General features: G+C 42.0%; 1 protein-coding gene across 1 annotated transcript; it reads right to left on the bottom strand.

Annotated features, from left to right (window-relative positions):
- Nucleotides 1–62,204: 62,204 nt before the first annotated feature.
- Nucleotides 62,205–141,852, bottom strand: MSN (moesin). The gene is made up of 13 exons (XM_070291548.1): nt 141,403–141,852; nt 88,875–88,958; nt 77,213–77,308; nt 75,604–75,878; nt 74,213–74,296; nt 73,361–73,507; nt 71,842–71,938; nt 69,983–70,146; nt 67,281–67,411; nt 66,860–67,020; nt 65,576–65,668; nt 65,006–65,230; nt 62,205–64,428 (listed from the first exon to the last, which is right to left on the bottom strand). Exons 1-13 carry the CDS (start codon nt 141,412–141,414, stop codon nt 64,264–64,266), a joined length of 1,734 nt encoding a protein of 577 aa, XP_070147649.1. The 5' UTR covers nt 141,415–141,852; the 3' UTR covers nt 62,205–64,263.
- Nucleotides 141,853–144,179: the final 2,327 nt, after the last annotated feature.

The following is a 144,179-nucleotide window of genomic DNA, read 5'->3' as shown; positions in this document are numbered from 1 at the left end:
AGACTGATTAACATTTTGTGGCCCCATCTTTCTTTCTATTGATAAAGGTTAGTCAATCAGAAAACTTGTTTTCCCTTAAGATCTACTTAGTCTTAAGATAGTGATAAAGTTGCATTCTTACATAGCAAGGACATAATGATTTATAACAAAGAAAGAGGAGTACAGTGATTTATAACAAAGAGAAAATTCATTAACTCAAAAGTCTAGTATTGCTAACATCAAAACTACTATATGTCTTTTTCTATATTCCAATTACATTGATTAACATACTCCAGGTGCCTAAGGATATGGAGGCCTGGTGGCAATCATTAACTCAGCAATGAAACCCTTCACCAACATGATTTTTATCTTTAGAAAAACCCTATGCTAACTAAGGCTTTCAAAATACTCCAAACTCTCTGTGCTGTTTATGGTTGAGAGGTTGTAAACAATCATGTAGTAGTAGCAAGAGTGTGGATAATCCTGTCACACAAGCTAGTCTGCCAGCAGAGAGGTGTGACCTGAGACACTCCTTTTATATGCAGGAGACTATTAACTGGAGCTCTAAGTTAATTTTCCAGAGAAAGGTGGTCAGGGATAGCCCCTGTTAATGTCAGAAGAGTGTAGTATAACAGACAGATTTTGGTTTCATGGGTAGATGCTCGAGCAGATCTAGGGGACTTCTTGAGTCTTGATCCACCTTGCCTGCATGACCTTGTCATGGGTGGAGTCGGGGAGTCCCTTGAGTCCTGACCCACCTTTGCTCATCAGGGCTCTTCCTCATGACCTTTGCCATGGGTGGGATCTCCCATGCTGGCTCCTGGCAACGTGCTGTGATTCATGGGGTCGCAAAGAGTCGGACATGACTGAGCGACTGAACTGAACTGAAATGAACCGAATGCGTATATATGGAATTTAGAAAGATGGTAATGATAACCTTGTATGCAAGACAGCAAAAGAGACACAGATGTATAGAACAGTCTTTTGGACTCTGCGGGAGAGGGCGGGGTGGGATGATATGGGAGAATGGCACTGAAACATGTAAATTATTACATATGAAATGAATCGCCAGTCCAGGTTTGATGCATGATACAGGGTGCTCGGGGCTGGTGCACTGGGATGACCCAGAGGGATGGGATGGGGAGGTAGGTGGGAGGGGGATTCAGGATGGGAAACACATGTACACCCATGGTGGATTCATGTCAATGTATGGCAAAACAAATACAATATTGTAAAGTAAAATACATAAGTAAATAAAACTATAAAAAGAAAATTAATTGGCTAGAGAACTTATAGAAAGGTGATAATGCTCCATATAAACTGGAGTGTGACTTGTCTTATGAATAACAAGCAAGAGTGATTATAAAGCACCAGATTTCATAATTTAATTCACTCAGAGATTTCCTTTACATCAGAACAGGAACAAAACAAGAAAGAAAACATAATTCAAACAATACTTCAATGAAATACTTCAGTGAAATAATGCTCTCTCAAACCTCCTTAGGATTGGAACACAAGACACTCTAACTATTCTAGTCATTTATTAAGAAAAAATATAATCAATAATGTATCAGTTAGTGAACACTTGTTATGTACTAGACAATTATCCTTCACTGTACTTACATTGGTCCATAAAATCCACCTAACCTACTTAAAAGTTAGAAAGATAGATACCATCTCTACTTTTTTGAATGAAGAAATTGGAGCACAAGGACATTAAGATCTTGCCTATTGTTACATAGCTAGTAAGTATTTGACATGTGATTTGAACCTACTCTGCCTCACCCCAGACTCCAACCCTTAACCAGTGTCTCAAGTCAAATTTTACTTATTTTTACATTATTTGAACTCCCCTCGCAGGTAAGTGGTGCTACTGGTAAAGAACCCACCTTCAAATGCAGAAGACCTGAGATACAGGTTTGATCCCTGGGTTGGGAAAATCCTCTGGAGGAGGGCATGGCAACCCACTCCAGTATTCTTGCCTGGAGAATCCCATGGACAGAGGAGCCTGGCTGGCAGACTATAGTTTATAGCGTCACAAAGAGTCAGACACCACTGAAGCAACTTAGCACACACATAAACACAGGTAAGATGGGGGTGAGATGGGTAGTCTACACTTTTAAGAAAATACTGAATGATTTTGAGAGGTGAACCAGGAGAGCATATTAAAGGTAGAGGTACTTTTTAGAAAACACACTTCATAGGTTGCTTGTCAACATCATAAAGAACTTGAAATCATTTTTGTTGTTGTTCAGTCACCAAGTCGTGTCTGACTTTTCATGACCCCATGGACTGCAGCATACCAGGCTTCCCTGTCCCTTACCATCTTCCAGAGTTTGCCCAAGTTCATGTCCATTGAATCAGTGATACCATCCTTTGTCACCTTCTCCTTCTGCCTTCAGTCTTCTCCAGCATCAGGGTATTTTCCAGTGAGTCAGCTCTTTGCATCAGGTAGCCAAAGTACTGGAGCCTCAGCTTCAACATCAGTGCTTCCAATGAGTATTCATGGTTGATTTTCTTTAAGATTGACTGGTTTTATCTCCTTGCTATCCAAAGGATTCTCACAAGTTTTCTCCAGCACCAGAGTACAAAAGTATCCATTCTGCTCTGTCTTCTTTACAGTCCAGCTCTCATATCTGTACATGAGTACTGGAAAGATGATAGCCTTAACTATACAGACTTTTGTTGGCAAAGTGATGTCTTTGCTTTTTAATACATTGTCCAGATTTTTCATATTTTTCCTGACAAGAAGAAATCTTCTAAGTTCATGGCTACAGTCACCAGCCACTGTGATCTCAAAGACCAAGAAAAGGAAATCTGTCACTGCTTCCACCTTTTCCCCTTCTATTTGCCATGAAGTGATAAAACTGGATGTCATGATCTTAGGGTTTTTTTTGTTTGTTTGTTTTTTGTTTTTTAATATTGAGTTTTAAGCTGGCTTTTTCAATCTCCTCCTTCACCTTCATCTACAGGTTCTTTAGTTCCTCTTTGCTTTCTGCCATTAGAGTGGTATCATCCATATATCTGAGGCTGTTAATATTTCTCCCAACAATCTTGATTCCAGCTTGTAACTCATCCAGCTTGGCATTTCGCATGATGTGCTCTGCATATAAATTAAGTAAACAGGTTGACAATGAACAGCCTATTCATACTCCTTTCTCAACCTTTCTCAACTCCTTTCTCCTGAACCAGTCATTTGTTCCATATAAGGTTCTAATTGTTGCTTCTTGGCCCTCATACTGGTTTCTTAGGAGATAGGTAAGATGGTCTGGTGTTGCCATCTCTTTAAGTGTTTTCCAGTTTGTCATGCTCCACACAATCAAAGGCTTTAGTGTAGTTAATGAAACGAAGGTAGATATTTGTCTGGAATCCCCTTGCTTTCTCGTGATTAAGCAAATGTTTGCAATTTGATCTCTAGTTCCTCTGTCTTGTCTAAAAGCTTGAACATCTGAAAGTTCTCAGTTCACATAATGCTGAAGCCTAGCTTGATGGATTTTGAGTATAACCTTACTAGCACGGGAGATGAGTGCAATTGTCTGGTGGTTTGAACATTCCTTAATACTGCCATTCTTGAAAATTAGGATGAAGATTGACCTTTTCCAGTCCTGTGGCCACTGCTGGGTTTTCCAAATTTGCTGATAGTGTAGACTGCAGCACTTTAATAGCATCATCCTTTAGGATTTTAAATAGCTCTGGTGGAATTCCATCACTTTCACTAGCTTTATTGGCAGCAGTGCTTCCTAAGGCCCACTTAAATTCACATTCCAGAATGTCTGTCTCTGGGTGAGTGACCACACCATCGTGGCAGGTCATTAGGATCGTTTTTCTAGAGTTCTTCTGTTTATTCTTGCCATCTCTTCTTGATCTCTTCTGCTTCTAGTAGGTCTTTACCATTTTTGTCCTTTATAGTGCCCATCTTTGGATGAAATATTTCTTTGATATTTCCAAGTTTCTTGAGATCTCTAGTCTTTCTCAGTCTGCTGTTTTCCTCCATTTCTTTGCATTGTTCTTTGAAGAAGGATTCCTTGTCTCTTCTTGCTATTTTCTGAAACTTTGCATTTAGTTGGGTGTACCTTTACCTTTCTCCCTTGTTTTCTGTTTCTCTTCTTTCCTCAGCTATTTGAAAAGCCTCCTCAGACAACCACTCTGACTTCTTGTATTTCTTTTTCCTTGGAATGGTTTTGTTCACTGCCTCCTGTACAATATTACAAACCTCTGCCCATAGTTATTTAGGCATTCTGTTTACTAGATCTTATCCCTTGAATCTATTCATCACTTCCACTTTATATTCACAGGGGATTTGATTTAAGTCACACCTGACAGGCTAGTGGTTTTCCTTGCTTTCTTTAGTTTAAGCTTGATTTTGGTATGAGGAGCTGATGATCTGAGACACAGTCAACTCCAGATCTTGTTTTTGCTGAATGTGAACAGCTTCTCCATCTTTGGCTACAAGGAATGTAATCAATCTGATTTCAGTACTGACCATTTGTTGACGTCCATTTGTAAAGTAGTTTCTTGTGTTGTTGAAAAGGATTGTTTCCTATGACCAGCACATTCTTTTGGCAGAATTCTGTTAGCCTTTACCCTGCTCCATTTTGTACTCCAAAGCCAACCATATCTGTTACCTAGATGTCTCTTGACTTACTACTTTTGTGTTCTAATTCCCTGTGATGAATAAGACATCTTTTTTGGTGTTAGTTCTAGAAGGTCTTCTAGGTCTTTAAAGAGCTGAAAAACTTTAGCTTCTTTGGCATTGGTGGTTGGGGCATAGACTTGGATTACTGTGATGTTGAATGGTTTGCCCTGGAAATGAACCAAGTTCATTCTGTCATTTCTGAGATCAAACCCAAGTACTGCATTTCAAACTCTTTTGTTGATTATGAGGGCTACTTCTCTTCTTCTATGGGATTCTTGCCCACAGTAGTAGATATAACCATCATCTGAATTAAATTCACCCATTCCTACCCAGTTTGGTTCACTGATTCCTAAGACATCAATATTTGCTCCTACCATCTCCTGCTTGACCACGTCCAATTTACCTTGGTTCATAGACCTAACACTTCAGTTTCCTATGCAATATTCTTATTTAAAGCATTGGATTTTACTTTCATTACCAGATACATCATTTCCACTTTACTTCATTCTTTCTGGATCTATTAATTGTTGTGCTCTGTTCTTCCCCAGTAGCATACTGTACACCTGGCAGTTCATCTTTCTGTGTCATATTTTTTTTTTGCCTTTTTATACAGTTCCTGGGGTTCTCACAGCAAGTATATTAGAGTCATTTGCCGTTCCCTCCCCCAGTGGATCACGCTTTGTCAGAACTCTCCACTATGACTTATCCATCTTGGGTGGCCCTCCTTGGCATGGCTCATAGCCTCATTGACTTATGCAATCCCCTTCACTTGAACAAGGCTGTGATCCATGAAGGAGTGAGCTCGTTTAAACCCAAGCCAAACATTCAGGTCAATCTATGTAGGAAAAAAAATATATGAATTAACATAATAATCTGAAAAGTAAGTGCAATTTGAGCTCATTATTTTCTCTTCTTGCAGTTTATCCTAAGGAAACAACAATTAATGTGTGAAGGTCTATATACTTATGTAATAAAATATTCATTGAAATGCAAATTTTGATACCAACAATTTTGAAAAAAAAAGTCTAAATATACACTGGTGTGGAGTTGGATAAACATTATCCATAATGTTTATGGATATAAACATATCCACCATATCCATATAAGAATATAAAATGTTTATGTGATACCATAAAATTAGTATTACACTGCCATTATAAATACTGCAGTAGAGCTATATACACATGGAAAGATAACAAGACATGTTATTTAGATTAGAAAAAATATATGGCAAGTTGAAGAGATTGATTTCTAGCATATTAATGTGAGAAGTTCCACAGATTTGCACCCAATTGTAACTGATAAAAATATGAGAATGCAACCATTTAAAATCTCTGTAAATAGGTGCGGTCCTAAGATGGCAGAGGGATAGTATGGGGAGACCACTTTCTCCCCCACAAATTCATCAAAAGAACATTTAAACGCTGAGTAAATTACACAAAACAACTTCTGAATGCCAGCAGAGGACAGCAGGCACCCAAAAAAGCAGCTCATTGTCTTTGAAAAGAGGTAGGAAAAAATATAAAAGATAAAAAGAGAGACAATAGAGGTAGGGACGGAGCTCCGTCCCAGAAAGGGAGTCTTAAAAAGAGAGAAGTTTCCAAACACCAGGAAACACTCTCACTGCTGAGTCTGTGGTGAGCCTTGGAAGCACAGAGGGCACCATAACAGGGAGGAAAAAAATAAATAATTAAAACCCACAGATTACGAGCCCAACAGTAACTCCCCTAGCAGAGAAGCCGCACAGACGCCTTCATCTGCCACTAGCAAGTGGGAGCTGGGCAGGGAGGTGCGGGCTGCATTGTTTTTCAAGGATCGGGCCCAAATGCCCCAAGGGTAATCAGAGCGAACTAACTTGGGCTAGCAAATCAGACTGTGAGATAGCTACCACAGGAAAAGCTCTGACATAAGACACTGCCAGGACCACGTACAGAACAAAGGGCGGAACAGAATTAGCTGGCTGCAGACCATGCCCCTCTGGTGACAGGCAGCCAGAGCTGGAAGGGCCTGAAGGGGGCAATCACAGCCCCAGAGAGACATTATGTACCAAACTGCAAGCAGGCTTCTTTGCTAACTAAGACTTCTTGGGGTTCTGGACAGTCATAATCCGCCTGAGAAGGTGCACCAGTTGTACACCCAGAAAACTGAGCAGCAGGGATGGGAGAGGCGATAAGTCACAGTGACTGCACTCGCCAAACAGCTGAGCTACTCGGACCTGGGAAGGGCACAAAACGCAGGCCCAACTGAGTCTGCGCCTCTGAGGAATACCTGAGTGCCTGCACCTGAGTGGCTTAGATGTGGGAGGTGCATGCAGCCCAGGTCAGGCCTAGGACGGTTCCCAGTGGAGCAACCTAGAGCCTGAGTTGTGTGCGATGTGAGCAGGGCCAGGCCCAGTGTGGCTGAGACACTGCACGCACACACCAGTGTTATTTGTTCACAGCATCCCTCCCTCCCGACAGTGCGACTGAACAAGTGAGCCTAAAAAAAGTGTCCACCACTGTCCCCTTTGTGTCAGGGCGGTAATCAGACACTGAAGAGACCAGCAAACAGAAGAAGCTAAAACAGAGAGAACTGCCTTGGAAGTGACAGGTGCAATAGATTAAAACCCTGTAGTTAGTACCAACTACATAGGAAGGGGCCTATAGATCTTGAGAAATATAAGCCAGAAGAAGGAACTATCCGAAAATGAACTGACACCACACTGCCCACAACAACACCAGAGAAAGTCCTAGATATATTTTTACTATTTTTACTATCACTCCTTTTTTCTTTTTTTTTTAACTTTTTTAAATTTTAAGTCCTCTATTACTCATTTAATTATCATTTTTATAACCTACTACTACTTTTCAAAAAAAGACCCTATTTTTAAAGCAAACTTTATATATATATTTTTTAATAATTTTTGTGACTTTGTTTTCCTCGTCTTCTTCTTTTCTTTAATATTGTATTTTTGAAAATACAACCTCTGCTCTAGATTTTTAATCTTTGCTTTTTGGTATTTGCTATCAATTGTGTACCTTTAAAAATCCAATCTTCAGTACCCATTTTTACATGGGAGCAAGATTACTGGCTTGACTGCTCTCTCCTCCTTTGGACTCTCCCTTTTCTCCACCAGGTCGCCTCTGTCTCCTCCCTCCCCCTTCTGTTCTCTACCCAACTCTGTGAATCTCTGTGTGTTCCAGATGGTGGAGAACACTTAGGGAACTGATTACTGGCTGGATCTGTCTCTCTCCTTTTCATTCCCCCCTTGTATCTTCCTGGCCACCTCTGTCTCCTTCCTCCCTCTTCACTTCTCTATATAACTCCATAAACATCTCTGAGCGGTCCAGACTGTGGAGCACACATAATGAAGTGATTACTGGCTAACATGCTCTCTCCTCTACTGATTCCACCTCATCTCATTCGGGTCACCTCTAACTTCCTCCTCCCTCTTCTCTTCTCCATGTAATTCTGTGAACCTCTCTGGGTGTTCCTCGCTGTGGAGAAACTTTTCATCTTTAACCTAGATGTTTTATCAAAGGTGCTGCATAAAAGGAAAAGTCTTGAGATTACTGTAAAAATAATACTTAAAATCAGAAGCAGGAGGCTAAAGTCCAAATCCTGAGAACATCAGAGAACTCCAGACTCCAGGGAACATTAATCGATAGGAGCTCATCAAACGTTTCCATACCTACACTGAAACCAAGCACCACCCAAGGCCCAATAAGTTCCAGAGCAAGACATTCCACACAAATTATCCAGCAACACAGGAACACAGGCCTGAGCTTCAATGTACAGGCTGCCCAAAGTTACTCCAAAACCATTGACATCTCATAACTCATTACTGGACACTTCATTGCACTCCAGAGAGAAGAAATCCAGCTCCACCAACCAGAACACCGACACAAGCTTCCCTAACCAGGAAACTTTGACAAGCCACCTGGACAACCCCACCCACAGTGGGGAAACTAGAAAAGGAAGAAATGGAGAACTCCAGGGTTAGTAAAAGGAAAGAAATCTTAAAAATTAGGGCAGAAATAAATGCAAAAGAAACAAAAGAGGTCATAGCAAAAATCAACAAAGCCAAAAGCTGGTTCTTTCAAAGGATAAATAAAGTTGACAAACCATTAGCCAGACTCATCAAGAAACAAAGGGAGAAAAATCAAACCAATAAAATTACAAATGAAAATGGAGCGATCACAACAGACAACACAGAAATACAAAGGATCATAAGAGACTACTATCAGCAATTATATGCCAATAAAATGGACAATGTGGAAGAAATGGAAAAATTCTTTAAAAAGTACAACTTTCCAAACTGAACCAGGAAGAATTAGAAAATCTTAACAGACCCATCACAAGCATGGAAATTGAAACTGTAATCAGAAATCTTCCAGCAAACAAAAGCCCAGGTCCAGACGGCTTCACAGCTGAATTCTACCAGAAATTTAGAGAAGAGCTAACACCTATCCTACTCAACCTCTTCCAGAAAATTGCAGAGGAAGGTAAACTTCCAAACTCATTCTATGAGGCCACCATCACCCTAATACCAAAACCTGACAAAGATGCCACAAAAAAAGAAAACTACAGGCCAATATCACTGATGAACATAGATGCAAAAGTCCTCAATAAAATTGTAGCAATCAGAATCCAACAACACACTTAAAAGATCATACACCATGACCAAGTGGGCTTTATCCCAGGGATGCAAGGATTCTTCAATATCTGCAAATCAATCAATGTAATATACCACATTAACAAATGGAAGAATAACAGCCATATGATTATCTCAATAGATGCAGAGAAAGCCTTTGACAAATTCAACATCCATTTATGATAAAAACTCTCCAGAAGGCAGGAATAGAAGGAACATACCTCAACATAATAAAAGCTATATATGACAAACCCACAACAAACATTATCCTCAATGGTGAAAAATTGAAAGCATTTCCCCTAAAGTCAGGAATAAGACAAGGGTGCCCACTTTCACCACTACTATTCAACATAGTTTTGGAAGTTTTGGCCACAACAATCAGAGCAGAAAAAGAAATAAATGGAATCCAAATTGGAAACAAAGAAGTAAAACTCTCACTGTTTGCAGATGACATGATCCTTTACATAGAAAACCCTAAAGACTCCACCAGGAGATTACTAGAGCTAATCAATGAATATAGTAAATTTGCAGCATGTAAAATCAACACACAGAAATCCCTTGCATTCCTATTCACTAATAAAGAGAAAATAGAAAAAGAAGTTAAGGAAACAATTCCATTCACCATTGCAACCAAAAGAATAAAATACTTAGGAATATATCTACCTAAAGAAACTAAAGACTTATATATAGAAAACTATAAAACACTGGTGAAAGAAATAAAAGAAGACACTAATAGATGGAGAAATATATCATGTTCATGGATTGGAAGAATCAATATAGTGAAAGTGAGTTACTACCCAATGCAATCTATAGATTCAGTGCAATCCCTATCAAGCTACCAGTGGTATTTTTCACAGAGCTAGAATAAATAATTTCACAATTTGTGTGGAAATACAAAAAAACCTTGAATAGCCAATGCAATCTTGAGAAAGAAGAATGGAACTGGAGGAATCAACCTGCCTGACTTCAGGCTCTACTACAAAGCCACAGTCATCAAGACAGTATGGTACTGGCACAAAGACAGAAATATAGATCGATGGAACAAAATAGAACGCCTAGGGATAAATCCACACACCTATGGACACATTGTCTTCGACAAAGAAGGTGAGAATATACAATGGATTAAAGACAATCTCTTTAACAAGCGGTGCTGGGAAAACTGGTCAACAACTTGTAAATGAATGAAACTAGAACACTTGCTAACACCATACACAAAAATAAACTCAAAATGGATTAAAGATCTAAATGTAAGACCAGAAGCTATAAAACTCCTAGAGGAGAACACAAGCAAAACACTCTGTGACATAAATCACAGCAGGATCCTCTATGACCCACCTCTCAGAATACTGGAAATAAAAGCAAAAATAAACAAATAGGATCTAATTAAAATTAAAAGCTTCTGCACAACAAAGGAAATTCTAAGCAAGGTGAAAAGACAGCCTTCTGAATGGGAGAAAATAATAGCAAATGAAGCAACTGACAAACAACTAACCTCAAAAATATACAAGCAACTCATGCAGCTCAATTCCAGAAAAATAAATGACCCAATCAAAAAATGGGCCAAAGAACTAAACAGACATATCTCAAAAGAAGACATACAGATGGCTAATAAACACATGGAAAGATGCTCAACAGCACTCATTATCAGGAAAATGCAAATCAAAACCACAATGAGGTACCATTTCATGCCAGTCAGAATGGCTACGATCCAAAAGTCTACAAGCAATAAATGCTGGAGAGGGTGTGGAGAAAAGGGAACCCTCCTACACTGTTGGTGGGAATGCAAACTATTACAGCCACTATGGAGAACAGTGTGGATATTCCTTAAGAAAGTGGAAACAGAACTGCATTATGCCCCAGCAATCCCACTGCTGGGCATACACACCGAGGAAACCAAAATTGAGACACATGTACCCCAATGTTCATCACAGCACTGTTTATAATAGCCAGGACATGGAAGCAACCTAGATGTCCATCAACAGATGAATGGATAAGAAAGCTGTGGTACATATACACAATGGAGTATTACTCAACCATTAAAAAGAATACATTTGAATCGGTTCTAATGAGGTGGATGAACCTGGACCTGATTATACAGAGTGAAGTAAGCCAGAAAGAAAAACACCAATACAGTATACTAACACATATATATGGAATTTAGAAAGATGATAACAATAACCCTGTATGCAAGACAGAAAAAGAGACACAGATGTACAGAACAATCTTTTGGACTCTGTGGGAGAGGGAGAGGGTGGGATGATTTGGGAGAATGGCACTGAAACATGTACAATATCATATAAGAAACAAATCACCAGTCTAGGTTTGATGCAGGATATAGGATGCTTGGGGCTGGTTCACTGGGATGACCCAGAAAGATGATATGGGGAGGGAAGTGGGAGGGGGGTTCAGGATTGGGAACACATGTACACCCATGGCAGATTCATGTTGATGTATGGCAAAATCAATACCATATTGTAAAGTAAAAAACTAAAATAAAAAACAACAACAACAACAAAATAAAAATCTCTGTAAATAGCCTAAAGGCAAATAGAAAACTTTTTAAAATTCATTTAAGAAAACCTATGAAAATACTCTATGAAAGACAAATCTATACTAGACAAATCTAGACTCTACAACCTGTCTCTCCCTTCTCCCTTCCAACTCAACCAGGTGGAGACTACACTATACAACTGCAGCCAAAAAAGCAGGGCTCCCTCTCTCCCCAGTTCCCAGTAAGAGAGCTGTCTTCTTGGGAGGAGCAGTATGTCAGTGTTTCTCATCCTGTCTCCAGCTACCCATTGCTGAAGCTAAGTACCAACTGAGTCAAGAAATGGGACTTCATTCATCTATCCATGTTTATCTCTTGGAACGAAGGCTATAGTTTGAATGCAGCATGCTGAGAATGCTGGGGCCATATATCTGTGGCTGTAGATGTCCTTTATCCATTTCATGAGGTAGGGTTCTCATGCCAAGCAGGACAACAATCTAAGAGGGTCATAGGTGACTGCCATTAAACATCAAAATGAACTCAGCACCCACTCAGAAAAAAGCTTGCCCTTGTCCCCAAGCTCTGTTCCAGAGCCCTAGACCAGAGTTTTGACAGAACAAACACTGAATGATGACCTTAGCCAACTCTCTTCAAAAGAGCCAGAATCTGACAGGACTAATTCTCAGAAAAATGTGTGCCCAAGAGAACTGTTGTAAACAGTAAAGAAATCAGTCTCTAATTAGTATAGTTTAATAGCTGAGTATGGAAATGGATAAAGGGGAGGAGGGGATAGAAAAAGTTATTCCATACAAAAGGAAATCAAGAGAAAGATGGAGTAACAATCTTCATATCATACAAAATAGACTTTAAAATAAAGGCTGCTATAACAGACAAATAAGGACACTACATAATGATTAAAGGATCAATTCAAGAAGTTATGGCAGTTATAAATATGTATGCACACAATGCAGCAGCAGCTCAATATATAAAACATACTAATAGCCATAAAGGAAGAGGTTGACAGTAACACAATATTCAATCATGTCTGACTCTTTGTGACCCCATGGACTGCAGCACACCAGGCCTACCTGTCCATCACCAACTCCCAGAGATTGCTCAAAACCATGTCCATTGAGTAGGTGATGCCATCTAACCATCTTATCCTCTGTCGACCCCTCCCAACATCAGGGTCTTTCCAACTGAGTCAGTTCTTCACATCAGGTGGCCAAAGTATTGGAGTTTCAGTTTCAACATCAGTCCTTCCAATGAATATTCAGGACTGATTTCCTTTAGGATGGATTGGTTGGATCTCCTTACAGTCCAAGGAACTCTCAAGAGTCCTTTCCAATATCACAGTTGAAAACCATCAATTATTCCATGGTCAGTCATCTTTATAGTCCAATTCTCACATCCATACATGACTAACGGAAAAGTCATAGCCTTGACTAGATGGACATTTGTTGGCAAAGTAATGTCTCTACTTTTTAATATGTTGTTTGCTGCTGCTGCTGCTGCTGCTAAATCACTTCAGTCGTGTCAGACTCTTCGCGACCCCGTGGACTGCAGCCCACCAGGCTCCTCTGACTGTGGGATTTTCCTGGCAAGAGCACTCGAGTGGGGTGCCATCACCTTCTCTGAATATGCTGTCTAGGTTGGTCATAACTTTTCTTCCAATGAGCAAGTGTCTTTTAATTTCATGGGTGCAGTCACCATCTGCAGTGATTTTGGAGCCCCCCAAAAATAAAGTCTGACACTGTTTCCACTGTTTCCACATTTATTTGCCATGAAGTGATGGGAGCAGATGCCATGATCTTAGTTTTCTGAATGTTGGGCTTTAAGCCAACATTTTCACTCTCCTCTTTCACTTTCATCAAGAGGCTTTTTAGTTCTTCTTCACTTTCTGCCATAAGGGTGGTGTCATCTGCATATCTGACGTTATTGATATTTCTCCCAGAAATCTTGATTCCAGCTTGTGCTTCCTCCAGCGCAGTGTTGCTCATGATGTACTCTGTATATAAGTTAAATAAGCAGGTTGACCATGTACAGCCTTGACCTACTCCAGTTCCTATTTGAAACCAGTCTATTGTTCCATGTCCAATTCTAACTGTTGCTTCCTGACCTGCATACAGGTTTCTCACGAGGCAGGTCAAGTGGTCTGGTATTACCATCTTTTTCAGAATTTTCCACAGTTTGTGGTGATCCACACAAAGACTTTGGCATAGTCAATAAAGCAGAATTAGATGTATTTCTGGAACTCTCCTGCTTTTTTGATAATCCAGTGGATGTTGGCAATTTGATCTTTGGTTCCTCTGCCTTTTTTTAAAACCAGCTTGAATACCTGGAAGTTCATGGTTCATGTACTGTTGAAGCCTCGCTTGGAGAATTTTGAGCATTACTTTACTAGTGTGAGAGATGAGTGCAATTTTGTGGTAGTTTGAACATTCTTTGGCATTACCTTTCTTTGGGATTGGAATGAAAACTGACCTTTTCCAGTCCTGTGGCCACTGCTGAATTTTCCAAATTTGCTGGCATATTGAGTACAAGACTTTCACAGCATCATCTTTTAGGATTTGAAATAGCTCAACTGGAATTCCATCACCTCCACTAGCTTTGGTCATAGTGGTGCTTCCTACACAAACAATATTAGTGGGGGACTTTAACAGCCTACTTTAATCAATGGACAGATCATCCAGACAATCAATAAGGAAACACAGGCCTTAAATGACACATTGGAACAGAAAGACTTAATTAACATTTATGGAGCATTCCATTCAAAAGCAGCAAAATACATATGTTTTATAAGAGCACACAGAAGATTCTCAAGAATTTACCATATGCTTGACCACAAGGCAAATATCATTAATTTAAGAAAATTGAAATCATATTATGCATATTTTCTGATCACAGTGCTATGAGACTAAAAATAAAAGAAAAAGAGTATAAGACACACGAATGTGTGGAGACTAAACACTATACTACTGAACAACCAATGGATCACCAAAGAAATCAAAGAGGAAATTTAAAAAAAAATACCAAGAGTAGAAATGAAAATGAAATCACAACAATCTGAAACCTATAGGATTCAACAAAAGCAGTTCTAAAAGGGAAGATTATAGCAATACAACCTTAACTCAGGAAACAACCTGACCCTAAAAGAAACAACTTAACCCCTGTAGTTGTTCAGTCACTCAGTCGAGTCTGATCTTTGAAATCCCATGGACTGCAACACACCAGGCTTCCCGGTCCTTCACTATCTCCTGGAGCTTGTTCAAACTTGTGTCCATTGAGTCAGTGATTCCATACAACTAACTCATCCTCTGTCATCCACTTCTCCTCCTGACTTCAGTCTTTCCCAGCTTCAGGGTCTTTTCTAATGAGTCAGCTCTTCACTTCAGGTGGCCAAAGTTTTGGATCTTCAGCTTTGGCATCAGTCCTTCCAGTGAATATTCAGGACTGATTTCCTTTAGTATTGACTGGTTTGATATCCTGGCAAGCCAAGGGACTTTCAAGAGCCTTCTCCAAAACCACCCCTCAAAAGCATCAGTTATTCGGGGTTCAGAACTCTTTATGCTCAAACTCTCACATTCATACATGACTACTGGAAAAACCACAGCTTTGACTATACAGACCTTTGTTGGCAAAGTTATGTCTCTGCTTTTTAATATACTGTCTAGGTTTGTCATAGCTTTTCTTCCAAGAAGCAAGCATGTTTTAATTTTATGGCTGCAGTCACCATCTACAGTGATTTTGGAGCCCAAGAAAATCAAATCTGTCACTGTTTCCATTGTCTCCCAATCTATTTGCCATGAAATGATGGGATCAGATGCCATGATCTTCATTTTTTTAATGTTGAGTTTTAAGCCAGCTTTTTCTCTCTCCTCTTTCACTTCCCTCAAGAGGCTCTTTAGTTCTTCACTCTCTGCCATAAGGGTAGTAGTGTCATCTGCATATCTTATGTTATTAATATTTGTCCCAGCAATTTTGATTCCAGCTTCTGGTTCATCCAGGCAGGCATTTCGTATGATGTACTCTGCATTTAAGTTAAATACCAGGGTGACAATATATAGCCTTGTCATACTCCTTTCCCAATTTGGAACCAGTCTGTTGTTCCATGTCCGGTTCTAACTATTGCTTCTTGACTTGCACACAGATTTCTCACAAGGCAGGTCAGGTGGTCTGGTATTCCCATTTCTTTAATAATTTTCCACAGTTTCTTGTGATCCACATAGTCAAAGGCTTTAGTATAGTCATTGAAGGAGAAGTAGATTTTTTTTTCCTGGAACTCTCTTGCCTTTTCTATGATCCAACAGATGTTGGCAATTTGGTATTTGGTTCCTCTGACTTTTCTAAATCCAGCTTGAACATCTGAAATATCTTGGTTCATGTACTGTTGAAGCCTCACTTGGAGAATTTTGAACGTATCTTTGCTAGCATGTGAAAAGTGTTCAATGTGAAGTACTTTGAACATTCTTTGGCATTGCCTTTCTTTGGGATTAGAATTAAAACTGACCTTTTCCCATTCTGTTGCCACTGTTGAGTTCTCCAAATTTGCTGGCATGTTGAGTGCAGCATTTTAACAACATCATCCTTTAGGATTTGAAAGAACTCAGCTGGAATTCCATCACTTCCAATAGCTTTGGTCATAGTGATGCTTCCTAAGGCCCATTGACTTCACATTCCAGGTGTCTGGCTCTAGGTGAGTGATCACACTATCCTGGTTATCCACGTTATTAAGATCTCCTTTATATAGTTCTTCCATGTATTCTTGACACCTCTTCTTAAATTCTTCTGTTTCCATTAGATTCATACCATTTCTGTCCTTTATTGTGCCCATCTTTGCCTGAAATGTTCCCTTGGTATCTCGAATTTTCCTCAAAAGATCTCTAGTGTTTCACATTGTATTGTTTTCCTGTATTTCTTTTCATTGTTCACTTAGGAAGACTTTATTTTTCCTTGCTATTCTTTGGAACTCTGCATTTAAATGAGTATATCTTTCCTTATCTCCTTTGCCTTTAGCTTCTTTTCTTTTCTCAGCTATTTGTAAGTCCTCCTAAGACAACCATTTTGCCTTTTTGCATTTCGTTTTTTTGGTGATGGTTCTGATCATGACTTCCTGTACAGTATCATTAACCTCGTCTTTAGTTCTTCAGGCACTCTATCAGATCTAATCCCTTGAATCTATTTGTCACTTCTACTGTATAATTGTAAGGGATTTGATTTAGGCCATAACTGAATGGTCTAGTGGTTTCCCCTACTTTCTACAATTTAAGTCTGAATTTGGTAATAAGGAGTTCATGATCTAACCTACAGTCAACTCCTGGTCTTATTTTTGTTAACTGTATAGGCTGCTCCATCTTCGACCACAAATAATATAATCAATCTGGTTTCAATGTTGACCATCTGGTGATGTCAATGTGTAGAGTCTTCTTTTGTGTTGTTGGAAGAGAGTGTTTGCTATGCCTAGTGCATTCTCTTGGCAAAACTCTGATAATCTTTGCCCAGCTTTATTTTGTCCTCTAAGAGCAAACTTGCTTGTTACTCCAGGTATCAGTCCTCTATGATGAAAAGGACATCTATTTTTTTTTTTTTTATGTTAGTTCTAGAAGGTCATGTAGGTTTTCTTATAAACATTCATTCCATCTCTTTGGCATTAGGGGTTGGGGCATAGATTTTGATTACTCTGATATTGAATGGTTTGCATTGGAAATGAACAGAAATCATTCTGTCATTTTTGAAGTTGCACCCAAGTACTGCATTTTTTACTCTTGTTGACTATGAGGTCTACTCCATTTCTTCTAAGGTATTCTTACATACAATAGCAGATATAATAGTCATATGTATTCAATTCACCCATTCCAGATGACTGGCTCCTTAAATGTGGATGCTCACTCTTGCCATCTCCTGTTTTAACACTTCCAATTTACCTTGACTTAACAATCCAGTTTGTGCTTAGTCCTCAGTCCTGTCTGAATCTTGCAACCCCATAGACTGTAGCCTGCAAAGCTCCTTTGTCCACGGGATTTTTCCATGCAAGAATACTGGAACGGGTAGTCATTTCCTTCTCCAGGGGATCTTGCTAGGCTAGAAATTGAACCCAGGTCTTCTGCATTGCATTGCAGGCAGACTTTTTAACCGACTGAGCTATGGGGGAAGCCCTAACATTCCAGATTCCTATGCAATATTGTTCATGATTCCTATGCAATATTATTTTTTATAGCATTGGACTTTACTTTCTCCATCAGACACATCCACTACTGGGCATTGTTTCCTCTTTGGTTTCTTCATTCCTTCTGGAGATATTTTCTCCACTCTTTCCCAGTAGCATATTGGACACCTGCTTGACCTGGGGAGTTCATCTTTCAGTGTCATATCTTTTTGTCTTTTCATATTGTTCATGAGGTTCTCAAGGCTAGAATGCTGAAGTGGTTTGCCATTCCCTTCTCCAGTGGGCCACATTTTGTCAGAACTCTCCATGACCCATCTGTCTTGGGTGGCCCTAAGCAGCATGGCTCATAGCTTCACTGAGGTAGACAAGATTGTGATCCATGTGATTAGTTTGGTTAGTTTTTTGTGATTGTGATTTTCATTCTGTCTGCACTCTGATGGATGAGGATAAGAGACTTGTGGAATCTTCCTGGTGAGAGGGACTGGCTATGGGTAAAACTGGGTCTTGCTCTGTTGGGCAGGGCCATGCTCAGTAAATTTTTAATCCAATTTTTAAGGTTAGGTTTAACCTAACCTAAACAAACTAGAGAAATAATAAATAAAATCTAATGTTAGTAGAAGGAAGAAATAATAAAGATCAGAGAAGAAATAAATAAAATAGAAACAAACAATAGCAAAGATCAATGAACGTAATACTGGTTCTTAGTGAAGATAGACAAAATTGATAAAACTTTAGCTAAACTTATAAAGAAAAACAGCGAGAAGAATCAGGTCAGTAAAGTTAGAAATGAAATAAGAGAAGCTATTATGGACACCATAGAAATAGAAAAGATCATAAGAGGCTACTACAAGTAACTATGGATTTCCCTGGTGGTTTAGATTTTTTTTTTTTTTGCTTTCTTTTATAATTTTTTATTTTTATAATTTATTTATTTATTTTAGTTAGAAGCTAATTATTTTACAATATTCTGGTGGTTTTGCCATACATTGATATGAATCAGCCATGGGTGTACATGTGTTCCCCACCCAAGATCCTAGGAAGACTTGGTTAGCAACTGGGAACCTGCTTACAGTTTGGTGAAGGATGCCATCTCTGGGGCCAAGATTGCAGGCCTGCCTCTCTGCTTCAGGTGGGAGGATGGGCTGGTCCACAGCCGCTTAACTCCCCCTTGGTATTCTCTCAATCCTTTGTCCTGTGAGCGGACCAGGCTGTGCCTTAGGTTAAAGCTTTTCGTAGGAAAGTTCTCTCTCTCTCTCTCTTCTCTCTCTGGCTATCCCACAGTTTGGGTTTCTATCTCACATTAGTTCCTTCAGATTGTTCTCAGGGCACTCAGGCTCAGTCCTTACCCTAAGCATGCAAGTTATGCCTCCCTTTCAGCCCCTACTTGCTTGTGACAGATGCAAGTGTCTGGGCTACTTTTCTGCTGGGAGTTTCAGTTAGGCGTGTACTCTGTGTGTGTGTGTGTGTGTGTGTGTGTGTGTGTGTTCCCCTCCTGATTATGTTGCCCTCTGAGATTCCAAAGCTCCCCACAGTCCTGCTGGTGAGAGGGTTTCCTGCTGTTTGGAAACTTCTCCTCCTTCATGATTCCCTCCCCAGGACAACTCTCCATCCCTAACTCTTTTGTCTCTCTTTTTGTCCTTCATATTTTGTCCTACTTCCTTTTGAAAAGAATAGGCTGCCTTTCTTGGTGCCTGGTGTCCTCTGCCAGTGGCTCAGAAGTTGTTTTGTGGAAGTTGCTTAGCATTCAAAAAATGGAAAGCGTAATCAGAAATCTTTCAACAAACAAAAACCCAGGACCAGACGGCTTCACAGCTGAATTCTACCAAAAATTTAGAGAAGAGTTAACACCTATTCTACTCAAACTCTTCCAGAAATATGCAGACGAAGGTAATCTGCCAAACTCACTCTATGAGGCCAGCATCACCCTGATACCGAGACCAGACAAAGACTCCGCAAAAAAAAAAGAAAAAGAAAGAAAGAAAACTACAGGACAATATCACAATATCACTGATGAACATAGATGCAAAAATTCTCAACAAGATTCTAGCAAACTGAATTCAACGACATATTAAAAGGATCATACATCATGACGAAGTGGGCTTTATTCCAGGGATGCAAGGATTCTTCAATGTTCTCAAATCAATCAATGTGATACACCACATTAACAAATTGAAAGATAAAAACCATGTGATTATCTCAGTAGATGCAAAAAAAAAGCCTTTGACAAAATTCAACATTCATTTATGATAAAAAATAAAACCCTCCAGAAAGCAGGCATAGAGGAAACATACTGCAACATAATAAAAGTCATATACGATTAACCAACAGCAAACATTATCCTCAATGGTGAAAAATTGAAAGCATTTCCCCTAAAGTCAAGAACAAGACAAGATGCCGACTCTCACTACTATTCAACATAGTTCTGGAGGTTTTAGCCACAGCAATACGAGAAGAAAAAGAAATAAAAGGAATCCAGATTTTTAAAAAAAGAAGTAAAACTCTCACTGTTTGCAGATGACATGATTCTCTACATAAAAAACTCTAAAGACTCCACCAGAGAATAACGAGAGCTAATCAATGAATATAGTAAAATTGCAAGATATCAAGTTAACACACAGAAATCCCTTGCATTCCTATACACTAACAATGAGAAAACAGAAAGAGAATTTAAGGGAACAATCCCATTCACCATTGCAATGAAAATAATAAAACATTTAGGAATCAGTTCAGTTCAGTTCAGTCACTCAGTTATGTCCGACTCTATGAGACCCCATGAAATGCAGCACGCCAGGCCTTCCTGTCCATCACCAACTCCCGGAGTTCACACAGATTCACATCCATTGAGTCAGTGATGCCATCCAGCCATCTCATCCTTGGTCGTCCCCTTCTCCTCCTGCCCCAATCCCTCCCAACATCAGAGTCTTTTCCAAAGAGTCAACTCTTCGCATGAGGTGTCCAAAGTACTGGAGTTTCAGCTTTAGCATCATTCCTTCCAAAGAACACCCAGGGCTGATCTCCTTCAGGATGGACTGGTTGGATCTCCTTGCAGTCCAAGAGACTCTCAAGAGTCTTCTCCAAAACAACAGTTCAAAAGTATCAATTCTTCGGTGCTCAGCTTTCTTCACAGTCCAACTCTCACATCCATACATGACCACTGGAAAAACCATAGCCTTGACTAGACGGACCTTTGTTGGCAAAGTAATGTCCCTGCTTTTGAATATGCTATCTAGGTTGGTCATAACTTTTCTTCCAAGGAGTAAGTGTCATTTAATTTCATGGCTGCAATCACCATCTGCAGTAATTTTGAAGCCCCCCAAAAATAAAGTCTGACACTGTTTCCACTGTTTCCCCATCTATTTGCTGTGAAGTGATGGGATTGGAGGCCATGATCTTCATTTTCTGAATTTTGAGCTTTAAGCCAACTTTTTCACTCTCCTCTTTCACTTTCATCAAGAGGTTTTTTAGTTCCTCTTCACTTTCTGCCATAAGGGTGGTGTCATCTGCATATCTGAGGTTATTGATATTTCTCCCAGCAATCTTGATTCCAGCTTGTACTTTTTCCAGCCCAGCATTTCTCATGACGTATACTGCATAAAAGTTAAATCAGCAGGATGACAATATACAGCCTTGACATACTCCTTTTCCTATTTGGAACCAGTCTGTTGTTCCATGTACAGTTCTAACTGTTGCTTCCTGACCTGCATATAGGAATAAATGTACCTAAATAAACAAAAGACCTATATATATAGAAAACTATAAAACAGTGATGAAAGATATCAAAGAGGACACAAATACATGGAGAAATATACCATGTTCATGGATTGGAAGAATCAATATAGTGAAATGAGTATACTGCACAAAGCAATCTATAGATTCAATGCAATCCCTATCAAGCTACCAATGGTATTTTTCACAGTACTAGAACAAATAATTTCAGAATTTGTATGGAAATACAAAACACCTTGAAGCAATCTTGAGAAAGAAGAATGGAACTGGAGGAATCAACCTGCCTGACTTCAGGCTATACTACAAAGCAATAGTCATCAAGACTGTATGGTACTGGCACAAAGCCATAAACATAGATGAATGGAACAAAATAGAAAGCCGAGAGATAAATCCATGCACCTATGGACACATTGTCTTCGACAAAGAAGGCAAGAATATACAATGGATTAAAGACAATTTCTTTAACAAGCGGTGCTGGGAAAACTGGTCAACCACTTGTAAACGAATGAAACTAGAACACTTTCTAACACCATACACAAAAATAAACTCAAAATGGATTAAAGATCTAAATGTAAGACCAAAGCTATAAAACTCCTAGAGGAGAACACAGGCAAAACACTCTCCGACATAAATCACTGCAGGATCCTCTATGACCCACTTCTCAGAATACTGGAAATAAAAGCAAAAATAAACAAATGGGATCTAATTAAAACTAAAAGCTTCTGCACAACAAAGGAAACTCTAAGCAAGGTGAAAAGACAGCCTTCTGAATGGGAGAAAATAATAGCAAATGAAGCAACTGACAAACAACTAATCTCAAAAATATACAAGCAACTTATGCAGCTCAATTCCAGAAAAAATAAAAGACCCAATCAAAAAATGGGCCAAGGAACTAAGCAGACATATCTCCAAAGAAGACATACAGATGGCTAACAAGCACATGAAAAGATGCTCAACATCACTCATTATCAGAGAAATGCAAATTAAACCCACCATGAGGTGCCATGCCATGCCCGTTAGAATGGCTGCTATTAAAAAGTCTGCAAACAAATGCTGGAGAGGGTGCAGAGGAAACAGAACCCTCTTACACTATTGGTGAGAATGCAAACTAGTACAGCCACTATGGAGAACAGTGCAGAGATTCCTTCAAAAACTGGAAATAGAACTGCCATATGACCCAGCAATCCCACTTCTGGGCATACACACCAAGGAAACCAGAACTGAAAGAGATACAGGTACCCCAGTGTTCACTGCAGTACTGTTTACAATAGCCAGGACATGGAAGCAACCTAGATGTCCATCAGCAGACGAATGGATAAGAAAGCTTTGGTACATATACACAATGGAATATTACTCAGCTATTAAAAAGAATGCGTTTGAGTCAGTTCTAATGAGGTGGATGAAACTGGACCCTTTTATATAGAGAGAAGTACGTCTGAAAGAAAAACACCAACACAGTATATTAACGCATATATGTGGAATTTAGAAAGATTGTAACGATGACCCTATATACGAGATAGCAGAAGAAACACAGATGTAAAGAACAGACTTTTGGACTCTTGGAAGAAGACCTGGGTGGGATTATTTGAAAGAATAGCATTGAAACACATATATTATCATATGTGAAAAAAATCGCCAGTCCAGGTTTGATGCGTGAGACAGGGTGCTCAGGGCTGGTGCACTGGGATGACCCTGAGGGATGTGTTGGGGAGGGAGATGGGAGGAGTGTCAGGATGGGGAACACATGTACACCCATGGCTTACTCATGTGAATGTATGGCAAAAAACACCACAATATTGTAAAGTAATTAGCCTCCAATTAAAATAAATTTAAAAAATAATAAAAAACAGCCTGAGAGAGGCAAGGCATATGCTGAGCCAGCCAGCACTGCCCTTTTCTCATCACAACTTGTTGTTCTCCCCAAGGAATCAAATAGCCAGCAATCAAACACAAAGACCTATGTTGCCATCACACTCCCTCTACCCAATCAGATCAAAAAATTGTCCAGCTTATCCTCAGAGATGGGTCTGAGATGCCAGAAAGCCTCTTTCTCCAACGTAAGGCAGCAGATGGAACAACCCAGGGAACCCTCACAGGCACCTGCTCAAAGAACAGCCTGAGTACATGGTTTGCCCTGTGCCACTCTGCTCCCCAGTGGTGACCTTCTAAGCACTCAAAGCCCCCACATGACCACAAAGACCTTTACGGAGGTTCACAGCCCATTCTTTCCCTAAGATGAATGATGAGGGAGCATAAACCCACTATCAGATCAGTTCAGTTCAGTCGCTCAGTTGTGTCCGACTCTTTCTGACCCCATAAATCGCAGCACACCAGGCCTCCCTGTCCATCACCAACTCCCAGAGTTCACTCAGATTCAGGTCCATCGAGTCAGTGATGCCATCCAGCCATCTCATCCTCGGTCGTCCCCTTCTCCTGCCCCCAATCCCTCGCAACATCAAAGTCTTTTCCAATGAGTCAACTCTTCGCATGAGGTGGCCAAAGTACTGGAGTTTCAGCTTTAGCATCATTCCTTCCAAAGAAATTCCAGGATTAATCTCCTTCAGAATGGACTGATTGGATCTCCTTGCAGTCCAAGGAACTCTCAAGAGTCTTCGCCAACACCACAGTTCAAAAGCATCAATTATTCGGCGCTCAGCCTTCTTCACAGTTCAACTCTCACATCCATACATGACTACTGGAAAAACCATAGCCTTGACTAGATGGACCTTAGTCGGCAAAGTAATGTCTCTGCTTTTGAATATGCTATCTAGGTTGAGTCACCTCAATTGCCTAAGCAAATTATAAGAGCTATCACAACTTTCTTCCCTTCAATTTTCTTTCATCCTTACTTACCTTTCTCACTCTAGACTGCCTCCTTTTACACTGCCTGACCTATGTCTCAGTTAATATTCCTAATCTAGTCCTCATCTATTAGAAAGAAATTGATTCATGATGGCCTGAAGCATGTTCTGGCATTTGCTGCCTAATACTGTGATCCTTAAGTAATTAATTAAGTTTGTGTTAAACAATTTAGCCAACCTGATATGGGGAATGAGCATAGGAAAAAACAAGTATAGTTCTTTCCTCTTGGGACCCCATTCACTGAAAACACATAATCACTCAATATCACTTTTAATTCCCAGAGCACACCCTCCACATATATGATTGGACTTCAAAGTGATCCATATAGATTTACTGCCAGGGTCCAGCCCTGGTGGATCCAGGGTAATTCGAAGGGTGAACGGTGTAGGTGAAGAAAAACTTATTTATTTATTTAATTAGAAATATAAGATTAGATTAGGAAGAAATAGTGCAATAGGAAAAGTAAGTGGAGAAAAGAGGCTGAATAACTTGGTTTACGTGGAAAGCCAATAAAACTTCCAGACAAGAAGTTTGCACCATCTACATTAGGCCGCCGGCGTCTGTTTGAATATCAGAGGGTGTCCTGCCTTGGGCTCCCTCTCTTATGGATCTTAGAAGCCAGGGAGAGTAAGTATACATGGCGAGCCTCCACGCCCCAGATGGGAATTCAGCCAGAAATTAGAGTAAAGAGAAGACATGGGGGAAACCAGTCCAGCGACTGGCCCATCCCCTATTGCCCAGAAAGGCCCTTTATACCTTTTTTTGTGCATAGACATCAATGGATAATATAAAATTATGCAGCATCAGCATCCCTGACTCTTATCAAAACCAGGCTTTCTTTCTTCATACCTAGTTGTATACACAAGTCTTAGGTGATTTACATCATCTTCTGGCCAGAAGGCCAATTTGCCGGGGTCCAGCCCTGGTGGATCCAAGGTGATTTGAAGGTGGGGACGGAGTTGGCGTCCTTGGAAAAATACATATTTAATTACAGAGATATATAGAGATTAGAAACGGATAGTGTAGTAGGAAAATTAGTGGAGAAAAAGAGGCTGAATAACTTGGTTTACATGGAATAGCATCCATGCTCCAGATTGGAATTCAGCCAGAAAGACAGGGAGCAAGAAAGAAGCGACATGGGGGAATCAGTCTTTCTGGAAACTGATCCGATTTCTTTATTTTTAGGGTTGGCTTATATACCTTTTGCTACATATAGGGATGAATACAGAGTCATGCGGGGGTCAGCAGTCCTGACCTTTATCAAAATCAGGTGCTTCACATAAAAAGGTCTTAGGGATTTTATGATTCTTTCTTTCTGATAACCAAAAAACTTATTTTTTCCAAGGGTGTTTTTTCTTAAACCAGGCACCACCCTCCAAATAAAGCTACATTCCTATAGGGTGAGGGTGTAGTGAGTTACAATCAAGAAAGGAATTTATTTAACCCAAGGTTAACATGATTTATCTTAAAGGTTAATACTTATTTCTCCTATATGCTTAAAGGTTAATACTTATTTCTCCTATATGTTAGTTATATTCATTATAAGGGCAGGGAATATGGAGATTTAGCAGCAAACATCAATCCAACAAATGAAATCCTTTCACCAATGTTCCCCTTAAGATCTATTTAGTCTTAAGATAGTGATAAAGTTACATTTTTACATAGCAAGGACACAGTGATTTATAACAAAGTACACTGATCTATTACAAAAGAGAAAATTCATTAACTCAAAAAGTCTAGTATTGCTAACCTTAAAACTACTATATTTCCTTTTCTATATTCCAAATACATTGATTAATATATTCCCAGGTGCCTGAGGATATGGAGGCCTGGCAGCAATCATTGACTCAACAATGAGAAAAGCCCTATGCTAATTAAGACTTTTAAAATACTCCAAAACTCTCTGTGCTGTTTATGGTTGAGAGGTAGTAAACAATCATGTGGCAGGAGTATGGATAATCCTGTCACACAAGCTAGTCTGTCAGCAGAGAGGTTTGACCTGAAACACTCTTGTCACACCCAAGAATTTTTATTGCCTTGGATCTGCACGTTTACTCCTTCTCTGAGAGAAACGGTTATGGCGGAGAGCCCCCCGTAAAGTCAGAGGTGTAGGTGAGAGCATAAAACAGACTCTGGTTTTGGGGTAGATGCTTGGGAACAGGGGGTTTCCTGAGGCTTGATCACGCCTTTGTGTATGCCAAGCCTCCTTCCTCATGACCTTTGCCATGGGCAGAGTTTATAGCCCTTTTCTGATAAGGGTTTGTCAACCAGAAGACTTATGTGTCTTGTTCTTCCCAAAGTCTGGTGCCACTCTCAGAAGGCACTAAAGTTACATTCTTACATAGCAAGGACACAAGAGGAGTGCAGTGATATATAACAAAGAAAAGTAATTAACTCAAAAATCTAGTGTTGCTAACATCAAAACTACTACATTCCTATTTCTATATCCCTATTGCATTGATTAATATCCTTCAGGTGTCTAAAAGATAAATAATATGGAGGCCTGGCAGCAGTCATTGAGTCAACAGTGAAAACCCATCATCAATATGATTTTTAGCTCTTAGAAAAGGCTCTGTATCTTAAGATGCTTTAAGCTTTGTGCCTCTTGTGGTTGAGGGGTTATAAACAACCCACAAATTGTAAAAGTCTCTAACTGTCAGGCAAGTTAGAGAGCCATCAGAGGGGTTTGAGCTGAGACACTCCTTTTGCAGGAGACTGTTAACTGAAGCCCTGAGTTAACTCTTTTCAGAGAGTGTCAGAACAGTGGAAAGCACAGAACAATAAAATCAGGCTGACTCTGGGTTTTGGGGTACATGCTCAGGAAAACTCAGGGGGAACCCCTGAAGCTAGATCACGCCTTTGCTTTTTGTCTGGCTTCCTTCCTCATGACCATTGCCATGGCCAGGATTCCTCACACTAGCTCCCGGCAATTTACATCTCATTTACATGAATTTAATTTCTTCTTGAGATGTAATTGATACAAAACAATATATTAGCTTAAAGTGTGCAACAGAATAACTTGACATTTGATAACTGCAAAATGAAAATAAATCTTGATAACAATTACCACCTATTTGTTATTGTTTAGTTGCTAAGTTGTATCTTACTCTTTTGCAACTTCATAGACTCCTCTGTCCATAGGATTTCCCAGGCAAGGATACTAGAGAGGGTTGCCATTTCCTTCTCCAGGGGATCTTCCCAATCCATGGAATGAACCTGTGACTACTACATTGCAGGTGGATTCTAAACTGCTGAGCCATTGGGGAAGCCTATAGTTGCTTTTATTTTTTATCATGAGAACTTACAATATTTACTCTCAGGGGTGGTCCCAAGATGGTGGAGGAATAAGATGAGGTGGAGATGGAGAAGTGGTACAGAATTGGCTCACGTCTGTTACTAGCAGGTGGGAACTGGGCAGGAAGGCATGGGCTGCACCACTGGTCCTTATAGTAAGGATGGGCCTGAATGCCCTGAGGACAATCTGAGGGAACTAATGTGAGATAGCAACCCAAACCATGGGATTGCCAGAGAGACCAAAAAAAAAAAAAAAAAAAGACCTTTCTCATGAAAGGCTCTAATGCTGCCTGTTGACAGCTGTCATGCTCACAAAACAAAGCATTGAGCGAGTGCCAAAATAGAGCAAGTCAGCTGCCATATAGGGCCCTCCCTCCCTGGAGACAGAGAGGCAGATATGTGACAGACAGAGCCAGAAGGAAAGGGGCTGCTACAATCTCAGACCAAGAGATCACATCTTCCACCAAACTGTGGGCAGGCCCTCAGTTGCTAACCACATCCTCCTGGAATCAAGGACGGTTCACATCTGCCAGGAGTGTCACAGACTGAGATCAGCTCCCCAGAGGAAACACTCAGCATACCTGGGACTGTGCTCTCATGGGACACCAGGGAAACCAAGTGGCTGGAACCAGGGAGGTGCATAAGATGCATGTCCCACCTGAGACACTGGGTTCACCAAGCACCTGCTCACTTGAGCTACTTGGTCCTGGGATGGCACAAAATGCACAGTTCATCTGGGTGGAGCACCTGAGATATGAGTGGCTAAGACCTGGGAAATGCACAAAAGGTAAGGTGCATTTGGAACAGTGCCCTTGCAGAGCACCCTGAAACCTCAGCAGTGTGGACTTGAGAAGCGCACACCACCCTGGGCTGCAGCAAACCCAGTGTGGTCCATCCACAGTGAGCACTCCCCACACATACCAATGGTACTTGTTTGCAGCTTCCTTCCCTCTCCACAGCACAACTGAACAAGTGAGCCTAGATAAAAAGAGCACTTAAGGATTTGATTATGGGCGAGGTTGCTCTCTCCCCATTTAACTCTCCCTTTTCTCCTCCTGGTCTCATCTATCTCCTTCCTCCCTCTTCTTTTCTCTATATAACTCTGTGAATCTCTTTGAGTGTTCCAGGCTGTAGAAAATTGTTTCACCATTAACCTAGAGGTTCTATCTTCTGTGCTGTATGGATGGAGAAGTCTTGAGGCTACTGTAAGAGAAGAACTGAAAGCCAGTCAGGAGGCTTAACTCCAGAACTTTAGAACATCAGAGAACTCATGACTCCAGGGAAAAATAATAGACAACAGTTCATCCAAAAGTCCCCATATCTAAACTGAAACCAAGTTCCATGTGAGAGCCAACAAGATCGAGTGAAAGACACACCATGCTATTTCTACAGCAAAACAGGAACACAGCTCTGAACAATAAAAGACGGGCTGCCCAAAGCCATGCCAAACCCATAGACACCCCAAAACTCATTACTGGACACTTCATTGTCCTCCATAGAGAAGAGACCCAGCTTTGCCCACCAAAACACAGATGCAAGCTCCCACAACCAGGAAACCTTGACAAGCTGCTGGTCCAACCCCACCCATAATTAAAATGGACCATGAACTTCCAGCCAGCAAAAACGGCACCCCAAACACATCAATCTAAACAAAACAAAAAGGCAGACAAATATTCAGCAGGTGAAGGAACATGATAAAAACCCACTAATCAAAACAAAAGAGGAGGAGATAGGGAGTCTACCTGAAAAAGAATTTAGAATAATGATAGTAAAGATGATTCAAAATTTTGGAAACAAAATAGAGTTACAGATAAACAGACTAGAGAGAAGGACTGAGAAGATGCAAGAAATGTTTAACAAGGACCTATAAGAAATAAAGAAGAATGAATCAATAATAAATAATGCAATAACTGAGATGAGAAGCACTCTGGAGGAAACCAACAATATAATAACTGAGGCAGAAGGGAGGATAAGTGAGGTGGAAGATAGAATAGTGGAAATAAATGAAGCAGAGAGGGAAAAAAATAAAAAGAATTCAAAAAAAATGAGGAAAACACCAGAGACCTCTGAGATGATGTTAAATGCCCCAACATTCGAATCATAGGTGTCCCAGAGGAAGAAGGCAAAAAGAAAGGGCATGAGAAAATACTTGAGGAGATAATAGTCCTAAACATCTCTAAAATGAGGGAAGGAAATAGCTATCCAAGTCCAAGAATCCCAGAGAGTCGCAAACAGGGTAAACTCAAGGTGAAACACCCCAAGTCACATATTAATCAAAATAACTAAAATTAAATGGAAAGAGCAAATACTAAAAGCACCAAGGGAAAAGCAACAAATAACACACCGGGAGATCCCCATATGGATAAAAGCTGATTTTTAGTAGAAACTCTTCAGACAAGGAGGGAATGTCAGGACATTCTTAAAGTGATGAAAAAGAAAAACCTACAACCAAGATAAGTCTACCCAACAAGAATCTCTTTCAGACATGAAGAAGAAATCAAAAGTATTACAGAGAAGAAAAAGTTGAGAGAATTCAGCACCACCAAACAAGCTCTTCAACAAATGCTTAAGGATCTTCTCTAGACAAGAAACAAAGAAAAGGTTTCTAAAAACTAACCCAAACCAACAAAGTAAATGGTAGTGGGATCATACTTATTAATAATTACCTTAAATGTAAATGGGTTAAATGGTCCAACCAAAAGACAAAGACTGGCCAAACAGATGCAAAAACAAGACGCCTATATATACTGTCTACAAGAGATCCACCTCAAACTTAGGGACACATACAGACTGAAAATGAAAGCCAGGAAAAAGATATTTCAGGAAAATGAAGACCAAAAGAAAGCAGGAGTAGCAATACTCATGTCAGATAAAATAGACTTTGAAATAAAGACTGTGAAAAGAAACAAAGAAGGATACTACATAATGATCCAAGGATCAATCCAAGAAGATATAACAATCATATGTATATGATACATATATATATATATATATATATATATATATATACTTACATACAATATAGGAGCACCTCAATATGTAAGGCAAATGCTGCTGCTGCTGCTGCTAAATCACTTCAGTCATGTCCGACTCTGTGTGATCCCATAGACGGCACCCCACCAGTCTCCCTCATCCCTGGGATTCTCAAGGCAATAAAACTGGAGTGGGTTGTCATTTCCTTCTCAAATGCATGAAAGTGAAAAGTGAAAGTGAAGTCACTCAGTCGTGTCCCACTCTTAGCGATCTCATAGACTGCAGCCTACCAGGCTCCTCCGTCCATGGGATATTCCAGGCAAGAGTACTGGAGTGGGTTGCCACTGCCTTGTTAATAAATGCAAACAAGTATGAAAGGGGAAGTAAGCAGTAACACAATAACAGTAGGGGACTTTAATACTCATACCTATAGATAATTCAACCAAACAGAAAATTAGCAAGAAACACAAGCTTTAAATGATACAGTGGATCAGCTAGACTTCATTGATATCTATAGGGCATTCAGTTCAGTTCAGTTCAGTTGCCCAGTCATATCCGACTCTTTGTGACCCCATGAATTGCAGCACGCCAGTTCTCCCTGTCCATCACCAACTTCCAGAGATCACTCAAACTCAGGTCCATCGAGTCGGTGATGCCATCCAGCCATCTCATCCTCTGTTGTCCTGTTCTCCCGCTGCCCCCAATCCCTCTCAGCATCAGAGTCTTTTCCAATGAGTCAAGACTTTGCATGAGGTGGCCAAAGTATTAGAGTTTCAGCTTTAGCATCAGTCCTTCAAAAGAACACCCAGGACTAATCTCATTTAGAATGAACTGGTTGGATCTCCTTGCAGTCCAAGGGACTCTCAAGAGTCTTCTCCAACACCACAGTTCAAAAACATCAATTCTTCGGCATTCAGCTATCTTCACAATCCAACTCTCACATCCATACATGACCACTGGAAAAACCATAGCCTTGACTGGACGGACCTTAGTCGGCAAAGTAATGTCTCTGCTTTTGAATATGCTATCTAGGTTGGTCATAACTTTCCTTCCAAAGAGTAAGCATCTTGTAATTTCATGGCTGCAGTCATCATCTGCAGTGGTTTGGGAGCCCCCCAAAATAAAATCTGACACTGTTTCCACTGCTTCCCCATCTATTTCCCATGAAGTGATGGGACCGGATGCCATGACCTTTGTTTTCTGAATGTTGAGCTTTAAACCAACATTTTCACTCTCCTCTTTCATTTTCATCAAGAGGCTTTTTAGCTCCTCTTCACTTTCTGCCATAAGGGTGGTGTCATCTGCATATCTGAGGTCATTAATTTTTCTCCCGGCAATCTTGATTCCAGCCTGTGCTTCTTCCAGCCCAGCATTTCTCATGATGTATTCTTCATACAAGTTAAATAAGCAGGGTGACAATATACAGCCTTGATGTACTCCTTTTCTTAATTGGAAGCAGTCTGTTGTCTATGTCCAGTTCAAACTGTTGCTTCCTGACCTTCATATAGGTTTCTCAAGAGGCAGGTTAGGTGGTTTGGTATTCCTATCTCTTTCAGAATTTTCCACAGTTTATTGTGATCCACACAGTCAAAGGCTTTGGCATAGTCAATAAAACAGAAATAGATGTTTTTCTGGAACTCGCTTGTTTTTTTATGATCCAGCAGATTTTGGCAATTTGATCTCTGGTTCCTCTGACTTTTCTAAAACCAGCTTGAACATCTGGAAGTTCACAGTTCAGGTGTTGCTGAAGCCTGGCTTGGAGAATTTTGAACATTACTTTACTAGCATGTAAGATGAGTGCAATTGTGCGGTAGTTTGAGCATTCTTTGGCATTGCCTTTCTTTGAGATTGGAATGAAAGCTGACCTTTTCCAGTCCTGTGGTCACTGCTAAGTTTTCCAAATTTGCTGGCATATTGAATGCAGCACTTTCACAGCATCATCTTTCAGAATTTGAAATAGCTCACCTGGAATTCCATCACCTCCAATAGCTTTGCTTGTAGTGATGCTTTCTAAGGCTTTCTAAGACTTCACATTCCAGGATGTCTGGCTCTAGGTGACTGATCACAGCATCGTGATTATCTTGGTTGTGAAATTTTTTTTGTACAGTTCTGTGTATTCTTGCCACCTCTTCTTAATACCTTCTGCTTCTGTTAGGTCCATAACATTTCTGTCCTTTATCGAGCCCATCTTTTCATGAAATGTTTCTTTGGTATCTCTAATTTTCTTGAAGAGATCTCTTTTCCATTTGGTTGTTTTACTCTATCTCTTTGCATTGATCCCTGAGAAAGGCTTTCTTATCTCTTCTTGGCATTCTTTGAAACTCTGCATTCAGATGCTTATGTCTTTCCTTTTCTCCTTTGCTTTTCACTTTTCTTCTTCACAGCTATTTGTAAGGCCTTCCCAGACAACCATTTTGCTTTTTTGCATTTCTTTTCCATGGGGATGGTCTTGATCTCTGTCTCCTGTACAATGTCATGAACTTCATTCCATATAGTTCATCAGGCACTCCATCTATCAGATCTAGGCCCTTAAATATATTTCTCACTTCCACTGTATAATCATAAGGAATTTGATTTAGGTCATGCCTGAATGGTCTAGCAGTTTTCCCTACTTTCTTCAATTTAAGTCTGAATTTGGCCATAAGGAGCTCATGATCTGAGCCACAGTCAGCTCCCAGTCTTGCTTTTGCTGACTGTATTGAGCTTCTCTATCTTTGGCTGCAAAGAATATGATCAGTCTGATTTTGGTGTTGACCATCTGGTGATGTCCATGTTTAGAGTCTTCTCTTGTGTTATTGGAAGAGGGTGTTTGCTATGACCAGTGTGTTCTCTTGGAAATACTCTATTAGCCTTTGCCCTACTTTATTCTGTATTCCAAGGCCAAATTTGCCTGTTACTCCAGGTGTTTCTTGACTTCCTACTTTTACATTCCAGTCCTCTCTAATGAAAAGGACATCTTTTTTGGGTGTTAGTTCTAAAAGGTCTTGTAGGTCTTCATAGAACCCTTTAAGTTCAGCTTCTTCCTCGTTACTGGTTTGGACATAGACTTGGATTACTGTGATATTGAATGGTTTGCCATGGAAACGAACAGAGATCATTCTGTCATTTTTGAGATTGCATCCAACTACTGCATTTCGGACTCTTTTTTTGACCATGATGGCTATTCCATTTCTTCTAAGGGATTCCTGCCCACAGTAGTAGATATAATGGTCATCTGAATTAAATTATCTTACCTTGGGCATGGGGTATCTCTTCACAGCTCCTCCAGCAAAGCTCAGCCACTGCTCCTTACCTTGAATGAGGGGTATCTCCTCACCACTGCCCTTCCTGACCTTCAATGTGGGATAGCTCCTCTAGGCCCTCCTGAGCCTGCGCATCCACCACTCCTTAGACGTGGGGTTGCTCCTCCCAACCGCTGCCCCTGACCTCAGACTGGGGTAGCTCCTCTCAGCCTTTCCTGCGCTGTCACAGCCTGGTACTCTCAGCTGCTGCCCCTGACCTCAGACGTGGGATAACTCCTCTTAGCCGCTGACCGTCAGGCATGGGGTCCTCCTAGCTTCTGCCCCTGACCTCGGAAGTGGGGTAGCTCCTCTCGGCTGTGCTATGTGCGGTGTCACAGCCACCCTCACTATGTGTGCTGTTTCAGCCGCCTGCACTATGTGCACCATCACAGACCAGTGCAAAGTTTGATACATGAAGCATGGCACTCAAAGCTAGTACTCTGGGACAACCCAGAGGGATGGGGTGGAAAGGGAGGTGGGAGGGGGTTTCAGAATTAGGGGACACATTTACACCCATGGCTGATTCATATCAATATATAGCAAAAACCACCATGATATTGTAAAGTTATTAGCTTCCAATTAAAATTAATTAATTAATTTTAATGGGAAAAAAGGAATTGAAAAAACATATATACAGAATATCAGTTGGTTTTGAAAAAACTGCAAACACCTAACATAAATAACTGAAATTCTAAAAAAGTACGATAGGATAAATAGAAAATAGAAAGAGAATATAAAATACTATTTAAAGAAATAATGGCCACATTTTCCACAAATATAATAATGTTAGACACTCAGTTGTTTCTGACTCTTTGAAACCCCATGGACTGTGGCCCCTAGCCTCTTCAGTCCATGGAATTCTCCAGACAGGAATACTAGAGTGGATAACTGCTTCTTTCTCCATGGGGTCTTTACAACCCAGGGAATGAACCTGGGTTTGTCACATTGCAGGAAAATTCTTTGCCTTTTAAGTCACCAGGGATACCCCAAATTTAATAAGGACTACATAAATCCACAGATGCAAAAATCCAATAAATCTCAAACACAAAAAATCATGAAGAATATAACAACTAAAAGTTACATTATGATTCATTGGTCAAAAGCAGTGATAAAGAGAAAATATTAATAGCAGTCAAAGAGAAAAAAAGAAATTGTTATGTTCAGAGGAGTAAAGATAAACTTTACAGTGGATTTCTCAATAGAAACAATGTGAACCAGAAGACAGTGGAACAACATCTTTAAAGGATTCAAAAAATATTGTACACCTAGATTTCAGTACTCCTCAAAAATATCTTCCAAATGAAATGTGAAGTAAAGACTTTAAGATATTCAAAAGTCAAAGAATCCCTCAACAACAGACTTGACTACAAAAAACATTAAGGAAGTTTTTCAGTAAGAAGATAAACAATGCCAAAAGGAAATCCAGATCTCCTAAAAGGAATGAAGGGCCCAGAAATCGTCAATATATGTATGCATTGTGTATGTACGGACTCAATCGTGCTTGACTCTTTGGGACCACATGAACTGTGGCCCAGCAGGCTCCTCTGTCCATGGAATTTTTCAGGCAACAATACTGGAGTGAGTTGTCATTGCCCACTCCAGGGTTTCTTCCCAACTCAGGGACTGAACCTGCATGTCCAGCATTGTAGGCCAATTCTTTACCACTAGTGCCCCCTGGGAAGCCAAATACATGTATAAATACAAGTAATATAATTTCTATGTCAAAAAACAAACAACAAACAGTCTACTTAAATACTACAGTTCAAAAGCATCAATTCTTCAGTGCTCATCTTTCTTTACAGGCCAATAATAAACCATAGTTTTGACTAGACAAACCTTTGTTGGTAAAGTAATGTCTCTGCTTTTTAATATACTGTCTAGGTTAGTCATATGTTTTTTTTTTTTTTTCCAAGGAGCAAGTGTCTTTTAAGTTCATGGCTACAGTCACCATCTACAGTGATTTTGGAGCCCAAGAAAATAAAGTCTGTCACTGTTTCCCTATCTATTTGCCATGAAATAGTGGAACAGGATGCCATGATCTTCATTTTCTGAATGTTGAGCTTTAAGCCAACATTTTCACTCTCCTCTTTCACTTTCATCAAGAGGCTTTTTAGTTCCTCTTCGCTTTCTGCCATAATGGTGATATCATCTACATATCTGAGGTTATTGATATTTCTCCTGGCAATGTTGATTCAAGCTTGTGCTTCATCCAGCCTGGTATTTCACATGATGTACTCTGCATATAAATTAAATAATAAAGCTGACAATATAAAGCCTTGGCATACTCCTTTCCTAATTTGGAACCAGCCCATTGTTCCATGTCTGGTTCTAACTGTTGCTTCTTGACCTGCATACAGATTTCATAGGAGGCAGGTAAGGTAGTCTGGTATTCCCATCTCTTGGAAGAATTTTCCACAGTTTGTTGTGATCCACACAGTCAAACGTTTAAGCATAGTTGATGAAGCAAAAGTAGATGTTTTTTCTGGAATTCTCTTGCTTTTTACCCCTACCATAGTATGGCCTCAGGCCAAACTACAAGGAGGAAACACAGCCCCAACCTTTAGCAGAAAGTTGGATTAAAGATTTAATGAGCATGGCCACTAAACAAACGAGATCATTCTGTCGTTTTTGAGATTGCATTCAAGTACTGCATTTCAGACTCTTTGGTTGACCATGATGGCTACTCCATCTCTTCTGAGGGATTCCTGCCCACAGTAGCAGATATAATGGTCATCTGAGTTAAATTCACCCATTCCAGTCCATTTTAGTTTGCTGATTCCTAGAATGTCAATGTTCATTCTTGCCATCTCTTGTTTGACCACTTCCAATTTGCCTTGATTCATGGACCTGACATTCCAGGTTCCTATGTAGTATTGGTCTTTACAGCATCAGACCTTGCTTCTATCACCAGTCACATCCACAGCTGGGTGTTGTTTTTGCTTTGGCTCCATCCCTTCTTATTTCTGGAGTTTTTTCTCCACTGATATCAAGTAGCATGTTGGGCACCTACCGACCTGGGGAGTTCCTCTTTCAGTATCCTATCATTTTGCCTTTTCATACTGTTCATGGGGTTCTCAAGGCAAGAATACTGAAGTAGTTTGCCATTCCCTTCTCCAGTGGACCACTTTCTGTCAGACCTCTCCACCATGACCTGCTCATCTTCGGGTGCCCCACGGGCATGGCTTAGTTTCATTTAGACAAGGCTGTGGTCCTAGTGTGATTAGATTGACTAGTTTTCTGTGAGTATGGTTTCAGTGTGTCTGCCCTCTGATGCCTTCTTGCAACACCTACCATCTTACTTGGGTTTCTCTTACTTTGGGCGTGGGGTATCTCTCCACAGCTGCTCCAACAAAGCGCAGCTGCTGCTCCTTACCTTGGATGAGGGATATCTCCTCACCGCCACCCTTCTTGACCTTCAACGTGGGATAGCTCCTCTGGGCCCTCCTGCACCCACACAGCCACTGCTCCTTGGACATGGGGTGGCTCCTCCTGGGCACCACCCCTGGCCTCGGGCACGGGGTTGCTCCTCCCTGCCACTGCATCTGGCCTCGGGCGGAGAGTGGCTCCTCCCGGCCACTGCCCCTGGCCTTGGACGCGGGGTAGTCCTCTTGGCCGTTCCTGCACCATCACAGCCTGGCACTCTCAGCCACTGCCCCTGACCTCAGAGGTGGGGTAACTCCTCCCGGGCACAGACCTTTGGGCACGGGGTCCTCCTGGCTTCTACCCCTGACCTTGGATGTGGGGTAACTCCTCTCGGCCACACTTAATGCGCCAGTCACAACTGCCTGCACTTAGTGCGCCTGTCGCAGCTGCCTGCACTTAGTCTATGCCCCAACCAGTAACGCTGAAGAAGCTGAAGTTGAAGGGTTCTATGAAGACCTACAAGACCTTTTAGAACTAACACCCAAAAACAGATGTCCTTTTCACTAGAGGGGACAGGAATGCAAAAGTAGGAAGTCAAGAAACACCTGGAGTAACAGGCAAATTTGGCCTTGGAATGCAGAATGAAGCAGGGCAAAGACTAATAGAGTTTTGCCAAGAAAATGCACTGGTCATAGCAAACACCATCTTGCAACAACACAAGAGAAGACTCTACACACGGACATCACAAGATGGTCAACACTGAAATCAGACTGATTATATTCTTTGCAGCCAAAGATGGAGATGCTCTATACAGTCAACGAAAACAAGACCAGGAGCTGACTGTGGCACAGATCATGAACTCCTTATTACCAAATTCAGACTTAATTGAAGAAAGTAGGGAAAACCGCTAGACCATTCAGGCATGACCCAAATCAAATTCCTTATGATTATACAGTGGAAGTGAGAAATAGATTTAAGGGCCTAGATCTGATAGAGTGCCTGATGAACTATGGAATGAGGTTCATGACATTGTACAGGAGACAGGGATCAAGACCATCCCCATGCAAAAGAAATGCAAAAAAGCAAAATGGCTGTCTGGGGAGGCCTTACAATTAGCTGTGAAAAGAAGGGAAGTGAAAAGCAAAGGAGAAAAGGAAAGACATAAGCATCTGAATTCAGAGTTCCAAAGAATGGCAAGAGAGATAAGAAAGCCTTCTTCAGCGATCAATGCAAAGAAATAGAGGAAAAGAACAGAATGGGAAAGACTAGAGATCTCTTCAAGAAAATTAGAGATACCAAGGGAACATTTCATGCAATGATGGGCTCGATAAAGGACAGAAATGGTATGGACCTAACAGAAGCAGAAGATATTAAGAAGAGGTGGCAAGAATACACAGAAGAACTGTACAAAAAAGATCTTCACGACCCAGATAATCACGATGATGTGATCACTCATCTAGAGCCAGACATCCTGGAATGTGAAGTCAAGTGGGCCTTAGAAAGCATCACTGTGAACAAAGCTAGTGTAGGTAATGGAATTCCAGCTGAGCTATTTCAAATCCTGAAAGATGATGCTGTGAAAGTGCTGTACTCAGGACGCCAGTAAATTTGGAAAACTCAGCAGCGGCCACAAGACTGGAAAAGGTCAATTTTCATTCCAAGTTCAAAGAAAGGCAATGCCAAAGAATGCTCAAACTACTGCACAATTGCACTCATCTCACATGATAGTAAAGTAATGCTCAAAATTCTCCAAGCCAGGCTTCAGCAATAAGTGAACTGTGAACTTCCTGATGTTCAAGCTGGTTTTTGAAAAGGCAGAGGAACCAGAGCTCAAATTGCCAACATATGCTGGATCATGGAAAAAGCAAGAGAGTTCCAGAAAAACATCTATTTCTGCTTTATTGACTATGCCAAAGCCTTTGACTGTGTGGATCACAATAAACTGTGGAAAATTCTTCAAGAGATGGGAGTACCAGACCACCTGACCTGCCTTTTGAGAAATCTGTATGCAGATCAGGAACCAACAGTTAGAACTGGACATGGAACAACAGAATGGTTCCAAATAGGAAAAGGAGTACATCAAGGCTATATACTGTCACCCTGCTTATTGAACTTATATGCAGAGTACATCATGAGAAACGCTGGACTGGAAGAAACACAAGCTGGAATCAAGATTGCTGGTAGAAATATCAATCACCTCAGATATGCAGATGACACCACCCTTATGGCAAAAAGTGAAGAAGAACTAAAAAGCCTCTTGATGAAAGTGAAAGAGGAGAGTGAAAAAGTTGGCTTAAAGCTCAACATTCAGAAAACGAAGATCATGGAATCTGGTCCCATCACTTCTTGGAAAATAGATGGGGAAACAGTGGAAACTGTGTCAGACTTTATTTTGGGGGGCTCCAAAATCACTGCAGATGGTGATTGCAGCCATCACATTAAAAGCTGCTTACTCCTTGGAAGAAAAGTTATGACCAACCTAGATAGTATATTCAAAAGCAGAGACATTACTTTCCCGACTAAGGTCCGTCTAGTCAAGGCTATGGTTTTTCCAGTGGTCATGTATAGATGTAAGAGTTGGACTATGAAGAAGGCTGAGTGCTGAAGAATTGATGCTTTTGAACTGTGGTGTTGGAGAAGACTCTTGAGAGTTCCTTGGACTGCAAGGAGATCCAACCATTCCATTCTGAAAGAGATCAGCCCTGGGATTTCTTTGGAAGGAATGATGCTAAAGCTGAACCTCCAGAACTTTGGCCACCTCATGCGAAGAGTTGCCTCATTGGAAAAGACTCTGATGCTGGGAGGGATTGGGGGCAGGAGGAAAAGGGGACGACAGAGGATGAAATGGCTGGATGGCATCACTGACTCAATGGATGTGAGTCTGAGCGAAGTCCGGGAGTCGGTGATGTACAGGGAGGCCTGGCGTGCTGTGATTCATGGGGTCTCAAAGAGTTGGACACGACTGAGTGACTGAACTGAACTGAACTGAGCATGGCCACACCCATCAGAGCAAGACCCAGATTCCCTCACATCATGTTCCTCCCATCAGGAAGCTTCCACAGGCCTCTTATTCTTATCCATTGGAGGGAAGACAGAATGGAAACCATAATTATAGAAAACTAACCAAACTGATCACTTGAATCACAGCCTTGTCTAACTCAATGAAACCTTGAACCATGCCATGTAGGGCCACCCAAGATGGAGGGTCCTGATGGAGAGTTTTGACAAAATGTGTCCACTGGAGAAGGAAATGGCAAACCACTTCCATAGTCTTGCCTCAAGAACCCCATGAACATTATGAACAATATGTAATTTGTTACATTTACCTCATTTTTTAAATATTCTTTCCTTAAATTTTGCCATTTTAAAGACAATATGTCTTGGTGTTAATCCTGTTTGGGAGATTTTGTGTTTCCTAAATGATCTGGGTGTCTGTTTCCTTTCCCAAGTTAAGTAAGTTTTCAGCTATTATACCTTCCAGTATGTTCTCTGTATATTTCTCTCACTTTTTTCCTTCTGAGACACTTTTGAGATGAATGTTAACATGCCTTATGTTTTCCCAGTTGTCTATTGAACAGTTCTCATGTCTTTCTTTCTTTCTTTTTTTTTTTTTTTGTTTTTCTGTTCAGCTTCAGTGATTTCCACTACTTTGTCTTCCAGTTTGGTTATCTGTTCCTCTGTATCATCTAATCTACATACCTTTTATTTCAGCTATTCAGTTATATACTTTCAACTCTAGTTATTTTCTGACTCCTTATTAAAAAGTTAAATTTCTCACTCTTTATTAAATCTTCTCCAAAGGTCTTTGAACGTCTTTACAATCATTACTTTGAACTCTTTTTTGGTTAGATTGCTTATCTCTACTTAAATTAGTTTTCCTAGGGTTTTATCTTCTTCCTTCATTTTTAATATATTTCCCTATCACCTCATTTTTTCCCAATTTACTGGTTTTATTTCTATGTATTTGGTAGGTTGGTTATGTTTTCTTACCTTAGACAAGTGTTTTGTTTTTTTTTTTTAATATAAGCCCAAACTTTTTATTATTCGATTTAACAGACAAAATGACATTTCAGTAAACAATAACAAACATAGCATAGGAAAAAAAAAAGAAGAAAATTACAAAAATTACAGGGCTAATGACATGTTACTCATAAGGCATAATGTCTCCCTAAATTGTTTTAGGTTTTGATTTTATAACACTCATAGTAGAGAAACCATTCTTGCAGAAGCTATGTCAATAGGAAAGGAAGAATAGCTTTTTAAATCATTTTTCGCAAACTCAGGATATTTATTTAAACCTTTTATCCAAAGTGAAGCAAGTCATCCTATTATTTTCAAACTACTCTTCCACCTTTTATCAGTCACTGATTTCAACAATTCTCTAGTATATAATTTGCCTCTTGAAGAAAGAAATGATTTCTGAGTTTTATACACTGTTGGTTTATAGTTGATCACAAGCATGAAAGTGTTAATATGTTGTGATGTAGACCTAGTGTATATTCCTGGCATGCAGCTTGTGCCACACATGACCCTGTCCATTAAGTTTGATGGTACCCTAATTGGTCTATGACTTGTCCAACGAGAAAAGTCCACTGACTACAAGCTTGGATGTCAGGGCAGTGTCAAGGTGCTAGAAAAGTTTCTAACTGCTTACTTCCATTTCTGTACTTATCTCATAGGCAAGTAGCAAACTGCTGGCCAATAGTCTTCAAGTATTATTCTTGAATAATATGCATTCTTCAAGTATTATTCTACCTCTCTGTTGTATGATTTATTTTTTATCTTCTTCTGTGCCTATCCAAATTCTCCTTGGTAAACCAGTCTCTCTGAACCTCATTTTTGTGACTTCCTACTATGTTCACTTGTTCTATACATAGACAAGTGGTTTTTTGCAGGAGACTGCCTATGCATCCCAGCAGCATATCCCCCAGCCCCCCTGTCCCGGTCACCAGAACTATGTTCTTTAGGATTGTCCCCCTATTTGGCCTTCATGAGTCCTTCTGTTGTAGTGAGTAGACAACTGTGAGTAGTCTGGTGGGCATGGCTGCTCTGGTTGGTTGCTAAACCTCACTTTATATAAAGGCTACTCATCACTTGTGTGTGGGGAAGGGTGTCATAAGGCCACTGGATGCAGAGCCCTAGAGGCTCTTGAAGCTAGTGCTGGTCCACTGATGGTTGATCCAATTTCTGGATTGGGCATTTGTGGGGATAGGGGTCCATGATCTAGTGCCAGCCTGTCACAACTGGATGCAGGATGTGGGGTGTCCCAAAGCTGATATAAGTTTCCTGGTGGGGCTGGATCTCAGAGTGATTGCCTGAGGGCCCCATGGTATGCCAGAGTTTGTGTTGGCCTGCAATAAAGAAGGACCAAGCCCCAGGGGTGGTTTGGGGATGGTGCCCACCAAATGGTGGGTGGGCTGTATCCTGAGGCTACTGCTGGCTCTATGGTGAATGGAGCCAGGTCATGAGGTCTCTGGTTGCAAGGTCCAGGAGTCCTAGAACTGATGTAAACTCATTGGTGGGTGGAGCTGAATCCCAGGGTATCTTGAAGCTGGTGCCCACCCAGTGGTTCATGAGGCCAGATCCTAGGACTAATGCCAGCTCCTTGGTAGGCAGAGCTGGGTCCAAGGATCTCCAACTCTTGAGCTCCGAGTGTCCCAGGGCTACTGCTGGTGCACTAGTATGCACAGCTTTGTTCTGACCCTTATGGTGGATAAGGCTGTTGCCCAGGGATGTTGTGAATACAGATGGTACAAAGGCATCAGGCCTCCTAGTGGGTGAAACTGCATCTCCACTCAGTGCTTGGTCTGAGGCATACCAGTACTGGTGAAGAAAGGCTGATGGGTGAAGTCAGGCCCTGGCACTAAGATAAATGGAGGATTCTAAAATACTGCCTGCCAGCATCAGAATACACATGGTAGAACAAGCTCTCAAAAATTACTGCCAGCAGTGTCTAGGTTCCCAGCATGAGCTCCAGTTATATCCTGTCCCCAGGAGGCTCTCCAAGATCACCAAGTGAGTCTGACTGAGGCTTCTTTCAAGTCACTGCTTCTTCTCTGAGTGCTGGAGTGTGTGACATTCTATATGCACTCTTTAAGAATGGAGTCTCTCTTTTCTACAGACCTCTCACTATCCCCAAATAAGTTTCATTGACCTTCAAAGCAAAACATATGAAAGATTCGTCTTTCTGGTGCAAGACACCTGGACTGGAGAGCCCAATGAGGGAATCAGACCACTCGTTCCCTGGGGAGAAACTGAGCTTGTAATTATCCTCTCAATTGTGAGTTGCCCACCCTAAGGTATGTGTCTTGACTTTGTCACATCTCGGTCCCTCTTACCCATCTCATTATGATTCCTTCTTCATATTTTTAGTTGTAAGAGACCTTTCCTACTCATCTTTCTGTTTCTCTGGTCAATAGTTTTTCTGTAAACAGTTGTAATTTTGGTATGACCATGTGAGGAGGTGAGCTCAGGGTTTCCCTACTCCACAATCTTGGCCAATCTCCCCACATTCTTCTTTAAAAAGTCATTTTATTGTGATAAATTATGTATAGTATAAAATATAATATAAATTTCACCATTGTGACCATTACTAAATATTCAAATCAAGTACATTCACCATGTGTATAACAATCACTACTGTCCATTACCCCAAACTGAAACCCTACAATTAGGCAATAACTCTTCATTCTCCTTTACCCTCAGCCTCTGGTAAACTTTATTCTACTTTTTTGTTTGTATTAATTTACCTGTTCTAAATATGTTATATAAGTGGAATCATATAATATGTTTTCTTTTCTGTTTGACTTTTATCACCACAATATTTTCAAGGTTCATTCATATTGCAGCACATATCAGAATTTCATTTGTTTTTATGACTGAATAATATGTTCTATGTATACACCACATTTTGTTTATCCATTCATCTGTTGATGGATCCTTGGCCTGTTATCACCTTTTAGCTATTGCAAACAATGTTGCTATGAACATTGGTGGACATGTCCTGTTCTTAAGCAAATCCCAGCCTGGACTGAGATCAATGACCTCAGATATTATTGGGACTGTTATTTAGCCTTAGAGTCCCTTGGACTGCAAGGAGATCCAACCAGTCCATTCTGAAGGAGATCAGCCCTGGGATTTCTTTGGAAGGAATGATGCTAAAGCTGAAACTCCAATGGTTTGGCCACCTCATGAGAACAGTTGACTCTTTGGAAAAGACTCTGATGCTGGGAGGGATTGGGGGCAGGAGGAGAAGGGGACGACAGAGGATGAAATGGCTGGATGGCATCACTGACTCAATGGATGTGAATCTGAGTGAAGTCTGGGAGTTTGTGATGGACAGGGAGGCCTGGCATGCTGCAATTCATGGGGTCACAAAGAGTCAGACACAACTGAGCGACTGAACTGAACTGATGTTATTAAAGTGAATTATGAACAACTTGGACATATCTGAATCACAGTTACCTTCCCTCCATTGGCCCACAATGGACTCCTACCTCAATGTCCCTACTTGGCATGTCTTCAGATTTGGAGGATGGTTATTATATAATTGGACTTCCCTGGTGGCTCAGAAGGTTAAGCGTCTGTCTACAATGTGGAAGACCCAGGTTCAATCCCTGGGTCAGGAAGATCCCCTGGAGAAGGAAACGGCAATCCACTCCAGTACTATTGCCTGGAAAATCCCATGGACAGAGGAGCCTGGTGGGCTACAGTCCATGGGGTCGCAAAGAGTCAGACACAACTGAGCAACTTCACTTTATTATATAATTAGAAATTGTAAAGGGCCAAGGCAGCAACCTATCAGAAAGAAAACTGATCATAGAACTGGAGCAGGATTATGAAAACTCGCCTGCTAGTCCAAGTGTAAATCTTTTAGTTTCTGATTGTGGGAAAGTCTAGAAAGTCCTGAAAGAGAGACTAGAGTGGACAGGGCAATGTTAGGAAGAATAAAGACCATGACCATTTACTTACTGGCATCAAAGTGTTTCAATATTTCAACAGATAATGTGGATTTACTAGTAAATTGTGCCTGTCAGTCCTGTACATCCTGGAGTCCTAGATTCCTAAACCTGGTGCCATTCACAAGCTCTTCCAAAAAACTAAGGAGGCCACAGTCCCCCAACTCATTTTATAAGGCCAACATTACAATGATAGCAAAATCAGACAAAAAAAATCACAAGGAAAGAAAGCTAGGGATCAATATCCTTTCTGATTATAGATTAAAAAAATTCTCAACAAAATACTAGCAAACAGAACCATCAATATATAAAAAGAATTTATATACCACAAATAAGAGAGATTTCTCTCAGTAATACAAGGCTGACTCACCATATAAAAAGCAATCAATGTAATGCACAGTATTAATAGAACAAAGAAACAAATCACATGATCATCTTAATAGATTCAAATATAACATTTTTCAAAATTCCTTTCATGATAAATAAAAAACCATGCAACACACTAGGAACAGAAGGGGACTTCCTCAGGCATCTACAAAAAAAAAATAAAAATAATAGCTAATATCATACTCTATCATGAAACTGAAAGCATTCACACTAAAATTAGTAACAATATAAGGAAGTCAGCTCTTGTCACTTCAGTTTAGCATTTTGCTGGAGATTCTAGCCAGAGAAATTAGGCAATTAAAATGAATAAAATTTATTCCATTTAAATAGCAAGAAGTAAAACTATCTCTGCCTGCAAATGATTTGATCTTGCATATGGAAAATTCTGAGGAATTCTCCTCAAAATGTAAACATGCCATATGATCCAGAAATTCCATTACAAGAGAAATAAAAATATATGTCCATACAAAATTTTGTACATGAATAGTGATATTAGCCAGAGAAGGTGATGGCACCCCACTCCAGTACTCTTGCCTGGAAAATCCCATGGACAGAGGAGCCTGGTAGGCTGCTGGCCATGGGGTTGCGAAGAGTTGGACACGACTGAGCGACTTCCCTTTCACTTTTCACTTTCATGCATTGGAGAAGGAAATGGCAACCCACTCCAGTGTTCTTGCCTGGAGAATCCCAGGGACAGGGGAGCCTGGTGGGCTGCCGTCTATGGGGTCATACAGAGTCAGACACGACTGAAGTGACTTAGTGATATTAGCATTATTTATAATATCCAAAAGTATTTTAAAACTCAAATTTCCATTAATTAACAATTAGATAAATTTTAGTATACCAATAAAATGGATTATTCATTCATCCAAAGAGTAAACTAGGATTCATGTAAAAATATGTATGAACCTTGAAAAGATTTTCCTAAATGAATGAAGCCAGATACAAAACATCATATATGATTTCATTTTGTAAACTATCTAGAATAGGAAAATCTATAAAGACAGAAAACAGGTTAGTGGTTTCAGGGATTTGTGGGAGCGGAAGGAGAGAAGTGGAGAGAGACTGCTAACAGGTCTGAGGTTTCCTTTGGGGATTATGAAAATGTTCCAAAATTAGATAGTGGTAATGTTTGCATTACCTTGTGAATATAATAAAATCCATTGAATTATGCGTCTTAAAAGGATGACATTTCTGGTAAGTGAATTTTATTACAGTAAGAAAAATTAAAATAAAAATGAAGTAAAAAAATAATGACAATGTCTCGTCAAACACAGAACATCAATAAAATGAAATGAAAAATGAAAATTCTAAGGTTAAAATAACAGTAACTTTATAGGTTCTGTGAAAAACAATATAGTGGTTCTTCAAAAAAGTAAACATACATTACCATACAATACATCAGATTCATCTCTGAGTATATAACCAAAATAATTGAGAGCAGAGACTTGAACAGATAATTATGTGTTCATCTTCACAACATTATTCAAAAAAGCCAAAAGGTGGAAACAATACAAATGTCATTCAATATATAAATGTGTAAACAAAATGTGGTATATGCATGCAATGAAATCTTATTTAGCCTTAAAAGAAATGAAATTCTGATACGTGGTACAACATGGATGAACCTTGAAGACATGCTAAGAGAAATAAGCCAACACAAAAATACAAATATTGCATGATTCCACTCATATGAGGTACCTAGAAAAGTCAAACTCATAAAAACAGAGTGTAGAACAGGGGTTACTAGGGTTAAGAGGAGAGGATACTGGGGAGCTATTGCTTAATGGACTGCAAGGAGATCCAACTAGTCCATTCTAAAGGAGATCAACCCGGGGATTTCTTTGGAAGGAATGATGCTGAGGCTGAAACTCCAGTACTTTGGCCACCTCATGCAAAGAGTTGACTCATTGGAGAAGACTTTGATGCTGGGAGGGATTGGGGGCAGGAGGAGAAGGGGACAACCGAGGATGAGATGGCTGGATGGCATCACTGACTGGATGGATGTGACTCTGAGTGAACTCTGGGAGTTGGTGATGGACAGGGAGGCCTGGCGTGCTGCGATTCATGGGGTCACAAAGAGTCGGACACGACTGAGCGACTGAATTGAACTGAACTGATTGCTTAATGGTTATGGGGTTTCAGTTTGAGATGATGAAAAGTTTCTAGAGATATATAGTGGTGATGAATTTACCACAGTGTACATTGTACTTGATACAACTGAACTCTGTGTTAAAAATTGTTATAATAGTTAAGTTTTATGTTATGTACATTTTCCCAAAATTGAAGTATAGTTGCATATAATAGATGTGAACTGGCAATGAAGAGTAAGTAAACTTGAAATAAACTGATAGATGTTATGCAATCCAAAGAACAGAGAGAAATAAAAAATGAAGAAAACCAGTCTTAGAAAAATGTTGGACATCATTAAACCACCAAACTACACTAATGAAAGTACCGAATGCAAGGAGAGAAAAGAGAAAGAAAAATATTTGAAGAAATAATTATTGAAATTTGCCAAATTTTATAATAAAGCATTAACCTATCCATCCAACAATCTCAAGCAACTAGGTCCATCCATGTTGCTGCAAATGGCATTATTTCTTTCCTTTTACTGGTTGAGTAATATTTTATAGTATATATGTACCACACCTTCTTTATCCATTCCTCCGTTGAAGGAAATTTAGGTTGCTTCCATGTCCTGGCTATTATAGTGCTGCAATGAACATTGGACTGCATGTATCTTTTCAAATTATGGTTTTCTCCAGAAATATGTCCAGCAGTGATATTGCTGGATCAGATGGTGACTCTATTTTTATTTTTTAAGAAACTTCCATACTGTTGTCAATAATGGCTGTACCAAATACATTCCCACCAACACTGTAAAAGGGTTCCCTTTTCCTCACACTCTGTTCAGCCTGTGTTGTTTATAGGTTTTTGAAGATAGTCTGACCAGTGTGAGATGATACCTCATTGTAGTTTTAGTTTGCATTTCTCTAATAATGCATGATGATCATCTTTTCACGTACTTATTGGCCATCTGAATGTCATCTTTGGTGAAATGTCTATTTAGAACTTCTGTGCATTTTTTAATTGGGTTGTTTATTTTTTATATTGGGCTGCATAAGCTGTTTGTATATTTTAGAAATTAATCAATTGTCAGTTGCTTTCTTTCCAAACATTTTCTCCCATTCTGAAGCTTGCCTTTTCGGTCCCCCCCCCCCCCCCAAGGTTTCCTTTGCAATGCAAAAGACTTTAATTTTATTTTTTTTTATTTTTTTTTTAATTTTTAGTTTTTTATTTTTTAAATTTTAAAATCTTTAATTCTTACATGCATTCCCAAACATGAACCCCCTCCCACCTCCCTCCCCAGAACATCTTTCTGGGTCATCCCCATGCACCAGCCCCAAGCATGCTGCATCCTGCGTCAGACATAGACTGGCGATTCAATTCACATGATAGTATACATGTTAGAATGTCATTCTCCCAAATCATCCCACCCTCTCCCTCTCCCTCTGAGTCCAAAAGTCCGTTATACACATCTGTGTCTCTTTCCCTGTCTTGCATACAGGGTCGTCATTGCCATCTTCCTAAATTCCATATATATGTGTTAGTATACTGTATTGGTGTTTTTCTTTCTGGCTTACTTCACTCTGTATAATCGGCTCCAGTTTCATCCATCTCATCAGAACTGATTCAAATGAATTCTTTTTAACGGCTGAGTAATACTCCATTGTGTATATGTACCACAGCTTTCTTATCCATTCATCTGCTGATGGACATCTAGGTTGTTTCCATGTCCTGGCTATTATAAACAGTGCTGCGATGAACATTGGGGTACATGTGTCTCTTTCAATTCTGGTTTCCTCGGTGTGTATGCCCAGCAGTGGGATTGCTGGGTCATAAGGTAGTTCTATTTGCAATTTTTTAAGGAATCTCCACACTGTTCTCCATAGTGGCTGTACTAGTTTGCATTCCCACCAACAGTGTAGGAGGGTTCCCTTTTCTCCACACCCTCTCCAGCATTTATTGCTTGCAGATTTTTGGATCGCAGCCATTCTGACTGGTGTGAAGTGGTACCTCATTGTGGTTTTGATTTGCATTTCTCTAATAATGAGTGATGTTGAGCATCTTTTCATGTGTTTGTTAGCCATCCGTATGTCTTCTTTGGAGAAATGTCTATTTAGTTCTTTGGCCCATTTTTTGATTGGGTCGTTTATTTTTCTGGAGTTGAGCTGCATAAGTTGCTTGTATATTTTTGAGATTAGTTGTTTGTCAGTTGCTTCATTTGCTATTATTTTCTCCCATTCAGATGGCTGTCAAAAGACTTTAATTTTAATTAAGTCCCATTTATTTATTTTATTACTCTACAGGGTGGATCAAAAACGATTTTGCTTCAATTTTTTATAGTATCCAGACTTATATTTAGTACTTTATCTTGAATTTATTTTGTGCATGGTGTTAGAGTGTGTTCTAATTTCATTCTTTTACATGTAACTGTCCAGTTTTCCCAGCACCACTTATTGAAAAGATAGTCCACTGTTTATTCCTGCCTCCTTTGTCATATATTAGGTGTGCGGGCCTGTCCCTGGGCTTTCTATCCTGTTCCATTGATCTATATTTCTGTTTTTGTTCTAGTACCATACTGTCTTGATGACTACAGCTTTGTAGTATAGTCTGAAGTCAGGAAACCTGATTTATTCAGTTCTACTTTTCTTTCTCAACCTTGCTCTATTTGTGGTCTTTTCTGTTTCCATACAAACTGCAAAATATTTGAAGAGAAGGTTCAAAATGGCTAGGTAAAAGGACATGGACTCATCTCCTGGAAGATCACCAAAATCACAACAAGCTGTTGAAAAACCATCAATAGGAGGATGCTAGAACCCACCAAACCCCCCCCCCCAAAAAAAAAGATGCACCACATCCAATGACAAAGGAGAAGCCACAATGATATTGTAGGAGGGGCATAGTCATGATAATATAAAATCCCATACCAACCGAGTGGGATACTCACAAACTGGAAAACAATAATACCAAAGAAGTTCTTGCACTATTGTAAAGTTTCTAGGCCCCACATCAGGCTTCCTAGGCTGGGAATATGACAAAAGGACTGGAAATCTCCAAGGAATCTGACTTTGAAGGCCAGTGGGATTTGATTAAGACTGCCACAGGATTAGAGGAAACAGAGACTTCACACTTGGCATGCACAGACAAAATCTTGTGCATAACAGGACCCAAAAGAAAGGGGCAGTGACTCCACAGGAGGCTGAACCAGGCCTTCTTGTGAGTGTTTGAGGGTCTCCTGCCAAGGCTTGGGGAAGCAGAGGCCTGCCTCGAGGACAGGAACCCTGGCAGCAGTATCCTGGGAAGCACATGTTGGCATAGGTCCTTTTGTAGGACATTAGCCCTACTTGGGTTTCCCTGATGGCTTAGTTGGTAAAGAATCCTCCTACAATGCGAGAAACCTGGGTTCGATCCCTGGGTTGGGAAGATCCCCTGGAGCAGGGCATGGCAAGCCACTCCAGTATTCTTGCCTGGAGAATCCCTATGGACAGAGGAGCCTGACAGGCTACAGTCCAGTCAGTCAGTCAGTTCAGTCACTCAGTCATATCTGACTCTTTGTGACCCCATGAATTGCAGCACGCCAGGTCTCCCTATCCATCACTATCTCCCAGAGTTCACTCAAACTCATGTACATCGAGTCGGTGATGCCATCCAGCCATGTCATCCTCTATTCTCCCCTTCTCCTCCTGCCCCCAATCCCTCCCATAATCAGTCTTTTCCAATGAGTCAACTCTTCACACGAGGTAGCCAAAGTACTGGAGTTTCAGCTTTAGCATCAGTCCTTCCAAAGTACACCCGGGACAGATCTCCTTCAGAATGGACTGGTTGGGTCTCCTTGCAGTCCAAGGGACTCTCAAGAGTCTTCTCTAACACCACAGTTCAAAAGCATCAACACTTTGGCACTCAGCTTTCTTCACAATCCAACTCTCACATCCATACATGACCACTGGAAAAACCATAGCCTTGACTTGATGGACCTTTGTTGGCAAAGTAATGTCTCTGCTATCTAGGTTGGTCATAACTTTCGTTCCAAGGAGTAAGCATCTTTTAATTTCATGGCTGCAGTCACCATCTGCAGTGATTTTGGAGCCCAAAAAAATAAAGTCTGACACTGTTTCCACTGTTTCCGCATCTATTTCCCATGAAGTGATGGGACCAGATTCTATGATCTTCGTTTTTTGAATGTTGAGCTTTAAGGCAACTTTTTCACTCTCCACATTCACTTTCATCAAGAGGCTTTTTAGTTCCTCTCCACTTTCTGTCATAAGGGTGGTCTCATGTGCATATCTGAGGTTATTGATATTTCTACCAGCAATCTTGATTCCAGCTTATGCTTCTTCCAGCCCAGCATTTCTCGTGATGTACTCTGCATATAAGTTCATGAGCAGAGTGAAAATATACAGCCTTGACGTACTCCTTTTCCTATTAGGAACCAGTGTGCTGTTCCATGTCCAGTTCTAACTGTTGCTTCCTGACCTGCATATAGGTTTCTCAAGAGGCGAGTCAGGTGGTCTGGTATTCACATCTCTTGAAGAATTTTCCACAATTTATTGTGATCCACACAGTCAAAGGCTTTGGCATAGTCAATAAAACAGAAATAGATGTTTTCCTGGAACTCTCTTGCTTTTTTCCATGATCCAGCATATGTTGGCAATTTGAGCTCTGGTTCCTCTGCCTTTTCAAAAACCAGCTTGAACATCTGGAAGTTCACGGTTCACATATTGCTGAAGCCTGGCTTGGAGAATTTTGAGCATTACTTTACTAGTGTGTAAGATGAGTGCAATTGTGCAGTAGCTTGAGCATTCTTTGGCATTGCCTTTCTTTGAGATTGGAATGAAAATTGACCTTTTCCAGTCTTGTGGCCACTGCTGAGTTTTCCAAACTTGCTGGCATATTGAGTGCAGCACTTTCACAGCATCATCTTTCAGGATTTGAAATAGCTCACCTGGAATTCCACCACCTCCACTAGCTTTGTTCGTAGTGATGCTTTCTAAGGCCCACTTGACTTCGCATTCCAGGATGTCTGGCTCTAGGTGAGTGATCACACCATCGGGATTATCTTTGTTGTGAAGATCTTTTCTGTGCAGTACTTCTGTGTATTCTTGCCACCTCTTCTTAATATCTCCTGCTTCTGTTAGGTCCATACCATTTCTGTCCTTTATCGAGCCCATCTTTGGATGAAATGTTCCCTTGGTATCTCTAATTTTCTTGAAGAGATCTCTTTCCCATTTGATTGTTTTCCTCTATTTCTTTGCATTGATCCCTGAGGAAGGCTTTCTTATCTCTTCTTTCAATTCTTTGGAACTCTGCCTCCAGCTGCTTATGTCTTTCCTTTTCTCCTTTGCTTTTCACTTTTCATCTTTTCACAGCTATTTGTAAGGCCTCCCCAGACAGCCATTTTGCTTTTTTGCATTTATTTTCCATGAGGATCGTCTTGATCCCTGTCTCCTATACAATGTCATGAACCTCCATCCATAGTTCATCTGTGAATCTATCTATCAGTTCTAGTCCCTTAAATCTATTTCCCAGTTCCACTGAATAATCATAAAGGATTTGACTTAGGTCATACCTGAATGGTCTAGTGGTTTTCCCTACTTTGTTCAATGTAAGTCTGAATTTGATAACAAGGAGTTCATGATCTGAGCCACATTCAGCTCCCAGTCTTGTTTTTGCTGACTGTATAGAGCTTCTCCATCTTTGGCTGCAAAGAATATAATCAATCTGATTTCAGTGTTGACCATCTTGTGATGTCAACATGTGTAGAGTCTTCTCTTGTGTTATTGGAAGAGGGTGTTTGCTATGATCAGTGCATTCTCTTGGCAAAACTCTATTAGCATTTTCCCTGCTTCATTCCATATTCCAATGCCAAATTTGCCTATTACCCCACGTCCAAGGAGCAGTGGCTGCACGGACACAGGATGGCCAAGAGGAGCTAGTCCACATTCAAGGTCAGGAGGGGTGGTAGTGAGGAGATACCCCTTGTCCAAGGTAAGGATCAGCGGCTGCACTTTGCTGGAGCAGCTATGAAGAGATACTCCAAGCCCAAGGTAAGAGAAACCCAAGTAAGATGGTAGGTGTTGCAAGAGGGCATCAGAGGGCAGACACACTGAAACCATAATCACAGAAAACTAGTCAATCTAATCACATGGACCACAGCTTGGTCTAACTCTAAGCCATGCCCTGTGGGGCCACACAAGATGGGTGGGTCATGGTGGAGAGGTCTGACACAATGTGGTCCACTGGAGAAGGGAATGGCAAACCACTTCAGCATTCTTGCCTTGAGAACCCCATGATCAGTATGAAAAGGCAAAATGATGGGATACTGAAAGAGGAACTCCCCAGGTCAGTAGATGCCCAATATGCTACTGGAGAGGAGAAATAACTCCAGAAAGAATGAAGGGATGGAGCCAAAACAAAAAAAAAAATACCCAGTTGTGAATATGACTGGTGAGAGAAGCAAGGTCTGATGCTGTAAAGAGCAATACTGTATAGGAACCTAGAATGTTAGGTCCATGAATCAAGGCAAATTGGAAGTGGTCAAACAGGAGATGGCAAGAATGAGTGTCAACATTCTAGGAATCAGCAAACTAAATTGGACTGAAATGGGTGAATTTAACTTAGATGACCATTATATCCACTACTGTGTGCAGGAATCCCTCAGAAGAAATGGAGTAGCCCTCATGGTCAACTAGAGTCCGAAATGCAGTACTTGGATGCAATCTCAAAAACGACAGAATGATCTCTGTTCATTTCCAAGGCAAACCATTCAATATCACAGTAATCCAAGCCTATTCCCCAAACAGTAATGCTGAAGAATTGAAGTTGAACGGTTCTATGAAGACCTACAAGACCTTTTAGAACTAACACCCAAAAAAGGTGTCCTTTTCATTTTAGGAGACTAGAATGCAAAAGGAGGAAGTCAAGAAACACCTGGAGCAACAGGCAAATTTGGCTACAGTCTATGAGGTTGCAAACAGTGACTAAGCACATAAATTACACTCCAGGACCAGGTTGCCTCAGGTCAAACAACTAGCAGGGAGGGATCACAGCCCCACCCTGCAGCAGAAAATTGGATTAAAGTTTTACTGAGCACGGTTGAGAGTCCCTTGGACAGCAAGGAAATCAAACCAGTCAATAGTCAAGGAAATCAGTCCTGAATATTCATTGAAAGACTGATACTGAAGCTGTAGCTCCAATACTTTGGCCACCTGATGCAAAGAACTGACTCATTGGAAAAAACCGTGATGCTGGGAAAGATTGAAGGCAAGAGGATTAGGGGGTGACATGGTAAGATGGTTGGATGGCATCACTGACTTGATGGATATGAGTTTGAGCAAGCTCCAGGAGTTGGTGATGGACAGAGAAACCTGGTGTGCCACAGTTCATGGGGCCACAAAGAGTTGGACACAACTGAGCGACTGAACTGAACTGAATTGAGCATGGCCCTGCCCACCAGAGCAAGATTCAGTTTTCGCCAAAGCCAATCCCTCCCATCAGAAAGCTTACACAACCTTTTATCCTCATCCACCAAAAGTCAGACAAGCTGTAAAAATTTCTTCTAATTCTGGGGGAAATGCCATTCTTAATTTGATAGGGATTGCATTTAATCTGTAGACTGCTTTGGATAGTATAATCATTTGTTAATATTGATTCTTCCCATCAAAAAACATGTTATATCTCTCCATCTGTTTGTGTCATCTTTGATTTCTTTCATCAGTATCTTACAGTTTTTGGAGTACAGGACTTTGATCTCCATAGGTAGGTTTATTCCTTGGTATTTTATTCTTTTTTGATGTGATGATAATGGGATTGTTTCCTTAACTTGTCTTTCTTATCTGTCATCGCTAGTGTATAGAAATGCAAGAAATTTCCGTCTTTTAATTTTGTGTGCTATGACTTTTCTAAGGTCATTGATGAGCTCTAGTAGTTTTCAGGTGGCATGTCTGGATTTTCTAAATATAGTATCATGTCATCTGCAAACAGCAACAATTTCCCTTGTTTTCCAGTTTGGATTACTTTTATTTCTTTTTCTTCTCTGATTCCCATGGCTAGAACTTCTAAAACTATGTTGAAAAAAAAAAAAAACGTGGCAAGAGTGAAAAAAAAAAAAAGTGGCAAGAGTGGACATGCTTATCTTGCTCCTGATCTTACAGGAAATGCTTTCAGTTTTTTTTTTTTTTTAATCATAGAGAATAATGTTACCTGCGGGTTTATCACGTGTATGTACATCCTCACTCGAATCTAACTCTTTGCAACCCTATGAACTATAGCCTGCCAGGCTCCTCTGTCCATGGAATTTTCCAGGCAAGAATATTGGAGTGGGTCATTTCCTTCTCCAGTGGATCTTCCCAACCCAGGGATCAAACTCAAGTCTCTTGCATCTCCTGCATTGACAGGCAGATTCTTTACCACTGCACCACCTGGGAAGACCATAGATTTGTCATGTATAGCCTTTATCATGTTGAGGTAGATTCCCTCTAAGTGCCTACTTTCTGGAGAGTTTTATCATAAATCGATGTTGAATTTTCTCAAAAGTTTTTTCTGCACCTATTGAAATAATAACATGGTTTTAAAATTTGATAAAGTAGTGCATCACATTGATTGATTTGAGTATATTGAAGAATCCTTGCATCCCTGGGATAATTCTCACTTGATCATGGAGTGTGATCCTTTAATATCTTATTGGACTAGGATTACCAGTATTTTGCTGAGGATGGTCACACCCATTTATCAGTGATATTAGCTTGTATTTTTTTTTTTTTTTAATATCTGGGTCTGGTTTTCATATCCAGGTGAGGTAGCCTCATAGAAAGAGCTTGGGGGTGTTCCTTTTTCTGTAATTATTTGGAAGAGTTTCAGAAGGGTTGGAGTTAATCCTTCTCTAAATGATTGACATAATTCACTTGTGAAGCCATCTGCTCCTGGACTTTTGCTGGTTGGAAGTTTTTTTCTCACACTTTCAATTTCAGTGCTTGTGAATATTCTGTTTAATATATTCAATTTTTTTCTGGTTCAGTCTTGGAAGTTTGTACCTTTTTAAGAATTTCTCCATTTCTTCTAGGTTGTTTGGCCTATAGTTGCTTGTAGTAGTCTCTTGTGATCCTTTGATTTCTGTAGTGTCAGCTATAACTTTTTCATTTTAATTTTACTCATTTGAGTTTTCTCCCTCTTTTTCTTGAAGAGTCTGGCTAAAGGTTTATCAATTTTGTTTAAATTCTCAAAGAGTTAGCTTTTAGTTTCCTATATCTTAGCTTTTGTTTTCTTTGTCTCTGCTTTCTTTATTTCTGCTTTGATATGTATGTTGTTTTTTTTTTTTTCTTCTAACTTTGGGTTTGTTTCTCTATATCCAGTTGCTATAGGCTTAAAGTTAGCTTTTTTATTTGAGATTTTTATTTTTTCCTGAGGTAAGATTGTATTGTTGTAAACTTCTTAGAATTGCTTTTGCTGTTTCCCATATGTTTTAGATCATAAAGTTTTGGTTGTCATAAGTCTCTAGGTATTTTTAAATTTCCTCTTTGATTTCTTCAGTGATCTATTGGTTGTTCAATAACCTATTGTTTGGCCTCCTTGAACTTTTGTTTTTTACCTCTTTTTTTTTTCCTGTAATTGATTACTAATCCCAGAGGACACTAGTTGGAAAAGAAGCTTGATATGATTCCAATTTCCTTACATTTACCAGTGCTTCAACTTCCCTGTTGGTCCAGTGGTTAAGAATCCACCTGCCAATGCAGAGGATACAGGCTTGTTCCCTGGTCCATGAAGATCCCACATGCCATGGAGAAACCAAACCCATGCACCACCAAAACTACTAAGCCTACTTGCCTAGAACTTGTGCTCCGCAATAAGAGAAGCCACTGCAATGAGAAGCCCGCACACTGAAACTAGAGGAACTGCTGCTCACTGCAACTAGAGCAAACCCATGCACAGCAAAGAAGCCCTAGCACAGACAAAAGTAAATTAATTAATTAATTAACTTACCAAGGCATGATATGTTACCCAAGATGAGACCTATTCTGGAGAATGTTCCACATGCACTTTCATGGAGAAGAAAGTGTATTCTGCTGCTTTCAGATGGAATGTCCTATAAATATCAATCGTCTCTCTGGTCTAATGTGTCATACAAGGCTGTATTTCCTTATTAATTTTCTGTCTGGATGATCTGTTCATTGGTGTCAGTGGAGTGTTAAAATGTCCCATTACTGTTGTATTACTGCCAATTTCCCCTATTATGGCTGCTAGGATTTGCCTTATATATTGAGGTGCTCTTATATTGGATACATATATAATTCTTATGCCTTCTTCTTTTATTGATATCTTGATCATTATGTACTTTCTTTCTTTGTCTCTTGTAACAGTCTCTATCTTAAAGTCTATTTTGTCTGACATGAATATTGCTACTCCAGCTTTCTTTTTATTTCTATTTGCATGGGATCATATCTTTTCACATTCTCTCACTTTCAGAGTGTATGTGTTCCTAGATTTGAAGTGGGTGTCTTGTGGACACCATATATACAGGTCTTGTTTTTTATATATATTCTGTCAGTCTGAATCTTTTTTGCAGCATGAAATTCAATTAAATTTAGCATAAATCTCAATATTTAAGTTCACTTCAAATCAACATTCATTTCCTTAATTGTTTAGGGTATGTTTTTAGACGACATTTATTCTTCTCTTCCTGTTTTGTTCTCTTTTGGCTCATCTTTGGTGTTGTATTTGTGTTACTTTTTCTTTTATGTGTGTGTATCTATTGTAGTCTTTGGTGGGGGAGGGTTCCATTTCCTATAAAGTTTTGATATAGCAGTCTCATATATATAGGTGGCTCAGACAGTAAAGCGTCTGCCTACAATGCAGGAGACCCAGGTTCGATCTCTGGGTCGGGAAGATCCCTTGGAGAAGGAAATGGCAACCCACTCCAGTATTTTTGCCTGGAAAATCCCATGGACAGAGGAAGCTGGTTGGCTACTGTCCATGGGGCCGCAGAGTCAGACACAACTGGGTGACTTAACTATCTATCTATCTATATAGTTGCTTTAAGTTGCTGGTCTCTTCATTTCAAATGCAGTTCCCATTTCCTGCATTTGTACTTTCCTCCTCACATGGTTCCAGGTTTTGGTATCATATTCATGTGTGGATGATTCTGTTTTTTACTGTATGCTTGTTTTAACTGGGTTTCATTGAGCTTAAGAATTAGCTGCTGCTGCTGCTGCTAAGTTGCTTCAGTCATGTCCGACTCCGTGCGACCCCATAGACAGCAGCCCACCAGGCTCCCCCATCCTTGGGATTCTCCAGGCAAGAACACTGAAGTGGGTTGCCATTTCCTTCTCCAATGCATGAAAGTGAAAAGTGAAAGTTGAGTCGCTAGGACTGTGTTTCTTCTGGAGGTTCTGGGGGCAGAATCTGCTTCCTTGCCTTTCCCAATTTTTAGAGGCCACCTGTATTCCTTGGCTTGTGTCCTCTTCATCTGCAAAGCCATCAACATTGCTTCTTCAATTGTTTCTCTGACCTTCTTCGACCTTTTAAAGATACTTGTAATTACATTGGGCTCATCCGGATAATCTAGAATCATCTCCCAAACTTAAACTCCTTAACTTAATCACACCACCATCCCCAAGTCCCTTTTTGCCACATAAGGTAATATATTCACCTTTGTGGGGGGGGGGGGGCATTATCTTGCATGCCACATCCATCTTCCTGGAAACGTAAGACCACTTGTTTCCCATATTTGCACATATATAGCCCAACATACACAGCATACAGAAACAGGCACCCTCTGCTTAAAGCTGGAGGGAATACCAGTTCAGTTCAGTTCAGTCGTGTTTGGCTATTTGTGACCCCATGAATCGCAGCACGCCAGGCCTCCCTGTCTATCACCAACTCCTGGAGTTTATTCAAACTCATGTCCATCAAGTCGGTGATGCCATCCAGCCATCTCATTCTCTGTCGTCCCCTTCTCCTCCTTCCCCCAATCCCTCCCAGCATCAGAGTCTTTTCCAATGAGTCAACTCTTCACATGAGGTGGCCAAAGTACTGGAGTTTCAGCTTTAGCATTAGTCCTTCCAATGAACACCCAGGACTGATATCCTTTAGGATGGACTGGTTGGATCTCCTTGCAGTCCAAGGGACTCTCAAGAGTCTTCTCCAACACCACAGTTCAAAAGCATCAATTCTTTGATGCTCAGCTTTCTTCACAGACCAACTCTCACATCCATACATGACCACAGGAAAAACAATAGCCTTGACTAGATGGACCTTTGTTGGCAAAGTAATGTCTCTGCTTTTGAATATGCGATCTAGGTTGGTCATAACTTTCCTTCCAAGGAGTAAGCATCTTTTAATTTCATGGCTGCAATCACCATCTGCAGTGATTCTGGAGCGAAAAAAATAATAAAGTCTGACACCATTTCCACTGTTTCCCCATCTATTTGCCATGAAGTGATGGGACCGGATGCCATGATCTTCGTTTTCTGAATGTTGAGCTTTAAGCCAACTTTCTCACTCCCCTCTTTCACTTTCATCAAGAGACTCTAGTTCCTCTCCACTTTCTGCCATAAGGGTGGTGTCATCTGCATATCTGAGGTTATTGATATTTCTACCAGCAATCTTGATTCCAGTTTGTGCTTCTTCCAGCCCAGCATTTTTCATTATGTACTCTGCATACAAGTTTAATAAGCAGAGTGAAAATACACAGCCTTGACGTACTCTTTTTTCCTGTTTGGAACCAGTCTGTTGTTCCATGTTGAGTTCTAACTGTTGCTTCCTGACCTGCATATAGGTTTCTCAATAGACTGGTCAGGTGGTCTGGTATTCCCATCTCTTGAAGAATTTTCCAGTTTATTGTGATCCACACAGTCAAAGGCTTTGGTATAGTCAATAAAGCAGAAATAGATGTTATTCTGGAACTCTCTTGCTTTTTCCATGATCCAACGGATGTTGGCAGTTTGATCTCTGGTTCCTCTGCCTTTTCTATTTGCTGCCTTAGAACTGAAGCTGTGCAAGTACAGTCATCCCTCAGTATCCATAGGGGATTGGTTACAGGTACCTTGTAGATATCAAAAGCAGTGCATGCTCAAGTCCTTTTTATAAAATGGTGTAGTATTTGCATATAATCTATACATATTCTCCTGTATAGTTTAAATCATCTCTAGATTATTTATAATACTTAATACAATATAAATGCTATGTAAATAGTTGCCAAGATACAGCAAATTGAAGGTTAGCTTTTTGGAACTTTCCAGAATTTTTTCAAATATTTTCAATCCACAGTTGATTGAATCAGAGGATGTAGATTCCATAGATACAGAGAATCAAATGTATTTCCTCTTCCCAGTGCATGTCTGTCCTTCCTCAGGTCCTTGGTGGAAATATCAGGGAAAAGATACAGTGTAGTGATTAAGGGCACAGGCTCATGAACTAGATTGCCTATGTTCATATCCTGGCTCTATTACTTCTATGTGAAACCTTGGAGAAATTAACTCATCTTAATGGGCCTCCATTTCTTTATCTGTAAAATAGGATAAAACAGTATATTCTCAGAGCATTTCCCACTATTAGAATTTATAATTTGATCTGAGAAAGTGGTCTAGGCTTTGAAATCTTTAAGATTCTAATATGCAGACAAGTTTGAGAGTCATTGCCTCAAAGGGTTGTTATAAGGATTTAAAGCTCACAGAATACATAACTTGCTTTTCCTTGCACGTGTTGGCTCACCAAGAAGGGAGCTGGTAAGTTTGAGTATGCCAGGTCCAAGACAACCTAGAAGGCTTATCTGAGTCTCAGTTTCCTCATTTGTAAAACTAGGACAACCATAGCAAGGTTACAAAATTGACATGTTTTATAAACCATAAAGTACTGCCCAACAGCTTTTGTACATACATATATTCTCCATTCTCACTTTATACTCCACTTCCCACTATCTTCTGCAACAGGGTTCAACTCAAGGTAATTTCTCTGACCTTCATTGACACTACAAGAAGTGAGGGTAGTAGAAGGTGGGCAAGCTTGGAGGCATTCCTGACAAGGAGGCAGGAAAGGGCCTGACCATCCCAGGAGGAGTCCAGAGATATAAACCACTCCTTACAAGCAGACCCAGGGCCAAACAAACCCAAGAGCATCACATGGTCAATGCAGGGCCCATCTACATAGGAAAAATTGGCCTAGGACTATGGAAAGGGCACAGACTATTAATTCATGCAGCCCTGTATCCTTGGGTAGTTATTCTACTCTTCTATTTTTTTCAAGTTCATTCCTTCCTCTATAAAATGAGGATGGATAGTCATACACATTCCTGATAGGACTGAAGTGAGAATGAAAGTGACCAGGGATAGAAAAGTGGTTCACAGAGTGGAAATTACATTAAAGTATCTTACAGTCATCCACTGATACCATAAGTCGTAGTGAAGTCTTCCTAAATTTTATTGGCACTGAAATAGAACATGGGTTAAGCATAAACCCCTCCAAAAACAAATTTTTAAAAAACCCCAAAAGATGCACAAAAAAACCCTGAATATAAAATCTAATCTTTCTCCCCAGCTTCCCCCGGCGGGGAGGGGGGTGGTGGTGGGGTGGTATACTATCTTTAAGGCAGCTGGATTGCCCCATAATTCCAGGTTTGAATTTAGCAAATATAGGGCACATCACCAAGAGAGTGTCAATATAATACACAGCAATGCACATACGATTTCCCTAGGTCAAGCAGAAGACAAGGGGATGGAGGGATCAAAGCCATGGATTCTGGGCTAGGGGCACTGCATGGAAGTACAGTAGGGTCCCTTTGGGGAATGAACTTTGAGAAGAAAGCAGGAAAAAAAGGGAACAATAAAACCAAATACCAAGTACTTTAAAAAAGGATTGTATGACCTACAGTGACAGATGATATTACTAATACTGAAAGCTTCTTACATTAATTTTTCTAGCAAAATATGCTTCTTAGGTGTAGGGGTGGTAAAGGAATGAGGCCAAAATGATCCTGTCCCAAGACTAGTATCTTCTAAGGGTGCATTAGCAAGAAATGCAGAAATCAATGTTGAGTTAGATGCTGCTAAAATATATAACACTTGTAGAAAGAAAAAGAGCACATGTGAGACAGAGAGGAAGAGGATGCTGCTCCTGGGTTGAGAGAAAGAGGTGGTGGCGGGAAAGGGACCAGACCAGAGCCCCTAACAGCTCTCTCATTTACAGCTCCAAGGGATAGCACAGCTGGTGGCAAGATCTGGGTTAAAGGCTTATTAAACAGAGGCAGGACCCAATCATCACCTCAGAGAGGGGCGATGGGAAGGGGCTGTTAGGCACTTGGTAGGGCTCAAGTAAACCGTAGGATCTGGGCCACGAGCTTCTCTCACCACACTTGGCTTCTTCCACACATTCACCAATTGAGCCAACTGACATCAAGATCCAGGACTCATGAAACCAAGGCCTTAATGACTCTGAAGCAGAAGTTGTGGCCCAACTAGCCCTGAAGGGAGAAGTGGTTTGGGACCCCTGGAGGTGAAAATACTGAAGCCACATGTGAATATTTCCTCCCCTTGGCAAGAGTCCTAGATGTGGCTGGCTGGGTTTGGGAATAATCATCCCTATTGTTCTACCTGAGGGGATTTGTGGATTAGAGTGGGGAACCGCAGGTCCCAAGAAGGGAAGAGGAACACAGAATAATAAGTAAGGGATATATCTGCCCATAGAGCTCACCTGAAATAAGCCTAGGCTCCCATAAAACATAGAGGCATATTCTCTACCCAATCATGTCTGAACAGAAGGGCTAACAGCCTTGCAGGATGTTGAGGAAGCCTCTTGAAGGCATATTCTCCCCCATATCACCCTGAAGAGAAAAATGAGTGTCTGAACTCAGGGACAAGGCTTATTGGGACTGAATTTGTAACAGGCCCAGTCTGGGAGGTAGAGAGAATGACTGAACATCTTTTTAGCCTCCAATCATTACAAAGTATAAGTAACTCTAGAAGGAATGGACATTGGGAGGCCTAATCCTAGGGCAGTTGACATTCTAGAGCATGTAGCCAGGGCCCTGCCTTCATCTCTAAATCTGTGATGCTTCAATTCTGCAAATCACAAGACCATGAAGATGAAGGCTGTGGTAGGGCAGGGGTGAGGACCAGTTTTCAACATACTCCATACTTGACTCCTGCAGAGAAGCATTAAATATGAGAGTATTTCCCAAACCAAGTGGGAAGTGCCTCTGAGCTGAGAATGTGTTCTCTTCTAGCAAGCCAGATCACCCAGGACAGAAGAAAAAAAGGATCTCATTGGCACCATAGTGGCCATCTCTCTGCCTAGGGAAGTGAGTAAGGATTGAGGGGCTAGGTTTGGTCCCATGGCTGCACTGAATGCTTGGCGTGACTCCAGGACTACTTTAGTTAATGGCTCCAGCACAGTGTGAGTTAGGCAAGAGTATAAGAGTGTGAGCAAGGAAGAAGGGAGGGGGTCCCTAGGGGCTAGGTGCCCTTTACATAGACTCAAACTCATCAATGCGCTGTTTAGTATTGCCCTGCCGGATCTGGCGCAGGGTCTTGTATTTGTCTCGACCCAGTCGCATGTTCTCAGCATGAATCATGTCATTAGCAGTCTTCTTGGACTCATCACGGGCATTGGCCAGCTCTGATTTGAGGGCCTGTGAAGGTATAAGGGGATAAAGGGTTAATGGCTTCCTCTAATTTTACCTCCCCTTATTAACCAAATGTATTTCCTGATTTATCCTGTCCCACCCTCTCCTTCACCTTTCTCTCTCCCCTCCCACTCCACTCCTGCTGCCCCCACCCTTTATACACACAAACGCACACACATACATATTTTTTTGAGAGCCATTTCCAGCCCTGTTAGAATTTCAGTGGAGCAAGAATAAAACAAAAGACACCAACAGAGTGGATCAATTGATGACAGGTATTCTCTGCGAGTAGAGCTATACATCAAAGATTTAGGTAGGAATTGTGTCAACTAAATATTTTCTGAATATAAGAGGTAAATGGAATATGGATGGAGGACAGAGTGAAAAAAAAAAGAGGGGGAACAGGTAGTTCAGAGTCTGATTTATAAGTGAGAGATCCCTCCATTAAAGCCCTCATTGAGAAATGTTCAAGCTCCCACACAGCACTGAGACAGGTTCTTCTCCTTCTCTCCTACCTGAATGATATAGGGGCTACTAAGTCAATACACATGATCTCCATGACCCTTTGGGTCTGCTTGGATACCTTCAGGTGCTTCTGCACACGCTCATTCTTTTCCGCCTCAGTGGTACGTTCCTCCTCACTGCGATCCTTGGCCATGGCATCAGCTCGCAGCTCAGCGCTGGCCTCTGCCCCGTTCTCATCCTGCTCATCCTGCTCATTTTCAGCAGGCTCTGCCACATGAGGCGTGCTCATGGCAGTCTTTAGCTCTGCACGGGTCTTCTCCAAGTCTTCTTGTACCATCTGAGCCTGTTCAGTAACAGAGGAAGGAAAGGGTTGGCAGCCAAACCAGGTTAACTTACAGCATCCCTACATGTGCCTAGAATGGCCCAGAAGAAAGCAGGCACCAGGTAGTTCAAGCCACTTTGCCTGACTGATCCTGAGTTCCTTCAGCTGTATAACAGGAGTAATTGTACCAAATTCCCTAGGGGTACTGGAGAATTCTGGGAAGTATTTGAGAGAGCCTTGAGCTCCTCCCATGATACACACTGTCAAGGAAGGATGGAAAAGTGACAAAACCCAAACCTAAGGAATCCAAGAACTTATGCATGATATCCCATCCCACACTGCTTAGTCCTGGGCATTATGTCTTACCTTCTGCTGCCATTCCACAGCCTCACTCTCCTTCTTTTGTCGGGCCATCTCCAGCTGGGAGATCCGAGCTGTCAGCTCTGCCATTTCCAAGGCCTATGGATCAATTGGAAGCTTATGAGAAGTGGGCCTTCTGGTCCCTAGGGCCCAAGTTTCTTCAACCCCAGATCCTCTGAGAACTAACAGGGAAGTTTCTGTTTCACTTGCATGCTGCTATGGAGACTTTTTTTTTACCGCACCTCCTCCAGGAAGCCCAGAGGGAACACTCTCATTCTCAGATCTACTATAGCACCCTATTAACTCCCTGCCTCGACTAGACTATGGACTTGAAAGCAAACAACGTGTCACTTCTGGTTCTTCTTTATGTCACTCTCTCCCCTCTCTTCTCTCTCCCACTGCAGAGTTAGGGCCTCAGTAAAGCTTTGGAGGTCACTGTGTCACTGCCTGAAGTGGCAGACCCTTTCCTGTTATCCTACAATGCTCAGGCCTCCACTAAGATCTCCTTATGACAAGTACAGGAATGACACTCAAGTGTCACAGAATGATATGACCAAGGAAATAAAGCTTTTGCATACCCTCACATCTTGGACAAATCTCCCAGAGGACATTTTCCCCCCAAAATTAGGTTTTAGTTTCCTGTACTCCCACTCCAAACAGTACAGGGTAAAAGCATATGTTAAGGAATTTGGGCCCTAGGTTCTTAAATTCTGAGTTACAGAACCCTTGGAAATCATGATGAAAGTACAGATGCTCACCCTCCTCCCCTATAAATAATGTATAGACATACAACTTTACACATGATTTTAGGGAGCAAACCCTTAAAAGAGAATCAGAAATGACTTCTCATTCTTAGTCACAATTGTGCGACCTATGCAAGTCTCTTCAACCTCTCTGAGCCCTAATTTCATTGCCTGGGCATATTATTCCACATGGGTTAACCCCATAGGATTATTAGGAAGAGGAAATAAGAAAGTAAGGAAAAGTGAAAAGTCGATCATATAGTTTGTAACACACATAGCTAGTCAATCAGGTGTGAATCCCTTCTTTCCTCCCTCTCTACTTTGTCAGGTCATCAGCTCAAGTCCCCACTTGCTAAGAAAAAGAATAAAAGTAAGGGTTAGGGAAGTGACTTCTCAGCTTGCTTCTGAAGGAGCTATCTGCTGGAAGCCTTCAGAGAGGTACTCTGCTAAAAAGAGCCAGATGTGCAAACAGAGGTAGCTGTGAATAGGTAGGTAGACAGAAGAGAAAATTCAGATCCCATAATCCCATCCCATTTTGTAGCTGTACCAATTGTTCCTGGGTCTTCTTCTGGTCCTGGGAGGCCTGCAACAGGGCCTCTTTGGCCTCTTCAGCTTCTTGACGTTCTTTGGCCAGTTTTTCAGCCTCACTCTCGGCACGCTTTCGCTCCTGTTCAAGTTCCAGAGCCCTGCGGGTCTGTTCTTCCAGTTCTGGGAAGAGAAGGAAGGGGAAAGGTGGTAAACAGTGCACAGATTAAGAAGGGACACCTAACTTCCTTCCTGGAAATGCTTCACCCTAGGCACAGATGGCAAAAAGCTCTAGGCACTCTTCCTTTTGCCTCATCATTCCTCTATTCTTTTAGCCATATCTTGAATATATGCCCTGAGTCTGCAGCTCAGACAGAAGGGTTTCCAGCTCACAGAGTCAGACTGTGGGAAAATCCGGTCTCCAAGATGACTCCAAGCCTCACCTTGTTGAGCCTTCTTAGTCTGTTCCTCGATTTGCTTCAGCTTCTCCATCAGTTCCTCCTTTTCCCGTTCAATCTTCTCCTTCTCCTTTTCTGCCATCTCACGTTTCTTCTTTTCATTTTCCAGCAGAGCACTAGGAAAGGGGAAAGAAGGAATGGAACAGGATATCAAGGCGACATGGAAGCCTTGGGATCCCCAAGACCTTCTGGCCCTGATCCCTCAGTCCCCACCCATCTAACATACTTGGGGCTTGTGAGGCAAGATCACTCTCCCTTCTCCCTATATTCTTGTACTCACATCATAGCCCCACATGGGCTGGTATGCTCAGAGCCCTGCCAGTTTGTCCCAGTATCAGGAGGTCCAACCTGGACTCCCAGCTCATCCACTACCCAGTGAGTAACCAGTGGGTGACCTTAGCTGCATCATTTCTTTGCTCTTGTTCTTAGTAATCCTGTGTAAGATGTGTAAGTCTTGCCCTGTCTACCTTATGGAGTTACAGAGTGAAAAGTTTTGACTGATACACTGTGCTTCAAGTCTGTTGATCTCTATGGCTAGGGCATTAGTCCTCTGCCCTGGGAAGTTCAGTTTTAGGCTCCTTTCTCTCAAAATTTGTTGTAAATCTAAATTAAGTATTGGCTTTTTCTTGCCTCAGCACCTCTTCCAGTAGTCCTTCTTTTCTCCCTTGGTTAGATGTCTTTTCTCTCAAAATAGTTGGCCCTATCCTTCTCCATAGCCCTCCACCCTGTTATTTTTCTCCATAGTACTTATCATATCACAGACTATAATATGCTTATCTGATCTCCCTGTCTCATCCCACTAGAATGACAGCTTCATGGGAGCAGAGCAGAGATTTCTGTCTTTTTTTCACTGCTCAATAAATATATATTGAGTGAATGAATGACACAGCATTGTGCCCTGAATAGTTATGCATATACTGTTTTTCCCCTTTCTTCTACTAGACTGTGAGGTCCTGCAGGGCAGGTTCCTGCCAGAACCAGTTCTGTAAACTGATCCTCATATCATTTTTTTTTCCAGAATAAATGTGAACCTTGGTGTCTAACCTCTCTTACATGGAGTCATTTTCCAGCCTACTAGATTAGAAGCTTCCTGAGATTCCAAACTCTTTATGATAGAGTATCTATTAGACCAGTGGTATCAAACCTTAATGTGTACAGGAATCACCTGGGGTCTTATTTTTTTTTAATAAATTATTGAGGTGATAATCATATTAATAATATAAAATTAATCATTTAAAGCAAATAATTCAGTGGCATTTAACACATGCACAATATTTCATCATGCCAAAGTAAAACCTCATACCTGGTGTTAAGAAGTTTCTCTATATCTCCCTTCCCTCCAGCCCTTGACAATCATCAATCTGTCATCTGTCTCAGTAGGTTTATCTATTCTGTATATTTCATATAAATGGAATAATACAATATAGGACCTTTTGTGTCTGGTTTCTTTCATTTAGCATAATGTTTTAGATATTCATTCACATTATAGTATGTATCAGTATTTTGTTTGTTTTAATGACTGAATAATATTTCATTGGATAGCTGAATAATTTGTTTATCCATTCATTCAGTGATGGACATTTGGGCTGTTTTCACCTTTTGGCTACTGTGTATTTCACAGCTACAAACACATGTGTGCCATCTGTTTAATCTGTTTGTGCCAACATGTTTGACCATCTGTTTTCAATTTTTTTTTTCATATATACTTAGGAGGGGAATTGTGGAGTTATACGATAATTCTACATTTAACTTTTTGAGGAACCATCAATTGTTTTCTAAAGCAGTTGAACAATTTTACATTCCCAACAGTGAAGAACATGAGTTTCAGTCTCTCCACACCCTTGCCAACAGCTGTTATTTTCTGTTTTCATTTATTATATCCATATTAGTGAGTATGAAATAGTACCTCACTGAGGTTTCAAATTGCATTTCCCTAATAACTAAGGGTATTTTCATGTGCCTGCTGGCCATTTACACATCTTCTTTGAAGAAATGGTTAACTAGGATCTTAAAATGCAGATTTTGAATCAGCACATTTGCGGTAGGTCTCAGATACTGCCTTCCTAAACAGCTTCAAAGTTGATGCTGATGCTGCTAAGCCTTGATGCACTTTGAGTAGCAAAGGGGGCATAGTGCAAAAGGGCTGGAAAAATCTGCTAGCTCTGTCTAATTCCACTCAAAAGATCCTATAGAGTCCAGGTTTAAATGTGCATGGAGCCTTTTGCTACTACCACTATACTGGTCAGATAGCCCAGAGTAACCCAGAGTCCACTTAGAAGAGCAATAGCATGAGGGCTATAGATAATAGGGAACTATGAAATGCCCCTCTCTCCTATGAACCTCTGAAATCCTAGGGTTCTAAATGCCTGATTCCTGGGGATGAGGATGTCTGAGACTTAAAGGAAAAGGTGTCATCCCTGTACAGCTCCCTTTCCCTCAGTACCAGGATGACTTCATTTCCTGCCTTTAGCCCCTCTCTCTTATGAACCTCTGAAATCCTAGGGTTCTAAATGCCTGATTCCTGGGGATGAGGATGTCTGAGGCTTAAAGGAAGAGGTGTCATCCCTGTACAGCTCCCTTTCCCCCAGTACCAGGATGACTTCAGGTCCTGCCTTTAGCAGCCTTGGCACCTTTGAAAAGCTTCCTTGTCATAGCTCCAGCCCCCACTTCAGTTTCATACCACCTACCGCTCCATCTGCTTCTGGTGCTTCTCCTCCCGGGCCTGTGCCTTCATCTGCTGTACTTCAATGGTGTCAGGCTTGCGACGGCGCATGTATAGCTCATGATTCCCCATGCACAGAGCCAAGATCCGTTTGTTAATCCGCAGCCGAGGAGCATAGAAAACAAAGTCCTGGTAGAAAACCAGCAGTCAGAAAGAGTGTAGAGGGAAAGATGAAAGTGGGCTTCTGCCTTCTGAAAAGCTAAGTTAAAAAGCACTGAAACAACCATATTACAGATGGGAAGACCAATTATCAGAGTGGTGAAGTGACTTGCCCAGGGTCAGATGGCAAGTTAGTGGCAGACCCAGGTCTAGAACCCAGGCTTCTTAACTCCAAAACTAGTGCTCTTCCTACCAAGCCACAATTTCTTTCAACATCTGCTTATGAAAAATCATCTTAAAATACCCTCAATCCAGTTGAAAGACAGAAACTGACTTCATCTGCTAATTAAATATCCTGCTGGGTCTCAGGACACTCTCTTAGAGGTACAATAATCTTTAGATAATACCTTGGTGAGTGTAGTATGAGTGGGCTGTACTGGTTCTATATCTTCTAAAAGCATATCTTAGAGCCAGTCCCTTCAATCCTATTTGGAATAAGGCAATGTATTTGTAAATACACATGAATATGTAAGTCTCCTGAACATCAATTATCCTGGTTGTTGTGTTTTAAATAAGCCCTTGGTCTCAGCTGGCTTTGTTACTTACCTTTCTGATGAAAGTTGAGCAAAACAGCAGTTAAAACACACACACACACACACACACACACACGAAAATCCAGTGAGCTGGAGTTTGTTACTACAAATATCACTGGACCACAGTCACCAGCTGATGGGCTAACCACCAGCTCTTCTGCCACTGAACCCAAACTGCTACCATCTCACATAGCTCGGGGTGCAGTAGAAGGAGCACAAGCTCTAGAGGTCAAACAACCTAGGTATAAATTCCAGCTCTACCATTTCAGCTGTATGATCTTGGGCAAATCACTCCATCCCTCTGAAACTCAATTTCATCACTTATAAAATAGGAATGCCATTACCTACCTGACAATATCACTGAGGGTTGAAGGAGACAATATATATATAAAGTTCTTAGCAGGGAAAGTTCAGAGACCTCAAAGCTAGAAGAAGGTTGAGACCTCATGAGAAGTGTCTAGTTAAGCATGGCCACTGGCCCTTGCTGGACATAGCACATCAAAAGAGGAGACTCTCACCACAGTTTTCTACCTTATTCCCAATCCCCAGTTTTTCAGTCTTGTCAGCCACAGGCAACTACATGTGGCAAGTGTGGCGATCATGTTAGAGGAATGACTGGACTGAAAGCATTCTTTTGTATTTGGATTGCTCTGGAGAAAAGTCTTAAGAGGACAGCAGCAAAGTTATAACAAAAAGAACAACATTTGGATCTGGACTTCTCCTGGCTCTCTCCTTTCTCCACAATTAGAGATAAATCAAGTACATGAACGATTTCTACTTTTTAAGCCTAGAGGCTTTAAAAGATAAGATGTACTACCCCAGAGCCTTGGGGAAGTAAAAAACAGTGGCTAACAGATAGAACTTAGACTGCCTGTGTTTCTCCCTAATCCATGCTTCTCCTAAGACACAGTTAGCAAGGTAGCACCAGTTACAGTATGCCTCCTGACCATATATTGATGTCAACATTCTTTTTCATTGCCAATCACTTTTTGTGCCTCCTATTCCCATCCACATACACAAAAATCCAGAGAAAGGAGAGAAATATACAATGACATGATTAGTTCTGGCATTATGTAGGCCTTGGCCAGTGTGACCATTACCTAGGCCTTGGCCAGTGGGAGAAGTCACTTACCGGGGCTTTTTTGTCAATGGGCTTGATGACAAATTTCTTATCATTGAAAGAGATGTTCCTGATTTCACTCCAGGGGAAGCCTATCTTAGGAGTCAGCCTGTAAAAATGGATACCAAAAGCATTAGGACAAACGCAAGGCAAGAAGGACATAGAGGGCTGGTGCTTTGCCCTCCCCACCACCAACTTCTCCCTTAAGGAGACAGATTAATTGCCAGCTCAGCTAGTATCATCACATGCCGCCAGGTCAGCTGCCAGCACTGAGAGTTCACAAAGGACATTCTGATACTATAATCAAAATATCCCTTGTCCCAACAACTAAGGTTTGCCTTATTTTTTGTTGAGGCATGGACCTTGTAACAATCTCTCAAAGAATCACCAGCCTTACTTCACTGGATTTCTTCTACTCAAGGTTGTAAAATCTAAGAGGACAGTAAATAATGAGTTCCAAGACTCAGAAATTACACAAAACAATAATATATTGATCTTTATACTCATCAAGAGAAAACCAAGGGAAAAAAATAAGCTAGTGAGATAAGCCTTTAGCAAGAGAGATTATAGGTCAAAAAATACTGAATCATCATATGAAGTGAGATTAATTACAAATCCTGACAAGGTGAGTTTTAAACCAGTGCTATCCAACAGAAATATAAATTATCACACATGCAATTTAAAATTTTCTAGTAGCCACATGTAAGTAAAAAGAAACAGAGTGGAATTAACTATAACAACAGTTCACTTAAACCAGTATATGCAAAATCCTATCATGTATTTTGAACATGTAAATATTCATGAAGATATAAATGAATATTTAAAATGCATTAATGAGACATTTTATATTGTTTTTTCACACTAAGTCTTCAATGTAGTTTATACTTATAGCACATCTCAATTCAGACCAGCCACATTTCAAGTGCTCAACAGCTACATGTGGCCAGAAGATATCACAGTGGACAGTGAAAGTCTAGTCAATGCCAAGATTCAGAGGCTTGAGGGAGGTTGTGTGATCATCTGGGCTGGTCTAATCTACGTAGAAAAAGAATGATACAGGTGGGACCCAGGAAGTAAAATCATATTTTGTCAAGTCCTAGGTGTCAAAGTAGCCCAAAAAAGTAAGCAAGCTGAGCAATATCATGTGATATCTTTTATATGTGGAATCTAAAAAGAAATAATACAAATGAACTTACTTACAAAACAGAAATAGATTCAGACTTAGAAAAGGAACTTATGGTTCTTAGAGGGGAAGGGCAGGGGAGAGGGATAGTTAGGGAGTTTGGCATGGACATATACATGCTGCTATGTTTGAAATGGATAACAAACAAGGACCTACTGTATGGAACATGGAGCTCTGCTCAATGTTATGTGGCATCCTGGATAGGAAAGGAGTTTGGGGGAGAATAAATACATGTACATATATGGCTGATTCCCTTCACTGCTCATTTGAAAGTATCACGACATTGTTTGTTAATTGGTTATACCCTAATACAAAATAAAAAGTTAAAAAGCGAGCTCTGAACTATACCTGTCATTCTGCTCATAGATGTTGAGACCCAGGGCATCCACCCCCAGCCATAGCTCTGAGCCTTTCTTGTTCTTGATGTTAAAGTAGTTCACACCATACATCTCCAGATCCTGGGCAATCTTCAGATACTCCAGGACAGCATCCTCCCTAAACAACAGAATGGAAGTCAGTGGCGGGGGGTGGGGTCGCGGGGGGCAGAAGAGGCAAGTAATAAGCGGAGGGAGCCTATGAATCAGACCCAGGGAGACAGAAAGCCTACTTGCTCTCCACTTCTGACAAGAATCTTGCCAAAAGGGGTTGAAAAGAGGATGGAAGGTGAGCAGATGATGGTTAACACAGCAAAACGTGACTTTTGCCAAAACATGTTCATAGGAGCCTAAGGTCTGAGATTCCCAAGGGGAATAAAGGCAGGCTGACTCTTGCTGACCTCTGGCATATTAGCTATCACAGAAGCCTCTTACACAGGCACATTATTAGCAGAGCCCAAATGAGATGGTGATGACAAAATGAAAAGATTCGTTCTTCAATTAGACATCTCCCAAATGGTATGCCATGTTCATAAAGATCCTTCCTCATTTCATTCTTGAAGAGGGGCCCCTTGTGGCTCAGAAACTCCCTAGGGGAGGAAATCTCAGGATCCCCTGATCTGGGCTATCAGCTCCCATCATCCACAAAAAGCACAGTTTTATAATGGTGCTGATTTGCCTTCCATTTCTAATTACATCTTGTAAACTGCATTTCTGTCTCTTTCCAACATCCTCCAGTGTTCCTAGCCTCTGCTTCTTTCCCACTGAACCAACTCTTATTCTCCTTGCAAGGGCATAGAGTCCACAGTTCCTAGGGTAGGCTTACCTGAGCATGCCCCGGTGCTCCTCATGCCACACCTGGATCCTTTCCTCCCACTGGTCCTTGTTAAGCTTGTGCTGCTCCAGGACTCTGGAAAGACAATGTGGGGTTAGTTACACCAGAAGCAGACTGAAATTACAGCAGGAGGTATTAACTAGACACAGGGAAGTGCCTGAGGGGTATGAGACATACAGAATGGGTGACCAAGAAGGACAGTGGGAACATCTTCCTTTGTACCTTTAACCAGAAAATCCAATAAGGTGCTGTGGTCACCAAGCAAAGCAGTAACATATCAACTGTGCTGATTTGTGAGACTAAGAGGAGAAATTGGCCTCATGGAGGCATGCATACTCTCTCCTAGATCTCTGTGGGGCCAATAGTTTGCATTTGTGAGACTACTGCTCAGGGATAAGATATAGCCTGTGGCTATGGAAGTGAGAACTGAGTTCAAATGGTTTAGGGAAAAAACTAACAGGTTCAACTGTTATTATCTGTAAAATGGGCCCAGTTGTAATTATATCATAACAATAACTCTCAGATCTACTAGATCATAAACAAGGCTTGCTTTAAATATGCTATTTCAGACATTATAGCAGTGACTGATTTATGTAGAGTGCCAGGGCACAACCACTATCCCTAATACCTTCAGGTGATTTGTACATTTGCTATAGCTCCACTGCGATGGAGGTTACTGGAATGAAGCATGTTTTCCTTCCAATTTAAAAGCCTATATAAAACAGTGATTGGATGCAGTAGGGTTAAAAAAAAAATCAAGAGACTAGGGTTCCAGGTTGCCACAAATGAGCTGTGGGAGATTCAGCAGGTCAGAGTGAATACCTCTGCATCTCTGTTTCCTTAGCCAGGAAATAAGGATTATGCCTGCCTTATTCATTCTGTGTGTTGCGATGCTAAAATAAAAATAATTAGAATTTGAGAATGTTCAGTTTTGAAGTTTACAAAAGGAGAAATCTCTGTATACTGGGTATCAATATTAAAAGACTGTTTTGAGCTCCCCATGTCCCTGGTTTAAGTATTTCTCACTCCAATGAACCTCTGATACAAGAAGTCTAAATCAGTGAAAAGGATCAAGAAATTGGAACTGGGGCAAGGAGAAGCAATTCATCTCTGGTTCTCAATATAAGCACCTGTTTCCACAGTAATGAAGTTCTATAATAGGCAAACAGAGGAGGGAAAAAAGTGTTTTATTTTGAGAACCAGAGAAATAAGAACAGAGTATGGTGCCATACGCAAGTATATCTGTCTGAGCATCATAACATGGTCTTCAGACAGACCTTAGTGGAGAGGGACAGATGTGGCAACCCTTGTATAATAAGAATCAATCAGCTTTGGGCCACAGCTCACTCTGACCAGGGCAGATCACCAGGACACCACCTTACCTCTGTGGCAGCAACTTGTCCCCAGCCAAGTAGCCAGACTTGTGGACTTCCTTATTGAAGTCACCATACTTGGACTGGACAGCATAGGAGGCCAGCAACACAGCAGTCTCAGGTGGGCAGTAAATATCATCATTGAGAATGCCCTCCTTCACTTGCAGGAAGAATAGTCGCTGTGTGATGTCCTGGATCAACTCTTCAGATACATCCTCAGGGTAGAACTTGGCCCGGAACTTGAAAAGCAGAGGGCTTTCCTTCCGCACATCCTGGGCAGTCACCTAGGAGCAGCAAGGGGTTATGTGCTTTCAAAAAACAGATTTTAGGGGTAGGGGAGTGGCTGTAGGGTGGGGAGAAGACACTGGAAAGTCATCAATTTGGATAATCCCAAAGAGTTGGGTAACAATTCTGGTAATTCAGAAAAGAGACATATTACTTTCATTGGGGACCCAAGCCCACATCCATAATTGCCTCCTATTGGGAATTTCTTCTTATAATAACTTAACACCTGCTGATAGTCATAAGCCCTTAAGCCATCATCAGACAATATATCCAACTGCCCCTACATTCTGAGGGTAGGTTTAAGAAACTCCTCTTTTAAGACTCTCCTCCAACTCCATAAATCAACAAAGACTAGGATGTATGACTGAGGTCTGGGAATTGATTAGACAAGAGGACAAATCAGATTGTCTTTTGAAGCCTGAAATTGGCTACTAATGGTTCCACATTTTCCCAGCAAAAGTCTCCACTCTTTGGGTAAAGAAGAATCTGCCAGCAAAAGGTAGGGCACTCACCCTCTAGACACAATCAGGAAAATAAGCCATAGGACTGTATGGAGACCTCCAAGGACAAAGTCAGACAGTTTGAGGATGATGAGCTGGAGAACTGCCATGTTCCTGCAGAGATGCTGCTGGGATGTGGAGAGTTTGAATGGACCTATACTTAAACCTTGGTGGCTCAGACAGTAAAGCGTCTGCCTACAATGTGGGAGACCTGGGCTCAATCCCTGGGTTGGGAAGATCTCCTGGAGAAGGAAATGGCAACCCACTCCAGTATTCTTGCCTAGAAAATCCCATTGACAGAGGAGCCTGGTGGACTACAGTTCATGGAGTCGCAAAGAGTCAGACACGACTGAGCGACTTCACTTTCACTATACTTAAACCGTCTCACTTGGGGTTCAACTGAGAAAATTAAGAAAGAAGGACACATCTTTATGGGGTGCAGGCATAAGTTAACAGGCAAGAAAATAGACAAGATAAGATTATGAGACTTTCAAGATTCTTTCCAGTTCAATAGTCTGTGACTCTCTAACAAATTTCCTAAAGCCCTTGAGTTTGGAAAGGAAAAAAAGGATACCTCCTCTAGAAGAACTACTGATAGCTATGATCCATAAGTGGGCCCCATCCTCCTTGGATACTGGCCATTCTCACTGTTACAAATCCAAATAGAGACAGAGCAAGAGCTCTGCCCTTATTCTGATCTAGCGGTTGAGAGACCACCCAGTGAAAAATGGAGCCCTACATGCCCTAGATTTGCCAGCTTGCACATTTTACACTCCTGAGCAAAGTCTAGTAGAAGAGTGGATTCCGAATGTGGCAGTGGAGTAAGCAATTACCTTCTTATTGAGTTTCAGCCAAGTAGAGAAACCCTTAGTGTCCTGGTACTGCAGACCAAAAAACCAAACTTCCCTCAGGCCGATAGTTTTCACCACCTGAAAGGCAAAACAGAAAACAATCATTGATTGAGTGCCTACCCTGTGCCAGGCACAGAGGAGACAAATGTGGAGCCCATGTGGTCCCTGACCTTAAAGGATATAAGGCACCCAGGTCTGGAAATAAAATACACTTGGGCCGTAGCTAAGAAATAATGTCAACATCTCTCTGCACCAAATACTTCTGCTGAGGTATGGACTAGATCAATTATAAGCACTACCACATACCAATAACTTGATATCCATTATCTCCTTGAATTTTCACAATAGCCCTATGATATAATTACAACTGGGCCCATTTTACAGATAAATAAAACAAAGGTTCAGTTAGTGAGTAGCAGAGTCAGGATTGTTTGTCTCCAAACCCATTCAAATTCAGTGCTTTTTGCCAACACCATCCCACTCAGTTATGCCATGCAGCTCCATACTCCCAGGATAGGGTAAAGGCTAAAGGTAGAAACTGTTGGTTGAACTCCTGAATTGTGTTCTCCTGGACTCCTTCTTTATGTTTAGCAACTAGGAGTAATGCCCATACCCTTCAGGCTAAGTCCTACTTACAATGCCCAAAGAAAAAAATGTACTGTGGTATCTATAGACCCCAAACCTGTGCTGCGCTTAGAGGCTAAGATGCTTATTTTCAGCCCTGATTAGAGCTCAGTCATGATTCTGCTTTACTACTCACACAGGTTGACAGTAGGAATGAGTATAGTAGCTGAAGGGCCCCATGATGTTTAGCTACTGGGCATTTTGACTGAGCAGGGGGCAGGAGAGGAAAGACAGCCAGGAAAAGATAGACATGGTCTGTTTTCCAGTCCATGACATTAGCATGTAAATAGTTCTGGCTGCTGACTCAACCCTAGCATGCCCACCACTGGGGACAGAGGTAATAAAGCCATATCCTAATGAGGCATCAAGGAGTCTTCTTTATATTTTCTTCTACTGGGGTGGGAGGGGGAATTTGAGGTGAAGAAATTTACCTGGAATTAGAAACAAGTAGCAGGGACCCAGCGTTGCTAATGTCTTTCCCTGTAGATGAATCATTATCTCTCCCTCAAAACAGATAGATATGTACATGCACAAATACACACTGCACTGTATGTATCCACAAAGTTTCTACTATGCATCCAAGGCCAGGCCAGACCCATAGTCACTCCCAGAGCTTACAATCTAGAGCTTCAGAGGCCTCAAGGAAAAAGAGCATGTTTATTAAGTACCTATTATGTGCCAGGTACCAAATACTGAAAAATCATGAGATAGTTATTATTTCCCTTTTATAAATGAGGAAAATAAGGCTTAGAGAGCAATCTGTCTAAAACCATAGAATCTAGACTAGAATCGTAATTATATGACTCTAAAACCTATACCCTTTTTCTCGTTTGCTATCTCCTAAGGCCAAGGGTTCAAAAGAGCTTAGAAGCTCTGGGGTTCCCAAATGACTAACTGCCTTGTCTCTCTTTTGGCCCAGATATCCCAGCCAGAAAATGAAATTTGACTACCTCTGCATCTACATATAGCTCCTGGCTTTCCCACTAGGTTCGGTCAACAATCACTTTGGAGAGAAGCCATATTGCCAAGATATTAACTTTCATTGCTCACCAAGGTGTTCATGATGATTACACTCCCCTTTCATAGCTTGAATCAGGTATCAAGAAACCTGAGTGGAAGTCTCACTTCTGTCTCCCACTTGCTGTGTGATGTTAAGGCAATACATTTCCTTCTCTGGGCCTCAGTTTCCTCATCTATCTAGCTTCCCCATCTACTATGAGTGGTGTGGCTTAAATGACTTCTTTATGCTCTCAAGTTCTACCAATCTACTAATTAAGGTATTTGTAAATGACCAAGAAATACAGCCCCATTTCCCACATACCTTTTGACAACTTGGGTAACAAGGAACATGCTTAGAAAAAAATAAATGAGGGAAGGTGTACTATATGAGGAAAGATCAAGACTTCCAGGATTTGATGGAAAGGTGAGTCTCTGAGTCTAAGTCAATAGGCATTACCATCAGGTTTTAGATGGAGAATAGAAAGTAGTCATGGTAAAATGTGACAGTGACTTTCTTTCTTTTTTTTTTTTTTTTGCAGAGGATAAAGGGAGAGGATGTGGATAGGAAAGATTTTTTTAAGCACCTCTTACATCCTATATCTAAGATCAGTTCAGTTCAGTCACTCAGTCATGTCCGACTCTTTGCGACCCCATGAATCGCAACACGCCAGGCCTCCCTGTCTATTACCAACTCCTGGAGTTCACCCAAACTCATGTCCATCAAGTCGGTGATGCCATCCAGCCGTCTCATCCTCTGTCATTCACTTTTCCTCCTGCCCCCAATCCCTCCCAGCATCAGAGTCTTTTCCAATGAGTCAGCTCTTTGCATGAAGTGGCCAAATTACTGGAGCTTCAGCTTTAGCATCATTCCCTTCAAAGAACACCCAGGGCTGATCTTCAGAATGGATTGGTTGTATCTCCTTGCAGTCTAAGGGACTCTCAGAAGTCTTCTCCAACACCACAGTTCAAAAGCATCAATTCTTCGTTGCTCAGCTTTCTTCACAGTCCAACTCTCACATCCATACATGACCACTGGAAATATCTAAGATAGGGCCTAATTAATGGTTTTCCACAAGGCTGCAGAACATAGTGTGTACAGGTGCAACTGGTGTAAAGAAATAAGCTCCAAGAAACAATGCAGCCCCAGGATAGAAAAAGACCCACTGAAGATGTTAAAAATGGACCATTAGGACAGGATGCTAGGTCATGGCAGGGCAGACTGGGAACAGAACTAGTAGGGTAGCAACTGGCTTTTGCCTGTACCAGCGGCCCAGGTGTAGAAACTCAAGAGACACCATAATTAAAAGGAAGTGAGGCAGGCACAGATCACACAGTCAGTTCCACAGGTCTCAGGAGTGAGTTCCTTAGCCTCTATTTATACCATGTTTCCTGCTTCACTAGTGGGATGGTTAGGAGTATGATGAGAGGAGGATCATGGGAGCTAAAATAATTCCAGGATCTAGAGTATCTCTGAAGATAATGTAATAGCTAAAGTGATATCAAAAGAAAAGGTATCAGGATCAGCAGGGCATTTTAATCTCTCTGAGCACTGCCTCTTCCCTATGAACACAAAGAAATTAGATGAATATAAATGCTCTACTTCCTTAGACTGTAGGCTTGGAGAGAGAGTGATGTCTCTTAGCCTCCACTGAAGTCCCAAAGTAAGGAAGTGAGTATGTTGGGTGAAGGAAATACGGTCCAAAGTCAGAACTGAAACTGAAAAAGAACAAAGGATAAAACAGATGACTCATGGACCCCAGGCTGTAAGGAAATCTCCAATTAAGGTCCACAGGGTGCTGGAATCATTTGATCAAGCAACTCTTGGCCCCATTTTCAAATCCTAAAATATGGAATGAGGCCAAGCTTAGCTTGCTTTAAGCTTTGCCTCCAGATGAGAACTTACTTCAGAGGAAAGAGAAACCTCATTTTCTAGTGGGAAAGAGTATCTAGGTACTGGTTCTGGGAAAACATCTGTGGCTCCAATGAGCAGGTTCATTACCATTCCACTCTGAGAAGTGGCTGCATCTCTAAGAAAAAAATTCTTTCTTTGCTCCCTTTGATTTCAGACAGCAAGCTTATCTGGCCTGAGCTAGTATTTCTCAAGGCTGCCATGGAAGATATTTTTAAGCCACAGAAGATAATGAATGCATATACCCAGGGGTTGGGGGTAGGGTTGGAAGTGTCAGAATACAAGGAGATAGCTGGCTGTAAATTATAATTTCTTTGAAGCCTGAAGGTTTAATCTTAATCATTTGTGCAAAATTTACTGTTTACTCCTTAAATATCTATATTTTAATAATAAAATAGATATCTACAAGTACAACTGGTGTTCCAAGATACTAAATCACATTCAGTCTACAGGTCTGTGAACCTCTTGGAACCTGGCACATTCACCTAGAGGGGGCTAGGACTTTAGTTTGCAAAATACTGGCTGTGGATTATATTCAGCCACATAATACCCCCAAAACAGACTGGAGCATTACAGGATTCAAGCAGCATAAACTAAAAAACTGGGGTCCAATGAGGGAAATAGACTTGCCTCTCAGAAAATTGTCACTAATTACCAGAAGCATCATAAGTAAGAAAGAACTCTGTTAGCCTCTTTTTGCATGTGAAGGCTACTTATATCTGAGATCTGGGGAGGGCAGAGGAGATTAGGCCAATTCCAGAACCCAAAGCCCCCTCCCCATATTCTCTATGCATCTATCTGAATAAATAAACTAGTGACATAATCAGTCACTTCAGAAGCCAAGAGCAGGATAGGGAAGCAAGGCTTGAGCCTTAAGTGCATGAGACATTATGTGCAAAACCGCTGCTGTTGCTAAGTTGTTTCAGCTGTGTCCAACTCTGTGCGACCCCATAGATGGCAGCCTACCAGGCTCCCCCTGGGATTCTCCAGGCAAGAACATTGGAGTGGATTGCCATTTCCTTCTCCAATGCATGAAAGTGAAAAGTGAAACTGAAGTCGCTCAGTCGTGTCTGAATCTTAGCGAACCCATGGACTACAGCCTACTAGGCTCCTCCGCCCATGGGATTTTCCAGGCAAGAGTACTAGAGTGGGTTGCCATTGCCTTCTCCAATGCAAAATTGCACCAATGCCCAAATACCCGAGGCCATTACAGGCTTGGCAGCAGCTGTATCAATCACCTGCTGCTGCTGCTAAGTCGCTTCAGTTGTGTCCAACTCTGTGCAACCCCATAGATGGCAGCCTACCAGGCTCCTCTGTCCCTGGGATTCTCCAGGCAAGAATACTGGAGTGGGTTGCCATTTCCCTCTCCAATGCATCAATCACCTACCTGAAAGCAAATCAGTGCACAACTGGGAAGTTCCAGGAGGGGCTGTCACCATCTCTGCTTCTGTTACCCTACAATGACTGTGCCCAAGTGGCCACCTACTCTATAACACAGAGCACATTCATCTAGGGTTCTAAGCATAGGGACCAAACTTTGCTTTTAGAATGGAAACAGGCAAAGAAAGGGGAAGTCACAGAGGACACAGCTGACAAAAGGTACTGGGAAAATTGCAAATGCTATGTGCCTTATTCAAACCACTATACTATGTCCCAGCTATCTGACCTTAAACAGGTCTTTTCCTCTCTCCAAGTCTCAGTTCCTCATCTATAAGATGGAGATACAACTATTACAATAACAGATATTAGGTATTTTATAAAATAAAAATGGAAAAAGGAGGATTGCTGTCTTCAATGCAGAGTCTACAAATCCTAAGAACTTCACTGAGCCAGAAAAGCCTCTTGATTTCATGGCTCCATTATCTGAACTCCCAGGGGAAATTCCACCCACTTATTTAGCTCTTAATAAGAACAAGCAACATTAGAATGCCTGCTCTGCACCAGGCACTTTACTTATTCGAGGATTAAATAAGACTACAAAATCTCTAAAATTGTGTGATTACTATTTTACTGAGAAAAGTAAAGTCCTAAGAGGCTAAACGAACCATCCAAGGTCACACAGCTTAACAGCCGGACAGAATTTGAACCCAAGCTGACTCTAAATCCCATGCTCTATATACCACCTCTATGTACAACCTGAGTCTCAAGGATGTTTTTTCATTCAACATGAGAGGAGAGTTGCATGTATTTTTCTGTTTCCAAAGGTGAGTAACTCCAAGTTCCTTAAGGACAGAGATGGTATCTGATAGGTCTAGAGATCCTTCTCAAGACACAGTAGACCTTCAGTCAATATTGAATCAGTCAATGAATAGATAAATGAATGGATGGATGCTCTGAGATTTCACTTCTTTTCCACAGCTTAAAACCTTAAGTGGAGGGGACAGGTAGAGCTAGACTAGAGCTAGAGCTTAGAGACCATGGCTGAGGAGGAGACAAGTAGGGGGTTCTTAAAGTGGAACTTACGGCACCTAGGTATTCACGAGCCCTTGGAAGAACCTCAGGTTTTAGAAGTAGGGCTAAGTAACAAAAATTGCTATAGAAAAATGCTCTCTCTCTCCTCCCTAGATGTTCTCACTCCTCCACACTCACAAGAGACAAAGGCAAGTGGGAAGAACTATGGGCCCCATTTCCCTTTCCCACCATGCCTTGGGCCTCTTCAAGCTATGGAGTCCCATTGTTGCCTGTTATTTATCACTGGTGCCAAGGAGTGTGCTTCATCTCCAGTCAGCTTCCTCTCTGGTCATCAGCCAGACAACTGCTGGATTCCAGGATGGCCCCAAAGCTTTTGTCAGTCCCTCCCAAGGAGTCCAGCCCCTCCATCCTAGACCCCTGATCTCCCTGAAAGAAGGTTAAACATAATAGACTTCCTCCCTTATGCCTCATCAAGTAGGAGAGAGGGAAAAGATCAAATCCCCCAGTGGCCTGTGAACATGGACAGGTCTGAGGATTCCCGTCCAGACTTGCCTTGGCCCTGAGAATGCCAGATGCTCAATTCTGTGTCAGAGTTCAAATCTTTTTGTCCAGTACTTTTCACCTATGGGGTCCCAGCTTTGTTCCTTCTGACATCACAGAACATGACTGCCCCTTCCTTCCAATGATAGCCTCTCAGTGACCTCAAGACAGAGAATACATATCCTCTTGAGTATTCTTTGAGCCAAACAGGCTCATTCACCCCAGTGTAGCACAGTAGGGAAAAGTATTGTTTTATTTACAGTCAGAACTATAATTTAAACTCCACATTACAATTTACTAACTATATAACCTAGAGTGTGTTCTTTCACTTCTTATAGGCAGGGTCACTGCAAGGTTTAAAACACCGTGCCAAAGTTAGTCCATAGTAGGTACTCACTAAATGATTTTTCTCAAAACACTGATCTTCCTGGTTGGGAAATCATGAACTTCACAGTTTCCTCCCTTTCCTCTCTCCAACCATACAAAAGATCCAAGTTTCTCAAGGGCTTTTCTAGGGAAGCAGTAGATTTCAGAACTAGCACACCAATCCAGCCAAGAATCCCTACCATATGGGCTTCCCTCAGAACCACATCCACAGTACGCAAACCAAACAAACACTAACAAAGAATTGCCTGGTCTTGTGGCTTTTTGAAGTTAATAAACTTCTTTGTTCAAGGATTTTTCTACCCTAGTCTCTAAATTATACATTCCTCACCCTCCACAGTTACCCCATTCAATGCAAATGGACAAAGACCCCAGTGTTGAAGGCAGAGGATGGTGTCATTTACTTGAAAGAAATTAGGCATAGAACCAGATCTCTGGGAATGAGTCTGGGCAGAGGTCTAGGGAACCTCTGGTTCCCAGCTGGACTATAAAATTCACATTGGCTCATACTCTCCTCTCTACAGCTGCTACTCAGAATGATATTGCTGTCTGAAGCAAAGGGCCCAACAGCCTACCTATGGTATGGACACCGTCTCCTTTTTGTCCCAGGGACAGTAAGAAGCCTATACAGGAAAAGTTGTCCCTGATGTCAGGTAGTTTTGCCCTCCCCACTCCCTGGTATATGCCAACTGCAAATCATAATCAAGTGAAGCATTTCCCTCCTTTTTACAGAAAGGGGTCATCTGAAATCGAAATAGTGGGGTTAGAAATGGGAAATAACAAATATGGATTACAGAAATAAGTGCCATAAATTTCTGAGATCACCAGATTTGAGGTATCAGACACTGTACAGACGGGAAAATTGAAGCCCAAAGAGGGAAAGGTTTGTATAAGGTATCAGGAGAATTAGTGGTAGAGCCAGCCATAAGGCCCAAAATTTCTATCTAGTGCCCTTTCTAGTTCACTAGGCTATCCCTGTATAGACTTTCCAACATAAAACCTGCATGCAAAGAGAGAAGGCAAAACCTTAATATAATCAAAATGCAATGTCATATTCAAGATTAGCATTGTAATCACTTGTGAACTATATGAATGCTAGCACATTAATTGTAGTAAATGTGTGTTTAAATGTTCCTCTAATTTGTACTTTCTCAAACTAAATATCAATGAATACCTTTCAACATTTGAAATAAAACAAACTCCAGAGAAGAAGCAAGTTCCAGCTAAATCCAAAGTTAAATAGGCTGAGGATCTTCAAGCCAATCTCTCAACTCTATCTGCTTAATGAGACAAGAAGTGTCATGGCATTTGAGTGAAAGTGAAAGTGAAAGCTATCATTTATTACATCTCTACTATATGTCAGATGCTTCACATAACACTTAATTCTCTATATGCACTTTCTTATAGTCTTTCTCACTTATTTCTAATTTATCCTTTTGAATTTTATATATCCTTGCAAGCCACTGGGTAGCCACTGGGTACCAAGTGAGATACAAATAATAGACCCTTTCATAATCTCACAAAAAGCCTGTGAGGTAAACATTAGATGCATTTTGGTTGAGGGGTGGGGTGCGGGGCACAGTGGGGGGTGGGGATGAGACTACTAACCCAAAAAGGTTCAATAATTTTCCCAAGACATAGCTAATAATATGAAGATTTTTGTTTCCTCATCTGTAAAATGGGGCCAGTACTAATCTCTGCACTCATAGGGCTTTGTGATAGTCAAGTGATATGGTATACAAAATGCCTGGCATAATACCTGACACACAGGAAGCCCTGGAAAAATGTTAACTTTCATCTGTATTAGTCATAGACAGCAATTTTCCTACTCTACCATATGACATCAGGGACTCAGGAGACATGCCCAAACTGTCTCACATTTCTAGCCATATTTTCCTTCTTTTTATATAGAGATCTGAATGGAAAACAGCCCTGTACGGTCTCCATCTCCATCCTCTTCCCTCACCAGTCAGATGTATTCATAGTAATGCAATGATCTTCAGTGAGTTCAGGTCAGTTGCTCAGTCGTGTCCGACTCTTTGCCACCCCATGAATCGCAGCACGCCAGGCCTCCCTGTCCATCACCAACTCCCAGAGTTCATTCAAACTCATGTCCATCGAGTCAGTGATGTCATCCAGCCATCTTATCCTCTGTCGTCCCCTTCTCCTCCTGCCCCCAATCCTGCCAGCATCAGAGTCTTTTCCAATGAGTCAACTCTTCACATGAGGTGGCCAAAGTACTGGAGTTTCAGCTTTAGCATCATTCCTTCCAAAGAAATCCCAGGGCTGATCTCCTTCAGAATGGACTGGTTGGATCTCCTTGCAGTCCAAGGAACTCACAAGAGTCTTCTCCAACACCACAGTTCAAAAGCATCAACACTTCGGCATTCAGCTTTCTTCACATTCCAACTCTCACATGCATACATGACCACAGGAAAAACCATAGCTTTGACTAGACGGACCTTTGTTGGCAAAGTAAAGTCTCTGCTTTTCAATATGCTATCTAGCTTGGTCATAACTTTTCTTCCAAGGAGTAAGTGTCTTTTAATTTCATAGCTGCAATCACCATCTGCAGTGATTTTGGAGCCCCCAAAAATAAAGTCTGACACCGTTTCCACTGTTTTCCCATCTATTTGCCATGAAGTGATGGGACCAGATGCCATGATCTTCGTTTTTTGAATGTTGAGCTTTAAGCCAACTTTTTCACTCTCCTCTTTCACTTTCATCAAGAGGCTTTTTAGTTCCTCTTCACTTTCTGCCATAAGGGTAGTGTCATCTGCATATCTGAGGTGATTGATATTTCTCCCAGCAATCTTGATTCCAGTTTGTTCTTCTTCCAGCCCAGCATTTCTCATGATGTTCTCTACATAAAAGTTAAATAAGCAGGGTGACAATATACAGCCTTGATGTACTCCTTTTCCTATTTGGAACCAGTCTGTTGTTCCATGTCCAGTTCTAACTGTTGCTTCCTGACCTGCATACAGATTTCTCAAGAGGCCAGTCAGGTGGTCTGGTATTCCCATCTCTTTCAGAATTTTCCACAGTGTACTGTGATCCACACAGTCAAAGGCTTTGGCATAGTCAATAAAGCAGAAATAGATGTTTTTCTGGAACTCTCTTGCTTTTTTGGTGATCCAGCGGATGTTGGCAGTTTGATCTCTGGTTCCTCTGCCTTTTCTAAAACCAGCTTGGACATCTGGAAGTTCACAGTTCATGTATTGCTGAAGCCTGACTTGGAGAATTTTGAGCACTACTTTACTAGCGTGTGAGATGAGTGCAATTATGCAGTAGTTTGAGCATTCTTTGGCATTGCCTTTCTTTGGGATTGGAATGAAAACTAACCTTTTACAGTCCTGTGGCCACTGCTGAGTTTTCCAAATTTGCTGGCATACTGAGAGCAGCACTTTCACAGCATCATCTTTCAGGATTTGAAATAGCTCAACTGGCATTCCATCACCTCCACTAGCTTTGTTCATAGCGATGCTTTCTAAGGCCCACTTGACTTCATATTCCAGGATGTCTGGCTCTAGGTGAGTGATCACACCATCGTGTTATCTTGGTTGTGGAAATCTTTTTTGCACAGTTCTTCTATGTATTCTTGCCACCTCCTCTTAATATCTTCTGCTTCTGTTAGGTCCATACTATTTCTGTCCTTTATAGTGCCCATGTTTGCATGAAATGTTCCCTTTGTATCTCTAATTTTCTTGAAGAGATCTCTAGTCTTTCCCATACTGTTGTTTTCCTCTATTTCTTTCCACTATTCAAATAAGAATGATCTTATTTGAATATAATCTCTTTCCTCCTTTCCCTTCACAAGTATGGGTAAGCTCTCAGACAGCAGAAGTACACGGAGATCAAAGGAGAAAGGGAAGCAGGAGGGCATGGAAAATCCATGAAGGGGATATGTGGTCCCAACATCCAGGACAATGTCATACTCTCACCTCACCAGAGGCTGGTGTGGAAATAGGATAATGGCCTGTCTGGAGGGATTCCAGTCTCTGGAAGTGAGAGCCCAATTTTCAGTCCTGGAATTCTGGTCACAAAAGGCACATTCCTCTGTCCCCTGGAGAGTCTTTGATGCTGATAGATTCTACGGCCCCCACCTGGCTGTTATATAGCACATCCTTTCTGACAATGGTGATTCACAACTAAGGGATATTCTTTGGATTATAGATGGGGATGACTACTTCAGTATTATCTCCATGTCAGGATTATAGGAGCTGAGGTATCCTCTTATTGCATTTCTCACCCACTGTGATATCTTAAGTCCCAATATTCCTTGAGGGAAATGTACATAGGGCACACTACTACAGGAAGAATATGTTGGTTTCCTTCTACTGGGAAGAAAAACCAAGTGACAGAAGCCATGTTGTACAGTGACAAGAATATGGGGTTCAAATCCCAGGCAGATACCAGCGGAGAGCAATAAAATCATTTAATTTCTGAGCCTCATCATTAAAACAGAAGAGATCACTTACATCTTTCAGAGTTGAGAGAAGGGATCTGCCTGCTGGCATTTTTAAAGTCTCTAGCACAGTTTTACCCTACTTGCTTCTCTTTTCTCCCATGTTTAGCCCCAAGGATAGGACTGATTGGGGCCATCCAAGATATAGGCTGCCAGAGTTAAAATTTGCCTACTTCATTAAGGCTGCGGTCAGCCTTTGTTTTGACCTCTCCTGGAGGAGTGAGTAGGAGAAGAAATTCCTCAAAAGTGGGCATTATAGTGGAAGCTATTGGGAGAAGTGGGAGGCTAAGAAGCAATAAGTCCTCCCTTACCTGGTCAAACAGCTGCTTGCCAGTGGTGTTGGGCTGGATGGCAAACTCCAGCTCAGCGTCCATGGTGGTCACACGCACATTGATCTAGGATGAGATCAAAGGAGATAAGTCAGTTGTTTGACTCGATGCTCAGCAGAGCCTGGGATAAGTCTCTGTCCAACTACAGGAGAAGAAACTAAGGTGTAGGAACCTATGGAATTTAGATACTGGTATGAAGGAAGGGGGACCATTAAAACAAACAGTAACCTAGCCCTCTGCTCCCAACCAGTTTACTGAAGACAAACCCCCACACTGCTACAAGGCAGTGCTTATCAAGGGGCAAACAAATGAATGCAAGTAAACCTACTATCAAAAGGAAACAAATGTTGGCTATACTTCTTCCAGGAAGCCTTCCCCACCTACATGAGGCAGCTCCAAGCCCACAGCATTCTTTCCCCACCTCTGATCAATAGCCTGGATTATCTACAGCACTGGTCTTCATAGAGGCAAGTTAAGAGCAGGATAAAGAACACTGGATTCCAAGCCTAGCGCCATAACTAGCTTACTCTAAAACCTTGAATAAATCTTATCCCATTCCTGAGCCTTAGTTCCCTTCACCTGTGTAACAGCAGGAATGCAGGAGATGGAGTTTGTCAATTATACTAGGCAATCTCCAACAGCCGTTTCAGTGCTGATGTCTATGGTTCTATATACTGACTTGCATCATTAACACTTCCTGTATGTATGTCTCATTGGTCTTCCTAGGCACAAGAGAGGAAAGGGCCTTCAACAGAGATAGGTGTTAGCAGGACAGAAGTGCTACCAAAGCCATGTAAGCAGAGGGAAAAGGGACAGCGACAGGCCCAGATGGAAACACACAGTATTTCATACGTACTAGAAAAAGTACCCTCTACTCTTAGGAATAGATCACCTAGCCAAAGTCAACGATAGCTGATATTTCATCAGTAGAGATAGGATTCTTTGGCTGAAAACTTGGCAGCAGTGGTAATAGTATTACAGTAACAATAAGCAGCAGCTTTCATGCATGAAGACTTACTACTCACTAGGCATTTTATACGTACTATCCCAATAATCATAATTATCCTGTGAAACAGGATTATCTCCACATTGGGCATGAATACTTAGAGATTTGTCTAAAGTTACATTGCTAGTAAGTGGGGAAGACAGGGTTTGAATTCAGATCTAAGTCCAAGTCTCACAATTTAAGCCAACATGTCAAACCCCTCTTACATCAAAGTGTAAAATATCTCCATTAAAAGAAACCAAAGATTAAGTTTTTTAATTTATTTTTTAACTGAAGGATAATTGGTTTACAGAATTTTGTTGTTTTCTGTCAGATCTCAACATGAATCAGCCATATATCTCCTCCCTTTCGAACCTCCGAAGATTAAGTTTTTTAATATAAATTTATTTATTTTAATTAGAGGTTAATTACTTTACAATATTGTATTGGTTTTGCCATACATCAACATGAATCCGCCACGGGTATACACGTGTTCCCCATCCTGAACCCCCCTCCCTCCTCCCTCTCCGTACCATCCCTCTGGGTCATCCCAGGACACCAGCCCCAAGTATTTTAGTTGTTGGACATTTTGCTTAGGTAACCTATATGATATAGCCACATGATGGCTTGTTACATGGTCAAATAAAATATTCATAATGATTATTTCATGCCCACATAAAACACTTCAGTAATATTAAGAAAGAGTAAGCAACAAGATTTCATGAGCTCAATTTTGTAAAAAGTATTCAAAAGAGATTATTGGAACCATACCCAAGTGTTAGTCAGTCTTGGTTTTTGGGTAGTGATCTTATGAGTGCATCCTCTCTTCTTTAAACTGAAAAGAAAACTAATCTACATTTCCAGGATGCTCACATATTACTTATTCTATTGGGGTAGAATAAAAGTAGAATTGTCAAAGATACAAATCCCCATGGAGTAGCTAAAACATTAAGCCTTATCAGTCTTTAATACCTATGGGCTTTTCCTGAGCACAGGGGTCAGCTAGTGGGGAAGAGGGTGCCAGACAGCAATTTTGCCAGCTAAACAATTCTGATGAGGACCAGGCCTGGGGAACAATTTCGTAAATAAATCTCACCAGGGAGTCAAGGAGGAAATCTATTTCAGGATTGACAATGGGACAGGAAAGGCCATGAAGACAGGGACAAGTAAGGCAAGTACCCCAGTGGGAGACAGCAGGCAAGATTAGCCACTTTGACTCAGTGTTACCTAGGCTTTCTGCCAATTCAGTGACCTCCATATAATGGACCCTCATAAGGTAGGGAGAATGAGTGAGGCCCAGTGGACTAGAATTTGGCTTCAATTCAGTTTAGTTCAGTCGCTCAGTTATGTTCAACTCTTTGCGACCCCATGAACTGCAGCCAGGCCTCCTTGTCCATCACAAACTCCTGGAATCTACCCAAACTCTTGCCCATTGAGTCGGTGATACCATCCAACCATCTCATCCTCTGTTGTCCCCTTCTCCTCCTGCCCTCAATCTTTCCCAACATCAGAATCTTTTCAAATGAGTCAGCTCTTCACATAAAGTGGCCAAAATATTGGAGTTTCAGCTTCAACATCAGTCCCTCCAATGAACACCCAGGACTGATTTCCTTTAGGATAGACTGGTTGGATCCCCTTGCAGTCCAAGGGATTCTCAAGAGTCTTCTCCAACACCACAGTTCAAAAGCATCAATTCTTCTGTACTCAGCTTTCTTGACAGTCCAACTCTCACATCCATACATCCATACTCTCACATTCATATTCGCTTCCATATCTAGCCTTAAATCACACTTGAGCTGAGTTAGGGGAGCCCTCAAAATACGAATGACTTGGCAGATAAGAAGTAGAAAAGGGACAATAGCCCTTCTAGTATATTGAGAAATTTCATTCTCATTTTGAGACTTCTATCTCAATTCGAGTTACCTCTCTAGTATCTAGGGACTTCCCTGGTGGCTCAGACAGTAAAGCGTCTGTCTACAGTTTGAGAGACCTGGGTTCAATCCTTGGGTTGGGAAAATTCCCTGGAGAAGGAAATGGCAACCCACTCCAGTACTCTTGCCTTGAAAATCCCATGGACGGAGGAGCTTGGTGCAGGCTACTACCCATGGGGTTGCAAAGAGTTGGGCATGACTGAGTGACTTAACTTTCACTTTCTCTAGTATCTAAGACTCAATGGGTACTCACAAGATATTGGCTAAATGAACAGTATTAAGTAAGGAGATATAAGAGATAGCTATAGCATAGTATACAGACTCAGAGGTGGGAACATTTTACATCTTGACTTTTTTGTGCTACGGACCTTTCTGAGCAGTATGGTGAGGTCTATGGATTGACTTCTCAGAAATTTGTAAATGCATGAAATAAAGTAGATATAAAGAGACCAATTATATTGAAATAGCTATCAAAATTTAATATGTACTTCTTTATTATTATATAATTACCTAACACTAGTTCTTATTAGTTATTATTACTGTAATTTCAACCTTGTCTTCAGCATAAATGACGTTCTGAAAAATCTATAGTAACTAAACTGTAATATAAAAGTATCTTAGATTTCCATTGGTGACAAAGTCACAGGTACTACCTTTTTTTGGCCTAAATTCATAACTGAAAGAAGGGTTAAATTTTAGTGAGAAGTCAGTGAAAACAAACATGTAAATTTTCCTCCATCCATCTTCATAGATCCTTCCCACTTCAAATTATACCCATGGATTTCATGGAGGCCCAAGGACTCCAGGTTAAGGAGCTCTCTATAAATTTATTTCAGTTTACCCAATATTAATGGAATACTATGTTTAGGGAACTATGGTTGCAGTAGAGCTATAGAATCAGTCTCTGACCCCAAGGTACTTACTGAATAATAGGAAAATTATTACATACAAGGGAAACCCTGAGAAGTACCATACCAGAACAGAAGAAACTTTTTTTGTGGAAATACAGAATCACAGTTCAAAGTGGTATTTGCAGGGTATCTAAAGATAAGGATTTTGCAAAAGGGAGAATGTGGAAGTTGGGGGGAAGAGCACCCAGATGTCCCAGGTAAAGAAAGAGACACAATGCAATGGCCCAAAAGGAGACAGAGATGCAAGGATGCAGAGCTCCTCCAGGATAAATGAGGCCTGCAAGGTGAAGAGTGGTCACAGAGGCCAGGAAGGTAGGTGCAAAGGAATCATACCAATCTACCATCTTCAGGGGCTAGCCCATAACTCCAAATATTTAACTGAAATATTTGTTTATAAATGTTTCTTAAATAAATCAACTGGTAGAAAAGAACTCAGTCTGGGTTAGGAATAAGTATGTCAGAGAGGCTAGAACTGTTCATACTTCCTGTATCATATATAGAGCATTGCCCCAGAACAAGAAAGAGCTCTCCTTCAATCTGATGTTGTCCAGTTGAAACTAAACTGGAACCTATGTCTCTAGAATCCCTTCTCAGAGTTTCTGTCATTCCACTGTGGCTACATCTCGAGAGAAAGCAGCCTGTGGTTCCCTGAACTTCACTGTGGAGACAAAAAATTTTAGGTTTAAAAAATTAAGAAGAAAAGCAAACACGATACAAAGGGACTTCTATTCTTGCCACCACTCAACTCAGAATAAAATGTGAGTCTTGAAGACAGGATCATGGGTCTGTGTTCTCCTGATTTTCAGTGTGTTGGCAGTAGGGGTAGCAAGGGTAATAGCATGACCAGGGCTGAAGGTGATAGGTATAGGGCAGAAATGGTGATCAAAGAAAATCATTTTCCTTAACAGTAATTTGGGACCCAAATGTGTATAAGGAGCTGCAGGCCCAGATCCACTGCCACACAGGATGCTAACATAAGTGGGCACCCACTACCTTCCTTTTGGGCCTGGCCTCTTCATTATCAATGAAGAGATGAGGGCAGTCTAGTTTGAAAGGCAAGAACCTGAAGATAAAGCCTCCAAAGTCAGCAGAAAGTTCCCAGGCAGCCCCACAGCTCAGCAGGAATGGAGGAGCTGGCCTGGGTAAGATAGCATTTCAAGATGTGGTCCCCAGCATAAGAACTAAGGCCCTGTCTAAGCCTGTCCTTGAAAACTGTGTCTCTGGAAATCATTTAAGGTTTAAGGAACAAAAAGAGTCTGGATGGGGGGGGGGGGGCTGTCACTTATATACACTAGCCCACCGACCCCTAGCCCAAGAACAATAAATCCACTGTTATTTATTGAAAAATTGAATACAGACAATTCCCAAGCAAGCCCTTCGTTGGTCTATAGCCCATCTCAGTAGTCTGTCATCCAAAGCCCTCAAAAAACTGGATCTCTCCTATGTCCCCAGTTGGCTGGCCTAAAAAAGAAAATAACTACCTACCTCTGCCTTGACAGCAACAGCTGGGGAACTTTGCCCTCTAGACCTGGCCAACTTCAAATAAGGAACTCTCTCATTTCCTGGGGCCAAGAGTACCCAGATGAGCAGTAGCTGGGCCACAGAGAGTAGATCGGGACAAAGTTTCCTCTCATTTGCTCCATGTTACTGAACTACAATAACAGGCTCTTTACCAGAGAGGAATTTGGAGGATGGCTTCCCAGGTGGCGCAGTGGTAAAGAATCCGCCTGCCAATGCAGGAGATGCAACAGATGTGGATTCAATTCCTGGGTCGGGAAGATCCCCTTAAGGAGGAAATGGCAACCCACTCCAATATTCTTGCCTGGAAAATTCCATGGACAATGGAGCCTGGTGGGCTACAGTCCATGGGGTCACAATGAGTCAAGACACAACTGAGCATGCAGACACACAGAGGACAAAGCAGAGACAGAGTCAAATAATCACAACTGACTTGTCTGAACAATGGACCTGTATGCCAGAAGGAACTGGCATTACCAAGTCCACATCATGAATAAGGAAACTGATGAGCAAAGAGGCAGGTAACATAAAGACGGAAATGAACAAATTATGTTAACAACAATGCGCCAAGCTCCTTCACTCACAGTCTCACTTAACATCACTAAAACCACACTTACTCAGCCAGCAAGTGGTGAAGACAGGCCTTCTGGACATTCCAGAGCACCATCCTTGACTCCACCTACCTCTCTGGTCATGCTGATTTCACTGCTGACTTCAGACAATGCCTTGGCAACTATTTTGGCTAAGGCCCAAACACTCCGGTATAAGGGAACCTGGGCACATCTGTGAAGCATTACTTGGGAAGGCCCCCTTGCCAGGACAGAGCTTGTGAGTCAGCCCAATTGGGTCTGAGCTCAATGACCTCACCTCTCACCTTCCACCTCCCCATTCTTCAAAGGCCCAAGTCCTCTGGGCTTTCAGTGGCATTGCTGCTATGGAGAAGGCAAAGGTAAGTGCATAAGGGTGGCCAGAGGTAGGATGAGCCCTACTAGGGCAACCCCAGAACTTCAGTCTCTTCCTTGGACAGAGGGCAGTCCCTAACTACATTGTCACTCAAACTGCCTTTCCCCATTATTTAGGCTCTAGCATCCTCCATTTCCTGCTGCCAGAACTATCGCTAAAGCAGGGCAGGGCCTGGTCTGTCTTGGCTCTTGAGATGACAGCACTGACTCAAGCAGCTGTTTTCCATAAGGGGTAAAACAAGGGTTGCTTTTAATCTCTAGCCTAGGAGGCATTCTCCCCCTCTCCCTTCCCCTCCTCCTTCTCCACTGACTCACTCACTTCCCAGCAACTCAGCCCCTTCCCGTGGACTTGGAAGTGGGACCTGGTACAGTTATCTGTTCTGACCTCTTCTTGCCCATTGCCAGACCCTTACTTAAAACAGACAACAAGACCTGCCTACGGTTAACCCTTCCTATGCCATGCTTTTCCCCAGTAGGTTCTAGAAAGGAGACCACCTGGACCCCATACACACTCATACCTTTAGTGGGTCAGCAGTAATTCTTTAGTTACTCTAACTGCTGCAAAGGGCACGGAAGACAATGGTTCCTTTTAACTTGCTTTGATCAGTCGCCTTCCCTAAGAATCACTTCAACTGGGAGACAAGGGCATATTGGAGCCTGGGTATTACTTGCCCAGTTATATTTGGGACAGCAACCTCAAACAAAACTAACCTTTGTTAACAATGAGGACATAATTACATTGTCGCTATGTGAGGAGAGCTCAGGACAGAGACCAAAGGTAAAAAGGAGATAAACAATCAGAAACCTTAGCAAGCTACAGCTTTCCCATTAATCCAGCCTTAATTGCACAGCCTTTTGCTTAACCTGAGACTGAGGTAGAGTCCCCCTCTGCCTCTCAACACATTAAGGTCTGGAAGGAAACTAGCTCCTCACCATTTATACCTAACTCCAGGACTTATTTTCAAAATCAGCTCAGCCAAACCATACCCCAGGAGCAAACACCACCCATTCCCCTACCCTCTACCCTAACTCATCTCTCCTCCTAGGCACAGGTTTCTGCCCTATAAGCTCCTTAGCATGGCCATCCCTCTTCAAATTTCCTCAAGATTTCAATCTACTCATCCTAGAACCTCATCTGGCTCCTTCAGAATAAACCCTTCTGAACTTCTCATTCTTATTCTCCAACAGAATAAATAATCTAGAATCCCCACCTATCAGACCTGAAAGGAACCTCAGAGATCACTTGATTCAAATTCTACAATATGCAGCTGAGGAAACTGAGGTCCAAGGAAGGGGAAGCATTGGCCTAGAGTCACACAGCTGCTGGACAGTGTGAAAGCAAGGATTAAAAGCCTTGCTCTGGATTCACTGGCCATAATAAGCAATAGAAACACCCTAGCACTTAAAAAACAGTAGACAAATCAGGATGTTGAGCTGAAAAGACTATGTGGAGAAGGCAGAACCAGCTTGCTTCCATTAAAAACTATTAGCAGACACTGAATGGAAGTCTAGTTTATGACAGAGGGCAAGCCTAACTTTTAGGTTCTGATACATTCACCATCACTCATTCTAGAGAGACTAAACCTTTTATAACCATAAGGAAGGAAACTAAAAGGTCCCCTATTTCTTCTTAAAACTTAGATAGCAACTAATTGGGAAGGTCTCTGGCAGCAGGTACAGCCAAGACCCAAGCTGGAGGTGGGGACAGAGCAGGGAGGTATAGAGGGTGAAGATGACACAGCAGGGAAGGAGGCAGGGAATTTGAGGAATGGATTTATATCCAGGTAGCCAAGAACAACAGCTTCTTCAATTCTCATAAAACTTTGAAGCCACTGAATTTAAAGGAAACAGGGCTTATCATTAATAAGTCTCTCACATGGATTAAGCCTCTCTCTGGGGCCACACCCAGCAGGGCTTCAGTCACTAGCATCAGTTTCCTGCTTAACCCAGCTTCCTGCCTACAAGTTTCACAAGAAGTATTTATAGACTGGAAACACAGACCATTTGCAGCTGCCTGGAGACACTAGTCACACAGAACACCAGAAGAGGGCTCTATTCTCTCTGCTCAGAAACACACCACAGCAACCTCCAGCATCCCAGCTCTGAAGGGCACTGGAGCTGACCTAAGAATCAGCTTGGATTCCATCCATTACTCATGGGATTTCTGCCCTGTCCTGTGTTAAAACTGCTGAAGACAGGATCAGTCAACTATGTAGGGGCAAGAGAAGGCTTCCAGCTAAATAAAAAAACTCTATTTTCCAAATTTATGGTTATAAGGAAGGGGTAGAGATAAATCGGGAGATTGGAATTAACATATATATATGACGCAGGTGGTAAAGAATCCACCAGCCAATGCAGGAGATGCAGGAGATTCGGGTTCAATCCCTGGGTTAGGAATATCCCTTGGAGGAGGGCATGGCAACCCACTCCAGTATTCTTCCCTTAAGAATCCTATGGACAGAAGAGCCTGGCGAGCTACAGTCCATGGGGTTGCAAAGAGACACAACTGAGTGCACGTGTGCACACACAGACACACAGACACACATACACACACACACTGCTATATATAAAATAGATAACTAATAAGGACCTACTGTATAGCACTCAATACACTGTAAAGACTTACATGGGAAAATAATCAATGATTCACTTTGCTGTATACCTAAAACTAGCACACTGTTATCTATTTGATATATAGTAGTCAACTATACTCCAATTAAAAAAAAAAAAAAAAAGCTCTGTTTTTGGTCCCAGAGCTAAGCTACGGTTGGCTTCCTGCCAACCTTGCTGGTATGCCAACAGTCAAACCTGGCATCTAGGGGACTCACAAAACTGGAGTCCTTATCCTAGAAATAATGGTCTCAGTCCTTTGAGAAATAAATCTTGGTATAGCTGAAAGATGCTTTAGAGTCTCTCTTACTTTCCTGTTTCTAAAACTCAGTTTTCTAATATATAAAATGAACCTAATAATATCAACCTCACAACAGGGTTATTAGGAGATTTTAAGTTAAAATAACAGACAAGAAAGTACTTGGCATATCATAAGTAGAATGTGATGATTACTAGCACCTCCACTTTTAGCCATGTTATTGCAAATATTTAATCTCTCCAGAATAATTTGAACTTAAAGCCGGTTTGACTACACTGAAGGGCTATGGGTTGCCAAGAAGACCTGCAGAGGGCCCTTCTAGCCTAAGGGCCCTTTGATTTTGGGGGAAACTCTAAAATATGATTAGATTTCTAGTTAGTTAGACAATTTGAAGCCATGCATATCAGGCAGAAACACACACATCCTTGCATTATTTTAAATGCTTTTTCTCTTGGGAGGGATAGGGATTTCCCCCCAAGAAGCAGAGCCCTGAAGTGAGGCAGAATACAACAGAGCACCTAGGCTACCTTGTCTTTTTAAAGGATGTCTGCTCTTCTTTCCTCATCCTATGCTCTGCCTTGCCATTTTCTCTAGTTGTGTCCCATTAATATACACAGGTTCCCAGCCCTCCAGCACAACCCACCAAAACGTCCAAACTCCTTCAGCTGGTATCCAGAAAAATCACAAACTGGGTCTGTAGATAGGCTAATCAGCATCAATTGGGAAAAATTTCAAAGACAGATTTCCTGGCCCCACCCACAGAGATCATGATTTATTATTATATAAGAAGCAGGACCCAGGCATCAGAATTAAGACCTTCATATAATTCTAAGGCCCAGCCAAATTTGCGAACCTCTGGCATGGAATACAGCCTCTCAAGGGCTGGTGTCAACAGTCAATATGGACAGCCAGATGCTCGATTGAAGGGGAAACAAAGCCAAGTAGATAGCAGTAACTACAGGGACATCTAGGCCAGTGGGCCTAGTGAATGGTTCTCCAGAGTTAAATGCAGCTTACCTCCACAAAAGATCAGGGGCTAAAGTAATTTCTCTACACACTAAAGCAATTTCTCTACCTACTAAAGTAATTCCTCTCTTGTAGAAGGAACATAGCTATGCACTCTAAAAACCTGAGGGCAGGATCGAGCTCTGCCAAAAACAAGCCATGATCTCTCAATCTTCCTACCTGTAAAATGGACAAAATGACACCCATGTGGCAGAGGATTGTGCAGTGGCAATGTGGTATTTCCCAAACTTAACTGTTGGGAATCATTTGGGGCACTAGTTTAAAATCTAGTTTAAAAATCTAGATTCCTGGACCCCACTCCAAGCTTACTGAAAAAGACACTTCAGAGGAGGAGCTTGGAAAGCAGTAGTTTTGTCCCAGGTGAGTCTTATCCTCTGGGAAGTTTAAAGAAACATCACCTGGCATAGATGCTATTTAGATGAGATGAGAGGTCAAACCAGATCTCCCATCCTCCAAAATACTTTCTAGCCCGGAGATCCTCATAGTTGGGACCTTCAGGTTAGAACCCAGCAGAGCAGGCTCTATAGGCAGGAGAGGAAGGAGAGGCTTTGGGATTTCAAACAGTAAGCTGAGTGCTTTCTGGAAAGACCAAACCCTCAGGCCATTGTCCAGAGCCTTGCACTATCTTCCCATCTAGTTAAGAATTAGATGGTGGAAGGAAACAACTGGTACAAATACCTCAGCAGCCCAACAACATTGATCAAAAATACTCTAATTAGAGCCTCAATCAAAATCTTCTCAAGTTCTATGCCCCTTAAACATTCTATCTTGGGAGAACTTTCAGGCAAGGAGCAGACCTTAAATGATACTCTCCCTTTCCTGGATGCTGTGGGAACTTAGGGAGCAAGCCTTGTATTTGCATACAGATATGAACAGGTTGAAGTTGGGAACAGGCTGGGGACTCTAAGATAGGTGTAATCAATAACAGTGCACTGGAACCAACTTACACTAGAGCTGATCTCTGTATAAGTCCTCCTTCAAGGATCCTATGTTGGTAGTTTGAAATCAGCCATGGTGAGAGTTGGATACAACTGAGTGACTGAACAACAAGTGGTGAGAGTATTTATACCATTGGGATTGGCAAACAGTACAAATCGTGGCTTCACCAGAGAGTTTGTTGTGAAACATTTATCAGCACATATAAAGGAAGCATCTGTAGGCCCATTTTAAAAATGAGAAAACTGAGTCTCAATGAAGGGAAGCAACTACTTTCTTTTAGTTGCATGACCTTGGACAAGAGCCAGTTTTAACTAGCAACACATCCTAGGCCCTTCCTACCAGCTCCCCAGGGGAGTAAGAAACCCATCTTATCAACAAAAAGGTTGCTGACCTAAAGGGATCCTCCATCAACTAATGGCCAAACAAGGGCGCCTAACTGCACTTGGTGTATGTACCACTAAGGAAAGCAAGGAGTACAGAGCCCAGGGCTGTGACATGAAGCCAACAAGAGAGGAGAGACACTGGAGTAGATCAGGGAATGGGTTGGAAAGTTACAAAGGAAACCACAGCACTTTCTTAAGATCTCTTTACAAATATATGACGGACAGTGTGGACTCTAGAGGGAGTCGCTTGGTGCACTGCCAGTCCCTCAATCTCTTGAAGCATCAATTTTCCTCCAAGTAAAATGGGAGTAACAATGCCTACCTCACAAGATAGTTGTGAGGAACAGCACTATCTCCTTTATTTATACAAAACAAACTGGCTTGGCACCTAGCATGTATTAGATATTTGATACATTTTGGTACCTTTCTCCTGCAACCTCATTATCAAATGCAGGACTTCTGACTCACCCTTATACAATAAAAATCCTAACCCCATGTGCACAGTGCTTTACAATTTAAAGGACACTCATGGCCCAAGATGGAAGCCACCATGAAGAAGGTGGTTGTAGATATCAGTCTTACAATATACAAATTAGCACGGAATACAAGTAGAATCATATAACTAAATGAAGAAATAGAAGTAAAAAGAAATAACTCCAAAATTTAGAAGATGTTTGTGAGGCTATCATGCTTACAGATGACTGCTTAATGATACCTTATCAGACTGGTAATGTTTTCATTAGCCATTCTTAGGAAGAAATACAAGAAATGTTAGCAGAAGCAAAGAAAAATTTGCAAGATGAAACTGACACCTTAGAATCCAGAGTGGAATCAATTCAGCAAGTGTTAGCAGATTTGAAAAGTTCAGTTAGTGTTAGCAGATTTGAAAAGTTCAGTTATATGCAAAATTTGGGAGTAACATAAACCTTGAAGGTGATGAAAGTTAAACACTTTACAACACTTAAAAAATCTGTTTAATAAACTTGAATATTGCTTAAAATTATAATTTCCCTTCTTCAAATGATATGGAAAGCAAAACTTTTTAAAATTTTTTCATTCATTTAATGTAAATTTGCCTACTTTCACGTCTTATTTATTTTATATTTTTAAAAGAAGACAGTATTCATCTATGTATTTTACATAACAATTATATCAGGCGTAAGGGTTTTATGTCATGTTATTAAAATCAGTTAAGCAATAAAAGACACTTGTCCACATGCATCCTCTTGCTGAACTCAAGTCTGTACAAAAGGCAGAGTCTGTAGATGTCTATAGATCTACAGATCAGCACTATTTTATAGACAGGAGAAATGGAGGTTCAGTGAGGTAAATGGCACTTTGTCCAAGTGTGAAGGAGACAGGACTAGAACCCAGGTCCCCGGAACTTGGAACTTTGCCTTCCCAATTTTCTTTTATTTAAGGTTGCAGGAAGGTCCTTCCAAAGGTTTACTTGCTATCATTTATTTCATCCAATAAATTTAATGGCCTCTAGCTCTTGTCTCAGGGTGCTACAAGAGGGGCTCTCCTTGTGATGGGAGAAGATCAAGGCAACACAGGATGGGAACAAGCTTTCCTATAGTTGAGGGAGCCACACTATTAGCTAGAAGCAATCAGCTAAGAACAGCAGACCAGTGACCTTGAGACAGTCCCTTCCTCTTAGGTCAGTGTGACCAATGTACTATGTAGGTCTTGATCAGTTGTTTTCAACTTTATTGCTTTTTTCAGCAGCTTCCTGCCTCTTCACTTTCCCAAACAGAAAATCTCATGAAATTTCAAGATATAATGTACATAAAAGTAGAACTGTTCTGGTCAAAGGAAGGCTACCAGCTTGGCCAAATACAATTTGCCAACCACTGGACCAGCAGCTTGAGAGAGGGAGGGAGCTTCAGTTCTAACCTTGTAAAATTCTACTCAAGTCTGCCACTGATTCCTTAGAGGACTTAAAGACTCCCTGGGGCTCAGTTTCCCTATCTGTGGTATGAGATGGTTGGACCAGTTGGTGCCTAAAAGTACTTTTTTGCCTTGTGTTTCTAGGAAAAGGGAGCCCAGCAATCCCTGTTGGTGGAGAACTGTAAAGAGAGACCAAGAAGAACAAAGCCTCATCCCTATGCCTCAGAGAGCCCCTATGCCTCTGATGACTCTGAACTTAACTCTGCAGTCAGTTCCTCAAGCACTGGCAGCTGGGAGGGTGGGCAGACAGGCAGGAAGGCGGGCGCCCCACCCTCCCTTGCACAGGAAGCTAGCTACATCCTCTTTTCCCCACCCCAGGCAGCACATCTCCAAAGGTCCCCAGCAGTAGTGGGGGCAGGGAAAAGAAGAGGACGGGGCCAAAAGCAAACTGAACATTCAAATCACCTCAGTGTGCTAGAGAGCCATCTGTAGGGAGGGGACTGACAAGTGCCTGGGAAGAAGCAACAAAGCAACCACATTCTCTACTGGAGCCCAGCTCCCTCGACAAAACCTTGCCAAAATGGCCTATGGCTACAGAGTCACAAGGCATGGGCTGGTACAGCAGGCTGCCTGAGCCCACCCACTCCTTGCCACTGAGTTTCTCCAGCCTGAAGAGCTGGTCCTCACTCATAGGTGTTTACAGTTCTTTCTTAGAGTAAGAACACGGACATGTCATGGGTGGGTGGGTGGGTGTACACATGAATTAACACTTGAGAACAGAAGGGCTCTTCATGCCTCTCAAAGCCAAGGAGGCAGGCATCAACCCACATGGCCACACTACCAGCCCACTTTCCCGCGCCCACCCCCATACCCTGTGACTGGGGCCCAGCCCTCCCCACATCCTGTTCTCAGAGAACATGTGGCTGCCTGGGGAAAGATAATGTCATTACCACACTTCCCCTCCCTGGAGGAGGCTTTGGTTGACTAGGGAGGGAGCTGGAGTAATCTGCTTGATCAAGCTGAAAAATCTGCGGTAACCTCCCACTTTCACAGAAAAGGACAGGAAGGGTGACCAGCTAACCATGGGGGCATTTTCCACACTGGAGGATCCATGTCTACAGAAAGATGGTGATGGCCCAAAGTACTTCTGGAAAAATGAATTTTCTGAGGAAATACAAATTGGCAACTTCTATATTTGGAAACAAAGAAAGCATGCCAATGCTCTTCCTTGATCAATGAACCAGGAGATGCAAAGCTACAGTAAATTTTTTAAAAGGATCCCAAATATCACTGAAGTTTCACTACACATGGATTTTAGGTGCCAGTATCAACATTTCTGCTAAAGCAACGTGATTTACATAGGGTCTTAATGGGCCTAGAGTGCTTTGGCCACTGGGTAAAAGAAAATTACTTCAGGCCAATAGGAACAGTTCTCCCAACAAGATCAGAGGAAGAAATGGAGAGAGGATACCAGACTGAGCCCATTCATTGTTCAGTTTCCCTTCACTCCTCTTTAACCAGCTGACACCCTGACTCCTCTTCTTCTTCCCTTCCCAGACTATAAGTAGCAAAGAATGTGGCTGAACATTCCATCTGAATGTTCAGGGAGGGCCTCCTCATTCATACACGGTGAGAAATCAGAAGGCAGAGGCCATTCCACAGCGCTGCCTCACTAAGCGCAGACCTTCAGTGAGTATAATACCAAGTTAGGTTTATATGGGAGAACTTGGTCAATTACCTCTAAACAAATCATCCCCAGTCCCAACCAGCCTGCTGCTTTCTTACACCTAATGTTGCAGCCCAATCTAACTCTAGCATTCATCAAGGAACAAGATTTATTCTTATGGAAACACCAACTCAGCATCCATTTCCAGTGGATGTGTTAAAGGCTGAAAAGTGTCATCTGGTGTCATACCTGCCCTGGGGTACCTCTGTTTGTAGCCACAGTCTTCACTTTTGTTATACTCACCTTCCTGAAAGCAGAGTTATAGAGAGCCCAAGTAATGCCCTTGAGTTCTGTGCATCTATGACTGTTTTAGAAAAGTTTTAGGGAACAGTGAGGGGAGCAGTCAGTAACAGAACAGAGACATGACATCCAGCTTATTAGTTATGGTTCCTACACAGTTAACATAACTTCTCTAAAAGGTGGCTTTGTATTTTTTGAGTTGATAAAGCCACATCTTGCCCTCCAAACCACAAGCTCAGCTACTAATTTACTAAGACCAGCAGAAACTGTTTAACTTTATCCAACCAACAATACCAGGTTTTTTAGCACCCCTACCACCAGAAACTTACAAATTTTGTACCCCCTAATGCTAACGTGAGCATGCATGAAACCACTTACTCCAAACACATACATACATCAGAGTTCTTCAGGTAGAGTAAGAAGCACCCTTACCCTAACTTTGGTTTACTTTCTTTGGATAGCAGCAGGGAAAAGGCCCATTACAATCTCTACAGAAATTACCCAGCAGCCTCCCAGGCAATAGATGATGTTCCATAATCCAAACTGAGCCAAAAACTTTACCTATAATTCTAATAAGGCCTAGAAAAGTAAAAAGGGCCAACTCTTACTTACCTCGGGTGTTTCAGAAAGGACCTCCACTCCAGACAGTCACATATATACACATGCTCGTTCCACACACCACTAAGTTATAAGACACCCAGCATGGACCAGGCCATGAGATGATGATTCTAAAGTTTGTACATGTACATATGTGAAAGTAAATGAGCAAGCATGTGAGAGTATTTCTTATAGAGGAGGGATTGCAAGTAAATGAGGAATTACCATGTTGGGCAGGGCTTCTCAGGTGGCTCAGTGGTAAAGAATCCACATGCTAATACAGGAGATACAGGAGATGTGGGTTCGATGCCTGGGTTGGGAAGATGGGCTAGAGGAGGAAATGGCAACCCACTCCAGTATTCTTGCCTGGAAAGTCCCATGGACAGAGAAGCTTGGCAGGCTACACTCCATGGCATCACAAAGAGTCAGACATGACAGTGACTGAGTATGAGTATGTACCACATACTTTTGTACAGCAAGAGCAGTGAGAGAAGTAATCAGAGGGAACTGTGGAAACATAAAGGGGGCCCAGGCTATAATGGAGAAGGCAGAAGAGCAGGTTTTTAGAGAAAGAGCAGACCTGTCCTGAATGATAAAAATATTTTCACAGGGAAAATATTTTACAGGGAAAGGGAAGCTCAAGGTATTCCAGGTAGACAAATAGCCTGTACAAGGACACAGAGGAAAGAAACACGATGTAGGTCCTTCATATGTCACAGGAAAATTTCCAATTTGTGAAATCCCTCCCAAAAGTACAAAGTTAAGGGTCAAGGCCTCTTTGCCCAGCTCTCCGACCTTCTTGCCAGAAACTATCAGAAGAGAATACACTAGAGACCTTTTCACAGTATTGAACAGCAGTTCATCAGATGTGGGGAGGGGTGTGCCACAATCAGAGACAGAAATTCCTGAAGACAAAGCCAGACAAGAGGGCATAATATACAAGATATATGTTGGAAGCTGGCTTTTTTTCCCGCACAGTCCCACTAAGGTTCCAGCTTAGCTTAATGAGGACTCCCTACCCTAGCTTCCACAAACCTCAGGGGAACCACACTCCAGATCTTGAGAGATCCCATTACAACCCACTTTCAGTCCACATAGAAAGCCTGTCTATTCACAGGCATATCTGGAAGGGTGACCACACTAAGACCTCCCCCTGTACCTTACCACACACACACACACACACACACACACACACACACACACACATACACACACACACACACACACAGGAAGTGAAACCTACCAGCACAACAAGGGCTGGGTTGGGCCTAAGATATGGCTGCCTGGCTTCTGCAAAGGGGCAGGGACCCACAAACTGTTTTGCCTTCTTGAGTAAGGGTTCCTCTAACCATTTTCCCTTCTGCACATTCTCTCTTTTATCCATCCTACAACCATCCTATCTAACCTGGGTCTCATAATACCTCTTCTCCTTTACCCTACTCCCTCATATTGGGACTTTCAAGGCTCCCCAGAGCTGGGGTTCTCTGCAGAGCAAAAGATATACCCACATAAATTCTTATACTGTTTCCCCTCAACAGGCTGCAGTGAAAGATAGTACAGTGCAGGGAGCACATTTACAAATTAGAGGAAAAGCCTAAACTAGGGTCCTAAAATTATTTTATCTCAAATACTTAAAGAGTAAAATACAATGAAATAAATTAAGAGAAATAGGGCTTTTATCAAGCACCTTCAATATGCCAGACATCCTGCATGAGCTCTTTTCTCTCTCCTAAATTCCAAGGAAGTGGGTATCATTTTTATCTCCATTTTAAAGATGAAAGACTTCCCTGGTGGTACAGTGGCTAAAAATGCAAGGGACATGGGTTTGATCCCAGGTCCAGGAAGATTTTACTTGCCACAGAGCAACTAAGCCCATGGGCCACAACTACTGAGCCTGGGTTCTAGAGCCCACGTGCTGCAACTACTGAAGCCTACACACCTAGAGCTTGTGCTCCACAACAACAGAAGCCACTGCAATGAGAAACCTGTGCATCCCATTTGTCCCAACAAGAGAAAACCCCTGAACAGCAATGAAGACCCATCACAACCAAAAATAAATAAATAAAATTATTTTAAAAATAAAGATGGAAAACTAAAATTCAGAAGGCTAAATACCTTACTCAAGGTCATGCAGCTATAAATAATGGTTGAAAATATTTGTACACAATTAGCACACTTAATTTATCTTATGGTTACTATCCTCCTTTTTCAAGTCACCTTGAACAATACTGACCAGACACCCTCCCAAAGAAGTCATGAGAAAAACATGAGGCAACTCTACTTGGAATGCTCACCATTAACTGTCACCTTAACACCATTTAAGCTAACCTCATTCACTGACTATTCACAAATATGCTCTAGTCCCTAAGAGTCAGAACATCTTTACACATTCCACAAGTCTTCTATACTGTTGGGTAGAGGTATAGGGCTTTGGGGACAGAAGGGGAGAAGAGGAACAGCCCTGGTTACCCCTCAGGAAGCTCAATGGTTGAGCTGTCCAGGTCTAAAGGAGCATAGACAGGAGAACTACAATCCTAGGTGTGTTTGGAGAAGGGTAGGGGCAGCAAAAGAGAGAAGAGAAAACATTCTAAAGCAGATCTGGTGCAACACCTTACAATCCTGACTTTTCCAAGAGAATGACTCAGCCTTGGTACCATACTCTCTCCATTCCCAGGCACTTGGCAAGAATGGGCAAGGGTGCCCAAACAGGTATGTACCCACATAAACACACAAGAATTAACAAAATGCAAACCTCCAGAACGCTAGATGTAAGGGGTCCAGATGGAGCTTAGAATGCCTCCTTGTCTGGATAAGAGCTACACTCTGATATCACCCCTACAACAGATAGTCTCAGTATCTTGCTCTAAAAGTACCCAAGATTCCTTCTGTTCAGGCATAGTCTGGAAAGAACACAAAGGAAGCACTTTCTCAAAAAGTTATGTTTGATTTTAGGAGGCTAAGTAGCCAGGGATGAAGTGGGGGTGGGGGAGGAGCAGGAAGAGTTAGCCCCAGCTCCGGAATCCCCTGTCATATTCAACTTTGGACTTTTGTGATTTTGTTTTCAAATCTCTGTAATTACCATCAACAGGAACTGCTTACTTATAAGATTGGTGGCCATTTGAGATGAAAAGCTAAGTCTTTCACAGGAAGAAAGAGGTTGAGGAGAGCATCATTTGTCAGGTTATTACTCCTCCAAGAATACAATCCTAATTCTAACCCCTAGTGACTAAGACACCAAGTATACACCAGAAGGAGATACAGTGGTTTTGTTAGTTAGCATCCAACACAGAAGAGGCTAGCTACAAACATCTCAGTCATAAATCAAGAGAGCCAAAGGCCTACCATGTGCTTGGCTCAAGAAAGAGAAACTATGAGTTTATAAGAAATTGGTGTATAATAAATTGGTAGTATAAAGTACTATGGGGTCGCAAACTGTTTCTATGGACCACATATGGTCTCTGTTGCATAGTTCTCTTTTTTCCTCTTTAACAATGTTTTTAAAATGTGAAGCCTATTCTGAAAAAAATCAGGCCTTACAGACAAGTTTGCTAATTGCTAGACTAGACTAGTAACTCCATTCACTATCTGCAAGACCTCAAACCTGAACCAATAGCTCCTTCACATTCTACTTTCCATAGAAGATGCAAGAGTCTTATTTGAAAATTAACCAAAGAAAACTGGACCAGATCATCATACACAGTAGCCTATTCCCTTCCTAAATAAGGGTATTGGTGGGGAGGGGAGATAATAAGCTTAGACTACTAACCACCTATTTCTGAAAGGCTCATTCACATACCAGAAGGGCCCTGTGCCAAGCTGAACCCCCTCAATAACAGGCCCCAGACCAGGGGCTGAGTAAGTGATAGCTTGATCCCTAGGCCTATGGCTCAAACATCTGGTCTTGAAGAGCAAGAGGCATGTATGAAGAAGAAGGAGACCTTCCCAGCCAGCCTATTAAGGGCTCAAGAAACAAAGGGACATATGTGGCTTGCTTCCCTCCCTATCCCCTTAGGAAATATTTGGAGAACAAAAGGAAATCAAGTTGGAGCTGCCAAACTCAGTGGGAGGGAAAGCTAAGAATGAAACTAATGCTAACCACAAAACTCCAAGGATAAAGACCTCCATTAGTGGCCAACATTGCAAACAAGCCTTTCTCCTCTGGACCTCTAGGTACTTCAGGGTCCAGTTAGCACTTCTCTCACAAGGAAGTGGTAAAAAGAAACCATTCAGGAATGTCCACCTTCTAACCTCCCACTCCATGCCGACTCCTCATATTTGCCCTCCCATAGGAAAACAAACAAACAAACATATATTTGAAAGTATGTATATCCTAAAAGTCAACTAATACTAAGAACTGTGGGCTTTTGGATACAAGGGATGCCACTGACAGCCAATGTTCAGATACAGCCTTTTCCTCTTCACTAGCTTTCAGATTCTTCCCCCAGGAAATAGGTTTCCAGAGAAACTAGCCTGACTCAAGGGAGGGAACAGGAGAAGAAATGCCTTCAAATCAATTCACCAGCTACTGAGCACCTGCAAAGTGTGGGGCAGGGCACTACAGAATATGGAGATTAAGAGAATACAGAGATTCTGACAATCTCAGAGAATACACAGAATACAGAGCTTATAACAAGCCCCTATTTCAAAGGGTTCCTCATCTAGTAGTGAAAAAGTGTAATGAGTAGATTCCTCAGAATGCAGTGTGTGCTATATTTACCCAAAAGCTCCCAGTCACCATTCTCTTCAAATCAAAAGTTTCTTTGGAGGCTGGGGCAGGGAGAAAATAAATCAAGATATTTGGAGGCTGGGGCAGGAAGAAAAGAAACCAAGATTTCCTCCAAGTGCTGCCTTGTTCTCTACTAAGTACCTTCATGTGCTCCTTGAGAGACTAGGAACAAAGTCCTATTTCCTATCATAAAAGGAATTTATTCTTTAATTGAGGTACCACATACAAAACAATGGAAAATAATAAAAGACCAGACTGTGATATGGTGCCAGGGCTTATGACAGAGCTTGGTATACTCTGAAAGTATAAGAGCAGCAAGGACTGGGAACTAGTCAGATGTAAAGGCTATCTAGCTTAAGCAGGAAGTGGAGAATCAGCAGTCTTCAGTTCCAAAGCACTTTACCTTGGACACAGGGCAGGGTCCCAGCCCAGCACTTCTATTTGTAACTGAGGAATGAGGTTACCACGTCCTTGGGCTCTTACTCACCAACTCTCTGTAATGTTCCCACTAACTGAATGCCTTGGTGCCCACAGCATTACTCACTTTCCATCCTGTCCTATCCTTTCTCCTACACCACCACCAGTATGCACATGCCCAGACACTGAATTTGAGCTCTAAAGAGAGCTGCTTTACCTCCCTGGGGTCCAGTTAGTTTTTTGAACCTCACCCCTTCCTCTAGTACTTGGAGCAGGTGGCATGGTGCATAACTCCTATCTCATCCAGGCCCCACAACCAAGTTTAGAGGATGCCTGAATGAGCTGTCTGGGTCACCTTTACTTCCAACTACAAATGGAGTGGAAAGAGCCCTAGACAGTCTCAGCTCAGCTCAGCTATATTTATGCTGTGTGGGCACCGGTATGGACCTCCATTTCTCAGGCTCAGTTTTCTCAGATGTCACATGGAGAGGCTTCAGAATTAGAATATCCTAGGGGAGCTCTTAAAAAAAATACTGATGCTCAAAGCCCTAAGGCAAGACCTGAGTTTATAACATGCTTCCACAAGCTGGCCAAGACCAACTAACTGTACAGGCAAGCTGGTCTTTCCCACTGGATCAGAAGGCTGGTTCCATGAAGAACTCAAAACTCTACTATAAGGAAGGCAGCCCTAACAGTTAAACTCCACCTTCATTCTAGCCCTTAGGGCCACTAAGGTCATGAGTTCAAATTTCCCACTTTTCCTAAACCTGCTTCAAATCTACAAGGAAACAAACAAACAAACAAAAAAAAAACCTAAAATGTATCAACACTAGTAAATTCAACGTCACATGCTTTGACATTAAGCAAGCATTATGAATTTTCCTTCTTTTGAAGGATCAGCCCTATCTGCCATTACAAAACACATTTTTCCATTTGCCGCCAAGAACCTCACACTACACAATGGGGATGGTGACAAAGGAAAGCTGTTTCCACAGCCTTTGACTGCTCTAGTGACATATTTCCTAGTGACAGTGTCACATTCCTGAGGGCTTACCAACTACTTGGGACCAGGAACTACACTAAACTGTCTACCCCATGATATCATCCTACTGCCTGTTTCTGATGGGCTCCCTGAGAACTACCTTTCCAGAGCACCTCTTCCCTCCTTACCCAGATCAGGCCATGTCTGATTTCTGCCACCCTTGCCTGCCTAACCCTCCACCCAATTATATACTCCATAAGATTTCCAAAGCCTTTCTATGAAGGGTTCTCCTCTAAAGCCAGGTGTAGCTGATTACTCTCAACCTCTCAGAGCTAGTAGAATTGCCATATGGACCAGTATCACCCAGAATGAGAGCCTATCTGATATGTGTGTCACAAACCCCCTACCCAAAGTGGAGCAGAACAGGAGCAATTACTGAGGGAATGCAACATCTCTGAATATATTACAACCTTTCAGAGCAGGAATGGCCCTCAGACATTAGTCAAACCAATTCTTTGTAGAATACACCATGGTCCGAAAAGGGCAAAGGCCTGGCCAATATTGCTCTGGGAAGCTAGCAGCAGAGCTCAGACCAAATTCCAGTTCTTCAACTCCAGAAGAGTACTCTTTTCACAATTTCCCAATACATCTTCCACTCAACAAGTTGGACCAATGCTTGTGTTCCCACCAAGGTCCAAACAAGACCCTATGTTAGCTAGGCCTAAGCAATCCTCAAACAGTTCTCACTTCCTAACAAGCAACATCTATGTGCCCAAGAGCAAAGCAAAAGTCATGTAAATTATTGGCCCAATCAGCTGGAAAACTCGACCAGCCCTGAAGACAGTGGTCTGACATCAGCAAGAAGGGTGACAGAAAGCCAGCTACAAAACAAGTATCAAGCAAGGCCCCAAGCAGGCAGAACATGAACAAATATGACAGGTGGACATCCACTCAGAGATCCCAACTACTGTAATTATCTCTAAATTTTATTCTTCACTCACGATATTTTGTTGTTGTTATTGTTTAGTCACTAAGTCATGCCTGACTCTCTTGCAACCCCATGGACTGTAGCCCACCAGGCTCCTCTGTCCATGGGATTCTCCAGACAAGAATACTGGAGTGGGTTGCCATGTCCTCCTTCAGGGGATTTTCCTGACCCAGGAATCGAACCCACATCTCTTGCGTCTCCTGCATTAGTGGGCAAATTCTTTACCACTGAGCCACCAAGGAAGCCCCATGATATTTTAGGAGAGACTAAAGGGAACTTAGCAACTATTAGAACAGGGAAAGGGCCTAATTTAAAACTGCAACTTCTTTTCTAGCCTCAGAACTCTGGCTTAATCATGACTACGGCTTAAGTCGAGGCCTTTATGAAACAATACTCATTTCCCTGTTCTACACCCTCTACACCATGCCGTCTAAAGTCAGTCTTCTGTCTCCCACTCAAGTCCTATTTCCCTTATGCATTATCTGAGTGCTTTCTGCAGTCACTTAACCTCTCTGAGCCTCAGTTTCCCCATATAAAAAGCAAGGATAATCATTCCTAACTTACTAACTGGAGAAAGTTAATGAGTATCAAATGACATAATAATTATAGTGGTAAAAAAATAATTATAGTGGTAAAAATGGTTTTGGCAACAACAATGCAGATCACAAATGTGAATAATTATCAGTATTTGGGTTAGGGGCTTTCATTCTTTTGGTCCATACATGGACTTAGTATAGCTAGGAACTTAGTATAGCTAGTAATTTCAGAACAATGCCAGCCAACATATAAAGGAATTCCTTCAATTCATATCTGATAAAGCTGTTTTAAACAGGGAATTACTTGGAAAGCAGACAGCTACTCCCTAAACTCAGCAGTAACGATCTAACCACTTTAAGAATTTTTTTGGAAATATTTACATAACTATGTCTTGTTTGGACTATTACAAAAGCCAAGGGAGTTTGCATTCTCTGGGCTCATATGGCTTAGGTCAGGCAGTCCACACATAGCTAGAAGAATGTTTTTGTTATGGATAGTTGAGATCTGATTGTATGGCAATATGTCATTGGTCCCAAATGGTCTATAAATGATCTGTTCTACAGAAGTGAAGTTTTCTTGATAACTGAGGCTTACTCTTTTAAGGATCAGAACCATTCTTAATGGTGAAATGAAAGTCTTTTATCCATTGACCACATTTTACTGCCTTTGTCAACAGAGGGTGTAAAAATACGATTTATGCTTCTCTGAGCACCAGAATCCTATATGCTTGCTTTTCTACAGAACTAACATTCATGGGCTTTTTAATGTTATCCAAGTTTTCCATCAACACCGAGGATTATCACCTCTACTTTATCAATGAAGATTGGTAGGTTCAAAGAGGTTAAGGGACTACCAAAAGGTCACATAACCAATAAATGTTGAAACCACAGATCTTCCTACAAGCCTGGAGTACAACAAACGCCTAAAGTACTTTGGATCCAAGCCTTCTTAAGTAGCTCAAGAAATTCTTTAAAATGTCATTCCCTTTCCTTTTTTAGAATATGACCTCAGACACTTGCTCTCCCTGTCCCAATCACTCAATTTGCAGGCAGCTTCCTGTTTGTCTAAAGGGGAAGACAATAATGCCTGCAGTGGCCTATAGTAGGCGTGGTCTAGTCAAGGTCAAACTCTGATGGCAGAACCGCCAGGATTGAAAGCTGGGTAAGCATAAGCTCTGCCCCACCCACTGTGAAAGTCTGGGAACTAAGAAGACAAGAGAAGGGTGGGGCATGTTATGTTCAGTTCAGTACAGTTCAGTCACTCAGTTGTGTCTGACTCTTTGCGACCCCATGAATCGCAGCATGCCAGGCCTCACTGTCCATCCCATCTTCTGGAGTTAACTCAAACTAATGTCCATCGAGTCAGTGATGCCATCCAGCCATCTCACCCTCTGTCGGGCCCTTCTCCTCCAGCCTCCAATCCCTCCCAGCATCAGAGTCTTTTCCAATGAGTCAACTCTTCACATGAGATGGCCAAAGTACTGGAGTTTCAGCTTTAGCATCCATCCTTCCAAAGAAATCCCAGGGCTGATCTCCTTCAGAATGGACTGGCTGGATCTCCTTGCAGTCCAAGGGACCCTCAAGAGTCTTTTGAACACCACAGTTCAAAAGCATCAATTCTTCGGCACTCAGCTTTCTTCACAGTCCAAATCTCACATCCATACATGACTACTGGAAAAACCATAGCCTTGACTAGACGGACCTTAGTCGGGAAAGTAATGTCTCTGCTTTTCAATATGGTATCTAAGTTGATCATAACTTTTTCAAGGAGTAAACGTCTTTTAATTTCATGGCTGCAGTCACCATCTTCAGTGATTTTGGAGCCCAAAAAATAAAGTCTGACACTGTTTCCACTGTTTCCCCATCTATTTCCCATGAAGTGATGGGACCGGATACCATGATCTTCGTTTTCTGAATGTTGAGCTGTAAGCCAACTTTTTTACCTCCTCTTTCACTTTCATCAAGAGGCTTTTTAGTTCATCTTCACATTCTGCCATAAGGGTGGTGTCATCTGCATATCTGATGTTATTGATATTTCTCCCGGCAATCTTGATTACAGCTTGTGCTTCTTCCAGTCCAGCGTTTCTCATGATGTACTGTGCATATAAGCTCAATAAGCAGGGTGACAATATACAGCCTTGATGTACTCCTTTTCCTATTTGGAACCAATCTGTTCCATGTCCAGTTCTAACTGTTGCTTCCTGACCTGCATACAGATTTCTCAAGAGGCAGGTCAGGTGGTCTGGTATTCCCATCTCTTTAAGAGTTTTCCAGTTTATTGTGATCCACAAAGTCAAAGGCTTTGGCACAGTCAATAAAGCAGAAGTAGATGTTTTTCTGGAACTCTCTTGCTTTTTCCATGATCCAGCATATGTTGGCAACTTGATCTCTGGTTCCTCTGCCTTTTCTAACCAGCTTGAACATCTGGAAGTTCACGGTTCACATATTGCTGAAGCCTGGCTTGGAGGATTTTGAGTATTACTTTACTAGTGTGTGAGATGAGTGCAATTGTGTGGTAGTCTGAGCATTCTTTGGCATTGACTTTCTTTGGGATTGGAATGAAAACTGACCTTTTTCAGTCCTGTGGCTACTGCTGAGTTTTCCAAATTTGCTGGCATATTGAGTGCAGCACTTTCACAGCATCATCTTCCAGGATTTGAAATAGTTCAACTGGAATTCCATCACTTCCACTAGATTTGTTCATAGTGATGCTAAGGCCCACTTGACTTCACATTCCAGGATGTCTGGCTCTAGGTGAGTGATCACACCACCATGATTATCCGGGTCGTGAAGATCTTTTTTTGTACAGTTTTCTGTGTATTCTTGCCACCTCTTCTTAATATCTTCTGCTTCTGTTAGGGCCACACCATTTCTGTCCTTTATTGAGCCCAACTTTGTATGAAATGTTCCCTTGGTATCTGTAATTTTCTTGAAGAGATCTCTAGTCTTTCCCATTCTGTTGTTTTCCTCTATTTCTTTGCATTGATCGCTGAAGAAGGCTTTCTTATCTCTTCTTGCTATTCTTTGGAACTCTGCATTCAGATGCTTACATATTTCCTTTTCTTCTTTGCTTTTCACTTCCCTTCTTTTTACAGCTATTTGTAAGGCCTCCCCAGACAGCCATTTTGCTTTTTTGCATTTCTTTTCCATGGGGATGGTCTTGATCCCTGTCTCGTGTACAATGTCACGAACCTCATTCCATAGTTCATCAGGCACTCTATCGGATCTAGGCCCTTAAATCTATTTCTCACTTCCACTGTATAATCATAAGGGATATGATTTAGGTTATACCTGAATGGTCTAGTGGTTTTCCCTACTTTATTCAATTTGAGTCTGAATTTGGTAATAAGGAGTTCATGATCTGAGCCACAGTCAGCTCCTGGTCTTGATTTTGTTGACTGTATAGCACGTCTCCATCTTTGGCTGCAAAGAATATAATCAATCTGATTTCAGTGTTGACCATCTGGTGATGTCAGTGTGTAGAGTCTTCTCTATGAGTGGGCACAAAAGAGCCTGCATTTCTGGTAATCCTGCTTCTCTTTGCCTGCCTTACATCTTCAACATGATCAATTCCCTCAAACTAGCAAGCTTCTAAGAACAGGAATGTTCACTGGTCCAGAATTTTTTTTAATAAATTATGTACAGATCACTCACCTAGAGCCAGACATCCAGGAATGTGAAATCAAGTGGGCCTTAGGAAGCATCACTATGAACAAAGCTAGTGGAGGTGATGGAATTCCAGTTGAGCTGTTTCAAATCCTCAAAGATGATGCCATGAAAGTGCTTCACTCAATATCCCAGCAAATTTGGAAAACTCAGCAGTGGCCACAGGACTGGAAAAGGTCAGTTTTCATTCCAATCCCAAAGAAAGGCAATGCCAAAGAATATTCAAACTACCGCACAATTGCATTCATCTCACACGCTAGTAAAGTAATGCTTAAAATTCTCCAAGCCAGGCTTCAACAATACGTGAACTGTGAACTTCCTGATGTTCAAGCTGGCTTTAGAAAAGGCAGAGGAACCAGAGATCAAACTGCCAACATCCGCTGGATCATGGAAAAAGCAAGAGAGTTCCAGAAAAAACATCTATTTCTGCTTTATTGACTATGCCAAAGCCTTTGCGTGGATCATAGTAAACTGTGGAAAATCTGAAAGAGATGGGAATATCAGACCACCTGACCCGCCTCTTGAGAAACCTATATGCAGGTCAGGAAGTAACAGTTAGAACTGGACATGGAACATCAGACTGGTTCCAAATCATGAAACTAGTACATCAAGGCTGTTTATTGTCACTCTGCTAATTTAACATATATGCAGAGTACATCATGAAAAACGCTGGGTTGGAGGAAACACAAGCTGAAATCAAGATTGCTGGGAGAAATATCAATAACTTCAGATATTCAGAGGATACCACCCTTATGGCAGAAAGTGAAGAAAAACTAAAGAGCATCTTGATGAAAGTGAAAGAGGAGAGTGAAAAAGTTGGCTTAAAGCTCAACACTCAGAAAACGAAGATCATGGCATCCAGTCCCATCACTTCATGGCAAATAGATGGGGAAACAGTGGAAACAGTGGCTGACTTTATTTTTCTGGGCTCTAAAATCTCTGCAGATGGTGATTGCAGCCATGAAATTTAAAGACACTTACTCCTTGGAAGAAAAGTTATGACCAACTTTGATAGCATATTAAAAAGCAGAGATATTACTTTGGCAACAAAGGTCCGTCTAGTCAAGGCTACAGTTTTTCCAGTGGTCATGTATGCATGTGAGAGTTGGAGTGTAAAAAAAGCTGAGTGCTGAAGAATTGATGCTTTTGAACTGTGGTGTTGGAGAAGACTTGTGAGTCCCTTGGACTGCACGGAGATTCAACCAGTCCATCCTAAAGGAGATCCGTCCTGGATGTTCATTGGAAGGACTGATTTTGAAGCTGAAATTCCAATACTTTGGCCACCTGATGCGAAGAGCTGACTCATTTGAAAACACCCTGATGCTGGGAAAGATTGAGGGCAGGAGTAGAAGGGGATGGCAGAGGATGAGATGGTTGGATGGCATCACTGACTCAATGGACATGGGTTTGGGTGTACTCCGGGAGTTGGGATGGACAAGGAGGCCGGGTGTGCTCCTGTTCATGGGGTCGCAAAGAGTCGGACACAACTGAGCAACTGAACTGAACTGAACAGTTGACCCTGAACAACATGGCTTTGAACTGTGCCAGTCCACTTAATAAGCCTATTTTTTTTTTCAATAAATACATACTATAGTACCACACAATCTGTGGTTGGCTGAACCTGTGGTTGGTTGTTGAATATGTGGGTGTAGAACCAAGGATATTGAGGGCCAACTGTAGAGTTAAAAGGAGAATTTCAACTGGCAGTACATGGGTAGGGCGGGGGGGGGGGGGTGCCCTGACCTCACTATTGTTCGAAGGTCAACTGTATTTACTTGCATTTCAAAAATCACTCTTTCTCAACTCTTCAATTAGATGCCTCTGCTATAGCAGAACACTCTGCAAAATTCTAATTTGCTGCCACCTAGACAAGATCCCCGGTAAGTATGGGAAGAGCAGATTCTAATCCAACTTCACTATTCTTCTCTGGGGAAGACTGGAAAGGAATGTGAACACCAACAAAGTGTGCGTGCACACACACACACACACACACACACACACACACACACACACACAGCTTCTTTCCTCAACCCCAGATAGCTACAGCAGCCCAGAATAGGTCTGAGCCACAGGGTTCTCAGTCATGTACTGTTTGGAATTAAACTACTCCAAATTGGCAAAACCACAGAAAAGGGAGAGGGGCTACTTTAAGCACGGGGAAGTGGGTTACCCTACTATTCCCAGGCAAATCTGAGGTTCCTAATATCATATCACAGATCAGTGACAAAGTTATAGATAAGGAGTGGATTTATTTAAAGAAAAACACACTCCACAGACAAAGAATGAGCCATCTCAGAAAGCAAGAGAGTCCTGAAATATGGCATTAAGTTTTTATGCATTGGGTTATTTCTTAGGCTACTGAGTAGGAGGATTATCACAATTATTTTGGGGAAGAGGTGGGGATTTCCAGTTACTGGGCCACTGCTGACTTTTTGGCCTTTTATGCTGAGCTTCAGAACTGTCAGACTTTATTTTCTTGGGCCCCAAAATATCACTGCAGATGGTGACTGCAGCCATGAAATTAAAAGACACTTGCTCCTTGGAAGAAAAGCTATGGCAAACATAGATAACATATTAAAAAGCAGAAACATTACTTTGCCATCAAAGGTCCATATAGTCAAAGCTATGATTTTTCAGTAGTCATGTATGGATGTGAGAGTTGCACCGTAAAGAATGCTGAATGCTGAAGAATTGATGCTTTTGAGCTGTAGTGTTGGAGAAGACTCTTGGACTGCAAGGAGATCAAACCAATCAATCCTAAAGGAAATCATCCCAGAATAGTCATTAGAAAGACTGATGCTGAAGCTCCAATACTTTGGTCACCTGATGCGAAGAGCAAACTCATTAGAAAATACCCTGATGCTGGGAAAAATTGAGGGCAGGAGGAGAAGGGGACAACAGAGGACAAGATGGTTGGACAGCATCACTAACTCAATGGACATGAGTTTGCACAAGCTCTGGGAGATGGTGAAGGGCAGGGAAACCTGGCATGCTGCTCTCTATGGGGTCGCAAGAATTGGACACGACTGAGACTGAACAACAGAACTGTCATGTTGGATGTGTCATTTAGCATGCTAATGTATTACAATGAGTAATGATGACACTCAAGATCTACTGGAAAGCAAGTCTTCTACCATCCTGGACCTAGTTGGTTCTGACCAGTTTTTGTCATGTCCTAGGATGAGATGGCAGGATGGCATCACCGACTCGATAGACGTGAGTTTGAGTGAACTCCGGGAGTTGGTGATGGATGGGGAGGCCTGGCGTGCTGCAGTTCATGGGGTCGCAAAGAGTCAGACACGACTGAGCAACTGAACTGAACTGATGACTATATCATTCTTTTATATATTGTGCCCTTCCACCTTCTCTCTTGTTTCGCTACCACCGATCATTCCACTAAGATAACTTAAGCATGGGTGAAATCACAGCAATGTCTAAAAGTCGGGCCTACAGAGCTTGAAAAGGGGAACAGCTATCATCATTTTATTCTTTATCCCAAAAAAAGCATCCACAACTCCTACCTTCTCCAGAAATCCTTCTTTCTCAGGTCTCAGGTAGGAAGACCCTTACAGTGTTCTCTTTGTTTTCCATTCAATGAAGAATATAAGCCCTTTTCATTTGTGAAAAACTTTTAAATGCTTTTAAGTGTTCTACTCACTTGATAAATCAATTATTAATGAGCCCACACAGATGCTAAAATCTGATTTGATATGAAAAGCTGCACACCATGTGGTAAGTTTAAAACACAAGTAGTTGAACAGTATGGATTTGTATTGTGTATGTATTTAAAGTTCTATGTGTATAAATGCATTTAAAAAGGAATCTAAGTTCACATTAACTACCTAGTTCACACAAATGTTGGTTGTCTCTAGAGAACAGTCAGGGCAGAAGACAGAAGATTTTAAATTGTTCAGTGCTATTTTATTTCCACAGCAAATACGTATCAGTTTCATAATGAAAAAACAAATCAAAAATTGTAAAATAAAGTCTTATTTTGTCTGCCCTACCAAAAAGCACAGATTGTGTCTGTTAATATTCTTCATACAGTATCTAGCTCAGCACTATAAGAACAGATGGAAAAAGTCCTTTAAAAACTAGATGACCCTCAAACGTTCTTGCTATTTTAGGCCACCCAATCCTATCTAGTAGGCCTACTCTTATATCTGTCAAATGCTGGCCATACTCCTCTTTCAGGGAATGTGTGGGAGAACAAGTATCTCCTATTGCTCCTCAAATTAGCCTACCTTTACTAAAACAGAAAAGCCTACCTTCTACCAAATCTGAAAAGATGGGCGGTCTGGGACCTAAGGCAGCCTGGATGATGGTGGCAGTAGTGGTGACAACAGGAACAACAGCAGAATACAGCTGCTGGGTGCCCCAACATGATGATCTAAAGCATTTCCCTGCTCTCCTCCCAGAACTATGTCTGGCCCTACCCATCTCTTAGCAGAGAAACCAACTCAATCCTTAAACCTCAGGAGCACAAACTTCTCAGGATTAGATTACCCAATGCAGTCCTGCCTGCTGGCCATGCCACAATGAGCAGTTGTTGTTGTTCAGTTGCTCAGTCATGTCCAACTCTTTGTGACCCCATGGATTACAGCACGCTAGGTTTCCCTGTCCTTCACCATCTCCCAGAGCTTGCTCAAACTCATGTCCATCGAGTCAGTGATGTCATCGAACCATCCTGCCCTCTGTCGTCCACTTCTGCTTTCAATCTTTCCCAGCATCAGGGTCTTTTCTAATGAGTCAGCCCTTTCCTGAGAGAGAGTGGCCACCACTTTCATCAGGTGGCCAAAGTACTGGAGGTTCAGCTTCAGTCCTTCAGAAGAATATTCATGATTAATTTCCTTTAGGATTGACTGGTTTGATTTCCTTGTAGTCCAAGGGACTCTCAAGAGTCTTTTCCAACACCACAGTTAAAAAGCATCAATTTTTTGGCACTCAGCCTTCTTTATGGTCCAACTCTCACATCCACACCTGACTACCGGAAAAACCATAGCTTTGACCATAGGGACCATTACTGGCAAAGTAATGTCTCTGCTTTTTAATATGCTATCTATGTTTGTCATAACTTTTCTTCCAAGGAGCAAGCGACTTTTAATTTCATGGCTGCAGTTACCATCTGCAGTGATCTTGGATTCCAAGAAAATAAAGTCTGTCACTGTTTCCATTGTTTCCCCATCTAATTGAAATGAAGTAATAGGACCAGATGCCATGATCTTAGTTTTTCTAATGTTGAGTTTTAATTTAGCTTTTTCACTCTCCTCTTTCACTTTCATCAAGATGCTCTTTAGTTCCTCTTGGACGTCTGCCGTAAGGGTGCTGTCATGAGCAGTACACATATAAAAAAGTAAAAAATTTTAAAAAGCTGGGTAATTCTTGGTACTCTAGGGCCAAATTCTGAGTTGCTTCACAAAGACATATAAAAATGCTTACATAGCTACCTGTACAGTTCAGTTCAGTCTCTCAGCCGTGTCCGACTCCTTGCGAACCCATGAATCACAGCACACCAGGCCTCCCTATCCATCACCAACTCCCGGAGTTCACTCAGACTCACGTCCATAGAGTCAGTGATGCCATCCAGCCATCTCATCTTCTGTCATCCCCTTCTCCTCCTGCCCCTAATCCCTCCCAGCATCAGAGTCTTTTCCAATGAGTCAACTCTTCACATGAGATGGCCAAAGTACTGGAGCTTCAGCTTCAGTATCATTCCCTCCAAAGAAATCCCAGGGCTGATCTCCTTCAGAACGGACTGGTTGGATCTCCTTGCAGTCTAAGGGACTCTCAAGAGTCTTCTCCAACACCACAGTTCAAAAGCATCAATTCTTTGACACTCAGCCTTCTTCACTGTCCATCTCTCACATCCATACATGACCACAGGAAAAACCATAGCCTTGACTAGACGGACCTTAGTCGGCAAAGTAATGTCTCTGCTTTTGAATATGCTATCTAGGTTGGTCATAACTTTTCTTCCAAGGAGTAAGTGTTTTTTAATTTCATGGCTACCTGTTAGACTCCACTAAAAACTTTGATTTAAATATTCTCCCGTGGTGTGAACACTACTGTATTGTGTGGAGACATGGCAAAAAGGAATAGAAATTAGTTATGAACAAGCTAGCCATTCACAAGTAAACAGGTTCTTCAAGGTACACAAAAGGGAAAAATTCCTCCCCATTTCTTGGCACTATTTAGCTCCATTCTGCCAGGGCCCAGCTAGGTTCGCATTAGGTAATTTCCAGTGGGCCCCTGAAACTGTTGTTTGGCTTTCTAGTAGACCTAAACAAAGGAGTCTGTGCAAGACAATTCCAATTTGACAACAGTAGCTATTAATGTATTTATGAACAAATTATTCATGAGCTAAGCTGATAGAAGGGGGAGACAGAGGATGAGGTGTTTGAATGGCATCACCAACTCAATCGACATGAGTTTAAGCAAACTGCAGGAGATAGTGAAGGACAGGGAAGGTGGGCATGCTGCAGTTCATGGGGTCACAAAGAGTCAGATTCACCTTAGCAACTTAACAACAACAAGCTGATAGAATGAAAAGAATATACTCCTGGGAGTCTTGGCTTAAAGACTGGCTTCTGCCCCTGACTCACTGCATGACCTTGAGCAAGTCTCTTCCCCTTGTTGTATTTTATAGTTGACCAGCAGATCTTCCATAGGTTCAGGTAATGTGCTTCCTTTATATAACACACAATTCTGTGGTGGATTCAGGGTTTTCAGATGGCCAGGACAGCAGGAAGGAGTCATGAGTAGTATGTGGTAAAAACAAAAACCACACTAGGTGGAGGAGAATCTCTAGCCAAAGACCTTAAAGCTCTCCATGAGCTGTTTGCACAAGACAGGTGGGATGGGCAGGCCTCTGAAAAGCATATGAAGACATGAGTTCTGTCCTTCTAATAGTACTTGGCTGATTTGAGGCCAGAAGGCCTGAAAGGTGACCACTTTTACTATAGCTTCTATAAATACTTACACCTCCAGCTGAAGAGATGTTAGAAGACCCTCTACTCTAGTACCACTCATTGGTTGCTGAAGAGAAGATGGTACCTCCCTCCCCGGCCACTTGTGGCCATTTTTGAGTAGGGTTGTGCTGGGGCCAATTGGAGCCATGTTGCCCAGGTAAGTGGGGAGATGGGACTTCCCTACATATATCCCACTAAAAGCATCAGGTTGTGGGGTACCTATGGGAATGCTTGCTCAGGGAAATTATAGCACCTGACATTATGGGCTCAGAAGCTTGTTAGTAACTACACAGAGAGAACATACACAGAGGCCAACTGAAACAAAAATTATGGGGTGCCCTAGCTCTACTTTTCCTCCCCTGTGCCCCATACCTCACAGAGCACCTCCAGATGCATTAGTGCCTGAATATTCACCCATAACCCTAAGGAGTAGGATGCTATTACTCTTTCCATTTTACAGATGGGAAACTGAGAATTGGAATGGTTTGAGAAGTTTGCACTGGTGGGTCAAGGTCAGACAGACTCTCTCTCAGGCCTCTCTTCCCTAAAGATGCTAATGTACCCTGTCCTTCTCCAAGGTGTATTTTCTCTATTATTGGTGCCTAGAGTATGTCCTAGAGAAGGCAATGGCACCCCACTCCAGTACTCTTGCCTGGGAAATCCTATGAATGAAGGAGCCTGGTAGGCTGCAGTCCATGGAGTCACTAAGAGTCTGATATGACTGAGCAACTTCCCTTTCACTTTTCACTTTCATGCATTGGAGAAGGAAATGGCAACCCACTCCAGTGTTCTTGCCTGGAGAATCCCAGAAACGGGGGAGCCTGGTGGGCTGCCGTCTACGGGGTCGCACAGAGGTGGACACGACTGAAGTGACTTAGCAGCAGCAGTAGTAGCAGAGTATATCCTACCAGGTGCTCAGCCAACACTGGATCCCTTGCATATATTATTGCTGCATATATTACCCTTCTCCATGTCTGTCACTGACTATGTGCAAGGCCTGCCCATCATTAACCATCTCTACCTGAACAACAGCTCCTTCTTGAGGCAAGAAGAGTTAGAAACTTTCAAATCCACCGTTTTGCTAAAGGAGACAGAATGGGAGCCCAGATGGCTGCAATACCACATGGTAAGTATCATAACAGAAATTCTTACAAAGTACAGTGGGCACACAGAAGACACTGTAACTAATACTACAGGGAGTATTAAAGCATCCAGTGGAGGTGTCAGAGTAGGTGGAGATGAGGAAGATATACTTGACATTTCAAGTTGAAAGAAAAAAAAAATATGCTAAAGGTGAAAGATATAAGAGGTATGGCTTACTTGAGGAAATGATCCCACAAAGCTACAGCATAGTTACTGTACATATGGGGACAAGTGGGACCTGAGTCTAGAGACAGAGCTATGATGTAGCCAGATATCAAAGGGCTCTCCATATATACCACACTAAGGGTTTTAGATTTTCTCTTATTCACGTTCACTGCGGTGATATAAATACTGGCAAATGCTGGGAGTAATTTAAATGCCCACCAAAAGGGGAATGGTTAGTATATTATGACATAGTCATTGGATGAAATTTTGTAAAGGTATTAAAAATTCTCATTTTTAAAAACTAAAGTGCATTTACCTAAGCTTTCAGTGATTTCTTATGTATGATATAATAATACCATGGAAATACAATAATTGTACCAATACAATAATACCACAGAAAACTAAGGTACATATGTGAGATATGATGAGACACACACATGAATAATAATTGCTATGTTAAAATGGTGGATTTATGGAAGATGTCTCCCTCTATTTGCTAAACTCTGTCATATGCCATGTTGGGTTTTACAAAAACGGGAAGTATAAAAATAAACACTCTTCTTCTATCTGATTCCTCTTTCCTTCTCACCATCTCTCTCCTCTATCAGCTTTCTTTCTCTCCCTCACCAACAGCATTTCTAATCTACCACCTGCAACTGGAATCCTTAACACATGGAAGGCTCCTAAGAAGGAAAGGCTGCCAGCAAGGTGGCTGCTCCAAGCAGCAAGCTCCTGCATGGGCCAGAGGCCATTCCAGCTTAATGCTGGGGAAGAATCTTCCACCCAAAAGCATTGTCCAGTTTTACCCAACTAAGCCTTCTCTGCCCTAGGAACTTGTTGCCAAAGGAAAGAAGATAGACACAAAGAAGACTTCTATCTTGCCCTCACTTCAGAAGGTTCAGAGCAGGTGAAGAGTATGTTCATGGCCAAATCCTAGGTGGCTGAGATACAGCCTGTGATCCCTGATTTACAAGCAATTACTGTAGAAAATAGGGCTTCCCTGGTGGCTCAGTGGTAAAGAGTCTGCCTGCAATTCAGGAGATGAAGGGGGCATGGGTTCGATCCCTGGGTCAGGAAGATTCCCTGAAGAAGGCCACAGCAACCTACTCCAGTATTCTTGTCTAGAGAATCCCACAGACAAAGGAGCCTGATGGGCAACAGTCCATGGGTCACGAAGAGTTGGACATGACTAAAGCAACTGACCATGCATGTACACACTGTAAAAAATGTAACTAAGGAGGAAGAAGGGTAAAAACAGATCCAGCCAAGGGTATACCATCTCCAGTGAACCTCTTATGCCTCATAAGCCCATCACTCCCTCACAGGAAATTCAGAGATCCCTCCCCTTTCATCTACAGATCTAAGACCACTGGAAGCCATATTCACAAAATGCAGGATAAGTTGAAGGCTGAATACTAGGCCTGTGGCAATCTCCCTCACTAGAAATTTCTCCCCTTTACTCCAACCAAGACCACATCATCTAGCTCTCCTGATCCAAGAGAAACAAAGGCATCAATGACTCAGACAGAAGAAGGGGAAGGGGAGCTTAGCAATTTTAGATGTAGCCAAAAGCAATTTCATAATCCTAAGGAGAGGGATGTTGTAGGGGAAGGGAGTACAGGAAGTCAAATTTCATTTGCATTTCAGTTTTGGTTTGTTTCTTGGTCTTCCCCTTCCCTACTGGAACAATGACCAATTCAAGGGTCTTCTATTCTTCTTGGAGTCACCAAGGACCCAAAATAGCCAGCAACTGTACTTTGCAGGCTGGACTCCAAGGCCCCACACCCATGGCTCTCAGTTAACAGTAGTCTCTCCAAGTCAGGATATTCAAGGCAAGCTCTGTCATAGGCTGATCCAATACATTTAAGCAAAGCTCACTGAAATAGAAAGGGCTACTTACACAATGATAACTGGGAACAGGGTTGGGGGGAATGATATTCCCAATACTACTCTAAAGAAGAAAAAGCAGTTTCACCAAATAGTCTTTGTTCTCTTACACTCTTTCCATGAACTTCTTATCATCTTCTTAAAGACTAGGCACAAGTAACCAGAATGTCAGAAAAAGCCAATGTTCTCATTTTACAGATAGAAAAACTAAGGCCCATAAAAGTGACTTGCCCAAGGTCACACAGATTGAGACTAAAAACCATAAATTCTGATTCAGTCTGTTAGTCTTTTCAGTGTACCATTTCTACTCAAAAGCATTAACAACAACAACAACAACAGACAAGTGCTTGAAGCTGTGTCAAAAGTTCAGCTCTTCTAAGCTGGGATGAGACAGCTCAGGACTGGAGATAAGACTAAGAAGGATGTTGGACCCAGCCCACTCAGAAAAGCCAAGTGAGAAGCTTAGGCATACAAAAGGCACATATAAAGAATTTAGCAACTGAATGGTGTGATCACTCACCTAGAGCCAGACATACTGGAATGTGAAGTCAAGTGGTCCTTAGGAAGCATCACTACAAACAAAGCAAGTGGATGTAATGGACTTGCACTTGAGCTATTTCAAATCCTAAAAGATGATGCTATGAAAGCGCTGCACTCAATATGTCAGCAAATTTGGAAAACTCATCAGTGGCCACAGGACTGGAAAAGGTCAGTTTTCATTCAAATCCCACAGAAAGGCAATGCCAAAGAATGTTCAAACTACCACACAATTGCACTCATCTCACACGCTAGTAAAGTAAGGCTCTAAATTCTCCAAGCCAGGCTTCAATAGTTCATGAACTTCCAGATGTTCAGACTGGATTTAGAATAGGCAGAGGAGCCAGAGATCAAATTGCCAGCATCCGTTGGATCAATGAACAAGCGAGAGTTCCAGAAAAACATCTATTTCTGCTTTATTGATTATGCCAAAGCCTTTGACTGCGTGGATCACAAAAAACTGTGGAAAACTCTTAAAGAGATGGGAATACCAGACCACCTGACCTGCCTCTTGAGAAATCTGTATGCAGGTCAGGAAGCAACAGTTAGAACTGGACATGGAACTGGTTCCAAATAGGAAAAGGAGTGCGTCAAAGCTGTATATTGTCACCCTGCTTATTGAACTTATATGCAGAGTACATCATGAGAAAAGCTGGGCTGGATGAAGCACAAGCTGGAATCATGATTGCCGGGAGAAATATCAATAACCTCAGATATGCAGATGACACCACCCTTATGGCAGAAAGCAAAGAAGAACTAAAGAGCCTCTTGATTAAAGTGAAAGAGGAGAGTGAAAAAGTTGGCTTAAAGCTCAACATTCAGAAAACTAAGATCATGGCATCCAGTCCCATCACTTCATAGCAAACAGATAGGGAAACAGTGGAAACAGTGGCAGAATTTGTTTTTTGGGGCTCCAAAATCACTGCAGATGGTGACTGCAGCCATGAAATTAAAAGACACTTACTCCTTGGAAGAAAAGTTATGACCAACCTAGACAGCTTATTAAAAAGCAGAGACATTACTTTGCCAACAAACGTCCATCTAGTCAAAGCTATAGTTTTTCCAGTAGTCAAGTATGGTTATGAAAGTTGGACTATAAAGAAAGCTGAGCACCGAAGAATTGATGCTTTTGAACTATGGTGTTGGAAAAGACTTTTGAGAGTCTCTTGGACTGGAAGGAGATCCACCCGGTCCATCCTAAAGTAAATCAGTCCTGAATATTCATTGGAAGGACTGATGCTAAAGCTGAAACTCCAGTACTTTGGCCACTTGATGCAAAGAACAAACTCATCTGAAAAGACCTTGACACTGGGAAAGATGGAAGGTGAGAGGAAAAGGGGACAACAGAGGATGAGATGGTTGGATGGCATCACCGACTCAATGGATATGAGTGTGAGTAAACTCCAGGAGTTGGTGATGAACAGAGAGTTCTGGTGTGCTGCAGTCCACGGGGTCACAAAGAGTCAGACACAACTGAGCAAGTTAACTGAACTTAACTGAAGGTTTTACTGCTGCTGCTACTAAGTCGCGTCAGTCGTGCCCGACTCTTAGTGACCCCATGGACTGCAGCCCACCAGGCTCCTCTGTCCATGGGATTTTCCAGGCAAGAGTACTGGAGTGGGGTGCCATTGCCTTCTCCAACTGAAGGCTTTGGCTACTCCAAAGAAGTAGTTTCAGATGCTGAGAGCCCAACCTGGCCCCACCCTACCTCCACACCCTGAGCCTCTTCAGGCCATGCAAAACTACTCTTAGACTATCAGAGATCTAGGTAAGAAGCTAGGAGAGGGGTGATCAGGCATGGGTGAGGAGGACAAGATAAGAAAGCAAGGTGGAGAAATCAGTCATTCCAGAGCTCTCTCATCTTCCTCTCTCCTTTCTCACTGGTCCCCACCCTGGCCCCAACAAAGGGGCCACCTCCTGTTCTAACAAGCTCTAAACAAGAAGAAAATAAAAGCTTGTAGGTGGCATTATACAAACATGAGGAAGGTATTCCCTGTACGGAAGAAAAATAAGACACTAGTTGAGGTGGCAAAGGCATTTCAGGGGGGAAAATATAGCCATATAAGGCATACTTGACTGGTAGGGAATCATCAGGAAAGATTCCAGAAGCTGACGTCGCAGGGAGGAAGCCTTTAGTCATTGGTTTCCTCTGGCAACTGGCCTAAGGCCAGGCAGCAAACTCCCAACCTTAGGAAAATGACTGGGTTATGGCAGAGAGAAAGGCAACTAAATCTAAATTTTCCCTAGGCCCTCTTCAGGTCCTGCTGGAGCACTTCTCCAAGTAACAGCAAAGAGGTATAGTGTAACCCTGAAGCAAAGTGGCAAATATTCTCACCAATTATATGCTAGATCCACCATGGCCCCAGTGCCAAGAAGAGTAAGGAACCTGAAGAAAAGGGCTCTATTTCAGTTATATATTTCTGTTGTCGTTGATACTTTCAATATAAAGAAAAATTAAAAGGTAAAAATGACTTTTGCTCTCAACAAGGGAACTTCTGTGGATTAGTCAACCTCCCAGGAATATCTGTGAATATATTTGGAGAGAAGATTAGCTCACTTAAAACCTTTGAAAATACCAAAGGTTTGTATAGCTTAACTAATGACACCTAAATGGGCTATTACTTTGACCCCCACCCCCCAACTCCATACCACAGATTAATCAACTCCAGTCAGAGTTTACAACAGGTTAGAACATCTTTGTATACTTATCTAACCTTCAGGCTGAGATTTCTGAAAAAGGACAGGGAGGTGGGAGGGGTAAGAGGTAGATTACACCAAGACAGTAAGATTAGGAACCTTATCTATACATACTTCACTAGAGGAATATGAGCCTTAAACTTTCCCAGGTATTTAAGGGAGGCCAAGACTAAGATAGGAAAGAAATGCTGACCAGGCCTGATAGGTATGCCTTATTTCCCCTCCTATCTGCCAAATAAATGTCCAGAAAAAGATTTCTCATGATTATACTTGTATACTTTGTTATTGTTACATATAATCAAAAGTCCACACCTCAATTTTTCACTCAGACTCTGATTGATATCCTGGCTGAACAAAGTATCTATCAAATTCCTACAAAGTAGAAGTATCACAAAGCACAGAAAGAAACTTCAACCTTTGAAGTCACCAATCACAGTAGCTACCTGGCAAAACATTACTACTAAGCTAACACAGTGGTAGGTCACCATACCGTTGGCCTAGGAACTATGTCAACACAAACCTTATACCACAACAAGCCCACTGATAGGAGAATCCAATCTGCTTCTATCATCAGGCACAGGCAAAGAGCTGTTTTTTGAAAGTCACCCAAAAGATCCTTTTTCCAAGTTTAAAGCCCCAGATACTATAGCTGAGTCCTCACCAGAAATGACACACTTTTCAATCTACCACAATCACAACACAAGGGAATCCTCCCCTCACTTCTATCCTTTCTCAAATACCTATCTCATAGCAAAGGCATTGAGAGAATTAAAAGCTGTCTTTAGGCTGCTGACCTTAAGAGAAATCACTAAGCTCTATTTCTTGGTTTAGCTCATCTGGAAACATGAAGGAAGGAGCCACTCACATACCCACATAGGCAACAAAGACAACAAAATTTGTCTTAGTTAATTCACCCAATGCTGGAAAACCCAAGGTACAGTCTCCCAGAATATATCCCTTCAGATGGCGTTTGCCAATTGAAACAGGACTGTTTGTTGGCTCCAGATGACCCTAGAAAGAGCAACTTGGTCTATGCTTACATGTAGTCTGTGGCTTCCCTTGAAAGGATAAGCACATCAAGCCTTCCTTCATTTCAGGCAAACTCATTTTCAAGAGAACAGTGTGGCCTAGGGCCACTTGGTTTATACCCACATATGGAAACTGTCACTGTCCCACTCAGAACAGCCACTGCCCCTGAGGGTACACACCCTTCAAGATCCTGTTTATGTTCCAAAAAACTCCCTTCTCAAAATCTATAGAAAATGCCATGTATACATTTTTTTTCAAACTGTGTTTTAGTGAGTTCGCCCTAAATCTCCAGTTAAATAGATCTATGAAGGCAGCAACTGTATCCTCCATTCATTTATTTGTATTCCTTATAGTAACAACATTCAGAAAATGAAGATCATGGCATCTGGTCCCATCACGTCATGGGAAATAGATGGGGAAACAGTGGAAACAGTGTCAGACTTTATTTTGGGGGGCTCCAAAATCACTGCAGATGGTGACTGCAGCCATGAAATTAAAAGATGCTTACTCCTTGGAAGAAAAGTTATGACCAACCTAGAAAGCATATTCAAAAGCAGAGACATTACTTTGCCGACTAAGGTCTGTCTAGTCAAGGCTATGGTTTTTCCTGTGGTCATGTATGGATGTGAGAGTTGGACTGTGAAGAAGGCTGAGTGCCGAAGAATTGATGCTTTTGAACTGTCGTGTTGGAGAAGACTCTTGAGAGTCTCTTGGACTGCAAGGAGATTCAAGCAGTCCATTCTGAAGATCAACCCTGGGATTTCTTTGGAAGGAATGATGCTAAAGCTGAAGCTCCAGTACTTTGGCCACCTCATGCGAAGAGTTGACTCATTGGAAAAGACTCTGATGCTGGGTGGGATTAAGGGTAGGAGGAATAGGGGACAACCCAGGATGAGATGGCTGGATGGCATCACGGACATGATGGACGTGAGTCTGAGTAAGCTCCAGGAGATGGTGATGGACAGGGAGGCCTAGCGTGCTGTGATTCATGGGGTCACAAAGAGTCGGACACGACTGAGCGACTGAACTTAACTGAACAGTAAATAGTACCTAGTAACCACTCAATAAATGGTGAGAATTCAAGCTGCCTGCCTTCATTCTTACCCATCTTATCTAGCAGAGGGTTGAAAGTGAAAGTGAAGTCCCTCAGTCGTGTCCAACTCTTTGCGACCCCATGGACCGTAGCCTACCAGGCTCCTCCCTCCATGGGATTCTCCAGGCAAGGGTACTGGAGTGGGTTACAATTTCCTTCTCCAGGGGATCTTCCCGACCCAGGGATCGAACCCAGGTCTCCCACATTCCAGGCAGACGCTTTAACTTCTGAGCCACCACGGAAGCCCAGCAGAGGGTTAGTTCCATAAAATAATAATAACATTTACATAGCACTGATTAGATACTAGCCACAGTTCTAAGCCCTTTATAGAAACTTACCTCATTTAATCCTTAAACAACCGTACCAGATAGTATCTTCAACTTTACAGTTGAAGAAAATGAAGCACAGAAGTTAAGCAACTTGCCCAAGGCTACAAAACTATTAACAGTTGGTCACAGAGCTGGGATCTGAATCCAAGCAATTTGGTTCCAGAGTTTGTGTTTTTCACCAATACTCTATATTCCCCTTTCTAAAAAGGCCTGAAAAGTCCTTTTTTGGCTAGCTACCTGCACTGGGGGCGTCCTAGGTGGTGCAGCAGTAAAGAATTTGCCTGCCAATGTAGGAGATGCAAGAGATAGGGGTTTGATCCCTGGGTCAGGAAGATCTCCTGGAGTAGGAAATGGAAACTCATTCTAGTATTCTTGCCTGGAAAATTCCATAGACAGAGGAGCCTGGAAGGCTACAGTCCACAGGGTCGCAAAGAGTTGGACATGTCTGAGCACGCACGCTCACTTCCTGGAATGTGAAGTCAAGTGGGCCTTAGAAAGCATCACTACGAACAAAGCTAGTGGAGATGGTGGAATTCCAGTTGAGCTACTTCAAATCCTGAAAGATGATGCTGTGAAAGTGCTGCACTCAATATGCCAGCAAATTTGGAAAACTCAGCAGTGGCCACAGGACTGGAAAAGGTCAGCTTTCATTCCAATCCCAAAGAAATGCAATGCCAAAGAATGCTTAAACTACCGCACAATTGCACTCATCACACATGCTACTAAAGTAATGCTCAAAATTCTCCAAGCCAGGCTTCAGTAATACGTGAACAGTGAACTTTCAGATGTTCAAGCTGGTTTTAGAAAAGGCAGAGGAATCAGAGAACAAATTGCCAACATCCCCTGAATCATGGAAAAAGCAAGAGAGTTCCAGAAAAACATCTACTTCTGCTTTATTGACTGTGCCAAAGCCTTTGACTGTGTGGATCACAATAAACTGTGGAAAATTCTGAAAGAGATGGGAATATCAGACCACCTGACCTGCCTCTTGAGAAATCTGTATGCAGGTCAGGAAGTAACAGTTAGAACTGGACATGGAACAACAGACTGGTTCCAAATAGGAAAAGGAGTACATCAAGGCTGTATATTGTCACCCTGCTTATTGAACTTATATGCAGAGTACATCATGAGAAATGCTGGACTGGAAGAAACACAAGCTGGTATCAAGATTGCCGGGAGAAATATCAGTAATCTCAGATATGCAGATGACACCACCCTTATGGCAGAAAGTGAAGAGGAACTAAAAAGCCTCTTGATGAAAGTGAAAGAGGAGAGTGAAAAAGTTGGCTTAAAGCTCAACATTCAGAAAACAAAGATCATGGCATCTGGTCCCATCACTTCATGGGAAATAGATGGGGAAATAGTGGAAACAGTGTCAGACTTTATTTTAGGGGGGTCCCAAAATCTCTGCAGATGGTGATTGCAGCCATGAAATTAAAAGACACTTACTCCTTGGAAGAAAAGTTATGACCAACCTAGATAGTATATTCAAAAGCAGAGACATTACTTTGCCGACTAAGGTCCGTCTAGTCAAGGCTATGGTTTTTCCAGTAGTCATGTATGGATGTGAGAGTTGGACTGTGAAGAACGCTGAGTGCCGAAGAATTGATGCTTTTGAACTGTCGTGTTGGAGAAGACTCTTGAGAGTCCCTTGGACTGCAAGGAGATCCAACCAGTCCATTCTGAAAGAGATCAGTCCTGGGTGTTCTTTGAAAGGAATGATGCTAAAGTTGAAACTCCAGTACTTTGGCCACCTCATGCAAAGAGTTGACTCACTGGAAAAGACTCTGATGCTGGGAGGGATTGGGGGCAGGAGGAGAAGGGGACAACAGAGGATGAGATGGCTGGATTGCATCACTGACTCCATGGACATTGAGTCTGAGTGAACTCCGGGAGTTGGCGATGGACAGGGAGGCCTGGCATACTGCGATTCATGGGGTCACAAAGAGTTGGACATGACTGAGCGACTAAACTGAACTGAACTGAGCACGCATGCACCTTCATTGTGTCTGGCCTACAAAACCTAGAGATAAGTAGTGAGAGTAGAGGTCAGGAGACTTCAGTTTGTATTCAAATATTGTCACCAAAGTGAAAGAAAGTACCATAAAATTCTCCTAACTCAAGGAACATGTCAAGCTGGACCACTGAGTCAGAATACAAAGAGGTCAGAGATCAAAATTTTAAATGGCGAAGAGAAAGTGGGGAATTTGGGTGAGGGGCAGGCGGGAAGAGGAAAAAGTCATTTTGATGCCCCAGAGGAACTAACTGAGTCACCCACTGACTGAAACCTGCTGCAGCAGAAGCTATTTAGGGGAACTCCATTGCGGCATTATGGCCATACTGTTAATGTAATCACCACAGAGCCAATTCTCTGGATGTCGGTATCCCATGAGTAAAAAGAGTCATCATCCTTTCAAGTCAGGCAAGTCCAGTGAGAGACCACTAACTTGGGAATCAGGAAAGTCAAGTTCTCCTTTCAATACTGTTACAAACTTCATGTGACCCTAAACAAGCTGGCCAACCTTTTCAGCTATGAATATGGGAAAGAAAGAACTCTACTCAATAAAGACTCTTAGGACAGTGAAGCCTAGTTGCAAGCAGGAAAATACATCTAATCTCCTCTCCTTACCTTCCTGCTGTGCACATATCTACTTTATACCATGCTTCACAGTCAAAGCAAAACATTTACCTTCCTGGGAAGTGCTACAAACAATCCCAAAAGCAAGGTCAGAGCCTGAACCATCTGGATTATCTCCATACAAAGTACCCTTTGAGTTAGGCACTACATACACAGAAGGACTTGCTTTCAGGACCATTCTAACCCTACAGTCAAGTCTCTAGTCACCCGTAGCACAAAGAAGAAAATGCTGGGTATCTTGCAGTGAGTTCCATTTAAAAGGCAGACATTCAATATTTCCCCCCATCTGAGGTCAGACAAGTTGAATTTTAGTCCACAGCCCTATTACCAATTCTTTCAAATCACTTCTCTTTACTGGGCTTTGGTACCCATCTAAAATATAAACTAAACTTAAACTAAAAAGTTTCAAGGCCAGCTCATTTACTCTGTGATTCAAAACACTTCTGTGAGAAACCCAGACCACTCAGAACAATCAGCTAAAAGAGAAACAACTTAAGGCTAAGGAAGCTCTGGGTCATCCCAAGTACAGATGCATTTGAAATGCTGCACCCCACAATAGCCAGCCCTCAGTGCACTGGTGGTAGATACCTTAAGAGGTTGGTTTATGCCCACCACCTCCTCACTGTCTACCAGAATATCTAACAACCACACTTGAGGTTAAAGTAAACTTGAAACATAACTCAGTAGCTTCCTAGCCTCTCAGCAGAACTGGGGGAGTGGGGGCAGGGCGGGAGAGAGGCAGGGAGGAGCTATGCTTTGGGCAGGCAGTGAAAAGAAAAGAGGGGAAATCCATCAAGTTTTCAGTGTTTGAGGCTCCTAGGTCAATCCCAATCTTTACAATATACTCTCAGTTGGTTTCTTTCTTGTTCCCTACATAGATATAGCCCTTTCCCCTCCATAGAATCAAGAAGAAATGGCCCAGAATATTCATGCTAGTGTTCATGTCAGACCTACTAATGAGACAAACCAACTCCAAAGCTAGAAGCTCTCTATTCTGAACCCAGTACCCAGGAAGAAACAACACTCCAGAGGTGTAGGGGGACAAGAAGATACCTTTTAGCAACTGCTCTTCAACTGTATTCTCAGCATACCCTAGCACACTTCCTGGTACATAGAAGGCACTCAAATTTTAAGGAAAGAATGTCTGAAGGAAGAAGACACAAAAATGGGAGGCTTGAGGTCTGTACCATCAAGACTTTCAAGAACATCAGTAGGGGCTTCATTAGTGGTTCAGGTGGTAAAGAATCTGTAGAATCTGTCTGCAGTGTAGGAGACCTGGGTTCAGTTCCTGGATCAGAAAGATCTCCTGGAGAAGGGAATGGCTACCCACTCCAGTGTTCTTGCCTGAAGAATTCCATGGACAGATGTACTTACAAAAAGAAAATAAGATCAAACTGAGGGAGTTACTCAATTTATGATAAATATTTCTCTATAATAAATGACAATATCCAAAGAAATTTCTCAACTTATAAAGGAACATCAGTACTAGAAGGGTCCCTCAGTTCAGTTCAGTTCAGTTCAGTTGCTCAGTCATGTCCGACTCTTTGCGACCCCATGAATCGCAGCACGCCAGGCCTCCCTGTCCATCACCAACTCCCGGAGTTCACTGAAACTCATGTCCATCGAGTCGGTAATGCCATCCAGCCTCTGTCGTCCCCTCTCCTCCAGCCCTCAGTCCCTCTCAGCTGATTATCAGGGTCTTTTCCAATGTCAACTCTTCGCATGAGGTGGCCAAATATTGGAGTTTCAGCTTTAGCATCCCTAGAGTGTATCTATTACTAGTACAGTTCTCTTATAACAAGTTGAAGAGATTGAGGGCCTGAAGAAAGAACTTGCATAAAGGCCCACTTCATCTGGATCACTTAACTAAGGTCAGGGAAGATGTCCTTCTTACATGGAAAAAGAAGGAAATCTATCAAGTCAGTGTTACCTGCCATTTCCCAACACTCATCTTCCAAATTAATGCAGTCCTAAGCTAACCCTCCAAGTGACTGCTCCTATAACACACATCAGAACCTGGAACTGAAAACTTCTTCAGCTCTATCAAGTATGAAATAAGAGGAAGGATGAACAGCAAAACCAGTCAATCATAATAAGACTACCTCTTTCACTTGACCAGCAGACTGCACCAAAAGAAACTACCTTTATACCGTTTTTTCTTTGGGGGCAGAAGAATAGAGTGAGGTAGCAGGGAGAAAATATCCTGAGTTGGGAAAGATACACATGATAAACTCAGTTCTATCTTTGAAATATCAGAAACAGACTGCTCCCAATCTATAATGATGCAAATTGTCACCAGATTAAACAGGAAAGACCCAATCCAAGTAGTGTGGGTAGCCAGATATTCTCCCTTCTAAGGACCTTAAGTCTTGAAATTCCAGTGAGGGGGACTCCCAGAAGACACAAAGGGACCTAGATATACTGTTACCAGGTAACACTGTTAGAATAATTTCAGAGTAAATCTAGCTGTCAACTGATCTTATCCAGAGAGAATTGGAGTCAGAGAAATAGAACAAATGACCTCTAAATATCCCTTCCAGCTCTATCATTCAGTACAGCAATCTCCTGAGAGGAGAAAGAAAGAGAAAAGTGAAAACACCCTTAAAATAAGCTACTGTTACAGGTAGCTAGATAATAATGAAGAGTTAGTAGAACTGTGATCCATACCATCTCTGTCACCTACTCACAGAGCAGCCTTCCCTTCCCCAAGCCTAAGATGATAGAATATAGATTAGCTGGTACCTTTGAGGGTCACACAAAGGCTCTCCTGCCCCACTAGCCCATCTCTGCCCAGAGAGCTATTCAAGAAAAAGCCTAAAGGAAATCTCCAAGATGGTTTCTGCTCTACCATCTAAACTTTCACAGAGGGCTAAGTGAACTGGAGAACCAAAGAAGTGGAAAGATAGATGCAGAATCCAAAGAGCAGTCTCTCACACAACCTCCATTCCTGATCCCTTGTCCACCCTTGAAGTCTACAGGCAGGGCTGATTCAAGGGTTAAAAGACTGATATTTTGCCTTCTATTCACCAAGTACCACTTTAGTGCCACTCGAGTGGCTCAAGCAATGCCAGGAATGGCAGGAGAATAAACAGTCCACATGCCCCTGTTAAAGTTTAGCTGAATGCAGACCCTGAAGCCCTCAAATACTTTAAGGAGCTGGGTTCTTTACATCTGCTGACATGGATGGTCCCATCAATGACCATTTGATCACCTTTCCCTTGACCTGTTGAGCTAGAGCTAAAAACTCAACAAACTGAAGAGGTTTTACCAAGAATGATCCTGTAATTAAGTCACAGATTTAAATCTTAACCTCTCTACAGACTTACTGCATCATTCTAGGTCAGCCCGTCCTATCTGTGGGTCTCACTTTTGCCATGAGAACAATAAACCAAAAACTCAGGAACACCTTGAAAATTCAAAACAATCACTTTTTAGGGAATACAGAGTCCCAAAGACTTTGTGATCTAAGAAAAATTTAAAGAGGGTAGAGAGGGGAGAAAGCTTTTTTTTTTTTTTTTTTAACAACTGTCTTATCATCATCAAAGTATAGATGGCAGTTAATATGCTCCTGTATTCTGGCTAGTTAAAGTGGACTCAGGAAACTGGCAAGTAGAGGCACAGAATACAAGATTTGGTTGGGGGCAGGGATGCAGAAAGGCATGTTTTAACAGATTTAAAGGGAGCTAGGTGACTAAGATCCAACCAGTCCATTCTGAAGGAGATTAGCCCTGGGATTTCTTTGGAAGGAATGATGCTAAAGCTGAAACTCCAGTACTTTGGCCACCTCATGCGAAGAGTTGACTCACTGGAAAAGACTTTGATGCTGGGAGGGATTGGGGGCAGGAGGAGAAGGGGACGACAGAGGATGAGATGGCTGGATGGCATCACTGACTCGATGGATGTGAATCTGAGTGAACTCTGGGAGTTGGTGATGGACAGGGAGGCCTGGTGTGCTGTGATTCATGGGGTCGCAATGAGTCGGACATGACTGAGCGACTGAACTGAACTGAACTGAGGTGACTAAGGAAGAAAATGGGCTGTAAAAGTGAAACCAAGCCTGGACAGACTGTAGACATTGGTTCATATGAATGAATGAATTCATTTTTCCACTATCTTCCTTATCTGTCATGCTCCAGAAGTAACCTAAAACACACTAGTGAAGTAGGCTTCCCAGATGGCTCAGTGGTAAAAGAATCTTCCTGCCAATGAGGGAGACGGAGGAGATGTGGGTTTGATCTCTGGGTTGGGAATATCCCCTAGAGGAGGAAATGGCAACCTACTTCAGTATTCTTGCCTGAAAAATTCCATGGACAGAGGAGTCTGGCAGGCTACAGTCCAGGGGGTGCAAAGAGTCAGACATGACTTAGTGACTGAGTATGCACACACACACACTAGTGAAGAAGGAATGGAAAATAAGGAATTTTCTCCCTTTATTAAAGTTACTAGCTGGTATGCAGTGAACTAGAAGTGTGCCCCTGGATACCTCAACAGTGGGATAAGGAATGAGAAAAGTAACAAGAGGCACCTTGTGACACCTGGAACACTCACCAGGAGACCACACAAATACCAACATTAGTTACTCTGCCCAAATCATCCACTTCCTTTTATCTAAGGACCAGAGAGTCCTGAAAATAAAGGTCAATTTGCTTTGAGCAAGAGAAGGGGCTCAACTTCAATAATACTTCAGTAAGTGAGAATAGAGGGTCAATGGGATGAGCATCAAGAAGCATGGACCCCAATCTTGATTCTGTCATCATGTGCCCTTAGGTGGTAGGTCCTTTCCTGTTAGGCCTAAATATCCTCATTAGTTGAGGGAGAGACCTACTAGATAGTGTGTAAAGTCCTTTCAGGTTAAGATTCCATGGTCTTAACAGGCATAATACAGTTGTTTCTCCTAAGTTAAACTTTCTTTGAAGCAAAAAGCATGGGAAATTCTCCAAAGCTTCCAGTCTATCAAAATTTAGCCCTCTCCTTCCAGCATGATTCAGTCAGTCTGCATAAAAATACTTTCACTACCCTAGGCCTGACCTCCAACAGCCCATACTCCAGTCTCTCTCCACAACAGGAAGAAGATCACCATGCTGTCTTCTTTGCCACTTTTCACTGAGATATGGTGGTTTAGAAAACTCTGAAACCATTTTCAGGCCCATTAAAGTTGCATTTAAATAATAGATATTTCAGAACTGAGGATGAGAGATACCACATGTGTTGCAGGGCACAGTCAATTCCCAGAGATCCACACACCTATTTAGGCAAAGACACACCTGAAGAAGAGCCAGGGAGTCAACCACAGAGATAAAACCAAAGAGAGGGTCCTGGAAGGAATTTTATAATCCTCTGTAAGGCAGAGACTGTTCCCCCACTCCCTCTTTTTTCAAAACCATTCTCTCTCACTTTGTGTGTATGTGGGATGGGAGTGGGGAGTGTGTGGAAAAGCCCCATCTCATAAAACCATGAACAATGAAAAGATGAAGATGGTGGGAGTATACACTTGTTGAAAACTTGCTGTTTCTGAAGGACAGGGTTCTGGAAAGGAAAGAATCACTTGGCAGTGAGGCTGGAACACAGCAACGTGGCAACCAAAGCTCAGCACACACCCAAAGTACTGTCCCCCAGCCATTTCTTTCAGGGACCCTCAGTCCTCCCCACCACTGCTAGTCACTATCTCAGTTCTACAAGGCTCAGGCTGTCCTCAGAAGAAGGGTCTGGCAGAACTGCATAGCCTAAGCCAGTGCAACAAGCTGCTTGGCCTAAGAGATTCAAGCCAGGGTGGTCACCCAGCCTTCCAGAGCAAGGGAAGGGCCTCGGCAGCCATTTGGCATGACTTGCACAAAAGCAAGCAGGGCTCATTATTCAGGCACATCCCTCCCCCCTCCCTCCTGGGCATCCGGCCCCCCTAGGCCCCACTCCCAGGAGGCTTCTTCTCTTCTCAAAACAGTGGGGTGGAGACCAGATCCTAGAAGCTACCACCACTCGAGAAAGGTGTGGCCCCACAGAAGAGTCCACACCTCACAGAACAGTCTGGAGTAGACAGGAGGAAATAGCCAGTGAGTAATGGGAAAGGCAGGGATTTGGCGAGTGAAGAGAAGGAAAAAACCAGTCTTCTTCTCAAAGTCTTCTTCCCTCCTTTCAGACTGGTGTCTAGTGAAGTGTTAGCGCTCCTGGGCAAGAGTAAGTGGCCTCGATGAGTCTGTCCACAACTCTCCTCTTCTAGTGGGAAACAGCTGAAGCTTCCTGGGGAGGCTGTGGGAAAGGTGAGTGGGGGTGCGGGATCCGCCCTGAGCAGCTCCCACCCTTCTACTTGCTTCTCGGTTCCCATGGCCCATCCTGGTCTGAGGCAGCCTGGCCCCATAAAAGCGCCAATTCCTGGACTGAGGTAACTGTTTTCCTCCGGATGAGAATTCTCTACCCTGCGCCCAGGGCCCTTCGGGGGTAAAAAGAGACCTTGGGCCCTTAAGGAAATCTTCCTTACTATGGCATTCCAGACACAAGGAACTAGAATCTGAGAAAGAGGCCGGCCCCGCCCGACCCACACTTCTACCCCGGGACCCCTCTACACTCCAGGACGCGCCAGAACTGGACTCCGCCCCTCGTCCTCCCTGCTCCAGGCCTCGGCCGAGGGCGCGGCAGCGCGACCCGACGCGTGGCTGGCCAAGACCCCGGCCATCGGCAAAGCGCTACGAGGGTCAGCAAGAGCCCCCAGCGCCGGCAGCGCCCACCCCAGACACTCACCGTTTTGGGCATGGTGGCGACAAAGGGAGCAGAGTTGGCGAAGTTTGGCCAGGAGCTGTCGGACGGCGCTGAGCACGCAGTACACACGGCTGACTCCGGGGACCGGGGGCTCGGATTGGGTCTCTCTCTAGCGTCGGGACGACTGCTCGGCTTCCTGCTAACGGGCCACGACTTCACAAACCCCACCCAGGAAAGAGCCGCCCCTGTCGTACCGCCCGCTCCTTTATGTGGCCGGGCTTCCGCGCCGCTCCCCGCCCTCGCGCCCGCCTTCTAGCCGGCCGCCAGCCTCGCCCCGCCCAAACCAGCCCTGCCCGGCCACACCAGCTACTTGGGGGCCTGGCTGGGCCTGGGCGCCTCAGTGGGCGATCCCAGCCCTCACCCAGGCCTGCCTGCCTCCTCTCTCACTCCCTTCACAGACCTTGGCCCTTCGCATCCGGGCCATCCGGCCCCACCTCCCAAGTAGGGCTGGGCCCTAGGCCGCACCCTGGAAAGAGGCTTACAGCCCTGACTACAACTTTACACTAATGGGAGTTCACTACCTGTCAAAAGGGCTCTGACTCTCCGAAAGTTCTTCCTGCGTGTATCTGAACTCTTCTGTGGTTCCACCTATGGATCTCAACTGAGGCCACACAAATCTACTACTCTGCCAAACAACTCAGAGATCTGAAGATCTCATGTTCGCCTGAAACTTCTCTTCTCTTGGCTAACCAGCCTCAGGTTCTCCAACGCTTCATCAGTTCTCTTCTGCAGAATTCTGTATGACTTTTCCCATCATAGTTTGTCCCCATCCTTGCTCAATCTTCATTTTTTTATCAAAAATGGACTCCTTTTTCCTATATCTGTCCTCTGTTCACTTTCCTTCCTTCAAATACCAGTCTCCAACTTTTTGAAATCCTGATCCTGTAGTCCCACTGCAACATATTTACTGATATGTGATTCACTTTCTGGTAATTCCACCAGGTTAGATACACCCTAGTCCATTCCTTTAAGATACGTCTGCCAGAACCCTTCCTGCTTCTTGTCAAGGTCACAGAATCCCAGCATAGAGGTGTTCTAAACTGTAGCAGTCATCTAGTTAAGTCTGAGCTTTAGTTTGAAAGTGATGAGCCATAGCTATCCTTTCTCGTATCCACTGGTAACTGTGTGGAGGCATGGTCTGAGTATTTTTTGTGAGGTAGGGCAATGTATACCTCAGGGATGATGAGCCAGTTTGGGGCAGTGAAAAAGATATTTGGGAGGGATGGTCACGACATCTGGATTTTAGTCATAGCTTTGCCATTAACTCCCCCTCTGACCACTATGTAGCCTTGGATAAGCCCTGTCCCCTCTTTGGGCTTGAGGTTCCCCTTCTGTAATAAGAAAGGGCTGAACTCTTGGGCTTCCAAGGTCCTTTCCCAGTCTGACGTTATAAAAGGATAAGAAAGGAAGTAAATTTCCTAGGACAATGGATGAGTCTAGCAGTGTTTCATAAGGACTGGCTTTGCATTTTCTCTCAGGAGTCAGCAGTCCTATTCTGTACTCCTCTGCTTTCCTAGCTCAACGGGGTCCATGTGTCAATGTGCCTCAGCTTCTCCCACTGCTGTCAAGATTCATTGATAAGTGTTAGGGTAAGCAAAGTTCCCTGCCCAAACCATTTTCTGGAGCTGAGCAGTTGACCCAAGGAAGAACAGCACACCCCAGAAAGCCTCAGCAGCATGGGTAGCAACGACATCAATCATGTTCCTTGACATTGCAGTGGCCCTTTTCCTCCAGGAGTTCAAGGAACTCACTGATTCCTGCATTCATATTCTAGAGCCTACAGGGGCCTAGAACTAGGCTACGTGCTTAAAAGGGGAGGGGAAGTTGATTGGAAACTCCAACTTTCATTATCCATCCTGGAAAGTGGAAAGTCCCTGTGTGTCATTCCCCACATGCCATGCCCCAAACACACACACACACACACACACACACACACACACACACACACACACACAGAGAGAGACTGGTTAGGGAATGTCAAGCATCTGAACACAGTATTAAAAGGGAAAAGAGACTCAGGAGTTCAAGTGAGGGGAAGTCAAAGGGTTCAGACGTTAAGGAGATTGATGGAAAGAGAGGCTGAGAGAGGAGGAGGTGGTTGGCCCCCTGGGGAGGAGAAGGGTGGGGAATGGGAGGAAAACATAGGCTATCAGTGAGTGTTTAGTCTAGACCTCATTCAGGTCAAGGGAACTGAGGATCCAAAAGAGGAAAGAACTTACTCAAGATCCGGCAACCAGTGTGGAGAATGGATTCAGAAGTAATAGAGAAGACAAAGAACTCAGTTAAGCTGTTTCCATAATACAAGCAAGAATTTTTGAAGACTAGAACCAGAAGAGTAGTGTCACCCCTACTTTATCAGACAGAAGCTTGGTATGGTGATTACAGGTCAAGCGACTGAACATTGTTTGAAGGTTAAACTTGAAACGTCCTGGCTAGGAGGGACCTATATTTGATATCTCCATGTCTCCAAAGCAGAGCAGAGGAAGCTGAGGTGCTCTCTTGTTCTTCAGGATGGCCATTGAAACACACCTTTGTTTTTACCTCTTTGTAAAATATGTCATACCTGTATGGCCAGAACTTCCGAACCCTCCCACCTACCCTGCACCCGACCATGATCCCATGTGAATTGAGTTACTTCAGTCTTCTTGGGGCCAAAGTAATCTCAACAATTAGATTCAGATATGATGAGGTTTATTCCAGTGTTTGTAGAGAGAAGACGTAAAAATAAGGGCTAAACATCCCCTCATATGTTGGCTGGG

The sequence above is a fragment of the Ovis canadensis genome, chromosome X (assembly GCF_042477335.2).
Source record: "Ovis canadensis isolate MfBH-ARS-UI-01 breed Bighorn chromosome X, ARS-UI_OviCan_v2, whole genome shotgun sequence".
NCBI lineage: Eukaryota > Metazoa > Chordata > Mammalia > Artiodactyla > Bovidae > Ovis > Ovis canadensis.
This window is presented reverse-complemented; position numbering and strand designations above follow the sequence as displayed.

Bases quoted from the DNA above. Each gene is read 5' to 3' on its own strand.
- MSN (XM_070291548.1), bottom strand. The intron at 77,309-88,874 runs GTAAGGGAGGAC...TTTGCCTTTCAG, and splicing joins GCAAGCAGCTGTTTGACCAG to GTGGTGAAAACTATCGGCCT. The intron at 70,147-71,841 runs GTAAGTGACTTC...GTTTTCTACCAG, and splicing joins CCATTGACAAAAAAGCCCCG to GACTTTGTTTTCTATGCTCC.